The sequence below is a fragment of the Anser brachyrhynchus genome (genome assembly GCF_964034855.1).
Source record: "Anser brachyrhynchus genome assembly, contig: SCAFFOLD_92, whole genome shotgun sequence".
NCBI lineage: Eukaryota > Metazoa > Chordata > Aves > Anseriformes > Anatidae > Anser > Anser brachyrhynchus.
Genome location: NW_027663549.1, coordinates 484,930 through 615,000, shown reverse-complemented (window position 1 = coordinate 615,000; position 130,071 = coordinate 484,930). Strand labels below are relative to the sequence as shown.

Sequence of the window (130,071 nt, the reverse complement as noted above, 5' to 3'; positions counted from 1 at the left end):
GCTTTTGGGCACAGGAGGGTACTTTTTGTGGGCAATCAGCAAGCACTTTGCTTATCTGTGGTGCTTGAACTCATGCAGGCATGTGGCAGACACGGTGTGTGATGCACTGCTACAGCATGTTCTCTGCTTAAGGCCTGGAGCAGAACACAAAATGTAAGAGATGAAACAAAACCCACTTGAAAACCTTTGAGAGGGAGTCTGTTCAGTTACAGCTATGCAGATTTTTTCCAGTGACAGAAGTGATGTTTTGAGGTTTTCTTTCTTTTTCTCTTTTTGTCTCATAGGAAGTGACAGAAAGTTTTGCTGCAGTGGGTGAGCATTTTATTTATTTATTGCATTTCTTACATTTCTGCTCTGAGGTCTCCCACCCTCAAGATGAGGCAGGTAGGATGCTGTAAGGGTGCACACAGTAAGGCTTCAGCCTTGCCCCTGGGCTCATCCAGGTTAAATGATAAAGAGCTGAGAGAAGCTCTTAGGGCACAACATCAACCTCAAAGAAATGGCACTTACAAAAGAGCCAGAGAGCAGATCCCTGACAATTCAAATGCAGTGTGCTGCAGCTGTGAAGGGCATTAAGGTTTTGAGTAATTTGTCTTTTTTAACAAATCTCTTCCTAGGATTCCTTCCAACCCCACTTCCCACAGCTGACAGAAGGCTGGATTGAACCAGCAGTGCTGCTAGGGGGGATTGCGTGGAGCATGGCACCTGGTAAGACGGTGTACAGTGAACAAGAAGGAGGACTTGTCTCATAGTACAAGGTCATCCATGTCTGCAGTGGTTTTGCACCTGGTAAGGTGGTGTACAGTGAACAAGAAGGAGGACTTGGCTCATAGTACAAGGTCATCCATGTCTGCAGTGGTTTTAGGCACTCAGAAAACCTGGTTCCTCACACAAGCGTGAAGAACTGAATTGAGGACTGAATGGAGAAGGGGGATGTGCGGAGCACATGAAGTTGAGAGCTTCAGCCAAGTCCCCGCTTCTCTTCTTATGTTACTTATGCATGTGTAGCCTACAAGGTCACACATTATTTTGTTCAGTGGGAAGTTCTGCACAAAGGGAGGAATTTATTTGAGTGGAACATACAGCATCAGCTGAATGTATTTCCACACTGGGATTTGAGCAGTGAACAAAATTCTGGCAGCCGTTTACACAATAGGTAATGACAAACATTACAAACACCTTAAAGTTTTGTGTTTTATTGGGTCCTTTCAGAATGTCTGTAGGTTTTGAAGTAGGAATCAAGCATCTGCCTAGGTAAATGAACATAAGACTGATGCATGCCTGAATGTTGAAGTCACAGTTAAGCAAGAACAACTGTTTGATCACAAGTATTTAGCTGTTGGGAAAGTATATTTCAAATTCAACCCATTAATTTAACTCCCCTTCTCTCCTTCAGGCAAAGCAGAACAGGTAGAAAGAGTAAAAGCAGCAGGAGGAAAAAAATCTTGCATATAGAATGTTGGTCTCAGTTAATGAAAATGCAGAAGATAACGTCCTACAGATCATCTTGTCTTACCTATGCACTGGAAAACGAGTCTTCTAAAAGGACACAGAAATTACACAGTTTGTAATTAGTCTACTCTTCATTTATGTCAAGTGACGATTGTACCTCTAACATTTTCTGTGAGAAATGTTCTTTCTAGGATAACACGTACCAAACAAGTCCATTTTAATTCTGTCCTTCCCCAGTGTCTTCTACATAGATTCATTTGTTATTTCCTCTGGAGCCCCGTTATTGGTAATTTTTGGCAATGTTTTACTTCAAGTATTTTAAGGACTGCTTATCCATATCTTGATCACAACAGCAGCTGTATGATTTTTCTCATCTAAAAGTTGTGGACTCTCCAGGTAAAAATTTCTGTTGATGTAATTCAGGCATTCTGGTCCCCATTACAATCACTGAACACAAGCACTTATAATCCTTTCCTACTGTCTCAGAAATTGTTGATGTAGCTGTTTTAGTCTAAGTTGGTATGGTAAGGGTAAAGCCCTCTTTTCTTCCTTGCATCAAACTGTAAATCAGATTGCCACGATGTTGAGGCAGTGACCTTGCAAGCTGTAGCTCAATTTTTGTCTAACCGTAGGCTTGCAATTAAAAAGTAGTGGGCCAATATTCATTCTCATTTTTGTACCTCCTTTGTCTCCCCTGGTGTCTGCTGATAACATGAATAAAAACATGCTGGTAAGCTTCCCTGGAGGATTGCCTTGTAAAATCATCATGTGGAAAGGGCAGCACATGAAAAATGTATGCTGAACTGCTTTCCATTAAAAGTATCACAATGCCAGAACACAATGAAGATTATTATGCAGGCTGGATCTCAGTCCTATAACTGGACTCAACTTGGCTGTAGTGGACTTCTGAGCTCTAGGATTTATTAGAACAACTAAGTCTCCATGATGCCACATGTGATATCTTGGATGTGAATTCCATAAATCCTGTTAAACTTTATAAGCACATGGTAACCAGCTATGCAATGAAGTTAAAGGAAGTAACAAAAGTCCCTTAATACATGTCAGCCTAAGTTGTACAAATCGGCAGTCTAGGAAATACCACATGAAAATATCTGGGTGTTCTGTCCTACCGTCCTCTAGAAAGATGGGAAAAAGTCAGTCTAAAGACAGATTCAGAAAAATAAATATCACTACTTTAAAATGCAAGAAGGGAATAGTAAAAAAACCTATGTTCTTAATGTAGCTTTACGTTTTCAATGCTTTCTAGTGCATGTAATGTTTGTTTGTTTGTTTGTTTTTTCCAGTATAATTTCTGTTGGATTGCAACTAGAAATGCTGCAGTACAGATGCTCGACTGAAAGTATTATATTTGTACATTTAATGTCAAAAATGAAGGTCATGTCTTTTAACTGAAGCTAATAAGATCCTAAATTATGATTTTGAGGAAAGCATCATTATTGCAGCCACACTGCTGGCAGCACTGCTGAAATACACATTGTGCTTGTGCAGTCCTCTCTCTTAACATCTACCACCAGCATACAAAGAAGCCAGGTAGAATACTCCACACACCTACTTTAATTTAACAACAGATGTCAAACCTTTATGTAGAGTAACTACAAAATTAGCATCCCGTCTGTCAGATGACAATCCTCTTGTACTTTCAGCAGGGAATCAAACAGGAATCCATATAATTTACAGGCAACCAGGCAACTCATAAATAAATAAATAAATAAATAAACCCACTTTACTCCTTAATGCTAAAACATTGGACCCAAAGGATTGCACACTTTGGCTGCAAGCACCTTTTGTTAAAAACAAAAACAAATGCAGCACAACTGTCATTAGGATTTGAATGTCTAAAGCAGGCTGAAGTAGGAATACCGTAATCAGTCCATCAGGACCACAGAACAATTCTGTAGCTATCAAAACAAGAATTAAGCCTTCCTATAAACCAGCATAAATTGACACAGCAAAAGCAGACTGCTGCCAATGTAAAAAAAAAAATACATAGTTCAGTCTGCTGGCAGCTGAATCTATCTACAAAGCGTATTCAAGTCTACCACTGGGACATGTGAAAGGTTATCAAAACATCAGCCATCCTAATATCTGGTTTTGCTCTGGGGCCCCAAAGTAAACCCCAAGCCTACTTCTTGCCCTTCATGTTTCCCTGTACCACACCATGTGCACCGAATGTGGCAGAAATATAAAAAAAAAACTATTTTCATTGCACTCTGTATTGTCCAAAAATTGGGTTGTTTTGAAGAATGTCATTTAAGAAAAGGTGCACTAAGGAGGACCAACTGATTGCTAGACAGACTTACGGGTGCTCCTATTCCCTTTTCCCAAAGCATGTTACTTATTTAATGTCTTTCAGACATGCTCAGAACTATGTTGAAACAGAACCAATTTTCCACCAGTGTCAAGAGCCTTTGGATGAGATGTGGTTTGTGGTTTGAGGGCTAGGCCTACCAGGACTTTGGTCAAGGTTGCAATCCCAGTCCAAAGTGATTCCCCAGCATGCTAAAAACATAAAAGTAATCAGTCTTTTCAAAAAGTCCAGCTTCTCTTCCTGACCAAAAAGGTCTGGGTATGTTTGAGATGAATATCCAGAGGGTTAGGTTCTCCCTGCATGTAATTCAGTGAGACTGTTGGGTGTAAGGAGTGCAAACAAACAACTCATTTAAAAAGCCAAAACAATTTACTAGTGCCTTTTGCTCATCTTCTTAGTCAGTGGCATCCTGGCAAAGTTCATCTGAAATTGGAATGTTTTCCGAAAGAGTGAATGTATTTATTTACAATTCGCACTGAAAATGTAACTCTGGGAAAAGCTTGATGCAGATCAACGTGACTTTCCCCAGTTCTGGAGCAAAGAATGGTCAGCCAAGGGGGGATGTGAATATTTTATGCCACCTTCTAAGAGAAAAAAAGCAGCATAAACAACAGACTCTATAAATTCAGCAAGCCATTGAATGTATACAGTCACTGTCTTTCTGAGAACATTTTCTGCAAAGTATTGTGGAAAAATTGTCTATTGAAAACAACATTAACCTGCAAAAGCACTTATTTGAAAATGTATTGGTGTACTAATGAGTGGGAGTTTAAGGATATGGAAATATGTCTGAAAACACACAATGCTATCTTGCAAGGGCAGGTAGTCCATTTGTTTGTGATATTTCAGGTTGATCAAGTTAGTCCTGAGCAAGAGCAAAATAATTTGTTTGTGACATTATCTGTGCACAATGAGGTCCAATAAAAGAACTCATAAACATTTCCTTCTTCAGATCCCTTCGGATTTATATTGACATTATAAACCACAGAAGGGAAGCATAGAGTTATTTAAAAGCATACCTGCAAGAGGTATAGTTTTAGAAGCACTGCTTCACTGCTTTTTTTTTTTTTTGATGGATCCTCTTGAATTGATTTTTTTCCCAGTCTATTCGTATTAGCTGTGTAGATTGTTCACAAAAATGCAATTGTGCATTGTAATTTCACTTTGATCACAGTCATTTTCTTTCTTGTGTTATCCAAGCTGTCTTCTAAAAAATAGAGCAGTAATGGTATACAGCAATGGATATTGAACTGCTCACAAATCACTCAGGCAGCTCATAAAAACATTAATAAAAGGCAAATGCCCTTCGTGCTCCTAACTTATAAACTACGCAAGTGCTTTAATATGTCTAACACATCGTAATATGTCGAGATGTGCTCTGCTGGAGTTATCACCATGGCTTTCCAGCTGACAGCTTTTCCTCTCCTGTCAGTCACCGGCTGGATTTGACTCTGACTCTGACTTCAGTTCATGATGTTGGTTAGATGTCTCAGTGTGGTTTGCTGGGAAGCTTAGTGACAGGAAGGTGGCACATATAGTTTTCCTGGAGTAATTTCTCACCTCCTACAGAAAGATCCTGTTCAGAGTGTACTGAAGTGTCTCCCTGGTACCAGTGAGTGTCCTCCTCCCAGGCCATGGGGACTAGAGATGCCCCATGCTGGGAAGATGCCCTGGCTCACTGACTAAGCTTTCCCCCAGAACTGGGCATGGAGCTTTAGTTTGTGGATGCATTAAACAGCCTTCCTCCCCTCTCCTGATGTCATCCCCTGATCAGCGGTGTCCATGAATGTAACATTCAGACATCATTTGAGTTTAATCCTTTACCTAGAGAACTGGGAGCTCATCTGAGGATGTGCTTACTCCTAAAATCAGATCCTGTGCAGCTGCTCTACAGCTTTCCCTGTGTAGAGGAGAGCAACAATGCTAGCCACAGCTTTTGAAAGCTGAATGCGCATTGCCAGACCTCACGGCGTGCTGGGGACTCTTTCCATTGTGGCAGCTTCCCTGGGTTTGGTATATTTGTTTCCTCATTGTTGCTTTTGTTTACTGGAAAGTTGCCTCGTCAGGCCAAGCCAGGAACTGGTACATGGCCATTAGTGCTCTAAAATGGCCACAGATGTGCTTGTAGGGAGTGAAGAAGCTTCTCCTTGTTGTCTGAAGGACTTCTTGTCTCTCTCCTATTCGCTGGGCATATGATACTACATATTACAAAACCTGCATCATTCTTTAGGCTGGTTTTGATACCTAAGGTTAATGTCAGTGCTTGTGTGGCTGAGCTCAGTTCCCAGTCCATGCAGCCTTTGGATGGATCGAGTCCTGCCTTGGTAAAGTTACCTTTGTCTCTTAGAAAACTGGAGCATTCTCTTCATTTTTTTGTTTATCTTGCCTACTTCTGTTGTAAGCTAAGCATAAAGTTTATACTGCCTATAAGGCCCAGGTTTTGTAGCCTAAGAAGTCTTTCCAAAAATCACAGTTATAAAATGTGATAAATATCTTGGAAGACCTAAGACTTTCATACAGACAAAAAGGACCAGCCTAGCCAGTATCAAATTTTCAACAGATGTATAAATATATATTTTTTTTCTCAGTTGGCATCAAGAGCTTTAAACCAAATAACAATTTCTTTATTAACACATGATTTCCCCTTACTGGCAAATTATTTTTTTCCTACTGGTGTATTAGTGGAATACACTTTCCCTTTGGTAATGACTAAATTGTGTGTGCCTTTGGATATGGTACACACTTACAGTAAGCCATCTCCTGAGTGCAATATATGATTTGAATGTCATTACTTACAGAAAATCCATACTTGAGGTAGCATGCTCTTACATTGTCCCCTAGACACAGTGTAAAACACTTTCATGTTGATTTCTGTCAATCGCTCATTCTCCAAGGCCTAAGAAGATGGCCAAAGACACTGTCCCACTCACTCTACAACCAGATCCCTGTTACTTGAGGTACCACATGGCCAAGCAACTCAAAACTTCTGTTCCAATAGGATTTTGCTATGGAAGAGACAAAAAGTGCTTTGGGAGACATCTAAGGAATGTAAAAGGTACCACATTTTGAAAAAAAAAAAAAAAGTTTTAGCTAATTTAATGCATGGTAGGATAATGGTTATTTGGGGTGTACTTGATGAAAGCCATGTATGTGGTGAGGCGATGCTATTTTAGTTAACTTATCAAGCTACAAGGGCTGGCATACCCATGTGGGGAGACCTAGAGACAGTCTTCACTTACAGCCAGGTTGCAAAGGTACAGGACTCACTATTGATTTGTTCATTTTAGAGGCTTAAGTGTTTGAGAGGTATGTTTTTGTAGTATAATATAATGAGAGGACCCTCCAGAGAAAGTAGGTTGATATGCACCTGATGTGTTTGACACTTACTTATTAATATTAGGTTAGATACTTTGCTTTGTGAAGGTTTCACATCGGTAGTTTTCTTTGCTGTGTTGTCTTTTGTGCATTAAAATTTCATGAGAGTTCCTGGCACAGAGCAATGAGATTCGCCACTGATAACTCTTTGAGACTAGAAATGCATGCACTGCACGAGTGGATTAGGGCAGTAGGATAGATTTCATGGGTCCCATGCAGCCAGTACTGTGAGGCTTACTTCATATGGGCCTTACCATTTTGCAAGCCCAGTATTTAAAATGTGTCAGACTTGCTGTCTGTCCACATGTGCTTCTGTCAGGAAAATCCACAAACCCAAACTTCAATTGATTTTGTAAATGAAAGAGGGAAGAGATGACATGACATGTTCCTTTTAGAGATGTGGACAAACCAAGACACTGAAGGAGTCTCCTTTTTCAAGGGTTATGTACAAAGCTAGCCTAAGAAGTGGTGTTACTGACTGGATTCTAGGCTAGGGCTGAAAGAAAGAGTCTCTTTTGCTTTTCAGCCCTTTTAGGGGGGATTTGCTGCTGATTTCCACGAGCGAAGGCCCGTGGCCGTGAAGTTCATTACATACTGAGTAAGGACATTTATACAAGAACATCTCCTTGATTTTTAAATAGTTTGCAACTTTCATTAAAACAAACAAAAAAGACTGAGAGAAGTGACATTTCTTGTATTATTTTGACTTACCAAATATGACTGGACAGAAAATTTCTTAAAGAGCAGTGTGAAATGACAATGTTTAATACGCTGTAACTTACTTTTTGGTCTTAGTAATAACATAGCAGTAACTCCAGCAATCCCGTAACACTTTAGAAAAGCATTGCTTATATTAGTTCTGTCTCTGTAGGAAAGCCATTTTCTAGGAAGAACCTCCATCCCTTGCATATGTGATACCAGTTCCTGTTTTATTTCCTGTCTGTGTGAGTTGTAAAGTGAAAATGGATAGAAATCAGTCCCTTATTCAAGACCGTAAAATATCCATTTATAGAACAACGCCATCATAACATGTAGAGATGTGGTATTCACCTCTATAATTAAGGTTACACTAAAAACTCTATAGATAAATAGCTGCCCTGGCACACCCAGTAGATAGGTTCTGATTTTTGCTATTAATATTATTTCTTCAGTTCATAAATGACTTCAAAAAAATACTTTAACACACCTGTAAATTTTTTATTTTTATTTTTTAAGAAAATATTTGTACTTTTGTTTCTCTCATGTTTCTTCAGGTTCCTGGAGCTACAAAGCAGTTTCCTTGTGCTGAAAAGCTCCTAGTCCCCAGTTCTGGTTTGTCAGCTTTTGTCATGTTTGGATAATATTTTGCCTATTGTTCTCTGCTGCTAGTTTACAAGTAAAGAATAATCACCTTGCAAGGAAAAAATATATATATATATATATATCTGTTCATTATCAGTAAACTCCCAGTCTAAGAAATCAGTGTGATCTACCCACCATTTCTGTTTTTCAGTGCTGTTAGCATAGTTCCTTTAGAAGCAGCAAAAAGTCTGACTTGGAAGTTAAATGCCTGGGGGGTTTTCCAGATGTAATTTCCATTCTATTCTTATTATTCCTGTTCCTATTAAGCAGGTGTTCACCCTTTTCTCTTTCTAGCTACCAGCAGCTTATTTATGCCCTCATATTGAAAATGTCAAATAGGAGTGGTGAAATGTAGTCTACCTGCAAGTTTTTGGATTTCAAAGTTTGTTCTGTGAACCTCAATTTAACACTTTCAAAGTTTTATTTTTTTGTTTTTGGTGTGTATTAAATGTGTGCAGAAACAGAATGAGCTGCTCAAATATGTCCATATTCACCTTGCATCCTTTATTAATTTCATGCTATTCTTTCTGCTAGTGCAGCAGGATATGGCAGCTATCTACATTGCAAAGGTTCTACTCTAAGTTTAGCCATGCAGCCATTGTGTTACCGCACAGGTTTGGAATAACATTTACCACTTAAGCTACATCTTTTTTCCAGACTTTACTTAAGTAAATTGTCTTTTAGGCAGATGCTAGAAAAGTCTGGAGAAATTCCAGGTGGCTGTTTAGAAACACAGATGAGCATAAAGGGATTATTAATGTGTTTTCCATGAGGTAACATATTGATATGCTTTGCTTTAAAAAAAAAAAAAAAAAGTACTGAGAAATACCTTCTCTGCAAAACTATGTACTTGCTGATGTGACTGGAGTCAGAGCCTTTGGAGGTTTTATTCTAGCAGTGGAAGATTAGGTTCTTCATTGTCAAAGAGGAACAGTAATCTTGACACATTTGGTGATGTATGAATGTCAAAGGGATTTATATAGTCAACTTCAGGGGTCTAAATTAGGACTTGAATCCTTCTGTACAGTCAGTGAAGCTTAAACACAGCTCAAAGAGCTTTCCTCTATTGGCTACGGCTGGATCACAGGGAAAGCAGCTTCCTATCTTACATACCTGCAGTGAGGCACCTAAAATAGATGGCATGAATAATCCCTAAAATGAAAACCAGCATGGAAGAATGCAGTAATGAAACTTAATCCACTTATCTCTATGACAGTTATGGCCCATTGTGTTTCCCAGGACTGAAGTTGAGCCTTATGCTTTCCTTTGGTCTTACTCCTCTAAACGCGGCAAGTAGCTAGCAGAGCATTTTTCCTCCCTTATCCCTTCTCATAATGATGCTGTTTAATGCTAAAGATGTGATGACCCCACCAACAGTAACTCCCTCAGGTGAAAAAGGTCACAGGTTAAACTCTGACTCAAAGACCTGAAAATGTATGTTGTCACCAAAATAATCAACTATCTGGCTATAAGAGAAAGAAGGTATATGAAGATATTTGCCAAATTCACATTTCACTAGGCTAAATAGAAAAGTTGCTAAGACCAGAAAATTGTTATTCTTGCTATTTCTTTAAAATATTGCATGGTTGCTCTAGCATACACACTCATCCCACATTGCATTTTTGCCTTACAGCCCTCAAAAGTGCTGCAGTCGGCCAGGCAAACCTTTATAATCTCCAGACAGTCCTACTGGTATCAGCAGATCTGTGATGACACAGTAATTTAGCTGCACAGTGTAGGTCTCAGCACAGGGTTAACAAAATTACATTGATGGTGAAAGGGAAAAAAAGCTACTAGCAGAAGTTGGCTGAAAGGAAATGCTTTCATTTCAGTCACATAGAGGTGTAGTCAGGAACAGCATTTTTATGCAAAATTCTGAAAAAAATGCCAGAGCCTTTCAAAATAATATAAATGGTAAATGTGGCTCTCCTACATGGAAATCTGTAGGTGGGGTAGTGGAATGAGGTTTTGGCTGTGTGTCTGTTGAAATGAGAAGACAGTGTCTTTGTACAAAGAAAGGACATCTAAGGTTCATTCATCATTTTTTAATCCTTTCAGAAATGACTTATTACATAGGAAAAGCAATCAGAGTGGCCAAGTCTACCTTAGTTTAAATGTATGATCTGGGGTGAATTTTGAGAGAGAGGATTGTTGCCCGGTGTTCCAATAATTTTGTTATTTCCATTGTGGGAGTATCCAAGGGCCCAGGCTTTTGGGATGATATTTAAAGGCATTCCTGGGTGACTTAGGAACAGAGGTTTGGTGCCTGCTTGTAATTTTAAACATATACGTCCACTGCAAAGGAATAATCACTTTGTCTGGTATTGAATATGTATAGGCATACTGACATTAGTTTTATTTTGTGCTTTAGAGGCAGAGGGTTTTGTAGACTAAAGACTGTTACATACATACAGTTTATATACAGAAAGGCTTACATTCTTTGAACAGGAATCCCCACCTTTACTGAAAATATGTTATGGCTCTACAAAATAAAAGTTAAAAAAAAAAAAGATATTTCTGTCCTGAGAGTGTTATAGTATCTGATATGCTGATGAGACAAAGACATTTCATCGTCATTGCTAAATTTTCAGGCTCCCAGGCGGTCATGTGCAACATGAAAAAAAAAACCAGCACATTGCTATATCTTTTCCTGAAATTGGTACTGGAACTGGTGGCCAGCTGGGAGAGTGCCTGCTGTCTTGCACTTGCAGAGTGGATACCGTTTATATCAGTGGGCACTTTGAAAATCCCACTCTGAGCAACTATGGATGATGAATATGGGAACAGTCCCCTCCTGGAACATTTTAGTACAGGAAATGCATGATGTACATTAAGCAAATGGCTAAGAAAAGGGTTAAGAGGGTTTGTTCATGAGCTACCCTTGCCTGTGAGGACCTGAGAGCACTGTCTGAAGCTATGCTGCAGTGTGTTTTTTGCTACCTGGAACAGATCTGAGGACCACTGCTCAGACACAACAGCCTGGAAAATGCTGGTTTAAGGATGTCTGCCTAGAGGTCTGTGATTACATTAATTATAAACCATGAATCACGGACATCTTGTTCCTGCATTTGTAAGATTAAAGTAGCCTATATAAATAACAGTCATTACAAGGTTTTTAAGTGGATGACCATTCTTGCTTCCAGTAGCAAATTTGGAGAGATCATTATCTTTATATTTCCACTAATGGGAGGGACATTTCATTCTGCTGTCAGGGATACAACACTTCAGCTTTTTTTACGTCTGTGCCAGCACTACTTTTTCCTACTGCAGTGGTCTGCAATTGACAGAGTCACAGCAAACGGCAAAACAGCAAATATTGTTTCCAGCCCTGGACTCTCCAGTGAGCAATTAAGAAGATATCTAAAAATACAGTCAGAGAGCAGGAGGCAAAATTTAGAGGCCACAGGCTTAGTCCAGGGCTGGTTAAAAACACTGAGTTTGATTCAGAATTGGAAGCAAAAACAGAATTAGTTTTCAGCAAATTTACAGCACATTTCTACACTCTCAGGGAGTGTCCCACCTCTACAAAAGCCACCCTGAAGGGTATTAACTAGACTGTTTTTCAGAGTGCCATATTCTAGAACAAAACTCTGGCTACTGCGTCAAGAGCAGCCCCATCACTGTTTCTTTGTCTTTCCTTGCATGCTTCCTTGACTCTGATTCTCTTACCCATCTACTTAGAAGGCAAATGCAATCCAGCTGCCTTGCACCTCGGTACTACTGCCAGTCATCCAAAGTCACCTTCTTCCACCTGTCTTGAGGGAGCACAAGATCTTTTCAGTGAAAGTTCATTCTGCACCAAAGGCAGTTTCTTTTACTTTAAACTTGTAAGGAAGTTGTATAACTAGGCCGTTTGTTGCTATTATATATTTCACTGTTTTTCCGACACTACTGGTCTGGATTAGAGCAGTATATTTTCAGGATGCCAAGTTCTGTCTGCCAGACCTGTAGCCTCATGATTTCACCTCTGAAACATGGGATCATCTTTGTTTTCCATGACGATTTTCCTTTGTATGACCAAACAATGTGAAATGAAGGTCTATATTCTCCCTAAGAGACTGTCTTCTCCTTCATACAAAGCTGCTTTCTGTCTCTCACTTTCGGTGCTAAAGCTCACTTTTGGTTTCCTTGCCTAACTTCTGGGGGTATTCCACTTTTTACCCCATCTAATTCAGGATTGGGTTTGGAGACATCAGAATAGATACACATACATAAATATTCCTGGCTGTCCACACAAGAAACCTAAGAGTATAGTAAAACTGGAATTGTGTATCATCAGTGCCCAAGATGACTTATTATGATCTAGGGCACTATGACTCGCCTTCAGATCTTATTTAGAAATCAAAGGAGAATATGAGAATATGAGGTTTTGCTAGGTGGCATTGAATTGCCAGGACTAGCAATGGATATCCGGTATGGTTTCCCATGTGCTGCTATGAGGTGTTGCATGTGATGACGTCACCACATTTATCTTATCCTGCATTATGTCTCAGCTTGGGGGGGGTAACTTCTTCCAAATCTTCTTTTCAGCAGGTAGAATACTTTCTTAACATAAAAGACAACAACAACAACAACAGCAAAAAAAAAAAACCAACAAAAAAAACCAGACACCTCTAATTTTTACTCAGTCTTCATGTTTTTCCAAAAATATAAGCAGAAAATAGGAGTGTGAAAAGAGGAGAAAACCACAGAATTCTGGGGATTGCTGGAATAAACTCTCTTTCAGTTCATCATTCTGCATTTTGTTTCTGTATCTTGGTTAGGCAATCACATAAATCAGTGGCAAGTTCTAGCCAAGACCCAGTTGGCAAAGTGTAAGTTTTCCAGTATAACTGGGAACTGAATGGGCTCTTTGGCTGCCAACAGTCTACTTCCAATAATATGACTTGCTGAGTTAGAAACTAATTGGCTCTGTGCAATTAACTTCCAATATTCATTATCATTGTGATACCTAAGGTACTTGTAAAACTAATGATTTTATACTCAGGATTTCTCTGAAGTGAGGAAATATTACAAGTACCATTTTCCAGATGAAAAGCTGAGACAGTGAGAATTATCTGTTAACATTGTTCTATACGTTAATTTTGCTAATGGTGCTATTATATTGTTTTTGTACATATCAGGAAGTAACAAGTCATCTTCATTCTTTCAACTCACAGTGACTAGGAAGAAAAATACTAAAGGAGAAAAGGTACAGTCCATTAAAGTTGCCAGTGCCACAGTAGATTTAGTGTAGTTTTATTACATATATGAGGAGGTCATATTTGGAGATAAGGCAGATGGACAAATTAGAAAAAAAAAAGAAAGGAGGAGAAGGAGAAGGAGAAGGAGAAGGAGAAGGAGAAGGAGAAGGAGAAGGAGAAGGAGAAGGAGAAGGAGAAGGAGAAGGAGAAGGAGAAGGAGAAGGAGAAGGAGAAGGAGAAGGAGAAGGAGAAGGAGAAGGAGAAGGAGAAGGAGAAGGAGAAGGAGAAGGAGAAGGAGAAGGAGAAGGAGAAGGGGAAGGGGAAGGGGAAGGGGAAGGGGAAGGGGAAAGAAGGGGAAGGGGAAGGGGAAGGGGAAGGGGAAGGGGAAGGGGAAGGGGAAGGGGAAGGGGAAGGGGAAGGGGAAGGGGAAGGGGAAGGGGAAGGGGAAGGGGAAGGGGAAGGGGAAGGGGAAGGGGAAGGGGAAGGGGAAGGGGAAGGGGAAGGGGAAGGGGAAGGGGAAGGAGGAGGAGAAGCCAATGGGTTTCTTCATGTTTAGCCATTATAATAGTCACACTAACTTAGTGTAGGTAAGTTGGCAGACTCTGCCTTCAGTCGTCTTAACCAAAGCCATTCCAGAATTCAGTGCTAAGCAATGCAGAAATAAAATAATTCCTACTTCAGGAAGGTCCATATCCACGTAATCCTCCTGTAGCAGATTTTTGGTGTACTGCCTTTTTACTGAACACTAAACAAAATGAGTGCATTTTCTTAAGGACCAAGGCCACCTTTTGTGGTCCAATTTCCTGGAAGCAAACAAAGAATGTAGAAGTGATGTAAGAAGACACTTTTAAAAATACTTTTTTTTTTTTTAAAGTCATTTGCAAGTCATCCTTTAGGATTTGGTATTTATACCACAATTTAGACTAGCTAAATATTTTTTCAGGTCTTTTATTTTTCTGCATATATGTATGTGACAATAAAAGTTAGCTGACAGTCTTTTTACTTTCTTTCTTCATTACAACCATAACAATACCGAAATGAGCATGTATTCCCAATCAAGTTTATTGGCTTAGGGCTTAAAAGTTAAGCACATGGTGAAGTGCCTACTTGTATTTTTATCCCCAATAATGAACAGAATTCAATATCATTCCTAAGGTACTGACTTCTTAATTATGGGGCTGGAGAAATCTTACAGAACTAATGGTCATGACATTGCCAACTCCAATTTTCCTGATTTTAACTTGGGGGGAAAAATGAAAAAATCAGAATAAAAAAAAAACAATTCCTCCCCTCCTCCCCCTCCCCCCCACAACAACCCCCCAAAAAACTATACAAAGACATGTACACTTTTGGTCATTAAAAAGAAATTAAATACATTCCTCTGTCACTAGTAGTTGAAGTTGGAGGAAGGATATTGAACAATTAAATACTTTTTTTACCAGAGTTTTTTGCATGCCTTCATGAGTTTTAGAATTCGTCAAATAATAACCTTTTTTATTGAACAGACTGTTTAGCCAATATATTATTGTCTCATGTTACTCAAATAACTGAGTTGTTAATAGAAAAATATATATGCTCTTGTCAGCTGCTTTTACATTTTGAGAGTAGGGTTAAGGAGGCCTTCTTTTGGTAGAGCTGGGTGAAGTGATCTAATTGGATAGAATACAACCTTATTTCACCTGAAAATTTCCAGTACGATCACAGTGTCTGTGAACTTGTTGGTCTGTCAGACCCTACTCTTTGTTCTTGAACCACTTGGTGAATTCAGTCAGGGGCAAAAATCTTAAAGCCACTAAGGGTCTGCAAGGTATGTGAAATGGCATCAGGTAGAGGGAGATATGAGAGGTTTCCTGCCAGTAGAGATAGCTATGCCATGAGCATAAGTTGTGTTAAACTCATAAGAAATCTATTTGGGAAAAAGTGTTTAGAAATACCCTTCCAACAGGGTAATCTTCAAAGCTTACAGTTTCTGAGAAACTAAATTGCCTTGGAGATAGAAATCTGTAGGAAACCTACTTTTAGTTTTAATCTTCACAGAAGAACTTGTTTCTAAGAAAAACATTGGGGGGGGCGGGGAGGGAGAGAGAGACGTATACCCAAAAGCAAGCTGAAAACAAGACAAACATGGCAATATTCCTCTTTGTTAAATTAGCTGATGCTGAGTGATTAGTACTATTGTTCAACTCAGCTGTTAACTCTTAGCTGATTTCCTAGTGCTTAATTTCCAGATAATTTTAAAGAGATTTATGCATGATCTGAGAGTTAAACACAGATTTAAATGCAGTACTGACACAGGCATTGTGTAGGCATATATTTAATATGAAATATTCTCTGAATCCAGACTTCAGCAATATCTTTAAGTATGCTGAGGTGGAAGACATTACTCATATACCTACAGATCCCTGCATCCACCAGCACCATGTTGAATTGCGGTGTAGTGAGGGATAAATACGAGTCTTATCTGTGAATTTGCCAAGTGGGTGAGACCATTGAATTCTGGTGGTATTGAAAGAAGCCTCAATCAGTTAGTTGCTTCTCTTCTACATCTGGCTTGGCGATGAGTCAAGAACAACAGTGCTCATTTCCTATTCATGTATTATGCATAATTTGCTTTGAATACCTTGTTTATTCTAACACAAAGGGTATATTTTAATTTTATATTAGTACTATATTAGTAGGAAGACATGAGAATTAAGTATGTTATTCAAGTATCGAGCCACAGATTAATAGAAAAGAAATTTTTAAATGGCTTTGAAATGCCTGCATTGATAAAGCTATATCCATTATTATTCTCTCTTACTACTAAGGCAGAAATAATAAATATTTTAACAATCCAAAAATAGATGGAAGTAGTAAGACTGAGTAAGCAGAAACTGTTTGCCAGGAGATTAGGCTTTAGTTGGTAGGATTTAAATATGCCTGGCATATCAAAGCAATGTGACAAGCCAGTATTTTCATAATGTTCTGTGTCTACCTCATAACTTGTTGTGAAAGGCTGATGACTGTTGCCAGCTTGCTTTGTTCTTATTAATATTTTTGAAGATAAGAAAGTGAAATAGCTCCATTTCAGGAATTAAGTCATTTCTTTGTGCCAAAATACTGACAGGAACTCTTGGTGAGGGAAGATAAATTAGAGGTCTGACTGCTGTGCCACAAAAAAAGAAGTCAACATTGCTTGAAAGGAATCTTGCTCTTCAGGTGGTGTTAACTCTTTTCACATTGCAGATGTGGATGTCAAGTGGGTTTTCTGCTGTGAATTCGTATAATAAGAAATGCATCAGACCATTGAACTCAGGCACTGTTGAAGTCTGATTTTGAAAGCCAGGGATAATTTTAGGAAAGGCTAAGTCAGAAGAACCAGCAAGTTTAACATGCAGACCTTAGTCAATATGGTAGCATAAGCTATACAACATCACGTGCTGCCCACATCTAATGGGATATTTGCCTTCTTGTCTTTGTCATTAGTTATTGCAGCTTCCTCAAAACAGCACTTGCAATCCCTTCCCCTCCCATCATGCAGACTGTATTCAAATCCCTAGTAAACAGCTCTCCATCCACCTCCACTTAACTCAAAAAATTAGCCTTTCCTATGGGTCCAAAACTCCTGCTCAGGCCCTTACCCAGCACAGCAACAACAGTAGCCTCCTCCTGGTACACCTCACATAGACCAGCTTTCTCCTGATTAGTCCTGGCCAAGACACTTCTGTCTGCTTCTTGCATTATTCCTTTGACCTATACACCTGTGTCGTTATGCTGGTTCTTCATCTGCTGCAGAAAATACATGTTTTCTTACTCAGACAAAGCCCTTTGCTGTTTAGTTGAGCTCTTCCTATAAAGAACCATCTCCTATTACCACATTGACCTGTGAGTTTGCTCTGGCAGTGAGACTGGCCCTTGTGCCTTATGTGTGATGGACACATGGGGCCATTTTCCACCCATCTCACTTCCAAAACCTTTTTCAGGACAATTGTCTGCAGTACTGTGTTCTCTGATGTCATCAGTTAGAAAGTGGACAGTGTCCATCTTAGGTTTCAGATACTCTTCTGCTCTTGTCCCATGTTACTGCTTGTCTGGCTACTTTTTACCATCTTCTGTACATTCACCTGGCATTGGGAGCAGAAACTGGCTATTTTGAAACTCATATAGACACACATGATTTGTGACTGCAGCTTTCAAAGTGTGCTGTGAGACTGTGTCAACATATATCATCTGACGGCAAATACCACTGGCACATGAAGGAAGTGACATGGAAGTCACAACCAAGATAAGAAGTGAAACTTTTTATTACTGATGAACACAAAAACCAGCCGTCAGCTCTTCTGAAGAGGAGTCACTGCAAACCTTCATCTCCTCATCTTGAAATAATTCTTACTTCACCTGTAGTTATGGGCCAGTCCTTTTGCATCACTTTGCACACCTTGGTGTAACTATTTCAGGTGAGGGCTGTTCTTCAAATAAGACAAGGCCCTGGGTAGGCATGGTTGAGACCATGAGCAGGAGTTCATTTACTTGCGAAGAACACATGCTAAAAACTGGGGAGTGTAGTCCTTTTCTTTTCCAGAGTAAATAGATACAACAGACATCAAAGGAGGACTCAGAATTGCTGGGAAAACATGTATTAAATAGCTGTTTAGTGGATGTTGCTATAATTCCTACCGTATTTTACCAAAAAAAAAAAAAACCCAGAAAATATTTAAATATATCCTATATACACAAGCAAAGCAACACAGCTGTCTTGTAAGCAGGGATTAGTAGCAGGACATTGTTACAGAAACAGTACACATTTTCCCTTGGGAAACTGTTAAAACCCCATAAATTCAGTCAATTCAAGGCCACAGAGAAACAATGTTCTGCTTATGCTCGTTTCCATTTCTAGTTGCTGAGACTGACATTTTACAAACCAGGTTTCTGTACATTCCCCATTTCATTTAAAAACTACAAAGTTCTTGGATCGGAATCCTTATTCCCACTGAAAAAAAAAAAATGACCCAAATGCATTCCTCTCCACATTTACATTTTTGTTTCTCCCTTACTTGGTTAAACCAGACTGCAGGAAGTTTTTTTCACTCTTTAATGCAAGTGCATAATTGATGGAGTAACACTGTAATGAAGTACTTTAGAAAGGATTTTAGCAGAAAAACACCAGAGATTCATCTTAAACTAGTTTAATCTAAACAGTTCCATGACAACAGCTGGGGACATAACTTCTGGGACATGTGGATGCAAATTTATACTGGAAGATAAGATTCAGTGAAATCAACGAGTTGCAGCTGCTGTGTCTGACACAGACACTACTACATCTAGCAACATCTTTTTAGATCGGAGGCAGACTGAGCCCTAAGATAAGCAGCTATCCATCTGTCTCATGGCAAACTGCAGCTGGATGTTAGATGGCAACTGAATTCTTTACCATTCAACTTGCATATTCTTATTAATACAAGACCTTTTTGTCATTTTTATACCGAGTCTGCACAGTTCAGATGCCCCTTTCCCTCCCATACACTACCTGTGATTGCCAACTGTGTAACAAAGAATGTCATTCGAGATTTCCGCTTCCTCCTCCATGTAGAGAAGAGCACAATGGCATTTCCAGCAATTGTGACAATAAAGAGGATCCAAAGAGTCACCAGCTGCTCTGTCTGCATTGGAAAGAAGACAAAAAAATCATACAGGTAGGTGAGTGGGTAGTGACTACAGTTAAGCCAGTCAGCTAACCTAGGACAAATGAGATAAGAAGAATTAATATATATATATATATGTATATATATATATATTATTATTTTATTTGCAGTGCCTGCATATTACTTCTGTATTCACAAAGCCACTATCAGTATTTGTGTTCTGCACTGGACACCAAAATGAGAGGCAGCCTTCATTTTTCTCGTGTTGCTCCAACAAGCTGTGAAATAACCAACTGCCTTTGTAAGGAATATTGATAAATGGGCTCCTTTGGAGAGATGGGGGAAATAAATACTTCTCTTCTTCACAGCTCCAGTGAGTACGGGTCATGCACAAGCCCTATAAAATTCAGACATCCACTCCATGATCTAGATGTGCACCAAGATTGAAAAGCAAGCATGACCCACTGTAAGGAAAAGTAAAATTGCATAGCCAGCAATACGTGAGGACGAAACGTCCCCTAGTGGTAGTGTGCACAAAGAAAAGTAAGAAAAACAGTTAAGCACATTCTCAAAGCATCAGGATCCTCTGGCTGTAAGAACAAGGGTGTACATATGCACGATTGCTTGTTTTGTGTGAGTGCATACAAAATTTTCTCACTCCCTTTTGGCCTACTAAAAATAATTTGGTCTTCTCTAAATGCAGATTGGTTATTTTCCAGTGGCTATTCTCTAGGTTTCTTCTAGCTGTATGAGACTGCAAAGTTCATTTTCTCCATATCAGCCAGCCAGCTCTGAGAAGCACTGAGTCTGGCAAGCATGGGGTCAACTTGGAGAAAATACTCTGCATTTCTGCAAAATTCACACTTACAAAACCTGTCTTGTGTAATGCATGTAGTGCCATGGAGAAAGGCTGTTCTGCTGCTCTTCTGAAAGCACTTTTCACAGCAACAGTTTGAAGGGCACAGAGCAGGGGAATGCAGGAAAAAAAATCCTGAAGTATCCAGCAGCAATAATATATACATTGTTATTATAGTCAGTGAGAGAAAAAATACACATATGGCTCAGCAGAACCAGTAGCCATCATCCATAGCCCCTCATTTACTGGAAAGCAAGCTGTGGCCCATGGTCCTCAGCCAGCTTTGCTCCAGGTAGGTGGAGATGGTATCCTGTGAGGTATGTGGGCATGAGGGAAATGCAAGATGTGGTGCATGAGCAACTCAGGGCTGCGCTCCCTAAAACCAGGGATTAGTCTAAGTGCACAGTGAAGGCTGTGTTTAGATGGTTTCACTTTTCCCAGCATGAAAACTTTTGTCGGTATAATCTGCCATTAGGGCCACCTCACCGAACTTTAAAGCTCTAAAGAGAGACAGCTACTCTAAATTGCTTTTGTAGTCTGGGTAATGGCCGTATCGCAGGCATGAGTCACCATCCATCTCACCTACCCTGGGATGGCCTGTCTCCGCTGGTTATAGACTCACCTACATAAGACAACCAGTTTGGGCTGAATGCTTAACTTTTAGATGAAGAAACAAACAAAAAAACCTTCACGTTTTTTGTGTCTGCATGTCCCTTTCAAAACATTTGGCAGAGCAATGGTGAAATTATGCTTATACACTTTGTTTTGTATAGAAATTGGAAGGGGGTATCTTTTTGGAAGGTAAATACAGAAACAAGCAATCAAACAAACTAAAACTAAGATTTCATATCACATTTGCCCTTGAAATCAATAGGTTCTCCTCAGGGTTTGGTTTGTCTTTTCTGTTTCAGAACAGATCTTTAACATGTGAAGAAAGCTATGGGACAAGACTTGCTCCCATTTTCTGTGATATAAAATCAGGAGAGCATTTTCTTGAAAGAAATTCAGTATTCCTGCATTATACTGATAACGGTAAGAACAGAACAAGGCTCTGACACAAATATTTTCATGATTCTTGTAGAAGGAATACCTAGGTACCAACAGAGACTGTGTTAGAGGGGTGTTTCCTCCCCATATAGGGGCAGCATGTGCGTTCAGCTTAAATCCTGTCCTGCCAAAAAAAATCAGTGCTTTAGGCTCTACAGAAATGTACAATTAATCCAGTCTACAAAGATAACCTAAAAGGTGCAAAAGCTGAATAAGGAGAGGTAAGCCTGAAAGGCCATAGACAAAGGTATAAAGCCAAAGTTTCTATTCATCTATTTGTGTAGCTGCCATTCAGAGAGAAGAGAAAAAGATGTCATTCTTGGGGATTAAAGAGGTACTGTAATTGGCAATTTCAATCACTGCAGCCTCTATCAGTCTGTATTAGCCTGCAGAATGAAAACTCCTGTAGTTATTAATGGGATGCCCACCATGATAAAGGCGTTCATGAAAGCTAAGACTGGAATTCAAAATGATCTTGAAGAACTGGAAATGGGCACTGAAAGAAACAGGATGCCATTCAATAAAGGAGCAGCATAGGACTCTACAGTGCACTAGATGCAGTAATACCAGGTTGGGTGAGCCTTCAAAATATCATCCCCCCAACACATATCAGGTGAATGTCCCCATGAGTTGAGCACTACCATGAAAACAACCACCACCACCAGAACACCAACACAAGTGTCACTTGTCTCTGCTCTGACCCTTCCACTGTACCCAGCTGCTGTACTGTGTCCACTTCAGGGCACTGTGCTTCAAGAGAGGCATAGGGCGATGAGGTGACAGCATTCTAGAGGATATAGCCAGGCAAAAAGACTGACTGAATTAAATTGCTTAATCTAGGAAAGAGCTGACTGCAGGAAAAGATGAGCATAGCCTTGAAGACACAAAAAGACTGCTGTTAAAAAAAAAAAAGGGGGGGGGGGGAGGGACATAATCTCTTCTTCAGATTCACTGCTTATTGGCCAAAATCAGTGAACCAAAATTAATTTAAAATATTTTGACTTACAAATATACTTGTATGGATTGATTGAGTCAGTGAAACCTCCATCTATGAAAGCCTTAAAAATAAGCCTTAGGTTTCAGTTATAGCTGATTGATCCCTAACTTCAGTACAGCTGCATTTTCTATAATTCCGTTTTATAGAAGTTTCATTTCATGCCATGTTTGTTCATCAAGCAAAAATTCTCTTTTTGTAACAACCTTCAGCAAGGTGATTTTAAAAAATGCAAAAACAAACAAACAAACAAAAACCCACCATTATTTAATAATATCTTGCTCAGACACCAAAGTTATTCAGAATAAAAAGAAAGATAATAACATCTCCCAGGTCCTTTGTGTAAAAGCTTTCAGTGAGGGGTGCTTTTCCAATGGGCATTACTAATTACATTACACAAGAATGCTGTGAGGGAGACTGGTGTCATCAAGTAGTACTTTTAGATTAGAAAAAATAAAAATGCTGGTGACCTAGTTAAGGTCACAGAACAAATCAAAGTCAAGAGAATTTCCCTGGTTTGATTAAAAGAATTGCATATGCTGCTATTCCACAAAACTGTTGTTTGAAGCATAGAAGTGCTTGACATCTGGAGCACATATTTGTGTTTTTCTAATTTGCTTTAAGATTAAAACCAACTTAAGTCAATGAAGCAATCCTCTTCATGGGAGAAATGTAAGCCAGAAAACCTGGCTGAAGAGTGTGTGCATTTTCCTTTGCTTGTAGAAGTGGTTTGTTATTTTGTCTCCGAGAAAATTTCTGAATTCATAGGTTGCAATAAGTCTAGCCTGAGGTGTATTGTGCTTTATATTTGCAACAAACTCCATCCCTAAGAACCTTGTGTGTCACTCACTCATGGTTCATATACCATCCCAGGGCAGAAGGGATCTGTATGGGTTGTAAGCATTTGTTTTATTATAATATGATTTATATTTATCTTGTACCAGTGACAAAATTCACCTCTGAAATCTGCCTGCGGGCTCTCAGTGCTGTATCTCTGACTTACTGTAGTGTAGGGGGTAGTAATGGAAAGTGTTTAACACCATTCCTAACAAGACTGGCTGGTCCTTTACTGTGAGGTGAGAATGCTTATAGCAAATTCAAGTCCTCCCTGACCTGCTGCCTTCCTGTTCTGTGTTCTTGGTCAGTTTGGTGAAGAGGCACTGATCCCTCCTATCACAGGTTGGTAGCGACTTACATGTCTGAGCACCTTTTTCTTGCTAGCTGGTTAAGTTCTGGGAATATGCAAACAGCCTGACTGCTTACCTTTAGTTTTTTTTTAAAAATAATGTTACAAATGTAACCTACTGCAGCAATTGAGATGTAATCATGGAGCAAAGCAAGCAATTTCACAAGGAACGTCCTCTTAACATGTAAAAAGAACACGTAAATCTGCTTGCTAAATTGGGGATTGGGGAACTGGTATGCTCAAAATGATGTTCACCACTAGTAGATTGCATTGCACTTTCCTAAAGGAAAAAAAAAATCTTTTCTCCTCCTCTGAAAAAGTCACTTTAATTACAGACCAGGTAAGCAAATGGATGACTCTAGGTTTTGCATTATTTTGATTCTGTTATAGAAGATCTGGAGTACTGAATTTTGAATACTGAAAATACATTGGACAGATTTGTTATTTTGGCTGCCTTCATTTAGGGTGGAACAAAAAATGGAAAGGGGAGGGGAGGGGAGGGGAGGGGAGGGGAGGGGAGGGGAGGGGAGGGGAGGGAAGGGAAGGGAAGGGAAGGGAAGGGAAGGGAAGGGAAGGGAAGGGAAGGGAAGGGAAGGGAAGGGAAGGGAAGGGAAGGGAAGGGAAGGGAAGGGAAGGGAAGGGAAGGGAAGGGAAGGGAAGGGAAGGGAAGGGAAGGGAAGGGAAGGGAAGGGAAGGGAAGGGAAGGGAAGGGAAGGGAAGGGAAGGGAAGGGAAGGGAAGGGAAGGGAAGGGAAGGGAAGGGAAGGGAATTAGTTTTCCTGAGTCAGATGGGTGCAATGCATCTTGACTGATTACACTTGGGGATTTACCATCTGTTTACCTCTAAGCTAAATTGTACTTTTGACTGTAACATTGAAAGAGATCAAAAAAAGACTGGCTCAAAAATTGGCTCAATTTCATTAAGGAGTCTTAAAGATATTGGTACAACCTCTGAGACAATTCATAGTTTGTAAAATAAAAAATAATTTTTTTTTTTAAAAAGAAAACCTCTGTTCCATACTGCCGGAATTTTCCACAGCAGAATCATAGAGGAGCTCTTGGCCTGGATGGGATGGAGGTGAGGCTGTCTCATTGCTGCTGTCTTTTATCTAATAGGAGAAGATGGACCCAAGGGAATGGAATGAAGCTGCAGCAGGGAAGGTTCAGGCTGGATATTAGGAAAAGATTATTCACCAAGGGAGTGGTCAGGTACTGGAACAGGCTACCCAGGGCAATGGTCATGGCATAGAGCTTGTCGGAGTTCAAGAAATGTTTGGCCAACACGCTCAGGCATAGGGATTGATTTTGGGGTAGTGCTGTGTGGAGACAGAAGCTGGACTCAATGATCCTTGTGGGTGCCAGACAACTGGGGATATTTGTTTCTAAGATGGAATTCGTAATGAGAAGCAATAAATGAGAGATGCAACACAAGACATTTTGATTAAATATTAGGGAAAAAAATTCAACATGAGAGTAGTCAAATACTGGAATTGGAGCACAGGGAGGCTATGGGATCTCCATCTCTGAAGATATTCGGAACGTGAATGGACACCAGAGCAATCTGATATCATTTGAATTATCTTTTGAGTGGCCAGCCTTGGTGACCTCCAGAAGTCCCTCTCACCTTGAATTATGCACACACAAATATGCATAAGGCCTATTTTCTTAAGGAATGTACTTAAAACTAAAGTGTTTTAAGGCAGGCAGGTATTCAGATGATAGTTTTGCACAAGTTCTATATTATTTATTGTATCATAGAAACATAAACAACTCAGACCTTTGTGGAAATTTCTATGTAAATTAAAAGTCACCTTGCAAGTCAGTTGTAAAGGCTATTGGCACAGGAAGGACGCAAATATCTTAGTCTTAGGGAAAGCAACTTAAAAAGTATTAGGTGGCATTTAGTTAAAGCTTATGCAGAGGTCTGAGACAAAGAATTTCAGCCAGGGTGTGACCAGCTTAAACAATGAGCTGTCAGAAGTAAAGTGTGATGACTTTAAAGTGCCCATAACTATTGTTGTGTTTACCTACACACAATACAAAGGTTCTTTAAGAGATAAAAAATAAACTCGGTTAAAGTGCCAACTGGAAACATCCATCTGTCTTCCTGTGTTGAAACTTTCAACACAAGTTAGGTTGTGAAAAGGACAACAGAGATCTGTTTGAAAATAAGCTGTAGGTGTGTTACATATACTTCAGTTGTAGATAGCAGTTCTCACTGTCAAGAGAGAACAAAATAAGAGTCAACAATAATTTTACCAAAAGAGAGAGAACAGCAGGAATACTTAGGCTAGAAATAATCTTCATACACCAAACATTAAGCATCTGAACGTGAAAGTTCAGATGATTAATTCAAACCACCTCCTAATTCTCAAGAAATATCAAAAAGAATAAAAATAAATAAAATACCAAAAAGAAGAAAAAGAAGAAGAAAAAAGGAACATCTGTGGAGAAGGAAAAGCCACAAAATAAATGGCTGGATCACTTAATTCATTTGCAGATGGACCATGTCTCAGAAGAAAGAAGCACACTAAACAACTTGGAAGATCACTGAAATCTTATGGCCTAGTTGTCACAAGTAGCAGAAATTGTACTGGTCATTCCTATAATACAAGTCTGTTCTGAAAGAACATTTTCCATCTAGCAAGTCAAAAATGAGAAGATGTCATTATAGAACACTCACACAAGATGGTCCTTAAAAATTTGTGAAAGCAATTTGATTGATACAAAAAAAAAAAAAAAAAAGCTCTGAGAAAACTCGTGAAGATAGCAAAGACTGAGAAAAAAGTCAGTTCAAAGCTAAGTTTTATATTTTTCTCTTTAAAGGTGCTTCCACTGTGATTGAATTTCAGAGGAAGACATTTGGGCAGGCAACAAACCCTCTAGGAGTTGATTTTTTTCTGGTAGCTTGGCTTGGAATTGAGCACGATTCAAACTGCATAAATGCTAGTTCAGCCTCAGGTTTGTCGCTTGGACTGCTGCTTTCCCATTTAAGCCCTGCGGCAAAAAAACACCCCTGACTCTGATGGACCTTGGCTATTAATTAAGTGGTTTCTCTTCAAACCCCAATATCCCCAAGCAAGCTTAGCAAAGAAAACTCAATCTGCATCCCACATTTCTCTGAGTCAGGCATGAGCTTTGAATTCAGCAGACGCAATGGTCATGCCTGATGGTTTTCATATCTTCTTCTGCACAGACGCTGCTTTACTGCAATGATTTCTCACAGGATGGCTCTGTTAGCTTCCCAGCACATGACTGTAGGTTATTCTGGCAATCCTGTGATGTGTTGCCACATGAGGCCTTCACAGTACGTCAGAGATGCTGACAACAGTCACTTCTCCATGTGACTTTATGCCTGGAAGAAGGGCACAGCTAGAAAGGGACCCAATATCATGTTTTCTGTTTTGCCAAATTTGAGAAGCAGTTTTGCATGAGTTGGTATTGGTATGGTATTACGCTCATAGTCTGTGAATGTCAATGTGTTACATAGAGGAAAATCTAAAATATTTTCTACATTTTAGACTTGGAGAAACAGACTAGGCAAGGAAACCTATTCACTAAATCAGAACAAACAATCTCAAACAAAGGGGTAATTATGTGACTAAGATTACTTTCAATCCTTTTTGAAATCTGGTAATATAATATATACATATATATTTATGTATATTTGTGAATCTCCAATTTTAAAAAATATATTTCTTATCTCTCACTTCACCATCGCAGGTGAGGCAGGGTCACTTCAGTGGGCAACATTTAATGTATGTGAATTGCTGTGATCTTTCTAAGCACCACTAACAGCAAAACAAGCCATCCCCAGCCTGCCCTCAAATCCTCCATAGATGTTACTTGGGTAGAGGGGAAGATTCTCAGTCAATAACATATAACAATAATTCAATTTTCCTAGCAGATGGTTCATATTTACTGTAAGAAATGGTCCAGCAATTCGTGCCACTAAGGGGTTTTGAAGGGTTAACATTGAGGCCTGGGTTTAGGCGAGAAAAGAACAAAGGGATTTCTTCGGAGAAAAACTGCTGACTTTGCACGGATGTGCAGTAACTTCTGATAGCCGGCCAAGAGACCACTAGATAAGGAGGAAGAATAAGAGCCTTCCTGTCTCCCTGTCTCCCTGGACCACGAGATAAGGAGGAAAATATGAGCCTCCCTGTCTCCCTGTTCGAGCGGCCCCTGAGAAAGTAACAGAGACTGATAAGCAGGCGACTTCGGATTTGGGAAACCAATTATAATAACCCTGCCTCTTCTAGAAGTAGTAATAAATATGTATTAGCCTAGGAGTATAAAAACCAGCTGCCTTACGTAACAGGTGTGCGTCCCGGTGGAGCAGAGACTCCCGGCGCACCCAGCGCTGTTTGCTTGCCTCTATTCGTTTAATAAATTGTAAACTCTGATTGTAATCCTATTTGGGACTCAGTCATTTTATAACAATTGGGGGCTCGTCCGGGATGGTCTTGGTTCCTGAATTCTGACTTGATCTAGGAGGGGCGCCCCCACCATTTGGTGGCTCCTGTTCGAGTCAGGTCGGGGCTAACACCATCCTGAACCTGAATAAGGGCAAGCAAAGATTTAGATTTTTTTTATGAGCTCCCTTTGCCGGCTGCAGCACTATATTTTGCCCGTAATTCTGCGCGCGAAGATCCGAACGAAGACGACGGAGTCGTAAGTATTTAATGTGTATACCGTTCGGTTGGGTGGGATTCGGTTGCCTGTGTGTGTGAGAGTGTGATTGAGACGGAACGTAGTTCCGAAGCGATTGTGGAGGTCTTCTAACCGCGGTTCCAATCTCCCGCGAGGGACTTGGCCGGTGAAGGACCGAAGCGATTCCTATAGGATTCGTGGGTGGGTGATAGGTCCTAAACCCCCTGCAAGACACTCTCACTAAGGCAACCAAGGGCTGTAGGAATTGCCACAGTAAAATTCCTAGATGGGTCAGATTAAATCGAAGACCCGGGACCAGAGAAAAGGGAGCAAATTACCAGACATACCACCAGAAAGTCCATTAGGGATAATGATTAGAAATTGGAACGATAGGGGCCCCAGAAAAGGAAAAAGCAAAGTAAAAATGATTCAGTATTGTATGATAGAATGGCCAAAGGAGCCTTTAAGACCACATGTCTTTTGGCCTATTTTCGGATCTTTTGAAGACTGGGTTTGCCAGGCTTTAAATCTACATGTTAACTCAAAGGAACCTTTTAGCCAGGAGGAAAGTGATTATGCAGGATTATGGATCAGGATCTCACGTCCTTTTCCAGCCTCAATATTTACACTAAAAGCAGACGAGAAGTTTGACGAAGAAGAGAACAAAAAAATAAAAAATAAAAAAAAAAAGGAAAAAGAAAAAGATGATGAATGGGAGTCATTGGATAACCTACCACCTCTATATCCTAACAATCCACCCCCGGTGGTGCATCTTGTAATCCTGTTTTGTTCTTAAATGTTTTGACTGTGTCAAGGAGGAAGGTGGGAGCATTATCTAAGTAACAGTTTAGAAGTTTGGGTATATTCGCGGTGGTGTTTGGTCAGTTTCCCAAGTATCGGGGGAGAGGGGCTGACATTATCAAAGTGGTAGAACGGAGAGTCACTTCTTTGGTGGTTCAGGCCTGAGCCCTGGGAATTTGGTAAGAAGGGGGAGAGCGAATTTATTTAGGCCTCAATACCTTTTAAACCCCCATCTTGACGGATACACAGGAGTGATTCCTTGTTTTGTGTAGGCTTACTAACAAAGTGCATGAGAAAAAATTAGCATTCGGCTTGAAATTCGGTCTTGTTGAAATGTAAATTTTGTGAAAAAGGTGGTATTGTTTGTCTAGAAGACAGAAGGCTGAGTGCTTCAGGTGTTTTTCCGAAGTCCTGCGGATTTATGATTGGAATGGGGCTCATTAATAATCTGAAATAGTGAAGTTTGTATGTGGAAAGAAGAGTTTAATCCCAGAGAATTGGGACATTTGGGAAGAAGATTAGGAAAAGATAGTAAAAACCTGCAATAAAAAGGTTTGCGTGGAAATTGAAACAAGGGACAGTAACTAATATAAATAAATAAAAGGGAATGGGAAATCAAGGAAAAGGGGAAAATCCAAAAAAAAAAAAAAAAGACGTCCTAAAAAAGAAAAAGCCTCCTTGGGTGCATATTGGCACATTGGAAGGATATTGTTAGAAATGGGGGCACAGAAAGCAAGAGGACTTCCACTAAGTATTGCAATCAATGGTGGCCACTATATAAACTAAATGGCCACTTTATGGATCAATCGACTATAACAGTGTCTTGCAATTAATGTTTTTGAGGAGAGAAGGAAAATAGGATGAAATGTTGTATAGTGATATGTTGTTTCAGCATGTTGGAGGGAAAAGGTTTGGAATTAAGTTGGCCCCTGACTGAGCCTTTGGTGTTGGCATTAGAAAAGTACAGGCTGGAGAAAGATAAAGGAAGTGTTAAAAGGATTGTTGAAGGTGTTAAAGGTTGTGTGGCATGTAGTATTTAACAGAGCTGTTTGATGCTGAATGAGCAGGGAAAGAGGATGTAGGAATGTTAATAGTTCCGTCTCAACCCGAGGCTGAGATCTCTAAATCGCGGTGTGAGCCCTCTGGGGCAGGGGGACCGTGATGGGTCCGAGAGAGTTGTCGTGGAAACAGAAAAGCAGCTAACTCTTGAAACAACCTGAGTTCCTGTGTGAGCTCAGATTGCCAATGGGACCGCTCAGGGAACTGTCAACGATTGCATTCCCCTGACCGACCCCCTCACTGAGACCCTAATCACCCCGGAAATTATGTAAATACTAAAATCTGGTTAAATTGGCTATTGGGAATTGAGAATCTGTTCCAACAAGGTCCAAAAGAAACCCCTATGGAATTTATGGAATTTTTGAATTTTTGGACCAACTTTGAAATGCAATGAGAAAAAAAAAAAAAAAAAATGGACCTGGCTTAAAAACAAACAAACAAACAAACAAACAAACAGAGGCAACTGGCTAGCCTCTTTCCAGGGCAATCGGCCCCTGATATCAGAAAGAAATTGTCTTAGGCTGCAGGACAAACTTACAACAGTCAGGAATGACGGGGACCTGGGGCATCTACCCTAGCAGGTCCACTAGTTGAAATAAAGCTAGGAAACGAAGACAGAGGCTTGAATTTTTTGTTGGTTATGGGAGCTTCTTTCTCTGTGTTAGTCAGTAAATGTAATAGGAGCAACATATTCAGTGTTAAATAGTTTAAAAGGACGATTAGGAACTAAGACAACTACAATAATTGGAGCCACAGGGAAGGAGGAGGAACGGCCATTCTTACGACCCCTTGATTTGCGTTTTGGGGGTAAGGAACTAACCCATGAATTTTAGTATGTACCAGAATGCCCGATGCCACTCTTGGGACGAGATCTATTAGCCAAATTAGATGCAACAATAACCTTTAAGGATGGAGAATTAATAATGAAGGTACCTGAGTCCAAAGTAGGCCAAATCCTAATGATCAAAGATAAACCCTTTGTTAATATTCCAAGAGAAGTAGAAAATGCAGTTATAGCAACAGTACGGGAAACAGATGTACCAGGGAAGTCGAAACTGGCACAACTGGTAAAGGTGGAATTAAAGGAAGGAGCCAAACCTGTTTGAATCAAACAATATCCACTTAAGATAGAAGCTAGGCACGGGAATGGTGAAAATTATTGACAAATTTCTCAAATATCAGATTCTGGAAGAATGTAAATCGGAATACAATACTCCAATTTTTCCAGTAAAGAAGCCGAATGGCGAGTATAGATCTGTACAAGATCTTAGAGCAAAAAATGAAATAACAAAGGATATTCAACGTATTGAAGTTTTTGGACCACATATGGTAACAACCGTTTTGGAACAAAGGGGGCGGGCACTGGTTATCACCCAGCCGGATGATGAAATATCAGGCAATCCTAACTGAACAAGATGACATAACCTTGAAAACGACTAACCTGTTATATCCAGCAGTATTTCTAGGAACCGTTCCAGAAGAAGGACCGTTGGAACACAATTGTGTGGAAATAATCGAACATACGCCAGCCACAAAGATTTGAAGGATGTACCCCTTGAAAGGTATTCAGTGGGAATACCACACTCCGTGGCACCCACAAAGCTTAGGGAAAGTAGAAAGGATGAATCAAACAATAAAACAACAATTGGCTAGGTTAATGATCGAGACACAGCTGCCCTGGACGAAATGCTTACCATTGGCACTTTTAAACATAAGAACTAAACCACACAGTGAGACTGGATTATCATCATATGAAATGTTATATGGTATGCCTTATTCTCAAGGGATGCCCCTAGGGAACAATGTAGTTGAGGATCATAGTATCCAGAAATACATAATTACCATTGGAAGGAGATTACAGGAGATAAGAGAAATTGGGATGATGACTCAGACACCACCTTTAGGATTTGCTATTCATAAAATACAACCAGGAGACAAGGTCTTAATAAAAACCTGGAGAGAAGAATCATTGAACCCCCGATGGGAGGGACTGTACCTTGTTTTACTTACTACTGAAACAGCTGTGAGAACAGCAGAAAGGGGTTGGACCCACGCATCCAGAATAAAAGGACCAATAACTACCGAAGCCTGGAGGGTTGAGTCCACTCCTGGGGAACTGAAACTGAGACTAAAGAGGAACTGATATCCCAGCAATGAGGTTCTGCATGAATTAAGGGCACTGGATAAAGAGGACAAGGCTGAAGGGAGGAAAGGGAGAAGGCAAGACCGGGGTAGGACCCTCCACTGCGGCGTGTATGGTCTACCGAGGGAGGCAACCCCTATGGGTATTGACCGCCGAGTGAGGGTGCCTCGACCGGACTTCTCCCACACCAAGATCAGTTTGTCCTGAGAAAAATAACATGAGAACCTTTTAAACCCATAATAAAATTGTGATTAGTTTTTCCAGGAGCTGGATCACCCTGAAGGGTTGAATGGTAACACAAGCTCTGAAAGCGGGCCCAACCCCATGATTGAAGGCGCTTCCCACACTCTCAAGATTGGACGGCGAAAAAGGCTTATAATATGACAGGTCGCCAAAGAGAACTGAATTGTGACTGTAAGTGGAAACCCAACGTGGGAGCTTGGAAGCGTGCATATACGAGTACAAACGGGGCAGACATTGTAACAGGACCACTCGGTAACAAGGACACTCTGTATTATCACGCCCCAAAGGGTAAAGATGGATGGGATGGTCATTTTCCAAACGGGACGTGGGCCCTAAAGGGACATTATTGGGTGTGTGGCAAACATGCTTACAAGAGGCTACCTGAAAATTGGTCGGGAATATGCTATGTGGGGTACATAAGACCCTTGTTCTTTTTATTGTCACAAACACAAGGAGATCATTTAGGAATAAGATTATATGATGACCTGAACAGAGTGAAACGATCTATAGATACTTCCTTAACCGGGGGTAGTGCCCAAAAATGGGGAAAGGATGAATGGCCTCCTGAAAGAATCATACAGCATTATGGGCCAGCCACCTGGAACCCAAATGAGTTGATATCAGGAGCCCGAGAACCTATTTATAATTTGAACCGAATAATTAGGTTGCAAGCTATCCTCGAGGTTGTAACAAATCAAACAGCGACAGCCTTGGATCTTTTGGCTGACCAATCCACTCAAATGAGAAATGCTATATTCCAACATAGAATGGTCTTAGACTATTTACTAGCAGAAGAAGGGGGAGTATGTGGAAAACTGAACGATTCTAATTGTTGTCTACAGATTGATGATAATGGAAAAGTGGTCAAGCAGATAACAAAGGAAATTAGAAAGTTAGCCCACGTCCCAGTACAAACTTGGAAGGGTATGGATTGGGATTTCTTTTCATGGTTGCCTGGTGAACCATGGGTTAAAAGGATGCTGTTTTTATTTTTATGTGGTATAGTGACATTATTGTTTATACCTTGTATGATACCTTGCTTTACGTTGTTGATACGGCGAGTAATAAATAGCACCCAATTTGTGATGACTTCAGTGGAGAGAAAAGGTGACGTGTCGATAATGATGCTTAAGAAGTGGACACCCCGAGAACTGACTGATGAAATCCAATTGTTACTGACAAAGGTTGAAGGAGAGACACGAATTGATGATTAAAAAAAAAAAAAGGGAGGAATTGTAAGAAATGGTCCAGCAATTCGTGCCACTAAGGGGTTTTGAAGGGTTAACATTGAGGCCTGGGTTTAGGCGAGAAAAGAACAAAGGGATTTCTTCGGAGAAAAACTGTTGACTTTGCACGGATGTGCAGTAACTTCTGATAGCCGGCCAAGAGACCACTAGATAAGGAGGAAGAATAAGAGCCTTCCTGTCTCCCTGTCTCCCTGGACCACGAGATAAGGAGGAAAATATGAGCCTCCCTGTCTCCCTGTTCGAGCGGCCCCTGAGAAAGTAACAGAGACTGATAAGCAGGCGACTTCGGATTTGGGAAACCAATTATAATAACCCTGCCTCTTCTAGAAGTAGTAATAAATATGTATTAGCCTAGGAGTATAAAAACCAGCTGCCTTACGTAACAGGTGTGCGTCCCGGTGGAGCAGAGACTCCCGGCGCACCCAGCGCTGTTTGCTTGCCTCTATTCGTTTAATAAATTGTAAACTCTGATTGTAATCCTATTTGGGACTCAGTCATTTTATAACATTTACCATTCTGCTGTGTTTTGTTACATGGATAATAAACTGGGACAGTACTATTCAGTTATTATAGGGTGTTGTTTTTTTTGTTTTTTACCAGTTGTACTCTAGGGAGCTTCCACAGAAGATAAATGTATTTTGCAAATTTTGATCTCATCAGGAAATATACATTTATCATGATGTATCTATCTATTTTTTTCATAGAATATTTTGAACAAGAAGACATAATATTAGGTCACTCAATAGCCCATCCATAATTGTATGATCTTGATAGCCATATTAAAAACTGTGAAACACTGTTCTTTCTTAATCACAAAAGGGGTAAGATGATTAAGTGTGCCTAACTAAAACACCTCACAAACTAAAGAAATTATTATTTTCTAGGTCTGATTTTATAGGAGAGGCAGACACAAACCCTATGGGCTGTGCGGACCATGAAATCAGAAGTGTGAGGGATGGTAGTATAAAACTGCTTGAATTGTCTGTCTCAGAGCTACACAAAGCTGGGCTGTCATATAGTCAGTTCACTTCTGTGCTGCCTTTAAGCTAGTAGATGAAGCCAGCCCACCCCAGAGCATTGCAGATTTGTTTCAGAAGGTGATCAGCTATTGCATTCTCAGTGTGACAGTCCAGCACTAGCATCACTCATCACAGCATATTTCACTGGCTGTATTAAGGAGTTCCTGACACTGTATTTGTATAGGCTTAATTTTCCTCCTCTCCCTCCGCTGAAAGATAGCAAAGTCACTTACGAATTATTTGGTTTGCCCATTTTCCTAAAACTTATGATTGCATTTGCAGAGATTACCCCAGAAATTTGACAGCACCCATTAATATTTTTCTCTTATGTATTCAAGGATGGGGTGCTTTGTGCAGTCTGCTTTAAAATCAGAATGAGCAATAGTATAGGTGAATGCTTTCCAGGAGATAAAGAGACTCCAGCATTTGGATGAAATGATAATGCCCTGGATTCTGGCTTAGGCTCTGAGGACACCTGGAGCCACATCCTTCTTACCTGATAGTTTTAAAAAACTAGCCTATTGTCCTGGTTCCAGTTAGGACAGAGTTAATTTTTCCTCATAGTAGCTGGTAGGGTGCTATGTTTTGGATTAGAATGAGAAGAGTGCTGATAACGTGCTGATGTTTTAATTGTTGCAGAGCAGTGCTTACACCAGGCCAAGGACTTTTCAGCTTCTCGCTCTGTCCTGCCAGCGAGCAGGCTGGGGGTGCAGCAGGAGCTGGGAGGGGACAGACCCACGACAGCTGACCCAAACTGGCCAAAGGGGTATTCCATACCATCTGATGTCATGCTAAACAATATATAGGGGTGGCTGGCCGGGGTGGGGTGCCGGTGCTTGGGGATAGGCTGGGCATCGGTCAGCGGGTGGTGAGCAATTGCATTGTGCATCACTTGTTTCTTACACATTATTATTATTAATACTATTATCATTATCACTATTATTATTATTGTTATTATTATATTCCTGTCTTAATAAACTGTCTTTATCTCAACTCACAGGCTTCACTTTCCCGTTTCTCTCCCCCATCCCAGAGAGGGAGGGGGGAGGGTGAGCGAACGGCTGTGTGGTGTTTAGTTGCCAGCCGGGTTAAACCACAACACCTATGCAAACTTTCTCTCTGCACACTGGTCTTCTCAGCTCTTTGCTGAAGGTGGTACGCCCTGAACTTTGTAATGAACATTATTCTCTGTGGATGATAAGTACGTGGTCTTATATTTGTGCTTACACTGGCATGGCTCTACAGTCCTGTTTAATATCTGAGCTACCTGGGCTGCAACATGCAGATACTGGCAATGCTACTGGGGTGGAGGGTGGGGGTGGGGGAGGCCAATCACTGTCTGTCCTTCCTGAAAAAAAAAAAAAAGAAAAAAAAAAGGAGGGGAATTTTAATTATTCATGAAAAATCCTTTGTAACCATTTGTAGTGGATTTAATGTGCATGCTGTTTCTCCTGAGAGCTCTGATCCTTTGGTGTCCCTGCTGGGGTGATGCTGCACAACACACGGACCAGGGGTCATGGCACCAACCTCTGGCCCAGTGGTTGGGGTTCCCACCTGGCAGCATGGTATTGGGATTCCCAGACAACCTTGTGTAAAAACAGCAAAACTCTTGTGCCTTGCTGCACAGGTGGAGACTCAGATCTACACATCAGGAAACAAAATAAGGAAAGGTACTAGATGTGGAAGGCAGGAGATAGTGGCGGGAACACAGTCCTGCCAAAGAAGAAATAATGACTGGGACTTTTCTGCATCCTAACCTTTACTCAGTTGCATGAAAGTATGGCATTCCATTTACCAACAGATTTTCTTTTAAATGAAATGAAACTACTCAGGACTGCCTAAGCTTCGGAGCTGCTGGGGGCCTGGGGAGGTCCTTCCTCCAGCCTTGATGAAGACCCCTAGCCCTGTTGATCATAGGTACTCCTTTCTCAGCAGGATGCATTGAACCTATTTGGAGATTTTGGCTTCACCCCAGGCTCTCCAAGCAGGTTTCTAGTTTGCACCTTGTGTCCCAGGTCCCCAAGAGTCAGGTATGTAGAGCCGAGGGACTCCAAAAGTGGAGGGAGGTCACAGGTGTTCAGATAATCTCTGATCTTTTCAGCTTACTGTATTTGGCAGAGGGCAGTTGACACTTGCTTAGAGCCTTTTTACACATAGATTAAATACATATGAGGGAGATTGTAAAGGGTTGTAATGAACTCTCCTTTGGCCTGGGAAGTTTGATTTGTAAATAATACCAATTTGCACATCTGTTCTGAATTTGGTGCTGGCACAGCCAACAGGGCTTCTAGAGTTTGTGGTTCAAGACAGTGAGCTACCTGCATGCCTCATGTAAAGGCACCCAGGCAGAGATAACGTTTGGGCTTTCAGTGACTCTCTGCCATCACACAGCAGCAAGACCTGCCTGCAGGTGGGCAGGAGCTGCTGTCTTTGCTGTGGGAAGCCCCAGTTCACCTCGCATGCCCTGTGGCATGGTCCTACCCCATAGGGTGCGAATGCACCCCAGCTCTAAGGCTATCATGCATGGCAGCAGACTCACATGCAGCTTTGTGGGGCAAAGCCTCATCTAGCAGCTGGCCAAACAGCTACAGTAATGACTACCAGAAGGGAAGCACACATTCCTCCAAGCAGATGAAATGGTCAATTTCGCAGCAAATAAATAAATAAAGGAAGAAAGAAGAAATCTAATTGAACAGGCAAAATGCATTTTAAACTGAAGCAGCACAGGATTTAGCTGTTAAACTCTGAAGAGGCGTGGAGAGAAATTCAAATGTTTCTGAAAGAGGGAGCAGGGAAGCATTCATGGTTCAGCTCTGAGTCACATTATTTTACTTTTGCAATGTTGCCACCATGATGTAACCCAGACAGTACCAGTAGCTGGGTACAGGTAGTCCTTCTGAAGCATGGGAGGAAAAGCAGAAAACAGTGCTCCCTTTTCATACCATAGTTCAAGCTGTGTATGTGATACCCTACAGAACTGACATTGGGTAAAATCCTTAAAAGAATCATTAACGTAGGAATTGCTGCAGGTACTGTGTGAGCATCATTCCCTAGTCTCCATTTATTCATTTAAATCGTGTTTTCCTATTATGCCTTTGGTAAGGTAGATTACACCTCTGCATTTCCCAAAGAGAAATAGGTGCACTTGCTTGCTTTCTGTTGGACAGAGAGCCACATGGCAAGTCCCCACATGCCACAGGCACAGACCATGCCCAACTTATCCTGGAGTTTTCTGCTTCACGGCCACCCAGAGTGTGTGGTTAACCTGCACCTGTGTGGTGGCTGTTTGTCCAGTCTCCTTTACTGTTAGTGATGGGCTATGACATGTTTGAAAATCCTAATAAATGGCCAAAGCCTCATTTGTAGCTATATTTTGAGCACCAAGTTCAAATTCTACGGGTTTTCAATCTATTCAGCCCATTCAAATGTGACCGTTTATTTCCTTAGCTGTTTAACCAGAGCCTTGTGAAGAGGAAGGAGTTGTCTCCCTTGCTGGAAGGGGTAAGGACACGACCACCACCCAGAGCATGGGCAGTGCTGGTGGAGGACAGCCAACCCAGGCAGCAGGTATCAGCAGCACCTTCCACATGTGAGCATTTATTGAGAGCTGAAATTGCTGGCAGGGAGCCCTGCCTTCCTTGCACAGTAGTTGTCAGAGCAGGTGCTTTATTCCTCCTTTCCTGCAGCAGCAACACCAGCTGTCAGTTGTCTCCAGAGTCAAAATATTTCCGTGCTTATCAGCAGCTGGTAATTGATGTGAAATCAGTGAACCTCCTCGCAAAGTTCATGCTATATTTGCCAGAGCTAGACATCAGGCAGCAGAGTGCAAGTCTAATGAGAAGCTCTCAGCTAACTGAATCAAGTTTCTTTTAGCAGTGGACGAGTACACGTGACTATCCATGGTATTCTAATTATTGTAATTTACTTATTCTGCCCTATTAAGAAGCATTTTTTTCTGCCTGGGGACTTTCTAATCATGGAATTAATTTGTCACTTTTACCATTATAAAATACTGCTCCCATGACATTTTTCAGATTTATAGCCCTCAGTGTGGAGAGAAGAAAGGAGATAAAGAAAAAATAGTAAAAAAAGGTTTTGCTCCTTACTTGTGTTGTTTTTTTCAAGAGCCTTTTAGGAGTCTAACATGAAGAGAAAAATAAAATAAAAAGGGAAAACAGAAAGTTTTCACGCTTGAAATCCCACATAAGACAGTACTGTCTTACCAAGAAGAAGAAAAAAAAAAAAGTAAAAAAGTATAATGTTAAATGAGACCCAAATTAATGAATTGTAGGACTAGAGATCAACTTTTTCCTTAGCAGAGGTGAAAACCAGTGGTAACTCGTTTGATTCTACATGCATTGTACCAGAGTACTATCAATCTCCTGGAAGTCAGAAGTCATCTGAATGCATCCCTGATAACCCACAGTATTCTTAAATGAGGTGAGTGCCTACACCTTTCCATCTGAAAGTGAAACTCCAGAGGGAATGGCAGGGTACTTCTTGTCAGCCCTTTTAGTAGCTTGAACATTACTAATACAACTACAGTAAAGTGACACATGACACATGGCATGAAATTAAGCAGTGACAATAGGCACAGAAAGCTGAGGCAAAGATGTAACTCAGCACCTCTTTCGTCTTTTTCCTACATTCACATATTGCAAGGGTGATGTTTATTTTGGGAGATGAATGAATACACTACTCGTGTCATTCAACAGCATCCACTATTGGATCATTCATCCCGTATGTTCTTAAAGAGATGCTGCATCCCCCTCTCAGGTTGGAAACAAATAAACCAGCCAACTAATTAAAACCTGCCCTTGTTTTTAAAACAAAGAAACAAACACACACACAAAAAAATCTGTCTCACTTGTATGCAGATGTTTGTTACAGATGGAAAATTGAAAAGAAATCCCTTATGTCAAGACTATGGCTAGAAGAAATTATGTAAAATATGCGTTAAACTAATATGCACTTTTGATTAAAGATGCATGTATAATTACAATGTCACTTTAGAAAAGCAGTACCACCCCCTCTTCTAAGGGGAGACAATTGGCTAAGACCTGTAAGTCTGAACTCCAAATCCTGTAACTCTTTTGTTTTTCTGTAAATGCTTCACACATGCTGTCACCTGTCTTGGGAGGGCAAAACCCACAAATATATAGGCAAAAAGTTCAATAATCCTAGCTGCCTCCCTGCAGAGGTGCTGAAAATGCACCAAAGCTTGTGAGAAAAGTAATGCACTGGCTGTACCTTAAAGGAATAGTAAAAGGATCCCCACTCCTCTTCTTCCACCACTTCAGTGAAAGTCAGTGTCTCAGTGCAGGTGACAAGGGTGAAATCCAGCCAGCCGCTGCCAGCTGGGGACCTGCTGCTGGCTTCTGTGGAGCTGACCTCCATCACCGGCTTCTGCTTGAATTGTCTAGGTGCTTGTTTTCCTAAGAGTTCATGCAGACAAGTCTCTCCTGTTAAAGCAAAGCAGCAAAACCAGCTTCTCACTGCTCCACCACTGGCTACCAGAGGCATCAGGCTTCAGTGTAGCTGAGTGATAAAAAAATAAAAAAGCAAAGGAAAAAAAAAAAAAGCCAAGCTGGCACCAGCCCTTTGAGCTCTCTTTCAGCATATCTCTATCAACAGCTGTCCACATACTCTTTCCAGCAGCTGGACCAGTAGCTGGTAAGAAAGTCAGCACACGTGGACCCATCCATATGCCTTGCGGGCTCGGGACTCTCTGGCATCCACAGTTGCCAGCTCTGGAGCCAGGCATAGCTGTAAAAGCACGGACCTGGGGCACAAACTCATATTTAGTGCATCCAGAACTTGTTCAGCTTAGTGGAGTTGCTCTGCCTTGAGACCTATGCAATCATAAGCAGTACTCAGTCTCTTTTCACAGCCATGTCCCACCAACTCAATTTCTCCATTTCCTGTTACCTGCAGGACAGAAGCTTGGAGGGACTGGAGAAAATTCTGGGTGCCCAAGCAATATTCAGGCTTTGCCAAGATACACTGAAGTCATCCAGAGGAGGAGGGTTGGTCCTGGCCCATACAGATAATTAGAACCATTCATGAAGAGAAAGGACCAGCACTGATCTATATGCACCAGTGATCAATACTTAAATGTTGCACCTGTTGGAATATGAACAGATAAACAGAAATTTCTCAGAACCACCATGTTTAGCTGAAATCAACAGGGAAAACACTCATTAATATATTATCTGAAAGAGAGGAGGAAATATTCTGGATTTTTTTTTTTTCCCAACTGATCATGCAGGCTGACTGTGAACCCCTGCTATAAAGTATTCAGGTAGCATCCAAGCTTTCTGAAAGCATCCTACCTCTTGTTTATTCTTCCTTTTTTTCTTTTTTTTTTTTTAACCTTACTTTCTCATATTTATGGAATAAGTTAAAACTTCCTGCACTGAATGTTGTCTTTTGGGGATCTTTTTGGCTCCCTCATTCCCACACAGATGGTAGTCTCAAGCATATTAGAGGTGCTAAGAAGCTTTTCAGTACATACATGATCCTGCACAGCTCTCAGGACTAAACCAAGAGTGACTTTTCTTGTGGCTTTGCCAGCTGGTTGCTGTAAGTAATGCTTATGGTGTTAAAAAGGTAATTCAGGTAAAAGAAGAGGTAATTCAGGTTTTCCATTGCTCTTACCTTTTCTGTGTTCGATTATTTCTTGGTCACTGTCACTGCCCTGCTTTGTTGATGGCTGGTTTTGCTGAAATGCTGTTTTGTTTGTTCATTTGTTTGTTTTGTGGTTAGTCACAACATTTTAAGCCATGGGCTGTCTGTGGTACCATATCTATAATTAAAATAATTCTCTAGGGAAAACAAACAAACAAACAAACCACTTATTTTCTTATTTTTTAAGCCTCTAAAAAAACATCTGAAATTTGACGTTTGGGTTTGCTCCCTCCACCCTCCACCATCCCCAAGATTAAGCAAACTGTTTGAATACCCCTGGAATGAATGGTGAAATAAAAGATTTTACTGATTGAATCTCAAAAGCCTATAGTGGGCAAGATCTAATCCCAGCAATTCCTCGGTGGATAATGAATAGCTGATTGATTCCTACAACCGACTTTGTTTTCCTCAGACAGGAGTTTGAAAAGTCTCTGAGAATTTCAGTGCTTGAAGAGATTTAGGTGGTTTTACATAGAGAGAAATTGAGTTTTCACACTATTTTTACAAAAGGTGCTCTCGAATTATTTTTTTAACGTCTTTATGTTTTTTATAAAAACACATTTTTTTCTAATGTATAATAAAATGTGATTTTTGCTTTCTTAACCTAACCTCTTTCTCTTTTTAAGTCTCACTATTGTACTACACCACAGCATAAGCATGCTTCCTATATAGGAAATATTAAGCAATTCTGAAAATAATCTCTAAGCAAAGAGAATGGAATATTCAGAAGAAGAACAGAGAAGACTTGTTTTAGGGACTACTTCATTTGCCATTCTTTTTACCTTGGTCTCAGAAGCTACACAAAATTGTATTTCTCAAATATAGCTTTGAACCAAGGGACTGGAAAACTAGAGCATAAATGGTTCCAGTGCAAGCTAAGTAGAACACTTTGCTGCTGCTGTGTGTAACAAAGCTTTATGCTCATCTTCCATGAGCAGACACAGGGGGGAGACCTGCAACATGCATCTCTTGTCTCCCCTTAATGGCATGGTTTTCCTTACTGGGAAGATGAGGAAACAAAAAGTGAAATCAGGAGATTATTACTGTGCATAATGTTGATCATTTCCCCAAATTCAGCTGATCTGAACCTTCAGATGCACCTAATAGTTTAAAAAATTAGGCACATCTAAAATGCAGAGGCTCAAGGTTATGTATATATGTGTGTGTGTGTGTGTGTTTATTGTATAGAATTTACAGTAGAGTTGGCTTTTCTGTATTTAGGCTGTATTGGAAGGAAACTGCAAAAATATTTACATTCTTGCTGTTTGTAGTTTCCTGTACCCTGGAGTAGTTAGACATAATCATATTAAATGCAAAGAAGAAATAAGGCTATCAGGCTTCAGAAAGAAAGAGAATGAGATATTTCTTGCTCCTAATAGTATGACAAGTTAATTGCTTTTCATTAAAAACAAAGAAGCAAACAAAAAACAACACGTTTAATCTGTCTAATCTGTATAGAGTGGCCTTGGAAGAGGAAGGTCAGCCTGCTCTTCCCCATGTCCTTCTCCCCCAAAGCTGACTGTCTGGGGCAGTGCAGAGTGGCTCAGCTGCTGATGCTGGCAGTGAGGACCACTGGAGAGCTGCCTTCCTGCATCCCCGCTGCACAGGAGCAGCACAGAAATTACACATTAGTGACACAATCCCTGTTGTTTGACATGGAAAACTGCATGAAACATCAGTTTATTTTCCTTTAATTTTGAAGCTGCTTAGCATGCATGTTGTTTTCTGTTTGCACTGTGCCTTTGGCGGGGTGCAGTTCTGTTCAGCATGGGTCGGAGATAACCAGGCTGACAGCAGTGGGACCAACCAAGGCTGCAGGTGGCCCCAGCGCTGGGAAGGGATACCCATATTTCAGGGCTCTTGGAGGTCAGCGCTGCATGTACAGCAGGGAGTGTGTCTTCATGTGTGCCTTCCCTATGGTGGGGCTCACGTCTAGTGCTGGTCTCTGGCTTGCATGATCCGCACCTCGTTCCAGCTCCCCTGCACGACTTGCAGTGAAGGTCTGATGGTTCAACGTAAGGCTCCCTTAGCTGGGGTGTGACTGTTCCCCCAGTATTCCCCCACAATTTTACACATTTTTTAGCCTCACCAGGCAGAGACAATATCAAGTTTCTAAATCCTCTAAGACCTGAAATAGCAATGATCTTCTATGAGTTAATTTCTGAGTTCTGAAGTTAGAGGCTGGCAGATGGAACTGAAGAGCCTCTCCCTTATACAGAGAAATATGTGTTTGATTTTCTTTCGGAATCTGTACAAACTCAAATTTGAAATATTTAAAGCCTTCACAGAATGAGATGACAAATCTCTGCCCAGGTCCAGCCTGATTTCTGACCAGTCAGTATCTATCCAGCTCTGAATCAGATCTCCAGACTGCCAGAGGGTGGATTCTTTCTACTGATTGAAGTTTTGGATTAGATCTTTTGCAAAAAAATCTGTATTTTACCATTAGTAAAGAAGGAGGGTCATAAAAATCACAGAGCATTTTTCTAATAGTAATGATAAAAGATGAGCACTTTATTCCTCTTCTATAGAAAAATCAAATTTTCAAGGAGAATTTTTTCACATCATTTCTGCTTGTGGTATTATTTCAGGGTGGTCGATTTTAAAGAACGGATTAATGGGAATTTATCTGTATTTGCAAATAAACTCTTGGAGAAGAATACGCAATTCTTAAGGAATTGTCTTTGAGAAGAAGCATGTAGGTGAAGAAAGTGTGTAGAAGAATGCCATTAAATATGAATGTCATGTCAGTGGAAGTGTCAGACACTGAAATTTCAAATCCTTTCCTCTCTTTGTAGCAGCACAACCATGAAGAAAATAATGTATTTCACAAGGGCCTGATTCTCCCAGGATAGTTCCTGTTCAGGGACAGAATCACATTATCTTTAGCAAAAAAAGAGCCAAGCCCCGTGACCTGAAACAGAAGCCTGATAAATGTGCATTCCTATACAATATCAAGGCAGTCAACATCATATCATTCATTATATAGCACGGGAGCACTCCTGCTTTCAAGGAGCTGAGCAGGTATCCAGGATATGGGTATGGCACCCATCCCAGCAGGTCCTGGCAAAACGTAATGCATGGCATACCACTCAGTAGACAGCATGAATTCACAGCTCCCAGTCACCAGAAAGATTTTCTTTCAAAATCTGCCCTTCTCAAAGTGCTGGCACGCCCGCAGTAGCTGGGATGGGAAAGCAGCTCCGAAACAAAGCTGAGCTGCCAAACGGGGAGTGCGGTTGCAGGTGAGCCCAGGCTGGCCCCAGCAGGCCAGCAGGCAACACAGCCACCCCACAGAACATGTGTCCGGCCACGGGGCGACCACAGGGAGCAGAACACTAGCTGTCTGAGTGTCCCATCCTTCCCTCCTTCTGCTGCAGGGCCCCGGTAACAAAAACAAGCACAAAGGCTAGCTGAGAGTGGGCAGAGAGGGCGTGCAGTTGCAGCTCCCATTTTGTCTAAAACTGGCATCAGCATCTTTTTGTGCATTACAGTCTCCTGAGCTAAACACCAGAGTCTTAGCAGGGCCACAGCCCTGTTTAGCACCATACAGGAAGGCTGTTGGAGGAAAACTGAGGTCCAGGTTTCCACAAGCAGATGTCTTGCAGTGCTTTAAACAACCACCACCAATGGTGGTGCCTTTCACTGCTTTTAATGCATATGTGATTTCAAACCAGGAATTATTTTCAGTACAGTTTTCATATTGTTGCTTTACAGAGTTTTTCTTCCGTTTGTCCACCTTTAGTTGAACTACAACCAATTCTCAGTTCATCTTTGACTATGTCTTACAGATGTCACACCATGACTGCTTGGGGAGAGAAGTACTTCTTCCTTCCCACCCCTCAAGTTCTGCCTACAACCTCCAGTGGTGCCACACAAGATGTTGAATCCATCGTTAAAGCCTGACATAATTTAAGAGTTGCTCCCCCATTGGAGTTCAGATGATGCCTGGAGCTGATGAACCTCTCCCTTCCTCTGCAGGGGATGAAGAATAATCTAATGGCTAAGACATGGGCTTGCAGTTCTGGGAAGATATTAAGCTCCTTGTTCCTTTACAAATTCCCATCTCAGATCAAATGGTACTATAGATGCTACAAAGAGAGAAGAGGGATATTGAGAGAAATCAGGCTAATCCGTCAACACTAAAAGCTTGGGAAAAGACCAGCACAAACTTCAATGGAGGTCAAAAAAAATGGAGGACTTCTGTGCCCAAGGGGAGGTAGAAAAACAAAAGAAAGTGTGGTAGGAAAGAATTTAAAGTGCCTGTATCCCAGTCCTCATTTCTGTGGAAGAAGTTGTATCTGAAGTAATGAATACACTCTGTCTTCTGGCGATGAGCAGCAGTGTGGAAGTGCAGATTTACAAGGGAGGTGGAAAGCTGTTAGATGAATTGCAGGACTTTTTATTGCCAATTACAATTTCATGGCAGGGTTATTATTTATTAAATATAGAAGCAGCCAGTTGAATTCTAACTGCTCTTAGGCTTAATTCCACTTACAAAAAGGCCAAAGAAATTATGCAGAGCTAGAGGAAAAACCCTTTGCAGTAGCAGGCATACTTCTAACAGCCTTCACATCTGCATGCACACACACATGTGGAAAGAAAGAAAACAAACCACTCTTCTGAAGGGGAATGGGTTACACCCAATTTCCCTTTAATAAAGCCTAAGATGGAGTAAACTAAATGTACTGCACTGCCACCACTAACAGGCATGTGAAGGACAATTTGAACGGTGTAACTTCCTCAATTATTGAAGCTGAGGATTTGAGGCTCTCCAGAGAAAGATGTACTTCATCCACTGCTCTGCCCTCCAAAAGCATCATGTGGACAGAAAAAAATAAAACAACTGTTCACAGGTAGACTATGACCCATGTCAGAACTGGCATGGGGGGGTCAGAAGTCAATATTGACTGTAATATACAATTGAATCCCAGGTCATTTCTGTAGAGGAAGAGGATGTCTATTTTCAGGCAGCACAAGCAATGAGCTATCACCAGCTTTGTGCCAGCATTTATTTTGAATTCTCTTGATTGCAGAGCAGGGGTAAGGGCTAGGGAACAGAGAGAACTAAAGAAATACTCAATGAGGAAACTGTCTCAGCTTCTTCAAAGACCTCACCTGGAAGCAGTCTTTATTCTTTTGTTTATGCATATAGGTGCCCCTGTACATTGCCATGAGCAGTGTGTTTAATAACATACATTGGCCGAAACAGTAATCCAGATCTGGTAGGCAGTACAACAATATAGGTTTCTGGTGTTAGACAAATGACACTGAAAATAGTCTTCTGCAAGCCAGTTCTTTGCAGACTGGAATAGAGGTGTAAATTACTCAGTCCTGTGTGATTCAAAATTTTATTTCCAAAATCCTACAGTCTTTTGCTAATACACTTTTCAGGAATGCCTCTTTGGATACTATTAGGAAGTGTTTAGAATATCAAGGCCATTGTATTCTTGTTCCTGATCACATTCAGAAATATATTTTCATTTAGAAAATGAAGAAATATGCTGTTATCGTTTCCACTTGTGAACAAATATATCCATTTGATTATGGTTTGGATTCTGTGAAGAAAGAGGATTAAAACAGGACTACTCCACACACTGATTTGGAAGCGAAAAGTTGTTCAAAGAAACAGTGTTATCTAAAGAAAAATACACAATTTAGCAACTGTCATGACGTTTTGGAAATACTTGATATAAGTACTCACATCACCTAGTGACTGGACATACAGCAAGTTGTAACTGCTCACATCAACTCAGTGCAGTATTGTTGTGCCCCACATTTAAATAGACTTTTGTGTCTCATAGACCACTGGACTTACTGGCATTTCAATGAGATGCACAGAATGATTTGGATATCTTATGGTATTGATTCTTTGCTCACAATTTTACATGTACTATGACACAAATGCTCAGACAAATGTCAGAATGGGCATAATTACCCAACTGATCACACTGGTTTTCTGACTCTCCTTGTGGATAGACTATTGTTTTCTTCATATGTTAGTGACTATATGCTTATATGTATAAGCAGAGCTTATTTACTGTTTCTATAGACAAAATAACGTCTCCATTTGTTAGGCAAGATATTTCCAGTCTGTGTATGAACATACCACTGATTCAGGTCATATTGTTCTTGTAATAAAGCTAGACAGAGTAAAACAATAAGTACCAGTTAGGAAATGAGTTCAAAAAGTTTCCAGTGCTTAACAGTTGTGTGGGTGGAGTAAAATAGCATACACAAAACATGATTTGTTAGTCATTAGAAACAAACCTGGAATCAGCATGAGCTGTGGTGCTCCTGCTTCCCAGAGCCAAGTTTTCAGAACTTCTAAAAAGACTAAAATTGTTGAAGAGTTCTTTAGTTTTTCTCTTCAGAGCAGAAAGGATCTCTGAAAAAAAAAAATTGTTATACTTTCACATATGTATCAAATTAGGGAGAGATTAAATGAAGGAGAAGCAAACCATCTCTGCCTTTGAAGCATTCATCATTTTTGTAGCACAATTTGCTTTAGGAGAAAATAATGTGTTCTGTGGTTCTGAACACGCAAAATAATTCAAGACTTTATATGAACTGCTGCTTGGGGATTAGATGAGGATTTAATATCTTTCTCAGAGAAAGAATTAATTAAACTCTCTCCTCTTTGGGAAGGTGATGAGCAAAACAATACATAGAGCTTTGATTTATTTCTCTACAGAAATAAAATGTGTATAATAATTTTTCATTTCAATTTCTTTTTTTTTTAAAAAAATGAATCATTTAAAAAATTATCATAGGAGTTGCTTAAGGGATTTTAACACACTTCCAAAATGTCAGCTAAAATTGAACCATTGGGTCTCCTTTAGAAAACTTTGAAAATCTGTTGTTACAAGCTAAGGAAATACTGTTTAAGTATTACCAAGGATCTGTCCTTTTCTTTCATTTTTCATATGCTTAACAGTGGAATTGATTGGGAAACCTATTGGTTAGTTGATAGGCCTCACTGTTTTTCACATTTTCTATGATCATCTCATAAAAAGATTTGATAGTCTTTTCATAATAGACCTTGACGGTCATCTGAAGGCTTCACACACATACACAATCCTTTTTTGTTGGCAAAGATTTTCAATCCTCAAATTTTATGATGTAATGTTTTTCTAACAGAAATGTCAAGGGGATATATACCGTGAAAAATAGCTGTTTCATCAAAGCTCCAATTCTATATCAAAATAATTTTCAGTAGGTTTTTTTTTTGTGTTTTTTTTTTTTTTTGCTTGCTAGTTCTAGGAATCCATAATCCATTCCTCGATTCTCTCAGACTCCAGTGCAATTTGGTCTGCTACAACTTAATGCACAAGTGTTATCACCGGATCAGAGTATTTGCTGAATCTGGTAAGAACAACGGTATCAGAACAATGCAATGTTTTAGGATTGTGATTTCAATTCACCTGCAACTACATGTGGGATTAACAATGTCTTATATTCAATAAACTCTGGAACATGAGTAGTACCTAACTATATTTAACTCATTTATGTGCCTTGCACCTTCAAAGTCCTATCGACAACAGAAACTTGTGATATCAGGACAGGAACATTTGCTGGGGTAAAAATAAATAGAAGAGAAAGAAAAAGAGAAAGAGAAAGAGAAAGAGAAAGAGAAAGAGAAAGAGAAAGAGAAAGAGAAAGAGAAAGAGAAAGAGAAAGAGAAAGAGAAAGAGAGAGAAAGAGAAAGAGAAGAGAAAGAGAAAGAGAAAGAGAAAGAAGAAAGAGAAAGAGAAAGAGAAAGAGAAAGAGAATAGAGAAAGAGAAAGAGAAGAGAGAAAGAGAAAGAGAAAGAGAAAGAAGAGAAAAGGAAAGAGAAAAGGAAGAGAAAAGGAAAGAAGAGAAAAGGAAGAAAAGGAAAGAGAAAAGGAAAGAAAGAGAAAAGGAAAGAGAAAAGGAAAGAGAAAAGGAAAGAAAGAGGAGAAGAGAAAGAGAAGAGAAGAGAAGAGAAGAGAAGAGAAGAGAAGAGAAGAGAAGAGAAGAGAGAAGAGAAGAGAAGAGAAGAGAAGAGAAGAGAAGAGAAGAGAAGAGAAGAGAAGAGAAGAGAAGAGAAGAGAAGAGAAGAGAAGAGAAGAAGAAGAAAGAAAGAAGAAAGAAAGAAAGAAAGAAAGAAAGAAAAGAAAGAAAGAAAGAAAGAAAGAAAGAAAGAAAGAAAGAAAGAAAGAAAGAAAGAAAGAAAGAAAGAAAGAAAGAAAGAGAAAGAAAAAGAAAGAAAGGAAGGAAGGAAGGAAGGAAGGCACTTTCATTCAAATGTGGGTACATTATTTTTATCTGTTTTAAAGCATGTCTCATAGGTGAATTGATGTCTCCCTTCTTTGACAAATTAAGTTTTTTTGCATTTACTTTTTAAGCAAGCTGCCTGAAAGGATCATCCAAAGTCAGATATGGTAAATAGGTAGGGCTCATTTTCTGGTGTTTGGATTTGGTCCGTGCATTGATATTTAAGTATGAGGACAATGTATTTACCACCAGCCAAAGCCCTGAGCAATTACAGGAATCATACCCAACCTCTCATTTTCACTGTAGGATTTGTCTTAGCACAGTACTGTTTACACACCCTCTGTAGCTGAATTATATCACTATTTGCAGGTTAATTGGAAACCCTTTATATGTGTCGCTAATCAGAAAAATTGCTGTGGCTGCACTGAATGCACAATTGAATGTGGTCCAACGTGTGTTTCACTCAGTTAACCAAGGGCAGGTGCAAACAACACTTACTCTGAAATACTTAAAATTCAAGGGAATGAAAAAAGTAGGAAAAAACACTGGTAAGCTGCTGAGAGGAGCAACACTCATGGGAAAAAAAAAATCAAGACTTTAATTTCTGTGCTGACTCATTGTCTCTCTGTGCAGTTTCAGCAGTCCACATTGCTTCTTTTTAAATGACTGGATGACCAAAAGAATGAAAAAAGATCAGTCTTTTTACTACTAATAGAGAAATAATTAGGAAAACCTTATTTCTGTAATCTGAGTTTTCCATTTCAAAGATCTTAATGGAGGGTTTTCTAAGATATATTCCCCATTATCAGTCATCTTGCTACCAGCCATCTGTCACCACAGCCAGCAGCAGACACTACAGATAGCCTGTGATCTTCAGTAAATTCTGTTCAGGTACAATGCCTTTCACCAACTTCTATTTAACTTACATGAAAATGTGAATCTGAGAAGCTATGCTAAGTCACGGGAAAGTATGAAATTATACTTGCAGACCTTATGGCTGGTGGTTTTAGGGAACTCGAATAAAAATCCAACTAATCTGGCCCTGTGTCAGGGTCTGAAAGTCTGAAATGGCTTTCACCACCTCGTGTCAGGAGTGACACAAATTAGAGCATCTCACAGGAAACCTGCTGGTACCTGGTCTTCTCTGTTCTCTCTCTCCACCAAGCAGCAATCCATAGCAGTTGCAGTGAAAAATAAATCAACAACAGCTGAAAATTATCCCTTATTATCATGACAAAAACCCCAGCAGACACGTCTGAATTCCCTATAGCACTGACTTGAAAGTTTAAAAGAAACAGCTATTTTATGGCATTTTAAAGGAAACTAAAAATACCCACCCTAAACCATCAAGACAAAAAATTCTTATTCCTAACTTTTTTTTTTTGTCAAAATGACTTGACCCCAAACTAATTAATTTCACTCAACCCAAACAAGCCTTTTTGTGAAAGATATTTCACAAGAATAGTTTTCTATACCATGTTTCGAGGAGTTCAACACCAGCAAACTTTAAAGTGTACCTGCTCTTCTGATGATATATCTGGCAATCTTTATACATAACTTTATGTTAGGTATATATATATATATATATATATATATATGTATAGATATGGTGGGCAGACATTTAAGTAGCTTAGACCAAATTTCAGAGCCTCCTGAGTATTCATATAAAGCCCAAAAAATGGACATGCGAAAGCAGTCAGTTTAAAACCAGAAAGAAGCCTGTACAGCCAATGCATATCCCATACCAGAATGGGAAGAGGTGACAGATGGCAAACTGGGGGTAGGATCTAAACAAATGTTTGAGAATGAAGTCTCTAGCAAATAACTTTCACATACAACTGCTCCTCCTGTAAAAGCCTGTGGCCTCATTTGGATTTTCATGCTCTGCATCTGGTTCGTTTCTCCAGTCTCCAAATGCAAGATGGTTGAGGCAGAGGCTTGTAGTCCTTGCTGCCTGTTTGAGGAGCACCAGAAAGGCACTGCTATCCCTTGCCTGAGTGTGTGCGATCCCTCCCCTGTAGCATGGCACTAGTAAGAAAAGCAAAGCAGGCATCGTTCATGTTGTTAAACACACCCAAGGAGTCACCATGTCATTAGCATATGAGCAACCAATGTCTCTCTGGATGGAGTGCAGCAGAGTATTGGAAGATTTGGACTACTGATTTAAACACTGCTCAACTCTGACTATTTGCCTGAACTTTATAAGGCAATCTTAGCCCATAATTTTAGTATAGATCTTTCCCACAGTTCAAGAAAGGATTGATGGGTACAGTCTCGGCCATGGTCCTGTAAGATAAATATGGATTAACTGTCCTGGATTCAATATTTGATGTAATAAAATGCTTTTTTACAGGTATGGAAATGTAACTTTGCCATGCATTTTAATTATGTTGAAAAAAAAAAGTCATGTCAGCATCTAATTTGTTCTGTTCAAATCTTCATATGCTCTGAAGATAAATCTCTTCTGTTTGAAGAAGGTTAAGATAGTCAAGGGAGAAGATCAAATAATAAGGCACAGGTGAATTTAAAATCACTGTTCCAGACTGCCAAATAGATAAGAGTACAAAGACTGAACAGTAAATTATACATATATATAATATACATGTACAACTTCTCATTCCATTTCTGTAATTGGAAAAAAAAAAAAAAGAAAAAAAAAAAAGTATGTTTTATTAATTCATCCCAGACTCCCATGATACTCAGTCACAGGTCATCAACTACAACAAATAAGTTCTAACGTACCTGTACAGAATTAATGCAAGATTGGAGTGCTGGTTGACAGTGGGCTGAACATAAACCAACAGTGTGCTCAGATGGCCGAGAAGGCCAACAGCATTCTGGCTGGTATCAGAAATAGTGTGGCCAGTGGGACTAGGGAAGATTGTCCCTCTGTACTTGGCTCTGGTGAGGCTGCACCTTGAGCACTGTGCTCCCCACAGGAAAGATTTGGGTTGCTTGAGCGTGTGCAGAGAAAAGCACCAAAACCAGTGAAGAGAAAACAAGAGGTGTGAGGAGCAGCTGGGGGCCTTGGGGCTGCTCAGTCTGGAGAGGAGGAGGCTGAAGGCAGAGCTCCCCGCTCTCCACAGCTGCCTGACAGGAGGCCGCAGTCAGGAGCAGCGTGTCACTCTCCTTGCTCAGGTGACAAGTGACAGGATGCGAGGTGACAGCCCCAGGCTGCACGAGGGGTTTTGGGCTGGGTGTCAGGAAGGATTTCCTCACAGAGAGGGCAGCCAGGCCTTGAAAGGGGCTGCCCAGGCATGTGGTGGGGTTTCCAGCCCTGGAGGTATTTAAGAGACGTGTGGATGTGGCACTTAGAGGCGTGGTTTAATGGTGGACTGGTAGTGTTAGGTGGCTGGTTGGATTTGATGACCCTGAAGGTCTTTTCCAACCTAAATGTTTATACGATTATACATCATAGCATACCTGTAGCTCAGCCTAGCTGACACTATATATGCATATCACCTTCTATAATGCCAGTTGTTCTACACTACTTTTTGGAGCTATGCTAATAACCGATGAGGAGAGGGAGTGTCAGCTCACCGATACAGCAAAATGAAAATAGAAAATTTCAGCTTCCTTCCTTTAGGCCAGATAATTTTTTTGTTTTTAATTTAATTAAGCATAGATAAAGCTATTAACGTTTCAAGACTTCCTGAATATTAAAACAAACAAACAAAAAATATTCCACAGCAAAAACAAACAAACAAAAAGTTGAAGTTCTAATTTCTCTGGCCTTTTATTTTAGATGAAACTCTCTGCAAAGAAACAGAATGCCTCTTGTGAAACCAAGAGGCCATAAGGCTCTACCAGACTGGCCTCTTACTGATTCTTACTGGTTTACCTACACTCAGACCCAGATCTTCAGAGTGGCATCATTTAGGAGCACAAACCTTCTGCTCAGGATAGAAACAGACTATGTTTCCTCTTCACTGTTGTTCCTGGTATCAGCTGAGCTGGCGGGTAAGAAGAATTGGATAAGGATAGGGCAGCATCCGCCCTCCTCCCTTATCAGGGTTTGGCTCCTTTTCTAATAGTGTAAAGGGGCTCCCCGGTGCCACTGCATCACCTCTAGTCCAGGGTGTCCTCCAAGCGGTTCAACTTGTCTAGCTAAAGGAGCACAGTCGCTTGGGGTTACACATGTAGTTTGAGTCGGTGGTAGGTAAAAGCTTTGACCATCACCTGCAGTGGTTTTATATCCTTTTTTTTTTTTTTTCCAGCATAGATCACTAGACCACACTGGAACCTCCCTCCCTCCTGAAGGCTGTAATGTGGATAAATAATGTGTTCAGCTATCTGTGGTTTCTGCACCCTTACTGCTGCCTTTCAAGTGAAAGAGATAACCTGACAACACCAACAGTTAAAATGAAGGAAGTGAACAACACTTCGTTTCACAACATAGAGCACCCTTAAGGTAATGTGTGCTAGAGCAGTTGGCTTATGCAGTGATTGCAGTACCCAAGTGAGCATGTCATGACGATGTGCTTGCCACCATAACAACGCTTTATTAATGATCAAACTAATGATCAAACTTGTATTTGACTTGCCTTTAATGGGATGCCTCTATTAGGACAGGGAGCTTACAAGTAAGAGCAAAATCACCTTGCAGGGCTGAACTGCCAAGCTCACCCTGACTTATTTTATTGGTGCAGTGGGGAAAAGGCAGCATTACATTACTTTAAAATGACAGATTGCACCACATGTAATGCTTCTAGAAAAGATAATTTTCCAGCTCCTGTATCTGACCAAACTGCAGATACACTGATGGATGAAGCTGGTCTGCAACAGGACCTTGAAATATTTAAGAAACCCACAATATGGCAGCTTGCAAGTGTCTGATCAGATTCTAGCATTTTGCAGTAACATGACATTTTTTTTTTCCCAAATAGCTTTTCAAAGACCACCTTAATTCTGTGCACTCTCTGAAAATAAAGCTGGCAGTACAGGGTCTGGATTTTAGAAGTCAGGAATCAGCTGCTGCCTACTGCTGTGTGTGAGGCATCCCATGTTGTTTTTTAAACTTAAGTTTGAGGACCAACCCAACATTTAAAATATAGTGAAACTTCTATAGGCTGCCTTTCAAAGACAATAGGGGCTTGATAGAGCATCAGTGACAGCAGGAATGGTCTTGAGGAAGCCATATTTCTCCGTGACTTTTATTGCAGGAACCAGTGAAAAAGAAATGAAAACTAGCAACACTAATGTTTAAAAATCAGCAACACCACCCATCTAGCCAAACCTGTGGCCTCTGTGCCACTGTGGGTCACACTTCATATTTCAGGGATTTAGTCCATGGGAAAATCACTGGCTGTTTTTTTCAGAACTGCCACTCAAAGAAAAATCACAAAGCACTCCTCACCCCTCAGCCCTGCTGCTCCAATCTCCACCCACACGCTATCCTGTCCCTAAGATGCTGGCTTGTAGCAGTGCTCTCTGCACTTTTATGAAGGACTTTCACCCTTGTGAACCAGTCCTGGTGTGGCCCAGACCTAAGGTAGGGAGGGATCTGCTGAGCATCCACTTGGGATGTGGCTAACATGAAGCAAAACAGAGATTTTTCTGTCATCATTTCTCTCCTTCCCTGTCTCTATTAACTGTGTTGCTCAGAAGACCTGGAATATTTCCCATGCACCAAGCTGTGCTCCTCTCCCTTCAGAGTTAATGTAGGGGAAAACACAGACCTCAGTGTGCAATGTCTCTCTTCCATCATCATTACCCAGAGGTTTTTAGGGGGATATCTCACACCTACCTGCCTAGGACTAGCACCCTTTTGCACCCTGCTCCTTGTCAGGGGACTGCAGCATCCCCCACTGTCATTAATAGGTCCTCATGTATTCTCCACAGACTCATAGAATCCTTACTTATCAGCCAAATCTCACAATTCCACACAAAATATGTCCAGTAGTCCCAAGTTCAGGCTGGCTGCCAGTCATTTTGGCTCAGCCAAAAAATGGTAACCATCTTTTATAGCGAAATGCAACAGAATATTTTTCTTGGTGTACACACATGAGGTATCTCCTACATGATTTAACGTTATTCATATTTAAAAACCATCTTAAAAAAAAAAAAGAGCTTTAAAAGCATCTGTCACTGTTGCATTTTGATTCTTTTGTAACTATACTCAGCTCGTGCTCTCTTTCTAACCCATATAAATAGCCAGCCTGGCTTCACTGGCATTTCTCATCGAATGATGGAGCTTGCTGGAGACCTCCGGAGACAGGAGCTCCGCATGCTGTCCACGAGAATGAGCAAAAAATTCCCTGCAGTGGTCAGAGGCAGCAGGACGGGTTTCTTGAGGTGATTACGGGTGACTGACACATCAGTCCTGCCCACACTGTTCCAGCAAAAAGTTGGAGGAAGGATACAACTGACAAATTACATAAAGCTCACCATGGTATTAGTCACGCCACTGCACGGTTCATCCATATCATTGAATTTTGTGCCGTCTCATATCCATGAACATACCTACACCTTCAGGTACTCCCAGCTGCTACACAGACATGTTTCAGTATTCTGTCTTGAAGTGGAGGATGTTAAAAAGCAGGGTTTCTAGCTCACGGAAACTTTCTTCCCTTCGCTCCCACAATCCCTATTGTTCCAATTTGCTTTCACAACATTTTGCACAAACTGACAATCTGAAGGCCTGAAAGGAGCAGCTGTCTGTTGAGAGCCAAAAATTCATGATCTTTTGGCTTCTTAAGCTCAAACAGAGTGTCCTAGTTTCAGTTAGGACAGAGTTAATTTTCCCCCTAATAGCTGGTAGGATGCTATGTTTTGGATTAGGATGAGAAGAGCACTGATAACATGCTGATGTTTTAATTGTTGCAGAGTAGTGCTTACACCAGGCCAAGGACTTTTCAGCTTCTTGCTCTGTTCTGCCAGCAGGCAGAGGCTAGGGGTGCAGCAGGAGCTGGGAGGGGACAGACCCACGACAGCTGACCCAAACTGGCCAAAGGGGTATTCCATACCATCTGACGTCATGCCAAACAATATATAGGGGTGGCTAGCCGAGGTGGGGGGGCCGGCTGCTCGGAGATAGGCTGAGCATCGGTCAGCGGGTGGTGAGCAATTGCATTGTGCATCACTTGTTTCATACACATTATTATTAGTAGTACTATTATTATTATTATTATTATTATTGTTATTGTTGTTATTATTGTTATTATTATTTTCCAGTCTTAATAAACTGTCTTTATCTCAACTCACAGGCTTCACTTTCCCGTTTCTCTCCCCCATCCCAGAGAGGGAGGGGGGAGGGTGAGCGAATGGCTGTGTGGTGTTAAACTGCCGGCCGGGTTAAACCACAACACAGAGACTCTGCAAACTCTGATGCAGCTCTGCAGGAACTGCTTGGGATTCAGAACACAATGAGCCTGAGGTGTGTTAGATCCAGTATTTCAAATAAATCACTGTCTTTTGATAAAAAAATGAATCCTGCCTTCCACTTTACCATCAGCTTTTTTTTCCAAGTTCTGCCTTCTAGTCATTAACGATCCTTTTTACTGTCCATAACATGTCTAAACCATAAACAGCATCATCTCCTAAATGAGGGATTTACCAGTAACATCTGGTCATTGATATATTCTACTCAGTGCAGCGATAAACTAACCTTATTGGGACAATCGTGAATTCACAAGAGGACTTAGACTTCACATCTCTGTTCACCACCACCAGACATGATTCCCCACTAGTTAAGCGAATGGCATTGATTTAGGCAGGTAGGCTCCATATACTGTGTGCTGGAAGAGTTAGGTGATTAAAGCACAGACCCTGCAAGTCAACAAGCAGAATGACGGAACACTTGAACTAAGAGGAAATGTGGTGTTGCTTAAAACCCAGCCACATTTACAAATTTGCTATTCTCAGCTGCCAGAAGCTTGAAATTCACAGCCCCTCCTATAGTTACAGGTAGGCATCACAATGTTTCCACATATCAAGTTGAGTTCTCCACCCAGAGAGGCTATGCAATAGACAGGAACAAAGAAAACACATTGCACATTGCCTTCATTCAGTAAAAGTCACAAGCCTTAAAAGTCTGAAGCCTTTGCAGCTCTAAAGAAACTGCCATCTTCAGTGTTTCCAAATAATATTGCAGCTGCTCTTATTCAATAACACTTCTTCCCTTAGCAAAAGCAAGACGAAAAATAATGCAAATGCATAGAAGATATACGATATATAATGTGAACATTATTATGGACCTCATTTAATCATTAATCTTTAACCTTCACAAATGTAGTGACAACATACAATGGTATTTGCTACAGGCAACTGTTCTTTCATACTCACACAACAGTAATATTTATAGCACCAGTACACATCCAAACAACAAAGGAGCATGAAAGGTAGTGATGAAAGATGCATTGTACCATAAGCAATAAATCAGAGAGCACTAATTTGCTGAATACTAAAGAAAAGGAAGCCACCTGAAAATAATGTTGTGATTAGCAACAAAAACCCTTTAAAAAGTGCTTAATGCTAAGCACATATTTGTTTCTTACCAAAGTCAGTTAAATTTAAGTTTTTATTCAGAATTAGGTATGCACTTAACTGCTTTGCCGAATTGGGAGCTAAAGGAGGATGACATGTGATGATTTCCATCCAAGACTACAGGATGAATAATGTTTTCAGGGCAATTCATGAAGCCAAACACATAGCTGCATCTCAGTCAACAACAAATACCACTGTCAGATTAAATTCTATTAGTATTCATTTGAGATTGAATTAGTGGTATTCTTGTAAATATCCTTTTTTCAATTTCTACTAAAAAGCTTTTCATCATGAAAAACTTCTTCAGGACACTTAGATACCTCTTGGAGCTGTTACAGGTAAACCTTTTTCCTTTACCCATCATATTCATGCAGCACTAGGGCAACAACTCAAGAAAGTCATGCATGAAACACTGAATTCATATCTTTGGTTTCTATCTTTGCAGACTTCCCATGATTTTCATACATGTGGGATTCTTTACTATGTATACATATGCATGTGTGTATTATCTTAAATGACAATTTAAAACATTTAGCTAAAGAAATCTCTACATGTATAATTTTCATTAAAGTAGTACTGTTCATCAAGCCATAAAGATTTGGTCTTTCCAGTATTTAGTGTAATTATTTTATTCAAATAATTAACTTTTAACTGATTTAAAAAGCAAAATACTTTTGTAAGTAAAATGATCAAAAGCTCAGGGTATATGGCCAATGCAAAGGCACCGAAGAACTCTTTAATCAGGAGAGGAGATGAATGAAGAAAGACATGGAAACAGTTATTAAATCCATCAGCATTGGATAGGACAAGACACGATGGACCTAAATTGCAGCAAGAATTTTAAGGTGGACATTAGGAACAACAACAACAACATTCTAATTGTAAGGCAAAGGAAAGCTCAGAGATAATTGCCTGGGGAGGCAGTGGAAGCCTATCCCAAGGGGTTTCTTGTTTGGTTAACTAACATCCATCAAGAAAAGTTTAAGAATAAATTTTTCTTGCCACAGGGATAGGAGACATTTCTGAGATGCTGTTCACCTGTATTTCTTCTGAGTCTAGGGTAAAAGCTAAGTAGAAAGTATTAGAGAAAAGGGAAATGGAGGAGAAATCATTTTGTTTTCTCTATTCCAGACTGAAGAGTCAGATGCTATGTTGTTCTAGTACAGTTATGGCATCCCATCACAATGGACACATTTCTATCACCTCAGTAGTAGGAATCAGCTACTTACATGCCCTAAAGTCTATAGAATACCATGGGTGAAGCAGTCTTCCCACTTATAAATTAATGGAAGCCTACAACCACCAGTCAATTTCCAATTAAGACGAATGCAAATACAAATACACCTAGTCTCCTTTAGTGGAATATTGTACTTTGCTCAGAATGGACTATAGGCTTAATTCCTATTTTCATATACATACATGCTCAACTTAGCAAAACTAGGTCCTGCTATTGGTCTTTGGTGATGTAAGTTAATATATCTGACTATGAGAAGAAATCTTTGATACAGAGAGCATCCTCATTCATTAAATTAGTTTCAGCTTCAGTCTATTGTAATATGACAGTGTCTTTGTAATGAAAGCCATTTGACTCATAGTCTCTCTTTAAATAAAGAGAATCCAAGCAGCTGCAGAGGTCGGTATCAAAGTGATGAGTCATAAAATGAATTTCAAACTCGGTTATGTAATGAATGCAAGCATATATACTCCTTTGCACAGAAATAAAGCAGAACCTTATGAAATGAATGAGAAATGGCCAGAAGGTGAAAACTGTTTTCTAGTCTTTGATGTAAGTTGCTGGTCTTTTTCAGTTTGAAGACCCCATAAAAGTTTTCCATTGAAGCTGTATATCCTCTACAGTAAATTTAAGCCTCCGCTGATAACTTTCCTTTGCTTAGTACTCCCACTGATCCCTTAGAAGATGAAAAGCACAGACATATGTGAACTCCCTGAATCCAGTGAAATTTAAAAGGGAAGAAAAATTATGTGCTTTGCAAGCATGCCTGAAAATGTTCATAATTACCTAGCTGTTCTGGTTGCAATTAAGGAAAGTGGATCCTGCTTTGTGTAAATAACCTAACATGAACAATGTTCTCCTCTCCAACCCACGACACCAAGGGATGTATGAACATGTGTATTTCAGAACAGTTTATCCAAGTAAGGTTTCTGTTGACTGCTTTTCCACTGCCTTCATACTAAATTAATTTCAGAAGATTTTCAGACTACTGTTCCAATATCCATTAATACTATTGATATTAATGAGGAATAAAGACCACCTAGTTGCAGTTTCAGCATGTATTCAGTTTTCTGTGAACAAATAACTGAGGACCAGCAAATACTGGACAATTTCGCACATCTGCTCTATACCAGGTACTTCCCTAGTTAAATAATTCCATCTGCAATCAGAACCAGCCCAATTTTAAAATTATTTCACTCAAGTTTGCTTGATTCTGCATGGAAATCTGTAGGATTTTGGCCATCGATGCCTGGAACATTGTCTGCAACTTTGGAATTAATCCAATGCAGTGTTCAGAAGGCCTCTTGCAATGAACAGAAGAGCCCCCAGTTTGAGTATCAGACATTCTTTCCACCAGTTGAAGCTTTGATCAGGCCATTACATCAATGGTACAGAAGTGATGTAAAACACAGCCAGGACCACATGGTGACTATTTTTACATGCTTTGCATGCTTTGAACAGCTGCACAAAACAACACACTGCAAAGAGAAGACAATGAGATTTGCTGTACCCTCATCTGAAGCTTTTAACCACGCATTTATTATTTATGTCAAGCTGTAAAAATGAGCTGTGCTTGGCAGTCCTAACAGCACTGAAATTATCTAGGTGAAGTAACACTGTGCTCAGCAGTTAACCTTCCTGCAAGTGGGGCATACCTGATGCATCTTAATTTTCATTATGAAAAAAAAAAAAGTTTTATTTTCCAGTAAGAAACATAATTCTCTCCCAGCTACATCTCTAGATACATTGTATATGTCATTCAGTTTTATTTAAATGTCTCAACCTATGCACATATTTAAGATTTTTTCACCCAGAAGCAGCACAGAAATACTAGAGATCATTACAGAAGCACTTCATTTTTAGAGGGAATCTTGTTGAAAGCAACATGCTGGGATACCGATCCTTCTTTATCAAATTCCTGTCTTGCAGGAAATAATGTGCTTTCCTAACCCACCCATCCCCTTCACTCTTTAGGGATTCACTTCAAATTTACTCAGCTTAGAGCTTTTCCATTCATGTATTGGATCACAGCTAAATGGAACAAACTTCAAGATTCATATCCAAGACAAATTCTACTCAAACTCTCCTTCTTTCAATCTGTTGTTTATGCTACAGCAAATGCCTTTGCCTTTAACAACCACTTCCTTTACTCTATTTCAAAAAAAAAAAAAAAAGCCCATTTAATCCATGGCAACAGCTAGGTCCTTTATTTTTAAGAGAACAACACAATCATCATCTGGCTCTTTTCATGGGTAAGGTTTGGGGATGGTTTTGGCCTACTCTTCCTTATTGACAGTTAATGGATGATTGGATGATCTAGAATAAAAACAACAATTCACTCCTAATACTAACAAAAATGAAAGAGGCTGTTAAAATTTATGGAAAATTTCTTGTCAGTTTCTGTACGGTGATAATTTCATCTTTGAGGAGTACAGCAGTAGTGTTAGTATTGGTTTGTATCAATGAACAGTCCCAGCCTTTATACATAGATATACTTCTTCATGTCTCCATATAGATATTATAACTTAAAACAGTAACAGGCACTGGGCAGAGAAATACTAATTTCCCATGCTAAGAACCACACAAAATCAACCATTAAAATATTTAGAACCACTATTTAATGCTACTTAATGTATTGCCTATAACAGTGACCATGTTTTTTCTCTTTCTTCATGAGCAAGCCCAAAACTATGTAAGTCACAGCTTCCATAATCCACCTGGTACAACTGGTACAGTTACTGCACACTAAGGTACCACATTCTCTGGCAATAAAGTGAATCTTCTTCCTGCACTCGGACAGCTGTAAAAGGCATCTTTATTGACTGCCATGCTGCCTCACTTCTTCTGGCATGGGTTTGTCTGAGACCTCTAAAGATATTTATATACTCTACTGCTGCACTGGCACTCGCTATCCTTTGTGTGTTTGCATCTCACACTGAAACATCTTGGCATAGACATCAGAAAGTCCTAGCTTCTAACCTTTGCCCTGCCGTAATATAATTATTATAGAGTTGCTAGGGAGCAGAGAGAGTTTTCCACAAGAGTTGTACAAGTAGGCTTGTGCAGTTTTTTGACCGGGGAAAGACAACTTCAGCAGCATTTTGATGTGCCCAGAACTCACACTGACTGAAGGAGCTGCAGTGCTCTTCATCAAAGAACTTTCATGTGTCATGAACCACAACAGTGCTGTTTCTTCACCAGTATATTGTGCAGTCTTCTATCCATGTGCAATTGCCATCATAATAAGCAAACATCCATATGTAAAGTATCACATACAGGCAAAACATTTTATTTTATTTTATTAAGTTTAAGTGTTTTTATAGCGTTTTTTGAATTGTTTGATTTTGCATATTCCTGACAATTGTTCTCTGCCTATCTCTATAGCCAGTGTACAACTTTCCACACTTACCTTTCTCAAAGAACAAGACATACTGCTATTTATCTTCCATATTTCTATTTTATTCTCCTTTCATTTTTGGAAAGTCAGAAAGAGAGTGAGGGAGCAGAATGAAAACAGCATTGGCAGAAAGACATTATATTTTTAAAATAGAACTGCATTTCTGCCATTAATGTAAAAGCTATCTAGTCATAACTTTAATCTAAATCTAACCTCATGAAAAAAGGTTTTTTCAGTTGTCTTCCTGACCAGTCCCTTTCAATAAGTTTCTTCAGTAGCTTAGAACTGGAAAGCAATTTTAAGATAAACACATACAGCAACACCTTCCTGCAACAAAGAAACAAACAAAAAAATACCCACGTCTTCTATCCAAACACACATTTTCAGTATTTTTTTCAAACAAAAGCTTGCTTTACTAGCCATATTGTGTTAAGAACGTATTCAGAAGCTGTCCGCTAGGTTTTTATTGTTACACGGGTTTGGAGGTGTTTTGCTTTCCAGTTCTCCTCTCTTTCTCACAGTGCTCCTGATTCAAATAGTGGTAAAAGAGGAAACAAACAAAGAAAAAGACGACTCTTTTTTTAATTAGTGTTTCACAACTCGTTATTTGATTTATTAATTATCTTCATAAAGTCAAGTACCTAGAAGTTAATTGCAAATATTTATTATTTGCAAAGTAATAAATAAATAAATAATGAATTTCTAAGTTAAACTGATATACAAAACTTATCTTGGGGGTAAATAAAGACAAACTCAGGAGACTCTGAGAAGTAAATTCCTCAGATTGAGTCACCAGACTTCTTGTTTCTTAAGTGGTTTGCCCAGTCCTGTTTCTAATGAGAGGCAAGGTGTTTTTTTTTAATGACAGAGTAATGGTAATATTCAGAAAGCTTCAACTGAGCAGCCTCGGTGTGGTAACTATGCATTGTGATAACTATGTGCATTGGTATGGGATGCCTCATTGAAAGGACTGGACCAGCTGGGTGATGGGCTGCTCACTTAGTTAAAGCGTGTTACTTTTGCCAAGTAACAAATTCAGTCTGATAGTCAAATATTGCCCTTAGTCACCAGCTCCCCTCCAAACAGTCAATCTTGAAGAAAGCTCTTGAGATGTAAACACAACTTTAGGAATACTGCTCCCATCCCCCCCAGTTTTCTCCCCTCTGTTTCTTTCTTCTCTCTCCCCACTATGGATAAAAAAAAAAAAAAAAGGTGTGACAAAAATGTCTGCTGGTCTGTGAACATTTCAACATCCAGTATTAAGTCAACAGCTACTGCTCTTGGTCCAACATTTTGCTCCCTAGTCAGCTAGATTAACCCAGAGTCAAGACTTCGAAGAGTTTCATTCTGACTCCCACCACAGTCTAACAAACCAGTTGTGCTTACATGACCCACAGGTTGTGCAAGTCATTTGTCTCAGGTGTTCAGAGGGAAAAGTCGCAATGGTCCACAATATACAATGAAGCAGACAAGGAAGCAGACAAGATGTCCTCCTGGACTGCAGAGCTCTTTCCAAACTAACCGTTGCTGCAAGTGCATTGCACGTACCATTTCATGAATTAGGCAAAAGGCAGGAAAATTTAATTAAGAATAGCAGTGAGGTTTTTTGAAAAGTAACAGTAAGGCATCTGAGATGCTGCACAGTGGTCTTTGGGCACTAGTGAGATTCTTCCATAAACAAACAAACAAACCAAACAAACAAAGCACCATCACCACCACCACCACCACCAAAACCACACAGATGACCAGTTTCATTCTGGTTTAGATTTTTTTATATCTGCTATGGTTCAAACGAAAGCTGATGACTTCTAATGCTGTGACTCACCAAGCCTTGGGTAAAGGGCTGTTTTTTAATTTCGGCAGCCTTACCAAGCTTATCTCAGGTGAGCAACGCCCTCCTGCCCAGGCTCATGGGAGCCCTGGAGGCAGCTTCCTCAGTGCCCGAACAAACTGTGGCACTCCAAACTCACTGTTCATGAAGCCATGCAACACCCTGCCTGCTCTGCTGGCCCTGTATTTCCAGGTTTGCTACCTACACACACTTGATTTTCATCACCCTAGAAAGGAGAGCCTAGACTCAGTTTCACAGCCTGCTTGCAGAGCTGTCTTTTGCTCTGTGGCACAGCATTTCCCCAAAGGGACCCAGGACCCTCTGAACAAACAGAGGGACAACTCCATTTTTTGCCCTGCTGAGGGCCCACCAATACACATCCCCATGTCTCCCCCTGTCCTTGGCAAGCCTGAAGAGCAGGCAAAGCATCCCACAGGCCCCGTGTGGCTTGGGCAGCTTGCAGAAGCCTAACCCAACTGATGTACTTGGCAGCTCTGCTGCAATGTTCCTTCTGGACCGGAGGCTCTTGGCACAGCCCAGCCTTTTCATCAGCTGGATTATTTTCCAGCTGCTCTCTCTACTCTCTGGCTGGCTCCTCCAGCAGCCTTCTGGCAACACACTTCCTCAGGGGACTTCTGGCCCCCCATCCCAGGCAACATCCCCCAGACGGAAGACCACTGCAATATAATACTAATATTGTCAAAGCCCAACAGCTGCACTGGGCCTACTGGGGCAGCATCATCAAATTCAAGCTTACATCTGTTGAGGTCCTGCACAATACTCATCTGAAAACAGTATTGGACAAAAGCTTTGTGACTGTTTGTTCGTTTTTTACAAGTCATGTTGCCTGTTAAAATTTCCACATGATCACTTTACTGAGCGATTTTAATCAGGAGTGTTTTCATTAACATGCTTATTGGATTAGTTTGTCTTGCGCTTAAATTGCTCATCTTATCTGTGAGGAATATAACATGCTAGACTGTATTTCCCTTAGTGTCAGAGGTAAAAGTTATTATCCTGCTTTTAATAGTTATTTTTGAACTCTTTCCATGGTACTTTATGAAAGACCTCTTCAACATAGAATAATATTGTACAACCTACCCTGCACGGTACATCTGTTTTGAGTTACTCTTCCCTTGAGACACTAAGAGTTAATATAGGATTTTGAGGACATGTAACTGAAACAGAGTGCAAGAAGTATTTCACAGTGATGATGAACACCCAAGATGAATACAGAAAGTTATGCAGGATCCTAAGCCCCACTGTTTCCCACAGGCGCAAGGACCCCACATACCTTTCTGATGCCAGGCTGTGCTGTTCTGTTTATTTGCATGGTCAGCAGCAACATGGGGGTACAGATTTCAGTCCAAAGTGTAGCAGGTGGGTGAGCGGGCAGTTATTGGGCTACCTTCTGATTCCAGCTGTTTGGAAACACCAGTTTAGAGTTTAAGTGCTGTTCAACTAGCTGTGCTGTTCTCAACCTGTATCAGGTCAGTGGTCTATTTCTCTCTCTTCTCTGGAAGCATTTGCCAGTAAAGACACAGCCATAGGTTACCACAAATTAAGATGCAAGCAAGGATCCTCTCAGTTGACTGTATGACACAAAACTTATTAACATGACTTGCCATAGTGTGCTAACTCGATTGTATTAACCTGTCCTGTGACCTCTCTAGCAAAATATTTCCAAAAGTTGGGTGAATAGTGCACAAATTGATTTAGCTTAATTCCCTTCCACTGCAGGTTAATGCAAAACACCACAAGCATTTCAAGGGGCAGGGAAAGCTCTTTTATAGTAATCTACTCTTATTAAAATAACACATTATCAAATTATTATCCTTTTTTTTTTAATTCAAATCCTTATTGTTAAATTATCTTTTTAAAATGTGTCTTTCCCACAATGTCTCTTGTGGTGTTCTGGAGTCCTTGGAGCCACAGAAGTTGTGTAAAGTTTATTTACAAGTATTTACACACTAGCCACAATTATTAGACTAATTATCTGCCTCTGTCACTGAAAAGGGTTCCTATACACTCAGTCTGCTTTAACCACAGTCTTCCCTCAAAACCACCTTCACTGCTCTGGTTCCTATATCCAGTCACTGTGGCAAATAGCTCTAAAGCCTTATCTGGACAACATCTAGCATGGTCAGTTGATCAAACAGCATCTAGTTGGGTCCAGCTGTAGGTACCTAAGAGAAAAGAAGCCAGATCAGAGCTCCTGTTTGCAAATATTTAATCAATCTTCAATCACCACATCCTGTACTTTCCCATTAGTTAGAAAGTTTAGTTTCTTTAAACATGCACTTAAGCCTCACTCATTACTAGCTGCATGTGTTCAACTTAAACCATGTGTCTTTGATTGCTGATATTGATATTTGGCCATTTCTAGTCTCCACATCCCCAGCTCACAATACATCAGATATCTTGTGTAGATCTCTTGGTTTTCTCATAGACTACAAAATCGTGGTATTATCGTATTATCCAATGACCCAAGCTACATCCCTGTTATTGTCAAAATGCTGCTCCTGAAACTAGGTTAATTATCTCAGTTGTAGTTTTCCCAGCTAAGTTCGCTTTTTTCAAGTCATCAGAGGGTGACAAAACAATCCAAACCTTCTGCATGCTTTATGGATGAATTTACCAAAACCCTGCTGAACTTGCAATAGGGAAACAATTTAAAATTCTGAATCCTGGACTGTGTTTTCAGCTTATTTCCTTGGCCCAGGCCATGACACATAACTTCTGTAATCATGCACAAAACTCCAGCAAGCTCCATACATAAACATTCATTCTCTCTTGCATCCCATTCATCTCCCCTAGCTTTTACATGTTTGAAAGGCTGCACTTCACACTTACTCACCTTCAGCTTAGAAAAAAAATAGAAAAGAAAAGGAAAGAAGAAAAGTATAAAACAGATGAGCACTTCAGTCAAGTAATGCTGGCAGGTGCTTGAGCTTGTGCTTCTGTTTCACAGGAAAACACAATTAAATCTTATTCCTTGGCTTCTGGATCACAGTACTATAGACCCTCTTCACAATTTCACTGCAGAAAGAGCACCATGGAAAACATCAGCCATAATGTTTGTCTCTGGAAAACTATATTAAATGCAGATTCTCTTCTCTGTGTGTCTTAAGATATCCCCTCCATTATCACATGCCTGTAACGATACTCCAGTAAAAAAAGTATTTGCTTTCAAGCAGCCTGTCTGTGTGGGCTGCTAGACTACACTAAATCAGCTTTTTCAAAACGCCCAACACACACAGTGGCTTTTATCACCATTTAAATAAACTGTTTGAACCGTAGAAGCACATTTAGATTGGGAAAAAAAGTCACCTTTGCCAGTGCTGTGATAAGAAATAAACATGAGACCTCTGTAGAGCTTTCAGTTTTGTGGAGCAGCTCCCTAATCTACTTACTAGAAGTCCAGGATGAACTGGGAAAGGTTATGGGCATGTCTATGTTACCATTTTAGTTCAGATCAAGAGTTCCAAACCTCCTGATCGTCCCCACTTACTATGCTTTGCTTCACATGTTTGAGCAGTCCAGGAGAACACAAGGTAGATGTCTTTCAAATGAAATTTACCTGGAAGAAGCTTTCCACAAGTCCCTTTACAGGACACCAGTTGCTGACGGCAAGAAGCAGACTAAACTAATCCAAAGTAAATCCACCTGAAATGTGCAATCTTGGTCTTCAGCACCAACTGCTGTGCTCTACAGATCTACTCTCGCTGACTGATACAGACAAACAACCCAGGTCAACCCAAATACCATCCTTCTCAGGCACCTCCTTCTATGACTTTGTTTCATCGCTGTGAAATTTCAGAAGTTTCAGAGCTGGAATTCAACTACACCTCAAAGCTATTGGATATTTCTTCAAACACAACTGTGCTTCTTGAGGCAGACAAAACTGGGCTAAAAATATTGTATGTATTTACTTACTTGCCAGAAACGTGGTGTTTCTGCGGAGGTACCATCATGCAGATTCTTCTGCAGTTTGAGCAATTCTTCTTCCATGGCTGGCTGGAAACTGGCAAGAAAAAGGAATAAACACAAAGCCAAAAAACAGAAATAATCAAGTAAATAAAACATGAATCTTTGGTTGGTATGAATCATAATATGCAATGAAGTTAGACAGGCATATGCCTGCTCTTGTTCTGGCCCCAACTGAAAAGTATATGGCCTTGAAGTGCTAAAGATCAACATGAAGTCTCCAAATGCTGAGACAGCTGTGTCCACTTTATCAGTCAATTCACATATGATGGACTACTTTGAGCACCCTTTTGGGTTGTTCTGTGTCACATTTGGATGACAAGGCTTAGGGAGATGAATGTACAGACTGGTGGATGTAACACCACAACAGGAGCACCTCTATCAGAGATGGATGTGCAGCAGTTTCTGGGGTGAAGCAGTACAACACCTGAGTAGTGTACAGCAAAAAAACAGCTGGAAGCAAGCAGTATACAGCCTGATAATGCTTTGAAGAAGGATTCAGAGAGGTGGCATTAAAAGGCACTTTTAATATCACCGATGTACCAAATTCAAAGTAAGGGCTTTTTCATTTAGGCAAGAGAATAAAAATATAGCCACACATAAGCAGCTCACCACAATTATTTCATCCTGTCCCATCACACACACGCACAGTCTATGGCTACGTGTGTCTATCCCTGCCAAGAATGGTCTCCAAGGAGAGATAACTGTGTGCTATCATCCTGAAATGCATTAATTAGATCTGGGGAAGTTATTAATAGTGGCCAACTTCTTTAGAAAATTTCAGCCTTGCTTACTGCCTGTGTATTACCCACAAACATCAATAAATCTCAAACTATTGATTGCTCTGCAAGGGTTGCTTACATTAGAGGTGCTGCCAGGGCCCTGAAGGCATGAACAGCCCTTTCAGTCTCTGGTGGCCTCTACCGAGGACAAGCTCTACCCCTGCCCATGGTTCAAATGGTTTTTATGGATGGCTTCTGGTTCCTCGCACAGCTCTCTCAGGGTTCTCCACGAGTACTGCTGCTATAAATGCACTTGTTAGGAAGCTTTTGCAAAATGACTTGCACAGCAGGGTCATGTGTTCCTCTGTGCAGCATGTGACAAGCTTTCTTAAAATACCTGGGTTAAAAATAAAGGCATGGATTTATTTACAAAACACTGAAAATGCAAATACAAATATAAGTCATATTCAAGGCACCAGGTCTAACCAAATATCATCCAGATGAAAGTAAGTATCCAAAGGACTGAAAAAATAAAAATGACTCATCTCAGAAGTTCTTGTATAAGGAGAGAAGAAAGCTTCCCACAAACTAAATTTGGATGTCAGTCCAAGAAATCTGTAGGAAAGTGAATACTTCTGTTTTCTCTGTTCAGCCTGAGCTACCTGGAAGCAGTCTAATTCTCCAAGAAGTGCTGCCAAATGTTCTCAGAGAATTGGGTCCTTTTAAAATGTCACCCTAAATACAATCCACAGCATTCAAAAATGACAGGTCATTTCTGAAAATACCATTTTTTTTTAACCTGGGAGCTTAATGATAATAACACACAGGGTATGCAAGCAAATTTACTTCCTGAATGGCAGAACCATTAATTTAGTGAAATTCTTATGAATGCCTAATCTTCCGTCAGCTAATAATGTAAGAGTGGCCACATCAGATTGTGCCGAAGGTCTACCTAGCCTCATATTCTGCTGAGAATGGCCCAAACCGGAAAAAGAAACAGGCAGAATAAGCACAGAACAATATTTAATCAACCTGCTCTTCCAACGATTTGTAGTTCCAGTACTTGGTGAGACACAGGTAGGATCACTGAATAACACTACCAGAACAGTGACCCAGTAGAGGTTGTCCATTTGTATATATTGTGAATAAAAAGAAGGTTGCCTGCCAGAATGTTGCACGCAAGATTTGCCACAAAGCAAAGCTTTCTACAAAATCTGAAGTAGGATATACTCCAAAAAAGCATATAGCCTTGGGATCAAATAATCAGGCTTGGTAAGTGGTGAAACAGATGAACATATTTTTGGGAAGCAAAGCCCAGCTAGCCTATATTTAATTTCTTCACAAAATCTATATTTATCCAATACTTTTCACAGTTCTACTGTCATAATTAGCGTTTCTAATCAGAACATATATATATATAATATATATATATTATAGGTAGGTCCTTATCAGAAGACATTACTGAACTACTGTGTATCAAAACAACTGTGGCTGGCTGAAGAAAAAAAAAGGGGGGGGGGGACTTTTCCCCACTCCAAGTCTGTAACCTCAACCTGGAACCAGCTGAATCCCCATGGACAGCTGGGATCTGCCGCAAATGCTGTCTTTGACATGTCACTTGGCTTTCTTCTCCCAACCACCCTCCAGCTTCCTGCTCGCAGCTTTCTCCTCGCAGAATCCCAAAAGGAAATATCTATCAGTCCATTTTGAAGGCAAGAAAATAAGCTGTCCTTTGAACTGCCAGTGCTTGACAGGATTATAGTAGCTGAAAAAGAGTCTTTAAACAGAAAAAAAGAGAAACATTTCATGAAAGAGTTGTCTCCAAATTAATAATGTCTGCACTAAAAAGCACACAAGAAAGAAAGTTAGCTTAAACCAGAACTGCATCTTGAGGAAAGCGTGCCCGTCTCTGCTGTGCTCTCAGCCCTGTGCAGCTACTGTGAAGCCATTCCCAACCAGATAAGGACCAGGCAGAAGGCACATAGCTTTGCAGCAACTGGATAAAAATCTGTTGAGACTCTAAACAAATCCTAGGGAGTGAAGAGAGGACTCTACAACATGCACTCCTGGCGCTGAGGAGGAAGCATGACGGCATCGGTGTCCTCTTCCCCTTGCTGTCCCCTCAGCAATGAGCACTGATGCTCTGCATGTTCAGGAGCTGTAGGAGGTGAGATCCTCCCAAACGGCAATGCCAGCCAACGCTGCCCTTGCCATGGGACCCATCCCAGGGAATTCTTGAGCATCACCAGGGTGCCTTTCCCATCACCCCTCCTCCCCCTCTGGTAGGAGTAAGAGGACTGTGATCCAGCTTCTTCTTCCCACCCCTCCTCCCCAGGACAGCACCAGAACTTGCGCCTGTATGGCTGAAAAGCTCTGTGGCACACAAGAGCAGGCCAACCAGGAAGAAATGCAACAACCTGAGCATAGTCAATGAGAAGGAACATAACTCCTCTAGCAAACCTGCACCCAACAAGACTGAAAAGTCAGGTCAGAATTTAAACCTCTCATCTTTTCCTCCAGTATGCACAGTACCACTGATGTGTATAAAATTGAGTAGCAAAACATCAGCCAAGGTAGAATACTGTCCATATGGCATTCAGTGCATTCACATTCATATTCAAGTTCACAAACACTTCAGGATTTATGGAAGTTGAAACCACTCACTCAAGGCAGTTTCCATACCTAATCGTCATATCAATCAGTGGAATGAAGCAGTTTCTCAGGGATTACCAATTAGACTCTCCCAGTGTTTGATTCGTTATTTTTTTAACCCACCTTGAGGAGAGCACTTAAAACATATAACTTCCTTTGATACAAGCTCCACTATGAACATGACAAGAAAGTGAGAGTATTTCATCTTCCTGTACAGCGTACTTAACAGCGCAGTAAAATCTGCCAAGATTTAGTGTGCCAAATATGACATATTCTGTCTGAGAACAGAGTTGTATAAGTCTAAAAATTAGCTATGATGTTACCTTGGGCAATAATAATAACTAAGATACTTTTCAGGCAGCTATATGATTATCCAGTTTACATTCTCTTTATGCAAGGATGAATTACATTTGCAGGAGTTACATGAACAGGGGTATACAGGGAGGTGTTCAGCTTGTTTATATTCTCCATAATCACTCACTCTCCTCTCATAATCAAGTCTATAAATGTAACAAAAGGAAAGAAAGAGAATTGGTTTAGCAGTCAACTGACGATGTACTGCATTTTGGATTCATTTTCATTGGAAGCCGTGGCCATTCAGTAATGAAGCTAGATTGTACAAAATACAAATTGTTGTTGCTTCAGGCTTGTCTTCACTGTTGTATTAACACTAGAAACAATCCTGCCATTACTGCTACAGTAACTCCAACTCCTACCCATGCACAGAGATTTCAAACCTGCCTTTAAAATCTGTCTCAGAAATCACAAGATGACAGAATGATTGAGGTTGGAAGGGATTTCTGGAGGTCCACAAGGAAGACCTCCTAGAACTGCTTGTCCAGGACCATATCTAGTTTCTGAAGATCTTCAAGGAGGGAGACTGCACCATCTTCTGGGCAACCTGTGCCAGTGCTCAATCATCTACATAGTAAAGAAGTGTTTCCTCAACTAGAAGCACAGGACACTGCTTCCATTAAACTAATTCAGGAGCTGCAAATACAGTTATTCTGTCTTTCAAATATTCCTTCAAAATGTAGTCCTTCCTTCAAGTCAGAGGACCTCAAGTACAGTGATTTTAAAGCAATAGCTTAAACCATCACCTTGGTGACGTCCAACTAAATCTCATGATCATGTCCTGAGTACCACCATCAGACTAGCCCTGTTTTGCACATCTCCAAATATAGGAACTGCAACCACAGTTTACCTTGAATGAGATTTGCAACCATCAAAAAGGTTACTAATTCCTACTCCAAGATCTGGTAAATGTACCTTAGTAAAAGCAGATAACGATTTTGCATGGTATTCTTTCTGTTTTAAAAGGACATTTTGGGGGCTAATAAGCAAGATTGAAATGCAGAAATCTTTAGGCTTATAGCACTAAGGAAAGAAAACTCAATGTATGGAAATTCAGGGTCTAAACCTGCCATATTATCTCAAGCCTTTAAATATCAATCTGCCTATCTCTGCATAGGCTTTACTAATACAATAGTCATTTTTATACCCAAATGGGTATTTATAAGTCAGTGGGTAGCTAAGGGATGGCACCCATAGGAATCCGTTTGAAAGAGGTGAATGTATTGTTGTCTCCTAATCTTGACTACTAGCGATGTGCTTCTGTGTGATCACATTCATACACAGGAGCAGCAGTCACTCTGCTCTTCCCTGAGTAGCTATGTCTGTTTTCCTAAACGTAGGATAAACACTCCATGTAAGATTAAAAGTGATACATGTGGATGCAAAGATAACCGTAAAGACAAAGGAAAGATTCGCATCTGCAATAGCAAGCCATGTGAACCACTGGAGGCAGGCCTGTAGGGTGGAACACTTAGTGCTGAGGACCTAATTTCCAGACTGTAATGTGTTTGTTATTATTTTCAGACTAACTCTAGTCTGGCCTCCTAGTGTGGATGGTCATTTGCAGCTGAAGTGCTGCACTCCAGCACGTCTTCCAGGTTAATTTCCTCTTAAAACAACACAGTTCATGAGCTCTGAGACCACACCACTGCACAAAACAAATCACAGCAAGTGTGGGTAACCAGGAGGTTCAGTTCAAAACTGCACTCTGGTCCAAACAAAACATTAATGTAAGCGCACCCTCAGTGATTAACTGATGCTACCAAAATGCAGTCTTACTCCATGACACACACTGCACCTGGGGAGAGAGGGTAAAGGAAAGAGAGGATGGAAAGGATGAATCCACTTAGAAGTCTGGCCAACTTTGAAATCTTTTTGCCAAGAACTGAAGAACTAATCAACTAGGTCATAATGGCACCATATATCTTTTCTTCCACTGAACTGTCCAACATTTTTTTTCTTGTCATTTATTACATTGACTATTGGTTGTGCTTTATATAGAAAATCACACCTGATTTTAAGCATTTGAAGACTGTCAGGGGCACAGCTGTGAGGGAATAAGATTACTTTCAGTAATCACACTGGAGGAAAGCGGTACATAATTCTGCACCAGAAGAGCTTTTAAGCTAAAAGATGGTATTGGAATGAGAGCAAAAGGACACAAAATGGCAATGAGTAAACAGAATCTGGAAAAACAAGAGATTTATAACCATCGGCGTGTTTGAACTGTGTAACTAGTTTCCAGCAGAACCCAGGAGACAGATTTTTCAGATGAAATTTAATCATTTTCTAGAGGAAATTGCTAGATATAGTTGCCTACAATGCTGGAATATAGCCAGAAACTTCCATAAGGACTTCATTCCATAAGGGCTACATCAAATCCCAGCATTGACAAAGGTTATGAGGATCATTCACCCCAGTGCAAAAGAAGTTAACTTTCTGCTCTCACAGGAGAAGGATGGTGGTTTTGCTTCCTGTCTGAATGAGTGGTAGGGATAGTCAGAGCAGCAATATTATAAAAAATTAAGTCTCTAGATTTCAAGAGTCATTGCCTTCCCCCTTCTTTGGCATATAGATAGATGATCACGGGGTCAACTCTAATTTTAGATATCATAGATCTCTTACCTACACAGTTTATTACTCCAACATGCCAAGCAGAAGAGATTACTGTCTTTAGGAATTATGCTACTGTCCTGTGAACCTGGAAATGCCTATCTTTATATACTTGAAACTATCACACATGTAGGGCTAGGTTTTGGACTGGCCTCTCAATAATGAGAGCATACCAGATCAGTGACCTATGACACTACCTGCACTCACAGAACATTGAAGCAATATTGTCTGAAGATTACTTCATTTCTAATGCTTTACTTGCTTTCAAATGTTGAGATTCTCATTTTTTAACTATACGTAAAACTACTAATTATAGCATATACGTGTTTGTGTATGTATAAACAATCTTTCTTTAATGATTTGTTGCAAAGTTGTTTTGGAAATGGAAAGAGATCTACCCCGTTGCTTGGAATTAAAAAGATGCACTGGACTGTTGTTATGGAAATGTTTTGCCCTTCTTGTAAATGCCAATTACATGAAAACAAAAAGCAAGCTGAAAAACTAGAAAATGATTTTCTGCATTATAATATTTCAAAAGGATATATTGGCAGTCCCTGTGAGATAACAGACAGAGCAAACCAGGAATAGCTAATTGCTAGGTTTGGTCTACAGTAAATGTCAAAAAGGAATCAAAACACAAAAGGCATCAGCTCAACCATCACAAGCTTCTACTCTTGCTATCTTCCTTTTCAAAACTGCTTCCTTTATTATTTTAGTTTAATTCAGCTATTGCATATACATGTACAGGGCACATACAGCCCTGAATTCTGTGCTTTTGTCAAAATAAACAACAAAAAAGCCAAAATATATATTAATATTATTCGTATTTTGTTTTATACAAAAAAAAGAAGTGTTTCAATAATGGGGGAAGTCTATCACCACTTTTAAAGTGCAAAATTAGCTTTAAAGAAGAATGTCATTTTGAAACACAGCATTGAAATTCTTTGATTTAAAAAGATCCACACTTCTTTTGTTTTTTTCCACCCCTTATTAGATAATACTATTCATTGGCTTCTGCAAAAATTCTTTCAGGTAGCCTGAAAGTACACTTTTAAAAAAATGAATAACTTATTTGTCCCCCAAAAATCATATTCAATATAGACACATACAGTGCTTTTCATTAACTTTCTGTGCTTTTCACTAACTGTCACAGATTGTACCATCCTTTCGGGGGCACATCTTACATCCTTGGCAACCTATTGCAACTAAATAATTAGGTACAGTGATAAAATATTTCAGTCCCTTCTCTCTGTTTTGAGGAAAAACAATTTTTAAAGTCAAAAACCTTGGAGGTGATTTCAGAGTCACATCAGAACAACATAATTCATTGAATAAATCATTACCATCATGATTATCATCTCATTCATTCTCTCTATCAACATGCTGTCTGTAACTATTTGTGTTATTATTCAGATGAATGTCGATGAGTTTGCCTTGGTTTAAGATTTCAGTACTTTCCCTTTCACCATCTCTTTCTTCTGAAAGAATTAAACCCAAACAAATGCAAAGCATTTCCTATGCATGCTCACACTTTAATCTTCTTTCAGTACAGTTTCCTTTTAACTACCTTACCTCCCCACTTCCATAACTGCTTATCACTTATGATTTGAAAAAAACACTTATGCTTTTAAGAAGCCATAGAGTTTACTGGCATCGTTATCAGCACAGCTTTCTGTCTAGCATTTGAATTTGTATTTACAGTCCAATATTTGTTCTATTCCCTGTGGCAGCAGAAATACCATATGCAAGACAGCTCCCCAAAGAGAGAAGAGGATGTGAGTACCTGTGTGTGTGTGAGTGTCAGTGTGAATGTTGAATGAACCACAAATATGAGTAAGCACAAGCAAACTTCTCACAGTCCCTTTTCATGGGGATATCCAGACCTTTCTGCCCACTTTGGCTGCTGACAAGTCTATTCCCACTGACTAGACATTCATGCTTACTACCCATACGCAGCTAAGAACATACATTTTTTGCGCACAGCTGGCCATGCTAAGTTGACTCTTTGCTAGCTTGTTGTACTAGGAGTTCTCAAAATACCTACCAGGAGAGGAGATGTTGGACTGGAGAAGAGGATTTGGGTACCTGTGGTCTTGTGCCAGGTCAGGTGCTAAGGCAGAACCCTGATTCTCCTGGTGCCAAGGCCTATGACCCATGTGTTGGGCCACATCACTCAGTGTTAACTTCAGGCCATTGGGAGATTCTTCAAATCTGAGGTCCACCTCTCCTCTGACAGTAGCATTAGAGCAGGGGGACTCTGCAATGTTCTCAAAGCGAACTCTGGTGTTTTCTTTTAAATGTTACAATATGCATTTGCTTTCCTCATCCCTCACACTTGCATAGTTGCATAACTCTAGCCCATAACTGTGACACACAATTAACCTTCAGATTAACTAGAAAATACTCTTTTTTTTTTTTTTCCTAGATTGGTTAGTCAACGTGAATGCTGTAAGTCCACTAAATGTTCAAAGGCATTCACACAATCTACAGATCATTTTAATGTCAAATCAGTTTTGTAATGCTTAAATAATGAGGCCTCGTGTTCAGTAGTGACATCGTACCAAATTTGTAAAGACTCTCCTGTGCTTAAAGCCTCATATATGTTCCTATTAGGGTTCTTTGAAATAAGGAGGCACGTAAGTCTCATTAAAGATAATTGGAGTTGAGCATATAGCTACTTTGGAAGAATCTGTTAAGGACCTACCTGTGTCTTTAAGTACCTAAATACCTTTAAAATTTGGGCTGTGGTGAACACAAGTCATTCACATCTCCTGCCAAGCATCATTTTTATTTTTAATTAAAGTGGCTCTGAAATGCCATTACTGTTGATCCCACTGGTCCTTTCAGTGACCAAGTGTCAAGAACAATAAGTTCCGAATTAGTGCTGTGAAGGTGGGATAGAGCAGCACCAAAAACCTGCCTAATGACTGCCTGCCCTGGCCCAGTGCCCTCTGGGCATGCCACAACTCGGGGAAGAAGCAGAGAGATCAGGCCATTCCCCTGCCTCATTGCTCTACCTGCTGCAGCCCTGCAATATGCTGGGGAGTCATCGGAACTGTAACCCACAGCCCAAAGTCCTCTGGCTTGCACTGGTGGTCTCTTGCTGATGTCAGAAGTGGGTGGGACAGATTGTCTGGACTCCACTGACAGTCTTGTTAATCCACCCATGTATCTAGTTATTGTCACTGACACGTAAGTTCAGTTTTTTGGATCAAATTAATGAAGGATGATTTGAGAAAGGTAGTTTACTTCTAATTTGCTTGTGCTTAATTATGCCAGGATACAGCCTTGACAAAGGAGGAGGAATTTTTTTTTCAGTGGGCAGAGTTGCATTTATTTCTAATGAACAACAGACGTCTTGCTGCAAGAAGGTTTCAATGGGGTTGTTTGTAGTGATTAAGTGTTCATAACACACTTTGTCCCCAAGGGCTACACTAATTTCTAGAGGCCGACCTTTCTAGGTTGACCCAGAAGAATGCAAATAGGACACAAGGCTTGCGTTAGCTTATTTTAAAAGACACTGAATACAAATTCATTAAGAAAAAGAATAATTGCTTGCATGATGATAATAGGCTAAACCCGTTGTTTAGGAAGGAAAGAGAAGAAAGGTTTAATCTCTCTTTAAAAAGGAGGCAAGCGTTCAATTTGCTGATGTCTGTAGATGGGAGCTACTGCTCTCAGGACATGTTGTACTGCCTTTGTACACCTCCAGCTATGCCATAATGACCTATAGACACTGTAATTTTTTAGCGAGCTGGTCTTAGAAAAAACATCTTCTTACTTTCCTGACCTGCTCTCAAAAATTTCTCCCTCTCCTCCCTGCCACTGACATCAAGAAAGCACTACCTTTTTCATAAGCAAAAAAAATCGGCACCAAAAAATTCCACGTGGTTCAAAACCTTGACAAATGTAAGAACAGTTCACACAGATGACCAAAATATTGTTATTTCAGAATAGCTACAAACTATATATTGATGTGGTGGTGTACATATCCAGGTAAAACCTTAGCTTTCTCACTGAAGAACTGATGAGGATAGTCTAGCTGGTAAAGGACCTGCTCAGTCAGCTTTGCCTAGAAGCATCTCCAGTGTTTAAGCAGCTCTACTACCCAACAACGATGATTTTCAAGAGTCCAGACTAAAAGCCCTATCTCAGCCTTTGGAAGTGGATTTACTAGTAAGTAGGTTATGATTTTTTCTCTGAATTTCCCGATTCATTTAACACACATGTAGTGAGACAGATAAATTTTAAACTAACCTGGTATCAATCCCTTCTTCCCAGTTTTCTTGCCTTTGTTTCAAATATCCTTTATTGGTTAGGTAATGAATTTTGCAGGATCTGTTTTCCATAATCAGTAAAGCATATGCCACAGTATAAACAGAAATGCAAAACAAAGCATTAATTCACCATATTCTGAAAAAAAGACATACATAAAATGAGCATACGCTTCCTTTCAAAGACTTAGCAGCTCATCTGACTACCTCTGCATGTACTTTGGATTAAAAAAAGAAAAAGAAGAAAAAAATCTACCCAAGGCATTCCAGTGCACATAGCTCACAGCCTTTAGTGGTCCAAATTCTCACATTGTAGAGAGCTGAATAAACTATCCCCGTTTTACAAAAGGGAGACCAGCATATAGAGAGATTAAGTATTTTTCTGCCACACAGAAGAAATAAGCAACATATCAGGGAACCAAATGCAGACCTTCAAAGCATCACACAACTACTCGTAATACCACGGCACACCTGATCTCCTGCTGATCTACACTTAAAAATCCCTAGTCTCTTCTAGTATGCCATAACTCTCAAGATTTCCCCTCTTTCACTGTTAACACTCCTCCTACTTCAATAGTGCCACGCATGTCCGTAGCTCTCCTACTGCTTAAGTAAATTATTCACAAAGTAATTTCTCTGATAATGGTTTGTCTTAAAATTTGTGTCTCTGAGAGTGAAACAAGTCCTTTTTTTTTTTTTCTTCCTTCACCTGATCAACTACCAACCAGGAAAGAAAACCCAAATCTTTCTCAGGACCTTCACAACTGCCATACAACTACTAGTCTCTATAGTGTCCTCTACTAGGAGAAAAAGTTTGAGCTGAAACCAAATGTTGAGATCCAAAAAGTGAGCTGCAGAAAGAAACTAGGTCCCTTCACCTCTGAGGTGGCCTGGACCCAAACCTCCATCATGAAAGCATGTGGTGAGAGTAACATTTAGCTGCCAGAGAGATGAGGGCTGAATAAGTGCTATACATGCCTTTTTTTATTATTATTATTTTAATTCCATCCCTGTTTTCCTCTCTCATAGTTCTGTGTCATCATGTGTAAGTCTGTTCATTTGACTGAACTACTTATTTTTGTGTCTTCACTGCTAAGGCCTATGCACTTCAGGATGAAGTGCATAGAACTCCAGGGTTTTGTGAAGCAGCCTATCAGCTATTGTCACCGCTTATTTTCAGTATTTTTCTTAGCCTTAAATTGCCTACTTTCTTGCAGGTATCCAACTCAGGAAATCCAGTCCTTACACTGTATTAAAGTAGCATTTTAATGCACCAATAATGCCTGAAATTGTTGTCATAGTACAGTGAAAAAAAATTCTGGAGAAGAATAAAATCTTGCCCTATGCATTTCTCATTTCTAATAGTCTGTTTTTGAAAGTACAAGCATTGTTGAACAGTATCAGATGGAAAATATAGCTGTAATAATTGAACACTAAAACCTTTTTTTACATAAGGAGAGAGCAAGGCTAACAGCACTGAGCTACCAGGATTTTTGTGATGACAGTGCTGATGAGTTTATATAAATTTCTGTTTTTATTGCACTCATGAAGATAGTGGTGTTAAGTCCAAGAGAAAACTGAACTGAAAATCATAAAAATTCCCTTGTTCTATTATTCTTGATGTAATGTTTACTTTTTCACTAATGATATCAGCTCCTTCAGTTTCAGCTAGGACAGATCTCACACAATAACCACAACCTCTGGGCTACGCTGGAGGACCGAAGGAATCAAATAGGATCACATCTCTAGTTCCCTAAGATGCTGTCCCCTGAGCAGACCAAACATTCGTCCTGCCTAGTGCTAGCCTGATACAAAGTGAAACCTCTAGACTAAGATAGTCAGACAGCTGGTTTTCACTAGAGAGAGAGAAATTTTTATAGCAAATCTTTCCATCTCTTCTAGGATGCCTTGGATCAATTTTGAAACCGCCTTTCTTGTTAGTCAAAGGAGAGAATCTTGATGAAAACTCCAAATGGACATCTAGCTAAGCTAAGGAAAATTAGTTTGTTGTAGTTGGTGGTGGTGGTGTTTTTTTTTGTTTTTTTTTTTTCATTGGGTTACAGCAACTCATTCCTGCCAGGACAGCTAAGGAAAGGAATAAGTTACTGGGCACATCTTCTCAGCTGCAAGCCTAGAAAAAAATGGTACTGAAGCTACCTGCTGGAAGGAAGGCCATTCTACAGCTGGGTTACTTCCAGGTTTCCTGTTTATTCCATGGTAATATTGACAGAAAAAAAAAATAAAAAATACTGGGGTCTGCTAAAACAGAGGAGGAGAAGGTATTTCACTGTTGTCAAAGAAGAGTGTTGAAATACAGAGAAGAATCTGATGTCAGGCTATACGCAAGCAGAATTAATTAAATTTATATACCTTTTTAAACTTTAAGTCTATCTAAATATTAAATAAATGCACATTTCTGTTAACCTTTCCTTTGGCCTGCAATGATGCAGCTGCAGCTGTTTTACCAAACCAGATTATCTGCCAAAGGAAATGGACTGTGGAAACTCTCTCCTAAAAGGTAGGTTTAAAATCATGGAGAAAAAAAAAAAAAAAAAAAGACTGATGCTTAGATGAAGTCTCTGTTTAGGGTCCGCTTCCTTAGACTGAAGGGGCTACAGAGATCCAAGTGCAAAACCCAGACACTATGGGTGCCCACAAAGGCTGTCAGTGCTCCTTGCCTGCTCTGATAGCGCGATCCCTTTCTACCCATGACTACTGCAAGAGCATCAGAGAAGAGCTCTGCCAAAAACAATATGAGGTTGACTGGCTCTCTTATCTCCTCCTGTACCATTGAATTTAATCTCACATTTTGGCAAGTTAAGCATAATCCCCCTGTTTTAAGTAGGATGGATGAACTCCATTCAAGAGAACAGTATGTGAGTCTCAAACATCTCCTTTTCCCAAGTTAACTTGGTAAAACATAAAAGAGTGTAAGGTCCATTTATTCAAGTAAGAAGTGTTTCCTTGGTTATAAATGTTGCAGCTGTCTTAAGACTACCTATAAATTAACTGTTCAAAATTTGGATGACATTAATTAACCCTTCAGAAAGGAAATGTGTAATCTAATGCCACAACCATGAATGGCAAATTTCACGAAACAGCAACTTTCATAGGGCTGCAGCTGCAAACATAAAAGCACGAGTGTATGTACAACACATGCATTTTCCTACAACAAACAAACATTTGGGTTTCATATTTTAAGCCTTTGAACCTCATCAAGACAAACAAGAAGCAGAGACATCAAAACACCTTTGATAGCTCAAAGTGTTGCAGCCACTTAAACTGATTTCAAGAGCCTGTTAAATGTCTTCTGAAATTACCTAATGATATATTGCATACTTAAAAATCACAGCTGAAGATGGGTCACCTTCTTGTCCTGGTATACACGGAGCCACTGAGGGACATTGTGTTATTTCTAAAGGTCTCCATGGGCTTTTAGAAGAGCCTTGTAGCAAGCAAAGACAGGGAAGAGTAGGCCATGGGCAATGGACAGGCTTGTTCTACTGTTTTGTTTCCTTTTGGATGTTTGATGTTTCTGGACTTTTTGTCATTGGGACATTTCAGTGAAAATATCTTTGTGCCATGGTAATTTGTGAAGGGGTAAGGGCAGGGGCAAGAACTCTGCCCACGGTGATTTGGGCAAGATAAAATCAGAAGTGCTGCTAAACCCTCTTAATTATCTTTCCAGAGTCATCAAGACTTTGTCTGGCATAAAACTGCATAGAGTTCTGGAAAGTGGGAATATTTGGAAATGATAAAATCAGTGAAAATAGTGCAGCCTTCTGGTTCAAGTAATGATTTTTTTTTTTAAGAAAATTAAATAAAATTAAAAAATTAAAAATAAAATTAGGATTTTACTTCATCTGATTGTGATTTTCTTGTAACAACATGAATCCAGCTGCCAGAACTTTAAAACTAACATCAAGAAATACTACATCCAATACAAGAAGACTAAAGATTTAAAAAAGGGATCCAAGTCAGTTCACAACATGCTACATTGGCTGGGTTGCTGTCATAGCACTGTACATTGCCAGGGGACCCCTCTGCCTCTCAGTCCCCAACCCTGGAGAATTTTCTTGGTAAGAACGTGCCAGACAAAAATTTTCCTCAGAAGACATGTCTCTGCGGGATATTTGCAACTTTTCCAAGACCGATCCACCAGGAAAATCTGTTTAATTAAGTTTCTGTGCCAACATCTGAATTATTATCCAGTCCAGGAAGGACATTATGATTGTATTATAATGAGCTGTCAAAAAGTAGTTTTTCCTGAACTCAGAAATTTCTGGCAATTCTAGATTTTAAGCCTAATTTTACAAATCTTCAGAATGTCCGTATTTGAGTTAGACTATTCAACACAAAATCTCCACCATTGGCATTTCAAATCAATTTAATGTAAAAATTAATTAAATGTGGCACCTTTATCTTGTCATATAGAAACCAAGTCAAGGAAGGTACTTAAATCAGTATGAATACAAATCAGATTAGGACCAATCCTTGCCATTATATTATTTTTGCACTTATGCAAACTGTTGAAATTCAGCAGAGTTAAATTAGTCTACGACATAACACAATGAAGAATGAAATTGCCCTCCAGAAGCTCTGAATATAAACAGTCTGGTGTCTGCTTTCCTATTCTCTACAGGTCTGGGTCATGCCTTATCAGGGATTGTTGCCATGAATTGCTTTACTGCTAGGATTCAAGGTCCAAAGCGATAACATTGAACAGAAGCACATATTCAAATCGGGTAAAATCCACCAGGGAGTTGAGCTGTCAAGGCATGACAAGACCTACCTGTGACAAGCTAGAGGAGTCACAAACTGTGCTGACCTGCACAAGGGCCACCTCAGGCAGAAGGAGCTTGCTGAAGTTGCTGAGAGCCCACCACAGCTGCACTGCTGCCCATGTGCATGATGACATGTCTCCATCATACTCACTGGGCGGTCCTCGGGTGATTATGGCTCATGCAGATGCTAAACTGGCTAGTGCCATGTTTTCAAATGTGACTCAAAGGAAGAGGGCCTTCTTCCTGCAGTATATTTTCTTGTGAGGTAGCAAAGGTTGTTTGCTCTGTCATGACATCTGCAAAAGGCTTCTGGAGACTGAGCATGACCTTGTACATTAATGATGGTTTGTCAGAGCACTGAACTATGAACTGTAAAAACAAACACACATATGCATGCAAAACCATGCCTTGCACTTCCAGGTTTCAAAAAGACGGAGAGCATTTAATGATTAAAAGAGGAAACTTCTGAGATTAAACTTCATTTCTTGAAAGAATTACCCAAAGAAGGAAATCACAGATAATAAGTAGTGAAATGTTTCCAACTGTCCCCCTAGTCCCCATCATCCTCTCTTTGCCTAACATATAAAACTCGATATTTGCAAGCACTTCCAAGAACATGGAGCTGCACTCTTTAGGGCAGCAAACCTGGAAATATCCGCAAACACTGTTTACCTACCCACTTTCCCTTTAGTTCATTTTACTCAATTTCCTGATCGCCAAGCCCTGCTTTATTTGAGGTTTGATGCATTTCACATGCACAGAAAGTCTCACTGGAGCTGGAAGGATGTTCACTTAATTGAATCTGCCTGACAGATGTGACACAGTGAGATAATGAATACACAGTTGACAGATGTCTATGCTATGTATATACACATATTAGAAACAAGGGACACATATTCCCTGCTATGGAAAACAGAGTGAGCTGCTCATTGGAGCTGAGCTCAGAGTGGTTGCAGATCAGCTTTGTTTAGGATAATGGCATATTTTGAGCCTGTAGAGAATTTGGAGGAAGTTCCAGGCCACTGGCTGAATGAATGAATGCTGTTAGATACCCACTGTTGTTGGAAAGTGTCTTCACTTCCCACTTTGGCCTTCATATTTCCCTGGCAGTGGCTCAGGCACTCGCTGCACCCCTTCAAGACACAGCTGCTGCCCAAAGGGGAAGATGGTGCATCCCCATCACTCCTTTGTGCCTGCCCAAAGAGTCCTGTATGCTCCCCAGCCACAGCTCTACCTCTCTGCATGCCCTTCCATGGGCAAATTCAGGACTTCCCAGGGGTATGCTCAGCAACCTGATTCATCTCAATAGTCCAGAAGAAAACAACCAGGAGGAAAACAAATCAAAACAAAAAAACACATTGCCACCACTCATATCCCATCCCACACAGTCACAAGCACTAGGAACTGGAAGATATATTGGAAAATGGGAAGGTTTTTGAACATGCCATGGTCTGGCGGCAGCCAGAGATCATTTTGCCACTCTTATTCTGTGCCAGTGAGCCCCTGATGGGGTGTTCTGCAATTAACTCTGGGGGCACAGATCAGTACAAAGAGGGACTGACAGGGGTTATGATTTCGACTGACAAGCGATGTAAACCCAGTATTTAAACACCGTATTATCTTTGTGCAAATCCTAATGCTACAGGAACCAGGCTCAGGCAAGGACTGCAGATGAAGGTAGCATTTTAAAACATCACCAACAACATGGTAGGGTCCCCACTAATTTCATCCAAATTTAAATGCTTAGATGCAAACCACCAGAGTGAGTATGATTATCACAGTTCCTGGTAATGACTTCACTGCTTTATTTCTAAACAGTTGTATTTTGACTCCTGCTGTGCAAAAATTATGTCCACAGACTGGCAGTCCTTACCTCCTTTGGCTGTGCACCAGACTGGAATTTCCTATGGGACCCTTTGCAGGACTCGGAGCCTAAGCCAGCTTATTGTGCCAATGTCAAAGGCATGAGAAACTTGGAGCTTCTCCTGAAGTGCTGATTGTTCAATTTAAATTGAAAACTGGAAAGAAATTCAAAGTGAAAAAAGCCTCATTCAGGTCTGCATCTGCAGCAATCAAAGCTGGGGATTATGTGAACAGAGCCTGTGATGGGTTGGCCTCCTTTCCGTAGGCTTCATGAAGTGGATCTGACTTGATGCCATCCATGTCTCAGTGCTCCCAAGTGCTCTCAGCATCTACCAGCCTCAAGAGAATCAAAAGGTGCTTAGCACCTTGCAGGACTACAGCAGGGAACTGCCAAGGACTGCACAGCCCCCCTCCAAAAAGATATTGGAGGTAACAGGTTGCATGTTTCCTTTCATCCCAAGGTTTGCCATGGACCTTGCCCTGTAGAAAGTGTGGAAGATTCTGGGGCCATTAGCCATGTGTTTGAAAGGTCCCTGGAGGTGAAGGCAGTGAGATGTAATGCAGTCATGGAACAGCAAAGTCCTGAACTGGGACTTCAGGGACTTCTTCTGAGTCATACAACTCTACTTATGCAGGGAGGCAGCTGCATGTTCCTCAAATAAAAAATAAAAATAAAATTAAAAAAAAAAAAGGGCACATAATTTTGTAAGAATTTATAAATCTCCTTAAAATAAGCACCAAAAAAGAGCGAAAGCTAGAGAGGGATACAGCCTTACTTTCTAGATGGAAAAATAAAAAGTACTAGGCCCAAACTAGTCCTTTTTGAATTCAACACTAAGTCTGTATCTCAGCCTCCTTCACAATCCAGTCCTTCCAAACACCTGCCTGTTTTGGAAGCTGTGAATCCCAAGGAAAACCAACACTAACCAAAGGAGAGAGCTGTCACTGGGTGAGCAAGAAGTTCAGCAGGAATCCATGGACTTTACTGTCTTCCCATCTGGGCTGCAAGTGGAAGTTGGGGTCCCCATGAGAGGTACGTGAGAAAAGCAGCCTGCCCTTGATAACCCTGCCTCTACCTGGTGTACATTTCTTTTTGTTTCCTCCTTTTGCATCTGTGAGTTAGTGGGAGACATTGCTTTGTAGGTTTACTGTCTTAGAAGAGACCTCTCTATGGAACATTTCTGTGGGGCATCATGTTAGCGGGAGCTAAATTGATGGTGGACCCACACTAACTAGGCATAGAGAAGTGTACAAGTATTTCACATTGTCATAGTAGGAACAAAAGACTTAACATCAAGACAAAGTATTGAGACACCTGTATCTGTATCCACACTTACAGTCATATGCACATAGACATACATACATATTCACAGATAGACATATTTCTCTTCCAAAATGGATTAAACCCTTCATGTTTGAAAATTAAACCCCAACCTAAACATAATCTGAATAATGGATTATCAGTTATTAATGTCTTCATCTGCCAACTTTACATAATGTACTAGACCACTATGACAATTAAAAAGATACAGCTATATAAAATGAAATAGAAGCGCAAGCAAACTGACACACTTGGTTCAAATCACAAAAATGCTGAATAATACCAGCCTGGATCTGCTTATTGAATCCCTGCATAGCATCACTTTGTGTTGAAATAGCATCGCAAAGTTATTTCATGAAAGTCAAGGAGTTTCCTCATCCAACCCCAAAAGTCCAAGAGTCATGTCAGGCACTTTAACACAGCAAATACAAGCAAGGTAATAATGATAGTAAAATGCACAGACACTGACTGTGGGGTCTAAAACGTTTTTGGATGTGTTTTGAGGTGAGTAGAATGGAAAAATCTAAACTTGCACTTCATATAACTGCTTTCAAAGCTTGGCAGCATCCAGAATTAACACTCTACAAAACCGAATTTTATTAACCGTTTCTCAAGTTAAAATTTGATGGTTAAACAATATTATATGCTAAAATTCATATACCATAATAAAACCTACATGGATGTTGTGGTTTAACCCGGCTGGCAGCTAAACACCACACAGCCGTTCGCTCACCCTCCCCCCTCCCTCTCTGGGATGGGGGAGAGAAACGGGAAAGTGAAGCCTGTGAGTTGAGATAAAGACAGTTTATTAAGACAGGAAAATAATAATAACAATAATAATAATAATAGTGATAATGGTAATAGTATTAACAATAATAATGTGTAAGAAAACAAGTGATGCACAATGCAATTGCTCACCACCCGCTGACCGATGCCCAGCCTATTCCCGAGCAGCCGGCCCCCCCACCCCGGCCAGCCACCCCTATATATTGTTTAGCATGACGTCAGATGGTATGGAATACCCCTTTGGCCAGTTTGGGTCAGCTGTCGTGGGTCTGTCCCCTCCCAGCTCCTGCTGCACCCCCAGCCTGCTCGCTGGCAGGACAGAGCAAGAAGCCGAAAAGTCCTTGGCCTGGTGTAAACACTGCTCTGCAACAATTAAAACATCAGCATGTTATCAGCGCTCTTCTCATCCTAATCCAAAACATAGCACCCTACCAGCTACTATGAGCTACTTAACTCTGTCCTAACTGGAACCAGGACAATGGACCTTTTCTGTTGCATTTCTACAAGGGACTTCAGTTACGTTGCCATACACAATAGTTTTTGTTTGTTTTTCTTTTCAATTGGCTAAGGATCATTAGGATTCTTTTATGAACAAAGGATTTGCACGTAACAATTCTAATTAAACGTTTGGTGAACGTGTACACTGTTAGGATAGTCAGCGAGTATTAAAAGCCCTGTAATTAGGATTTTGCAGGTGATAAACAGAGATGCCTTGGGGCTTTCTGGAAAAGTCAAATGATAGCAAAATATGGATGGATGACATTTTTTCTCTCAGAAGTGTCCCATTTTGTCAAGAACCTGAGTCTTAAAAAGGGCGAGTCTCACTCATCTCCTGATTGAATTTGACAGGCAACAGGCAATCAAGACACCAACGCCAAGAAGAAAAGAGTGAAATTGGCAGTAGGCTGACTTCCAAAAAGTGAGATACCACCCAGAAACTGCCTGTAGTGGCTAGCTGTATATGATGAGTGGGCTTGGAGACACTCACTTCCAAAAAGCACATGTCCCCATCTGGTTCTGCACTTGCAGCACTGTAACTGCAGGTACCTTCCAGCTGTAGTTCTTGGCAACCATTCAACTTGTCAACTGGAGGCTGTGCACCTGGTGCTTGGAGATCAATTAAAAATGCCTGCATGCTGTCAACTGCCAAATTTCTGTTGTCAGTTGTGAAAAATCCATCCAAACCCATCAGATTTTTTTCCTATATAATTTTATTTTTTTTTCTTAATGTGCTACAGTAGCAGTGGGTAGGATGGAAGGAAGGAATATAGTTCAACAGCTACAACATCCTTCCTCCTCTCCCAGTGCCTGCCTCCCAAGTAGGCACAGACTTTCTACAGTTTAGGGCTTCTTATATTTCAGATGAAATAACCAATTACAGAAATCACAGATCTATGAAAGCAATAATTATTGTTACAGTTTTGCTACTCAGAGTACACGTTTATATGCACTGATCACCCACTTCATGTATAATAACATAAAACACTGAAGTAGTTCATTGAAGGATACTAGTTCTAGATGATCCAGATGCTGCAAGGCTTGCTGCTCCCACTGCCTGGGAGATGCCTGGAGCCAGCTGCCTACTTGGTCTATGCTGAATGGACTAAGGTATTTGTGGAAACACAGTGAAATTACTTGGCTTATCATCTTTGGCATGGAAACCTTTCAGCAGTCTGAGCTAGACCTTTGGCATGGTTTGACAGAGATTTTCTTTCTATGTTCCAGAACCAACAGCAGGAGGCATGAGATTTAGCAGAGATTATGGATGAGAAGGAAAGATGAAAAAGGAATTTTATACAGTGTTCTGAAAATAAAGCGAGCAGTAGGTAGAAATGGTCTTGCTATAAAAAATGTTAACAGCTCTGCTAAGCAGTATTTTCTTACCTAAAAAGATCATAGTATCTATTAATTCAGTGCATATATCCTTCTTGCCTGGATATTGTTATTGTTCCTTTCTGCTTCTCAGCTAACTTCCAAATTGTACAAACAAGAAGACATGGAAAATATGTAGAATAGCTTTCACATCATACATTATGTCAAAGAACATCAGTCAGGCATACAAGTCTAGCCAGGCATACTAGAAGTTATCACCACCTTAACTGGCAATTAATAACCATCTGCACGACACTTTCATTGTGAAGGCACTCTACAATCTATTTAATCCTCACAAATCATAGAATCAATAGGATTAGAAAAGACCTTCCAGATCACCAAGTCCAACCACTAACCTGACCTACTGAGTCTCATCACCAAACCATGACCCTTAGTGCTGTGTCCACTTATCTCTTAAATACCTCCAGGAGTGGGGACCCCACCACTTCTCTGGGCAGCCCCTTCCAAGGCCTGACTACCCTCCTGGTGAAGAAATTCTTCCTAAATACAAGGTGTCTTGTATTACATAATAAGGTGCCTTCAGAGCAGAAATAAGGTGCCAGAGAAGAAAAACAAAACAAAAAAAACAACAACAATAAAAAACATGCAACGAAAATAAAGCATATGGAAATTTCAGGAAGAACAAAGAATTCACTCAAAAGTCAGAAGGAAATCCATGCAGCATTGAAGTTAAAACCCAGTGTTTCCTACAGATAGCCTCCGTTACATTGATTTCCAAATACAAAATGCTGATATATTACAGGCAGTTGGGCTATTGAAAGTTCAGCAAAACATACATAAACTTTTACCACTACAGAATTTAAAAATACTTAAGCTGATCAGAACTTCTGAACATTTAAAATTCTTCTTTCAACAAGTCTTTCCTCCTGTTTTTCATTCATCAGCTAAAAGAAAGCAAGTATATGGTACGGTTACAAGGATACTAGAAGAGCACATGATTTACATCTCTTTTCTGCAGAAACACCAAATGGCAAAAGCAGTTAAAGACTTCACTTTCCTTCAGAATTTTTGTGTGTCGAATCACAGGCATAATCTCTATAAAGGGAAATTAAAGCATAAAAATAAAAAATCAACATTGTTCATGCAGAGAAATGCTAATGCTTCACGCTGTCAAACCAGCTGTCAGTGAATGGGACAACAAATCCCTGCAAATCTCTGGTAGCAAAACTATTCTCTGATAAACGGCAATTAACCCAATTACTGCAATATTTTTGAAGACACAATACAGCATTTTAATTATAAATTTCTCAATGGGAGGAATCAATTCCCTACAGACTCCAGTAAAGTGCAAAGAAATAAGAAATGGAGAGTTTTGTGGTTAGAAATAGCATTTATTGAAGTATTTCATAAGTTTAACAGGAGAACCTTAATGAATAATAATTTAATGAGAAAATATATTATGGCTTATTTGTGTTGCTTAATGATAGCAATAATTAAAATATTCTCTGAGATAAATGTGAATACACTTTTCATTGCTCCAACATCTTCTCATAAGAGACACTTGCCTCTTCCAAGTCAGCAAAATCCAATGAAGACTGTGGCGTTGTGCAAGGAAAACTGGCAGAATGTCAGCTCTTTCTGAATATTATGACATCAAATGTGCACTGGAGCACCCCCTGGCAACAAAGTCAACTAACACACAGCAGTCTGCATTTGTACTCCTGCCCTCTCCTACCCTCCAAAGCAACATAGCCCATACCAGACTGCCTACTGAGAGTGGCCCCTGGCCCACGCTGATTTCTGGGCCCTGCTCAGGAATTTTGGGAGAGCATTACTTGCGATAAATAACTGTCATAGACCTCCCTAAGTGTTTAACAGTACCACAATCCATTTACAGTACCCAGGAATAATCCCTGGCACCATGTACTGGTAACTGTTCTCTTGCCTGCATAATCAGTATCTGAACTACTCATTCAGCTCCTGGGAGAGATGTGATATTTATTTTAGAAGACATGACCATCAGTTTCAGATGTATTAGTATAGACTCTGCCGCAGCTTTAACTAAAGGGCTCTTTCAGTTAATTAATGTCTCCAAAAAGCATGTTCATCGTGCTGTTGAATACAGGGTAAAAAGTCATCTGCATGAATTTTATCAATATTTTATAAAATAGACTTTACCTTATTTCTTTCAGTAAGACTTGATAATATAGAGGAAGTTTTAGCCCCTCCTTAGAGCAAGTTTTCCTGATCTGCTCTATTAACGAGGAATTGGCTAAGCTGACAGCAGGTTTATGCCATGCTCTGGAGAGGGCTTCTCCCACAGCTTGATGTCCAAGTTGAGCTAAGTGTTCAGGTGGGGTTGGGTGCTATCCAACCCGTCAAAACCTTTGAAAGCCCCTGTCACAATACCGTTTACTCCTTCCTAATACAAATCTCAGATGTCAGCAGCTACAAAGCCTTGAGATAGTTGATGGCTCTCACACTAGGAAGTCTATTTCCATGTCCAGCAGGTCTTAATCCTTCTCTGATCCACATCCAATCTTCTACTAAGGGACCAAACAGCTGTGATTCCATGCAGCAGGAGACAGCAGCTCTTCACTATGGCATTTAAAAGACATGTAATGGGAACCCCAACTTCAGCTCAGAGGGGAGAGGGCAGTAAATCTGTGGCATGTCTTCACCTTCTCTGAAAGGAGATATCTCACTCCTTTAATTGCCAAAGGTCCATATTAGAATATACCATCCACTGATCTACTTAACTGTTAACATCTTTCCCTCCTCCTCAAATGGGTGCAACAGAAAACACGAGAGGTAGTGTTGTAATCTTTTCCTTTCCTTTCCTTTCCTTTCCCTCTTTTAATAGCTAATTCTCTTATTCATGACACTATTCAGGTAAGATGACAACAATGGATGAATTCAGTGAATAAAGACAAGATTTTTATGTTTCCAACGAGTATATGGCAATACCCCAGTTTTACTGTAGGTAGGTTATTTAGTCTCTGGTAAGCCATTTTGTCTTCTGGACGGACTTCAGAATTCCTCTTTACTTAGCATCTAAAACTACGGAAACCCAGAAATCTTCACTTCCACCCTTTCTCAGTCCAAGCTCATTAACAACCTTGCAGGATTGAGCTATCTCCACTCCAGCGATGAACCAGTGCAGTCCTAACAGAATGATAAACTATGAACCCTCCACATTTGGAATATGCTGATCCAGCCACAAGTACAGCCAGCAAACTCCTCCTAGATAACTGAATTTGTTTTTGCAGCCAAGTTATCAATCATAAACTAAACGTATGAGCCGGGGGCAGTGCTGTGCAGAAAAATTCAATTGTGCTTATGCTATCAGTCCTAATTGTATCCCAAGTATTCACAAGCAGTAAGCCAGAGCCAGACATGCTGGTGCTATGGACAAACCCCTTTCCAAGTGCAATGCTAAAAGCCAGACAGTCTGTTTCTGCTTGCTCCTCTCTATTTGCATACAAATATTTATACTATTAGCACACAGAAACCCCTGCGCAAAAACAATTATATTAACCATCCCCTGATTCACACCCATGTGTGTCAAGAGTAACCACCAAAACCATTTAAGTTGCACATGCATAAACTTTGTGTTAGGAAAAAGATAAGTGTTTGTGTTCGGCTTTTGAAATTACATGGAGACATCAAGTCTTGGAGCACGAAACAGTACAGGTGGGCTGCAAAATCACATATTAAAATTCTCTTTGTACACATAAAAACCCAGCAACTTTTCCCCTTTAAACATGGCTATTTATACAGTTTTTCTATTACTCTCCATAGAAGGAAAAATAAAAAAAAGACAAACACCCATCACCAACAAAAAAGTAATAAACATCTAGACCTGGTCATATATACATCCAATTTGTAAAGCACTTCCTTTACTCTGGTAAATGTTTTTCTACTAAGCAGCTGGGACTGAACTATTGACAGTAAATTAAGAAGAAGAAAACTGCATTCCTTCCCTGTGTTATATATTGTTATTCAGTGCAAGAGAATCAGCTGGTAAAGAGTAACTGTAGTACCCCTAATACTCATCTCATTGGTTTTAAATCTAATTGAGTTTTTTTCTTTACTCATAGAAATAACACTGTAATTACTTAACCTCTTGAGATTAGGAAATTGAGAATATAAATGCATGATCACTGAAGTCTTTCTGGTAGAAAATCCATTCTTCTTTGTGAACTTTGTATCATGGCTGAGAGATTAAAGATTACTTTCTTCTCTCCTTGTGCAACAATACCTTTCCCAGTGTTGCTCAGGGAATGATAGTCACCAGCCTCTTCTGAAAGCTGCAGTTCTGTATAAGACTTATAGCACAGACCATCGCCCTTGTCCTCCACCAGAAACAAAAGAAGTCACCCTGAAACTGCTTGAAAAGCAGCATGAATAAGTGCTTGAGAAATGTGCTCCTTCAGCACACCTTTTCTTATCATTATCTTCTTAGAGCCGAAACGTCAGACAAGAAATGTTATTCAAAAGCAACACAAATCTGGAGTCTTAAGCCTGAGATTTGGGCTTGGCAGTTGATCAGAAAGTTACTGAATATTGTCTGAGCTGATCTATACAACTGTATATCCACTGGCTCATCCAACCATTCACCAAATCAGTTCAGCCTGTTTAGGCAGAGGAAGGTCATCCAAAAACAGTTTGAAAAGTCCTCCTGAAGTTAAATCAGCTTCGGGAATGGTCCGGAGTGCTCCAGAGCCTGTGATATTATTTCTTTTTTCTTCCCACATGGGAACTGATTGAGAATGTGATTCTCTGACTGAAGAGGCTGTACAGAACTAAGCATATTCTCACTGAATGACTGTCAAAGCTCAACTTCTACTGATTAACTTTGGGGTTTCTTCTTCCAGTATGAAGCAACAGTAATCTAAGAATTCTAGATGTTGTCAATTTGACAATTTAGATTTTTTAGTGCCTCTCTGGGAAATTTCACTTTTGCGCTTTGTTAGCATTATTTAAAGTAGTGTTGTAGGCAAAAGGAAATAAAGGCCTAGCATGTGTGGAAGATAGGTGGCTGTACACAGTACATACTGCAGTCCATATCCACTACTGTCTATAAGTGAACACACCCTCTCAGAGACTTTCTTTTTGCATAATCAAGCCTTAGCTGTATAGATACTTTGCTCATGAAGGACTGTGCTACATGCAACCCCTGCATCACTACCACACAGAGTGCAGCTTATGCATTTCACTACTGTCTGTGAGACATTTTGCTGTTTTTAAAAATGGTTTATTCTTGAATTAAGACAGATTATAAATGCCAGTCAGTATTTAGCAGAATACTGTTGTATTCTATGAACTCAAAACTGGAGTCCCATGGCATAACAGATTGGTACCAGTGTCCTTAAAAGATTTATTTCAAATGTATTATCTTGCATGAGATGAGAAGCAGGCCTCTGAGGTCCTTCTAGAAAGAAATTGCAGTGTTAAAGATGCTGCATTTTTATGGGAAAGACAAACGTGTACACATCCCCAAGCAGAGATGCCACAGTGACTCTGCGGCACAGGTCTGTCTCCTGCTCAGGCAAGATGGTTTTAAAAAGTCTTCACAAAGATCCAGTCAATGCAAAGAAGAATTAGGAAGGGCTGGAGAAAAATCTGGGGGAGGATAAAAGAGTGGTCACTTTTGTGCCTGTGAGGATGAATGAAGAAAATTTTGCAAGCTGCTACACTATTTGAGCATTCACTAATACATTCAGTAATTCAGACCGCACTTTTTCCTCACCAAAATGCTTACGTTTAGCAAGAGTTTTTCATCTTATACCAGCTTCAACTCTATTCTTATTCAAAAGCATTTTGAACTTCAAGGAGACCATGACTAATAAGCTATATTGTTAAAACAGCAAGCCTCTTAGAGAAACCAAAATCCTTTTAACCCTTCTTCCAGAAGGAGAAGTGGAAAGCAGCAAATAAATCTGCTGGGAAAGAAGAAAGCAACAACAGGAATTTTTAGCTTAAGCACAAAGCATCAGTGTTAAGCATTTGATAAGTCTCATGGTTTTGTTCTGAAAATAGATGACAGGGAGTGTTTTTGTGCATGACTAGTTCCACAGCAAATAAATTCATTTAAAAAAATATATAGTTTATGCACAGATGGCTGCAGAACAATTACTATATATTAGTGATTTTCATTCAGTATGAAAATTCTGACCTACTAGGAACTCCCTCTTCTCCCACACCAAAGACTCAACAGACAGATCTCAGAGAGATTTTACTGCACCATTAGTTCAATAATTATGGCATGGTTGTACTGTATTTAATCTTGGTTTAGTGCTCCAAATACAGAATAACTCTTTCAGTTTCTTTCATCTAACAAAGTTACAGTCTTCTTCTACTGATAACAAACTAGGGAGTCAGATGCCATCTGGCCATACCACAGCCTGCTTGCTGCCTACACGCATCAGCCAGACTAAAAGAAATTTGAGAATAGCTAGGCTATCTAGCTGCAATTTAAATGGTAGATATTTCAAGATGCCATACTTTAACAGCAGCCTATATTTTTGGTACATGTACCATTCATTCAGCTTGACAAGGCCTGTAACGAGGACACACCAGATTTACTCCCCCCACAAAAAACAGATACAGTAATTCTGACAAAATACAGAGCTGACACACATTACAGGCCCTTCAACCCAGACTGAATTTACAGTAAGGGAACAGTTACTGACAAAAGCAGGCTTGGTGATATAAATTCAATTTCTTTTGTTCCCCTTTAAGAGCTGTGCCAAAAGTAACACTTCCGTTTTAACACAATTATGCCATTTAATTCTAGAACACCTCACTTTTTGTGTCAAAATTTAGATTTGGTTGCAAAAGCATATGTTCAGTTATGAGATCCTTTTTTTAAATTCAGTTTTCACTTACCAGGACTGTTCCAGGTGCATAATCAATTCCTGTCGGTGATTTTTTTTTTCCCCCATGTCTTCAAATTATAACTATGCCTAAGTGCTGGCAAGTGCTCACAAGAGCAAAGCCAGCAGAGCAGGGGCTGTGATTATGCCAGTCATTTAGCACTCATTAGGCCACACCTGTAATACTGGGTCTACCTCTGGTCTCCCCAGTTTGAGGGAGACACTGAAAAAACTGGAGAGGACCCACTCGGAGGGCAAGCAGAGAGGTTTGGAGAACTTTACAGATGAAGAAAGATGAAAAGAACTGGATTTTTATTATTTTTTTTTTTTAGCCTAAAAAAGTCAAGGCTAAAGGGGATCTCACCAGAGTTTTGCAGTATCTAAAACATAATTACAGTGGAGATGCGGGAACTCCCTTCACAAGGAGGCAAGGAGACAGAAAAGGAGCAATGGGTGCAAATGGCTTCAGAAGAAAGTCAACACAGACAAGGAAAAATACTGTACCATTAGAAAAAAAATTTTTTTTTGAATAGGTTGTCCTATGGGATATCCATTGATGGAAGTATCAAGAATTTATAGGGCCTTGGATAATGTGATTTAAGGCCCTGCTTTCAACAAAAGCTTGGGCCACACAATCTGCAGAGGTCCCTCCCAATATGGGCTTTTATATGACGCTGCAATGCTGTGCAGGCCATCTGACTAGTCCATATTTATCCATTACAAAAGTGTAGGAAAAAAAAAAAGGGAGTATTTTGGCTTTTGAACAGGTTACAAAACAGGATTCTCTGCAAAGCACTAAATTAGAAGATGGCAATGAAGAATGGGACAGATGAAATAGGAGAAAGGACAAGAAGAACTGAGGTAACTATTCAAACTTTTAGCAGCTCGTTTAAGTTTGAACTGAAGGCTTTTGAAGATTTGATCATTTCCTGTGTAAGAAAATCAACCAGCTACTAAAACAAATAACCATTTCTATCTTTTTCAAAAAAAAAAAAAAGTCAGCTACATGATTATACATAATATTCTCGTGCATGCTTTGAAATGACCAGCCTCTTTGAAGTGCCTATCTCCTTTTGAAGGCTATCAGAAGACAAGATGCTAAAGTAATGATTTAAACAGGTTAAAGAGATTGTTCCACATTAGTAAATCACTACTTACAGTTCCCCCTGTCTGCTAGCTGTAGAAGAAAAGCCAAAAGAGGTATAAACATCTGTCCTGCAAAATCATTTATCGCTATTACTCAAGCTCAGCAATATACAAATAAAATCATATTTCAGAGGGGAGGAATTATAAAAAAGAGAAAAACAGAGCAGAAAATACTCCAATTGATGTGGGTACATAATGTTCGTACTTCACACAACTACCAAAAGATGGAGGGAGTGGAAGGAAGTGGAGGAGTGAAATAAAATTTGGTATGTAAAAACAACTTTTCTCAAAGACGTTCACTAATGAGGCTTTTGACAAAAAAAAAATAAAAAATAGAGAGAAGCATTGTGACAGCTACTTACATGCTGTCCCACCAGCACTGCCTCTGCTAAGTGTTTCCTATTCAGTGCCCTAGATGTTACAGCTCCTGTTTGGTCATTTCTAATCGAGTGTAGGTACCCCACAATGGACCATCAGTTTTAACACAGGGCTGGATGCACAGGTAACCATCATAAATACTCGAGCATTGTAACACCTATGTCCCTTCATCAGTCTACAAAATCTTTTTAAGCTTCCCAGCTTTTCTTTTATCTACAGCATAGTAACATCTAGCTGTATGATAGAAAATTCAGTTCAAAAGAAAATAAATATTTTTCCTTAAATATATTTTATTCCTCCCAACTACAAATTCTTTTACTCCTGGAGAAAATAAATAAATAAAACAGCCAACATAATTTTAAATGCAAAGTTCAGCTTAAAATATTGCTTCTGATGATCAGAAGGACAATATGATTGCATATTAATTTTATCCACGAAGAAAAAAAAGCTGCTGAGGTTCATTTTATCATTTAAAATGCTCTTCAGTAGTCTTTCAACAATGCTGTTATGCAAGTTAGAAAGGAAGCACCAGCCTTTCTTCAAAACTATTTATCCAGAGTGTTTCCAGAGCACTGCGAGGCGCGTCTTGTGGAATACTTGGCTCATCGCTTAGCGGGGAATAGGGCATTCAAGAGAGGCAGGAACCCAGGGCCAGTGCCCCAGACCCACCCAAATACTACTAGCACTATTTGTTCAGCTTCTTCAGCCTTAAAACATTATCACTACTCCCTCTAGTGGGTGTCCTAATTGAAGCAAATGAAGCAAAATGAAACAAAACCGACACAAAACTAAAACTCCTAACAGTACTGATTTGTATGGTCATTTTAAACACCTTCTAACTGCATCAGCATTTAAACTATTCTCCCCTCTCCAAATGGAAAAAGAATTAGAAAAGCATGCCATGAACAGAGACTTTTGCATATAAATCACTACCAGATGAAGCAATGGAAAACAGTTATTAATGAATATTTTGCATTCTTCCTGTGTTTTGTAAAACTATGGCTTACACCAAAGTTCTGCTGAAAACACTTCAAGCTGATTGAATAGTTTGTAATGACATCTCGAAAAGATGCTCAGTTTAACAGGGTTCAGGACATGCTTTTAGAACAGGAAAAATTACAGGCTGTTTTTTAAAAAAAATAACCATGTTAAGAACATACCCATGACTGTCTATGTTTCAGTGTTAGCACAGCATAGGGAGATAGTAAGATTTATTGCTAATTACTAACAAGCTAGAAAAGTGAGAAACAAAAGAAAGAAACCAAAAGCACCTTCCCCCCCATCCACCCTCTTCCACCTCCTCCCCCTGAGCGGCGCAGGGGAACGGGGGAATGGGGGTTATGGTCAGTCTATAGCGCAGCTTCTCTGCCACTCCTTCTCGGTCACTCTCATCCCCTGTGCTGTGGGGTCCCTCCCACGGGATGCAGTCCTTGGTGAACTGATCCGGTGTGGGCTTCCCACAAGCAGCAGCTCTTCAAGAACTGCTCCAGATACGGGTCCATACCACGAGGTCCATCCCTCAGGAGCAAACTGCTCCAACCTGGATCCCCCACGGGCAGCAGCTCCTGCCAGGTCACCTCCTCCTGCGTGGTCTCCTCTCCACGGGCTACAGGTCCGGCCCGGAATCTGCTCCAGCAGGGGTCTTCCACAGGCCGCAGCCTCCGTCAGTGCAGGTCCACCTGCTCCACCGTGGTCTCCTCCACGGGCTGCAGGGTGGAACCCTGCTCCACTGTGGTACTCCATGGGCTGCAGGGGGACAGCCTGCTTCACCATGGTCCTCACCACAGACTGCAGGGGACTTCTGCTCCGGCGCCTGGAGCACCTCTCCCCCTCCTTCACTGACCTTGGCACCTGCAAGGCTGTTCCTCACTCCTCTCACTCTCCCAGCTGCTGTGTGGCACAGCGTTTTTGTTTTTTTTTCCCCTGTCTTAAATATGCTCTCACAGAGGCGCAAAACAACGTCGCTTATTGGCTCGGCTCTGGTCAGCAGTGGGGCCCTTACCAAACATGGGGCAGCTTCTAGGTTCTTCTCACAGAAGCCACCCCTATGGCCCCTGCTACCAAAACCTTGCCATGTAAACCCACTACACTCACTTAAAACTGAAGCAATATGCTGAAGAAGTTTATGTTTATGTGACCCTAATATCTTTAGACAGATCTCTTAAAATTTTGAGAACAAAAAAATGTCTCTGAAATAGCTGATCAGGAAACAATCTCATTTTCTCCGGGCGGCTGCTGCTGCAGTCTTTGCTTACAAAGCTCCATCACACTTCCTTTTTTAAAACAATGAGATGACAAAACTCCAAATACAGGTATTATCTTCATTCCAAGTCAGCTGATAACGTGGCTGTCTCAGCTACAATTTCAAACACAATCTCTTTTTTTTCCAGCCACCCCGAGAGAAAAGACTGTCCAGTTTATCTGATCACGAAAAATTGGAAGATACCAAAATTAATATGTAAAAACATAAAATTTCAGTTTTTGAAAGCTGATAAGCCTACACAGCAAACAGTCAAGCATACAAGAGGAAGAGACAACTTACCATAAACTGTTGAAGAAAATTGCTGTGCATGTTTATGTTATATAAAAACTATAGGTAAAATGGCAAAACAGAGGTTAAAATAAACCATTAAAAGATAAATTGAGTAAGCAAACAGAAGGAAAAAAAGCACAGGAATGAATGATGTTTCTAAAATCTAACCCAGAGCCTTTCAGTCTTTAATTATCCTAATTATCGAGGCATTTGTCCTTCATTAGTCATCAGACAATTACCGTAACACCCAGCTCTGAGTTTTGATTACTTTTCAAGAGCTACAATTCATTGCTGAAAGACATGAAAACCGTTGCCCTTTTGTACTAGTGCTTTTCAAATCCTGTAACTTTGAGCCAGGAATGAGAGAAATCACTGGTTTGGGATCTTTCAGCTCTGGAATCATGGCATGGTTCTGTCTTTGCAGGGTCACTCTCACCTCTATGAGGGAGGCACCGCTGTGCTCACCTGGGAAACTGGGGTGAAGAATCAGCCTTGTTGCTGCCACGGAGTGCCAGCAACAGCGATGCCAAAAGAGCAATATATTTAAACTTCCAGTCAAACTGACTGAAAAAAGCCCCAGTAACCTAATAACAAAGAAAACCTGAAAGACAATTAAGATTTTTTTCCCCTAAACAGCATTCATCCAAGCTAGGGAAATGCACATGCTATTTAGCCTGCATGGTTAAGATGCTAAGTTAGTAAAATGGTGTAAAATACACGTCAGCGTGTTAACAAGTCTGAATGTCAAGAGCCAAGTAAAAATAGAGCAGTTTCATGAGCAAAGTTGTTACAATTATAGCATCTCTCATTAATTACAGGCCATGGGGTTCTTTTATGAAGCAAAGTGTGGGAAATGCTATGATGATAAACCTGAGGCCTTGAGTCACAGAAAACAAAGTATCTGAACAATCAGAAGGATGTAAAGAAAAGTGATACAGCCTCAAATATAGTTTTTTGTCTTTCCAAATGGCCATTCTACTGACCATTTAAAGATACCTATACAATTAAGACACATTCAAGATATGAAAAAAAATCCAAAGAGACAAAATGGAAGTGAGGCACAGTTTCCACCAGATCTTTGATTTATTACTTTTTAATTCCCCATGATTTGGGAATTTTCAGCAAGGTACAATCCGACTGTATGCTGACATCTAAAAAAAGGTGACCTGGAAGGGTTTCCAAACAAACAGGACACAGGACGAAAAGATTTCTGGATATCAACAATAGTGAGACAGAACATGGACTTCCAGGACCCTGATGCCTGTAAGAAACAAATCACAGTCACCCAGAATTAACTCAGAAACAAAAGGTGAAGATTTCATCAATTTTCTATTCAGACTGTAACGAAGCAAAGCTCTCACTGAATCAGTAGCAAATTGTGCTAAATAAAAGGCCTGAGGAGTAAACTCAGGATTGAAAATCTGATTCATTAAAGGAAATAATATCTCAATCTGCCTCTTACACAGAGTAGGTAGAAAACATGTATGTACTTATGTGTGTGTGTGTATATATATGGTATGCACATATACACACACTCATGAGAGTGCTTTTAGTACTGAATGGAGACACTCCAGTGTAACCAGCATATATGCGTATATTGTGAAGGAATTTAGCAGTTTAATAACAGGCAAAATTAAACCCTTTAAATCGTTATGCCTAAACACTTTGTGCATTTTGCTGTGAAAACTAGAGCACTGTGCTCTCAGTATGCGAGTTTAAAAAAAAAAAAAGTTTGATGTTTAGGGATTTTTTTAAACAAAAGATAATTCCCTTTAGAAAAACTGAGCATTTAATTTTGAAGATATTTGCTTTTGGAAGGAGTATGGCTGTTACAATGCTTTGCATATATTAATGCAAATCACAGATGCTAGAGTGAATTAAAAAAAAAAAAAAAAAAAAAAAAAACTATTCCCAGAGAAATTAATCCAAAATGAAAACTTATGCTGCACTAAGTTAAATGGGCCATGCTGGATCCTTCTTTGCTGATCACAAATAAAACAAACTGCAATTCCAGATTGTGAATTTCTTGTGTTCTTGTAACTGTGATGACTGTTTTGATATGTATTTTCTTTGGTATTTCTAAGGAACACTTGTTATATTTTCCACTGTACTTAATATGTATGCCTTCCAACAGTTTTGTATCAAATTGGAACCATTTATAAGGAATATTTTGTTTACAATGATAGGCAAGTCAGCCACGACTCGAAACACTAAGCTAACTACAGCGAAGTTCAGCAATTTACCACTGAGAAGTTTATTTTGTTATTCTGTGTGAGTTTAGTTGCCACTCAAGGCAAGCTTTTTCTATTTCAGCCACCTTGCTGTTCATAGCATTCTTCAGCCCTCCTTGCTGGAGGCTTTTGACTGAAAATAAAATTGGTCTTATTGAAATGCTGTAACATTTCTCCGTCAGTACAGAAGCACTTAGGCAAAATTTGTCCATCTGTAAAACTCAACCTTTTCCCCCTCAAGGAGAAGCACATCCTGCAACTTGCATCGCGATATAGATTTGCAGTGACTCCAAGCTGAAGTAAAATGAAAACGTGCTGTAACAGGCAGATTTACAACTGTTGGTGAAAGCACTCCAGAACTAAAATTGCAAGTAAATTGTTTGTCTAGAAAGAAGCTCAGTCCTTTCCCCTGTGCAGCTCCTGCTTAAACTGAGAATTTCAAACCCCGATGACAGCAGAGACAGCTGGAAAATCGGACTGTTAGGACAGTAAATACATGGGAAATGGTATCCTATTGATTGAGGGAGGAGGCTGAATGTTATTTGGTGTACTCTGAATTTTTAAGACATTCACTGTGACTGAAAATTTGGGTAAAGAAGGCTTTGCTATTTTCTTAAAAGGGCCTTCAAATAAAGGTGTTTAAACTTAACATGATGGAGGGATTTTAAGCAAGCAGTGAGGAATTATTATCAGATCACGAGGTGAAGGTGAGTCTGGTAGTCTTTTTTGACGGAGACCACAGCGCAACAGCGAGAGAAAATGAAGAGCTGTGGGGACAGGTGTGTGTGAGGGGGAACACACCAACCACCGTCCAGGGGAAGCAGCAGCGGTTCTGCGCAAAGGGACAGCGGCATGGGGGCAGGCCGCCGCCGGGCGCCCCCAGCCGGCCCCAGCCAACGGCCGCGGCTCTGCGGGCAGCCCCCGGCCCGAGCCCGGGCCCCGCGGCCCAGCGGGCGGCGGATGGCGGGCGGTTACCAGCTGTGGGCGCCCCGCTCGCCCCTGGACGAGGCGCTGCGCTGGCTGCGGGGCGCCCCGCCGCCCGCTCCGCAGGCCGCCGCCATTTCGGCGCACCCCTTCCGCGGGGCCTGCCTGCCGCCGCTGGCGGCGGCGGCGGGCGGGCTGCGGGGCCGCGCGGCGGCGCTGCGGCGGCCGCAGGCCGTGAGGCTGCGGGGCCTCGACGCCGTTTTCGGGCGGCCGGTGACAGCGCAGCCGCCGCGCTGGAGCGGCTCGCTGCGGGTGTCGGAGCGCTCGGCCTTCTGCCGGGTGGTGGCCCCGCGGCAGCCGGGGCCTGGCGGGCTGCGGGAGACCGAGGCCCGGCTGGCCGCCGCCATGTGCCGCAGGATGCTGCGCGCCATCCTGTTGCTGTACGCCGCCTACAAGAAGTGTGCCTTCGCCCTGCAGCACTCGCGATGAGAGCCCTTGGCATCAGCCGGGGGGTGACCCGGGTCCGGCTTGGCTGGACGCTTCAGGGTGTTGGCTGCCTTGGAACCATACTGAAGCCTCACTGCACAGAGCATTCGATGAAACCTTACCTGTTGCGGCCAGTGCCTCGCTTGCCTGCCAGGATGGCACCCCAAGGAAAGCTGGCTGAAGAAGCACGGGGCTCAGAGTGCAACAGCATGAAGCTCGTGGACTCGGGCACCAGCTACATCAAAGAGATGAAAACCTGTGCGCCCCATCAGAGGTTATAGGGATGTGACTGCACCGTCTGCCTGTGTTTGTAGTCACGGCCTGATGAGTGCCAAGGAGGAGCGTGGTTCTGGCTTGCTGTGTTGCATGTAGTGTTCGCCATTCTGCTGGGAGAAAAGCCTGAAGTGAAATGTCTGCCAAACTGAGAAGCGCTGCTGCTTGAGATGTGGCTGTCTTTGCCAGACAGTCCTCAAAGAAAAGAGGTTTACACTCCTTTTATAGCTACGGGTACAAACTCCAAAACAGATCCCAACCTTAATACCTTCCAAGCCAAATCCGTTGTTTACTCATTTCTTGTCAACAAAGACCTCCACAAAAAAAACAAAAGTTACGGTTTAATCTGTTAATAAGTTTTACAGTTTCTCCCCCCTTGACCATTACTACTTTGTGAGAACTAACTGGTTTACAAAGAATTCAAATCGCCTTTTTATCATTCAGAGCAAAGTCTGTAGTTATTTACGGCTAGTGAAGGCAGTTCACATAAATACAGTCTTCAAAGTTACCCATGTGAATCTTTTTTCTTTTTTTTTTTTTTTAGCTAATGGTATAAGTATCCTTAAAGCAAAATTCATGCCATAACAGTTTTCTAAAAATGCACTTTTGATCTACTCTGTTCAAACTTTCTTTACAATTAAATGTACAGGTGTGAAAATCTATGTAGATTGCTTACAGCTAATGAAAACAATTTGCAAAGAATGACTGCAGAGTTGCTACTTACCTTCAAAATAACCAAAACAATATTTTTACTTGTTTTAAATGCCATAAACAGTGTATATAGCTTTTTAGAAATGTACTATTGGCTTCTTAACAGTCCAAATAAAATTTGTTCTGATTTATTTCCTGCCAGTATAGGTAATTTATTACAAGTTCCATAAAGTATAGTTACAAACTATCACAAAAATTATAGCAGCCTATAGAGTTTCAGTTAACCTTGCCCATGCAATTACAGAGGGGAAAGCATTTATAATGCATTTGTAGTCAATATTTCACATCACCCTGATAATATAATCATTATTCATTCCAATATGGAGATGAACATTCGGGGTTGTCATAGCATTCAGTCATTGCTTGTAACAAACTTTAGAAATGTCTTGTCATGGATTCACCCCTAATTGTGAAAAGCTGGTTGTCCCATCTTTCAGTAGAGGCTGATTTGCTTTCTAGACTATCTGGAACAAGCTAACAAGTTAGAATAGATGAGTGTGGCTGCTGGGAAGTATCACAACACAAGAAGAACTCGTAGAATCTACTTGTTTACAACTGATAAGTTAATAAAGAGATCAGCCAAATCTGGGGTCTGTGCTTTGCTTGTCCGTGGTAATAGCAGCCAGGCATTAGAAAGAAGTGCAAGCTTTGGAGCTGGATCTACAGTTCCTGTTTCTGATCCAGAGCTGCCTATTAAGACTGTGCAGAGTCAATCCTGCTGCAGTCTAAGCTGGATTTTCCCATTGAGTTCTCATCAGACCAGCATTCAGATCTGGCTCTGCTTTTTGGGCTAGTTTAAAGAGAAATTCATATCTGCTTACCTCTGAATGAATGCTTCTCCTAACCTAGGATATGTCAAGGGGAGTTGATACAGATCTACGGAAGTAATACTGATTTAAGCAAACAGGTTATTTGGCTAATAACTGTTTTTTCTAAAAAAAAAAAAAAAAAAAAAATGCACGAAGGGAAGGCCTTTTCTATTTAAAAATAAAGGTTTTAATGAGCACCCTGTTCACTGCCATACTGATAGATAATCATGAAGGAGAGGGTCTGGAAAAGTTTCTTCATAGTCTTTTCATAAAGCACTGGTGTAAAGCTGTCATCTCTACCTTACAGCAGACACAGTTCTGTAGCATTGACCTGAGGCTGAACTGTGAGCTACCTGGCAAGTCTTCCATGTTCATCCTCTCAAGCTGAGCCACAGCCATTAAACCCCAAATAGAAGGCCACAGCAGTGGTAGGTGATGAGAGACCATACAAAAGAAGGTGAGCATTAGGGCCTGTGAAAGGAAACCCTGTGCTTGCAAGGACTGCCGAGCTAGGTGTGGACCATCGGAGCTCCGTAAATGTTGTTCTTCTAATCACTTCTGATCATAGTGTGCTCCTGCAGGGAGAAGGTGATTGTTTCAACAGGTCAGGTGTATTTACGAGGTGTAGACAGTGCCCTAAAAGGTTTGCTGGTTTATAATGAAAGGAACTGAACAACTATGTCATGTTACACCAGCTGGTATGGCTTCTAGTATTGCTCTGAAACTACACCACAAATAAATTCCATAAACTTAGGCTACTGAGCATCCAGTCCAAACACCTGCTTTTTTTTCCTTAAGTGTTAATCCTTAAGCAATTAGGCACAACATGAAACTTTGTTTCTTAGAAATTTATTATGTAGGTCATGTTTGTTTGGCTGCAGTAAGGACTTACTGTTTTCGATACAGTAGTCTTGTTTATGTACAAAGACAGGGGAAAGTATGGCTTTTATAAACACAGTTGTGCATGGATAAAGTCTTCCTTCCAAGAAGCCCTGTGTACCACAAGCTTTTCTTATCCCCTTCCAGTCTCACTTTCACAATACCTTGTCCTGCTGTTTGCCTGCTTTTTGATTCCTTTCACACACAGCTTCAATGAAATCAATGCCCCCGCTCCATCTTTGCTGCCATTTCACTGTAGAGTTCCTGCTCAGACTTTAGTCATCCTGCTCCGTGCCTTGAGAAGGTGATTTCTGTTGATCCAATTGACAACAATAATAAAAAACAAGATGTGTAATTGCCTTTCTGTTCTCTCTGAATAACTGTGTGACACACCTGTCAGTTTCAGTGAGAGCTGAGCTTGGATGCAGACTGAATAGCAGCCACCCACAGCCTTGAAGGACACCTCAAGAGCCAGTTCAATGGTCAAAGTGGTTGATGTAAGAGTTTCTTTTTATACTATGTCTCCAAGCCAGCAGGCACTTATAGTTGTTTAACTTCACCAACGTAAGTCACTTTCATTCAGCTTGGTTGTTGCAGTTCACAGTGCACAGATAAACCCAAAGGTAAAGAAAATAACAACTCATACATCTTTAAATGATGTATCCCAATACCATCTGCTCCCAGGAACACCCTATTATCTCCAGCTCCAAGTTAGCCTGAGGCCAGGCAGGTTCCCATCTCACAGTGTGTGTCCTGCTTTCTCAGACATGCAAAGGAGACATAATTTAGACAACAAGCATTGCTGCAAGGTAGCTTAGTTTAACTTTCAACTTTTCATTATTTTTTCCCCTCCATCGGAAACTGTGACACTGAATAAGCATCCCTTGATGGTGGCTTTCAGATTTCCCAAATCTGAAAATTTCAAAGCACAGGTTCTAACCAGCTACTGGTGCACACAGCAGTAAGGCTTGCTCCTTTCAGATTAATCAGGGCTTCACTCGGCGATCCTTCTAATGCTACTTCAGTCTCCCCATCCCTTAAAGCAGGTCTGTGGAGAACCAGGTCTGTGCTTCCGTTCAGCTTGCTGTAGGCTGTGGTAGGGACAGAAGTAGGCAGGAGGAATTTGGCTTGAGGTGAGAGTTATTACCTTGGGAAGACTCAAGGTAGAGAAACGCTATTGTTCTCCACACCAGAAAGGGATATGCTGATTTTAGGGGGAAAGGAGAAATAACCTTCACCCTTAAAATGGACAATGAATCTTTTTATTACTGCTTTATGATCATAATGGATCTGCAACTTAAACCAGTCTGTTGCCCTGGATTGTTTCAACAAGTTCAAGATCAAACTTGGCTTTCTCAGTGTCAAGTGAGTTGAAATTAGAGGAGTATTGATTATTGCCTCAGCAGCGCTGTGGTCTGCTCACAGCAGCCTGTGGAGAATAGAAAGTTAAACAAAGGGATTAAACAAAGGGAGAAAGTGGGCCAGCAGCTGCAGATGGTGGCTAAACTGACGCTTGCACACAGGCTCCAAACAACCTTGGCTGTAATTGCTTACTTCTAGAACCATCCTTAGGATCATTGAACAGAGGCTCCTTTAATTGTCTGCTTTTACAGTGGTTTCAGAGAGAATTTTGCCATTTCTGTTTGGCTACATCTCAGAAAAATTCACATCATTTCCCACTGCCTGTGAACAATCATGCCGTCATATGCCACAGAGATGCTAGCAGCAGCAGTCCTTCTTCAGCTCCAGAGCAAGAAACAAGGGACCCTTTGCACATATGGTCCTACTGGATCCTCAGCGTCTTTGCTGAATTGGTGGCAGGCTTTCCACTCGCATCTCAGGGGCTCTGAATCATTAATGGTCCAGTCACCTTTGCTCTCAAACCTGAACTCTGGCTTTGCTTAATCAGCAAAGCTGATGTTTTTTTCCCCCCCTATCTGGGCTAGTAGATATGATTCATAACATCTCATGGCACTGTGTGTTTTCAAAGTTAATCTGATCAGGCCCGTATTTCAAGTCACTCAGTTCTTGAATCCTAGTAAGTCTACTACAGATGTGAGACTCCTGCATCCAAGTCCAACTGGCAGGTCATCATGTGCATCCCCATGCAGATGTGGTGGAAAAGCATCCAATTCATATGTTCAGTTCCTTAAAGGAGTCTTAGCGCCAGCACTAGGCCTGCAGCTGCATCAGGCTGGCTTGCCTTTAAAAGTGCCACATGCAAGGATGAGGACAGATGATCTTAAGACGTATGGGTACCCCATCTTCTCTGCTCCTGGGGCTTCCAGAAATAGCTAATTGATTCCCTATTAGCGCTGAGACAAGTTTTGACCCTGAATTTGTGGCAGCTCTATAGTATGACCAGCTATTTTGCAGCCAAGTAGAGCATCTAAAAAACATTCAACTCTTTTCACATCAGTGCAAATCCAGAGATTTTAGGCCAATAATGTGGGTTTAAAAGGTCTTCTTAATGAGTTTTATATGGCCATTCTGCAGTTCACAGTCTGCTGTAAGCTGACTAAGTGCCCTTCAGGTTAAGAAGAGATCAGACAATGTTGGGATTGATACACAACTAACTAGTAATGACTGGTGTACATGTTTGTATTTCTACTCTTAATGTAGATTATCAGCATTTGTGCACAGCTAATTTCCCTCTCCGTTGTGAGCCCTTTCATCAGAAAACAGAAAGATGCATTTTTTTGTAATAAGAAATTGAACTTTTGGAAAAAGAAAAAGAGGCCTCAAAAAGAGTAAACCTTAGTTAAAACTTACTAAGCATGTCAGTAAGTTCTCTTTAGCACCCTGACTCATTGCAAGCTGTTATATTATTCTCTTGGCTCAAGGTAGCTTATACTCATATGTAATGACAGCTGCCTTATTAGAGATACATCTTGAAGTTTTAACACTGCAGAACATAAATAGCACCTTGGAGTTGCAGAACCTTGCTTATCTTGCTAATGAGATACCAAGAGGAGAAACAATGACGCAAGTTCTGGGTTAGTCATGAGACAGGTGCCACCCACACTTGGAAAGGATTGCCCGCAGCCACAGCACAGGCTAATCTGTTGGTGCCAGCAGAGAAAACAAAACTAAATTATTTCACTGACGTGTATGAAGAAATACTCCCTCAGTGAGAAATCAGGAGCATCAGGCTGGGTCCCATCACAATTTTCTTCACTTTCTTTTGTCCATGTGACAAGTAGTACTTGGGAGCTTGGATCTTTCCCATTAGTTAAGTAAGCCTTGATGAGCCTGGAGGGAAAGAGCAACAATCAAGAGAAACAATCCTGCCATTTTGGAAGAATTGTTTTATCCCCATCCTTCATACGTTGTGTACATCGTGTGTATTGAAGTAAGTCAATCCTGTTGGGGGCTTTCCATTCAAATTGCTGCTTTTTCAATTAAAAAGACCACAAAGCATGATTAAAATTCAGATTGCTGGTCTTGGCTGTTTTCATACATTGGCTTTAAAACATTTGTTAAGCACCATCTGCTGTACATTCAGAAAATAGCAACTAGAACTGCTCATCTCTTTCCAGCTTCTTAATAAAATTAAAGTTATTTAAATGCTGTCTACTATGAAATATAGTATGTCAGCTCCAGAATGTTTAAACTGCATTTATATAGTTCTCCAATTGCATTATCTATCTACAGTTAGAGATAGAACACAAGTTTCTCTTGGGAGAGGAACTGTATTACAGTTAACAACTGTATTTTGTAATAAACATCATGTCCTAGAATAGGACAGTGGAAGGAGTCAAGAAAATATCTATGTTAAGCCTGAATTCCAGGTGTACTAAATAAAAGAGGATGAATGCAGCCAGAGACAAAGCACTGTCTTTCAAGGACAAATTCAATGTGCAGTGACTGCAGGACTCAATGACAAAAACAAAAGCTACACATCAGTTGAAAATCCTAAATGGGCAATATTAGCTTTTCAATATTGTTTAATTATCAGATCAGTTATCACTAATACTCCCAGCCATCACAACTCTTTTGACAGTGAACTGCAGGCAATGGAGAAAAGAACTCCAATTATTAGACTGAACTGAGTGAAAAGCCTGAAAGGAGTAAATAAACCTGGAGAACATTTAAATGAAAAACAGCCACTAGACATTTTTTCCGTCAGCTTCTGTGTTTGGCCTTTCTTCCCTGCTTTTTAGCAGAAGACGTTCTCTCTGAGCAGGAAGGAAGGAGTGTCAGAAGCTGTTGCATTCAGAATGATTTGCACAAGAGCACGAAGGGAAAGATTGCAACCATGATGTGCAAGGCAAAGGCTGACCAAACAAAGCAGAGTTGGAGAAGCCTAACTCTCAGAAGTGCCCTGCTGGAGCAAATTCTGCTCCTTTCTTGTCCTTCACATCAATACTTAGTACAAACTAAGCAGGGAGTCCCGCAGCTATGCAGGGGACTACACAGCACCAGTAGTCCTATAATTTAAAATCAAGCAAGCTCCTAGATCTCTTACCTTCTGTGCTCTCCCCATCTCAATCCAGGAGAGAGAAGAGAGAAATCCACCAAAGAAGGTCATCTTTTCACTCAGCCCACAGCCAGGCCTGCTCTCAGCCCTGACCTTTTGGTTCATAAGTTACTTACTCATTCTAAAGTAGGGCAGGCTCCTCTCTGCAAGAAATAAAAATACTTCATAACTGTGAGGACTGATCTGGAGACCAATGAACATCAACAGAAGCCTTGCCCAAGTATGGATCAGTAGATTTCTAAGAAATTCATTGCTCCTAAAGTCAAAGTGATTTTGTAAGCCATTATCGTTTCTGTTCAACCAGAGGGAAAACTGAGGCAAGTAGCAGTAAAGGAACTTGGCTGAGTGATATTACATAAGCCAGTCATCACCAGAGCAAATGGTCCCAAATTACCAGTTCCCAAATCACAGGTGGAACCGCAGACAAACTCTCTGCATGGCTCTCCCCTCTTCCCTCCCCTCCCAGGAAGTTACAGTACTTAAGATTAGGTCTTAGAGAACACAGTCATTATGTGGAAGCTGTTGTTTTTCTGAGTCAGACCTTGCAAATCAGGACAGCTGTTTTCACTGATGGCTATGAAATTATCAGGCATCCATTTTTATCTGCATAAAGATAATAAATATTAAGTTTATAAGGGAATAAAGTCTTTGCAAGCATACTCATCACAATCCTACTCTTACAAAGTTATATTAGTACAACATTCTTGCAAAGAGGGTATAGACACTCAAAGAAAACATCTCAAAGTTGCCATTTTGCAGTTCTGGAAGATGCATTAAACTACATAATAATTTTAATTTCAAAAGGTATAAACCGAGATGTACCAAACTCAGAAATTTAGTAAAATCTTAAATAGATTTCTTAGTTCCATGAATGCACCTCAGGTGAAACCTTTTAAAAACTCAGCATGAGTAAGCAAAGCAATTCTAAATATTAGAATGTAAACATTCTGCAGTGATGCTCTTGACATGACAGAACATTCTCCACAAATTCCATATGAAACATTTCAAGTAACCAGTCCAAACATTAATGGCTTCAAGCATTTAATATAACGTGATACACACTGAAATTTTCCCTGCAGCTTCTCCTCCCTTGATCGTTTGCAGGGTAACAGTTATAATGAACAAGAGGTCAAAAACAAAACAAAACATAATAATTAAAAATAAATAAATAAGTAAACCCTACCCCAACCAACAACAACAAAAAACCTATCCCCAATAAAAATAAACAAGCAAAAGAAAACCTTCTCTTTTGACAGAAGTATTATTCTATGGGTTCTAGGGTTATTCTTGATGCACATCTGTATGAAGAAACTCAGGACTGTACAACAAAGAGTGGGGTTCAAATACCCGTGTATTTACATCCCAAACATTCAGGTATCTAAGATAGAAGAAATAATTTCTTCCAAAACACTGCTTGTTTATTTCTCTCAGTTCAAGGCATTATGAAATCTTAGCTGTAAAACTGCAGTAGTACATACCTGCTTCTGGGTTTTGATCCACATCCTTTAGAAAACAATCAATTTTTTTCTATAGGTTTTGAAAGCCACTTGATACGCATTAAGGAAGATGAATACTTGAATGAAATTAAAAAAAATGTTTTGAAATCCTCTTTTTTTCAACAGTTTCTATATTCACTCTTCCTTTTTCCTTATTAGTACTATTTAACATAATCTACAAAATAAGAACTCTTGCAGCAAAATATTTATACTGATTTGGGCCATAGATGATTATGCTCTAACACAGTGCTATCAGAGATTGATATTGAACTACAGCTAGAAGCAATTAGAAGCAATTAGAAATGTAATAATTGAAAGCAGCCACACCAGGATTGTGGATTACTTCCACAATAATAAAACTAGGGTGGTGATAGTATGATCTCAACCAGTTTAAAACTAGTATAGCTAGCAACAGTTAACTCACTGAAATTGTTCCCTCCTTTCAGCTGTGCAAAATGAAAAAGAAATCAAGTCGGGTATCTCTCTTTCTTTTAACAAAAGAAAGAAAGAAATGGGGTAGGAAATTAGAACATAAGAAATTAGGCATTGACATCAGAAATCAGTGGAAAAATAAAATAAAATAAAAAAACTTCAATCTTCTAAAGTCTCAATAAAAAAGTCTCCAAAAAGCACCGACTTCTATGATGTTCTAAGAGTAGATATCAGCATGAACATAAAACAGATCTATATATAGAAACGATGAAGAAAGATAAAATGTCATGCTACAAGGTTTAAGATTTTATCCTGCCAGATGCTGAACTCTCTGGCCCTGACCCAGCAAACCATTTAAGCATGTGGTTAGAAGTCAGCGTGCATGTTGCCCTGTTGAAACAAATGTGGTTATTTAAAGTTAGCACATAGTTACGTGCTTTGAAAGATTGGGTCATTAGAGTACCAACCACTTACTGCCAGAGTATAAGGCTAAATTACTGCTATGTACAGGTGGTTACTTAGCTGTCCATTATGAGGCTCACATACCACTCTCTGAAGCACACTTTGAAGCATTTCCTCACCAGTGGATAAGAAAAAAATGTGGGTCTTTGTGGGAAGGAAATTACTCCTTTCCCATCATTTCACTTTCATGTGCAAAACCAAATTACACTGATGCCCAGGTACAAGCATCACGTGGGGAAACGCATTCCACTATCAAAGACAATGGTAGTTATACAATGCTACCCACTGCATCCCATGTGCACTAACTCCATTAAATCCAACTTCCTCCTGTATGCAGGCCTAGTATAACTCATAATTTGCAATGAAAAGGGTAAAATCATGCAGATAACAAATGCCACATTTTGTTTTTAGCATTGTTTAGATTTTCTAAAATACTGCTTGATGCTGGGCAACATTGCTGCCTAGCAAAAACATTGTTGTTAAAAAGAAGAGTTGTGCCCTCTTAATATTGAATAGAACTTGTAATCCTATCTTAAAGCCAGGAGCAAGACTAGTTATAAAAGTGCATTTGTAGCCTTTGTTCTGACTGTTGTAGACTGGGAAATAGCTGTGTGCTCATTAAAGTATATGTCAAACCTCTCATATATGTCAAACCTGACATATATGTCAAACCTTCTCATGAAACCAAATCACATTTGTTATGCTCATGGAAGCAAGAGAACCATATTCTGCAGATGTTTGCCTGCCCAGGAAATAAGGTCCCTTTCCTTAACTGAGGTGACTTTTTCTACTGTGATTTAGGGGTTGTGAGTAAAAGTTAGAATAGAAACTCATAATTTTATTTTAATTATGGTTTTATATACCTGCCAAAATGTATCTGTTCTGTTCAGATCTCAACATGTGATTCCGCCATGGTTGGTTTGGCTTTTTAGTTTTGTTTTTGCTTGAGGAGTGCGGGCATACTTTGCCTTTGTCAGGGAACACGTTCACAGTTTGGTTCTTACCATGTAGAGAGAAAATACCCACATAGGAAAAAAAAACAAAAAACAAACACTAAAAATCATATTACTTCTTTTTCCCTTATTACTTGCCTCTAACCTTATTCTGCCATCCTTCCTGTTTATGTCCTCACGTTATTGCACCATCTTCATTCAAGCAAAGCACAGCACCTGGCCATTTCAGGAGTCAAGAGTTACCTTGCCTTCATAGGAGAACCCTATTCTGTTGTTACAGTCTCTGCTTGGTGCTCAGGTATCACAGTGATGATTGAACTAGAAATAGTAATATGTGTGACAACCTTTACATAGGGAGAGAAAGAATTCTGTAATGGCAGTGCAGTTAGGCTTTTGTTCTTAAACTCTGCAGTGGTTCTGCAAAGGTTTTTGTAACGAGGCAGAAATGTCTCTCTCACCACAGAGGTTACTAAAATGGTAAACATCAGGGATAGCAGCACAAGCATTTGATGAGCACATATAGCATAAAGTTCTTGTTTGTCAAATACTGAAATCTCGGCATAATGCCCCCTTAGTTGGGACTGTTCCTGAAATTCCTGAAACATCTCATCACTTCAGTCCCTAATTGTCTGCATCTCCTTCTCCACCCTGTCCATCCGCAAATGCATGGGCTATTATTCTTATATCTCTTATCTCTGGTGTTACCTTGTCCGCTGTTGATGAAGGGGAAAAAAAGATGTAACTCTAGGCTGTCGATCAGGATCAGCCCATCCTTTGCAAATGTCAGCTTCTGTCAGTAAGAAGCTAAGCAGTGTCACACTGTATTTGAATCCTATGTTCAAACAAAGCAGAGAAGCTCCTGATGAGAAGAAATTACTTCTTTAGGTCATCTACCAGAATCTATTTGTGTGATTTAAGGATAGGTTCACATTTGGGTAGGGTATAGGAATCTTTTTTTTTTTTTTTTTTTTCTCCAAGTGCATAACTAACTCCATGGAAGAAAGGTGTTCTTGGAAGATGTAGGAGTACCTACAGGGTCTTGGGCTACAACTTAAATTGCTCTGCTTGGCTGTGGTTTGACTCCATGGTTTATAAACTTCAACATATATGATAAAAATAGACTCAGTTGAAAGTAAATGAGGGGGAAGTAAATGTATTCTACCTCCACATATGCCAACTGAAAGCTGACTTTGAAGTGACAGTGATATGGGAGATATGGAAAACCTGATCCAAAGCAGACCTAGGTAGATTGGTAAAATACCAGCTGACATTCCCCTCAGTGAGGTGTAGCATTTCAGAACAGTTTCAATCTACAACCGTAAAAAAAAAAGATGCATAAACACAAATGCTTCATTTCCCCACTGACGAACAGAGTGTTAAATGACTTGCCAGGGTTATGCAACCCTGCTTATGCGTAGCAGGTTAACAGCGAACCTATTGATCCAAGTCTTTCCTTGAGTCTATCCGATGGATTGCAACACTGCGACTCAGAGTTTCCTTTTGGATCCCTCCAGCTCTAGCATTTGGATTTCCAGCTCTAGCATCCTAGGGGTAATATTTCATGAGCCAAGACAGCAGAATTAGAAAGAATGCTGCACTAAGAAGGAAGATGGGCTGCAAACCAAACTCTCTGAGGCTGATGGTAATGTTGTTATTGATGTTATTGGGCTAGACTTTTGACTTTTGAATAGTCTGGAAAAAGAAGGGCAAACAGCAGAGAGGAGTGAGACAACCCTAACTGGAACTGATCTGGTCTGAATAGCTCAGTTGTAACCATACAATGAATAGCACAGGGTAGCCACAGATAAGGATATAAAACCCATGCAAAGTTGAAATGTGGGGGTAGTCTCTAGAAAAGCAGAACTCCTTTACTTTAGACTATACACAAGAACTGGGCAGATGATAGCTCCACCATGGCCTTGATAACTGCAGCATTTAGAGGAAAAATCTCTACAACACAGCTCTAGGGCACAATCAGACAGCTTAGAGGTAAAACCACTTTATTCCTCAGTCCACATCACCTAGCAGGGGGCTGCCCTTAATTAGGCAGATGTAGAAAAGCTAAACTGAGGAATGAGTCATTTTGCAGTAACCTGTAGGTCAGGTTTCAAACTGAACCATTTTAGGACTTAAAAAATAAAGAACCCATCCTACAGACAATCTGTGTCACCTCTTCACCTGGCAGCAATTAAGCATTGCTTGAATGCAATCAGTGGCCTGAGGGAGCTGGAGGGCTCTCCCTTCACCTTTCACTCACCTTCATCTAACAGGAGAAGAAAAGAGAAGGACACCTCTATACACTGTTCATCTATGCAATTCACTGATTTATTTATTTATTTTATTTTGGAAACACAGTAAGTAATTAAAATCAATCAGTAATGAAAATCTATCCTAACCTAGAGCTGGGCAAATAACCTTTCTAATAGTTTAGATGCCATATCACAACACTGAAAACTCACAGGCTGAAATGTTCTGTGGTATAACTGATGCTTTAGATTATTTTAATGACTGCTATTTCATGTTTTAACTCCATGGACCAATTGCAATTGTTCTAAATTTCAGCTTTGCTATTCAATTATCACATGAGCCGCATAAAACCCTCTCAGTTTCCTGCTCTGACAGGATCTGCACATTTGCAATTCTGCTTCCCAGCGCACTTGTGTATGTGGCTTTGAAACCTGCTCTGCCAGTAAAACTGAATTATTTGATTGTTCCGAGAAAATGAACACAAAAGGGACATAAAAAGAGCAAGCTGAGTTTATTCAAGATTTGGACAAACATCTGTGGAATGCTCCTGGCATTATTTGCCCAGCTCTTTTTAACACTGTGGTGGTACAGCATTTTAAACAGTGTGGTGCCTACGGTACCCATGCTCACTCAGCATCTTCCTCCAAGACAGGATCGCAGACAGGCTGTATCACCCAAAACATGTTGTACCCACACACTCACTGCAAACTCAGACCCTGTAAAGCTTCCTGGAGGGTGAAGAATTAAAGGGGAAAATTGTTCAAAGCATTACAATGTGCAATTTCAATGTAAGGCATAATGAAAGTAGCTGTGTGGGAGGATATTACTTCATTATAAACCTCAATCGGATGCCCGAAGATTTCTATCATCTCAAGAGAACATTCCATCAGGCTCTACAAGAGGTTTTCCAGTGGAAGAAAAATTGCTCTCTGCTCCCCGCCCCCCCCCCCCCCCTTCAGGCTTGAGAAAATTGTATGGCTTTTTTAACAGTTTCTAATGAAATCCCATATTACTGCTTCTCCCCTGGGAGACTTCAAAAGTCATGCAAACTTCACAGAGCCCATATGTTCGTAAACCTCAAGCAAAAGACCAGTAAGGAAATAAATTGCAGTTCTCCAATTAGCATCTGACATTCTATAATGTTTTTTTGAAAGGGAGAATTTGTCTTTTTTCTTAACCATGCTGATAGAATAAATGAGTTACTAAACCTAGCATTATTTCATGTTTTAAGGCACACTGAAATCAAAAACTCCAATTCACGGTGGAATACGAAACAAACCCAGCAATTTAGAACACGCTAAAGGGGATAAAACATGCATGAATATTTTCTTCAAGCTCCTTATTGTGTATTCACAGCTACTGCCAAGCACGACAACATAGACGGGGTATTAGGATATGAAATGGGAAGTGGTCAAATTTTCAAAGCAGGCTGCTGGGTGTCGAACACTTTTGAAAATCTGGCCCTTGACTCTTGGTGACATTCCAGAAAGAAATCTCTCTCTGCTGGCACTTGGCCAATCAGCTTTGGAAATCCTTTTGCACAGTTATTTCAGTAAAGCATAAAAGCCGATCCCTAGCTTTCTCTGTGTGATTAAGCACTGTCACCAATCACTATGCAGCTCTAAGATACGCATTAAATATTCCTAGATAAATCCTCCATCCCCAGAGAAATGTGTTCCCTGTACAACTGTAAATCCAGGTTCTGTGTTGAAACTAATCCAGTCTGGCAATGCTGTGGCCCTAGAAAAGTTTCCTTGGAAACGACAAACTCATGCAATGGCAAAGTCAACCAATCTTTTCATGCCACTATATTATATTAAAAACACCTGGTTTATTTATACAATGACTTACAGATTAGGGTTTTAGAAATAATAATACATAAACTTTATAGCAAAAAATATACATATAATATTTCATCCTTCTGTGATATATAGAAATGATGTATATTTGTGTGTGTGTACATATATATAAATATATGGTTTGTAATTATGCTTAGGGCACTTGTGTATAGATATGTGTATCTACATACACACAGTATACATTTATTTATCTTTGTCGGTGCCATGTGTGTATACATAAACACACATAAATACACACACAGGACCATATTTACACTCTGTGAGTAGATGTGTACATTGCAGAATCTGCACACAAACAGCTGTAGTCCTTCACTGGCTGTGAGCATCAGGGGGGTCAGTGACACCCACGTTAGTGTCCGCTGAGAGAGAACAAATGTCATCGCTGTGGGCATAGGACTGGCTTGATGCATCTTCCTTTGTGAAGAACTAGATTTGCTGGACAGTGGCACCCTGCAATGCAGGGCTTGTTGCATGGTCCAATCTCATTCCAGTTGTCACATGTTTTGACACATCCTGGACCACAGGTATCATAAACTGCACAGTGTTTACACTGGGTTGCTGAAAGACAATCAAAAGGAACAGAAGATGGGTGTTACACAAAACCAGGTAAGGACATGCAAGGAAATTTACATATCTTGTTGACTGCTTTCTATTGCAAATATCAAAAGGTACATTCTGGTACTATGATCATCTAGAAGAAAAAGCTAATTGTAAAGAAGTTCCACTGCATGAAATGCAACATGACTTTACATGACAAATGTAAAGGTAGCAACATTCCTAACCAAAAAGGTATCAAGTTCCTAATAGTCTTGAACATTTTGAGAATTTTAACAAAACTGACAGTCTATAAACCTTTGTCAAAGTCCCTGTCTACAAGCAGATCTGTGCCTTGTATTTAATGACTAGCATTTTTTACTTACTTGTCTTTTATCAAAAATTCCTGAAACATTTACATGGACAGACAGTTATTACCAATTCCACTATTACAGAAAGAAAAGACAGTCATTCACCACAACAGGTTTTCTACTTCTAAGATTATACTTTCAATATTGCATATTGCAGCAAACCAAAACAATGTTGTTAATTCAGCAGCACCAGTTCTTTTATAAAAAAAAAAATAATCAATGATTTCTATCCTTTGTGCTATTTTATCAAGTGATCACTGAGAATGAGGATTCTCGTACTTGATGATTCCAGTATCTATTCAATGATTTATGTAGTTGGCAGTTCAATGGGTTTCCAACATAAAGACTACTGAGGGCTCAGCTAAAAGCACTATAAGCCCACCAGATCAATATTTAAACTCTTAACATTTTATATCCTGCCTTCTTAGTATGGACAATAATCCATGGTTCAATAGAAAATAAAAGCCTGTTACTCTTTCTAACAGCTGTGCTGATGGCAAAAACAAGTACTGATAAAATAGTTTATAGATGGTAACAGACTCTCAAGCATCCAGAAACATATCTTGCTATTTACAGAGAGGTGGCTGAATTATAAAAGGTTTCTTCCATTTTGAGAGAGATTGAAGGTGCAGATTTTGTTAAAAAAGAGTACTGTTAGGGACAGAAAGTACTGTTTTGTTGTGTGGACTAGCCTCAGAGTGTCACTACAGTGTTGCTGTTATTCATAAAGATAATATATGCAGAAATAAACTGATTAAAGCACTAAAGTCTTTAAGAGAGTTACAGGAAGGATGGAAGTCTTAGTGCTAAGGCATCATAAATTTAAGGGGTTCTTCTACAGTAACAAAGTGATCTTCAAACCAGCATCAGCTTCTTGCAAGTTTTACTTCTTACACATTTTAAAGCATCTATGCAAATGCAAAAGCAGCACTGAAGAAGGAAGGAATTCTGGAAAGTTCTCAAGACACAGGTATTAAATGTGCAAACAAAAAACTGGCTAGTACAGCAGAAAACAACCCTGGAGTTACAGAGAATCAACATATAAATATTAGATAGATATTAGATATAAGGTAGATATTAGAAAATAAAGTTTTCTAGCTCTAAGCATGAAAAAGCACTAGAACAAGCTACTTGAGCTCTGTGAGACATCTTTTATTGAACATCATTTTAGAATAAGTTGGGAAAATTATCTTTCAGAAATGTTTGAGATGATAGGCTTATCCTACATTTGAGGACTTTTTTTCAAGCTTTACATTTCTATCTTCCTCTGCATAACTTCTGTGCACACTGAAGAAGGGAATAAACAAAAGGAATAATTTAAATGAAATTTAAAAGGGAAATGGGAAATTTAGAGGGTGGAAAAAACATGCAAGCAATATTAAGCATACAGTAATACACTAGATTCACTACAAATTGCACTTACACAATGTGTTAAGAATAGAGATAGAATCCTTAGAGTGGAAAGAAAAACGTGCAGAGTTTCCAGGAGCTTTCAAACATATTAATATATTTTGCAAATGTATTAATTGTCTATAAAAGTAGATTGAGATGCTCAAAGCACAACATGAGTTATCTTAAAGAGGCTGTGACCTTAAGTTTTTAGCCTGTGTAGGTTTCATTCCACAAAGCTTTATGGCAGTAATAGCCAGCCCATTTATTCCACCTGAGCTCTGTTTGGTGCCTTAGCTGGTGGTTTTGAGGAAAGTTGGCTCAAGGTCTCCTTTCCACTTCCTCATGTCTGCCCCAGAGTAAATGAGAATATATTACAGGCTGCCTTCAGCAGCTGTGGTACCCATAAGTTCTCCCCAGCTCTACTCTACCACATAAGGATAGATGCCCTCTTGCATGTCCAGATACCTCCTTCTCCTTGAGATGATCCCATGGAGAAGACATGACGGCTTTAATTTCTGCTGTAGTCAGTCCGTAATGGGGCTATTAACTTACTGCCAAGGGAAAAATCAGAAAAGTACAATAGTTGCTGTTTAAGTTCCCCGGATGGTTTTTATTGTTGAGTGCTTCAGTTGTTAACATGTGGTGTGATTGATCCAGAACATTCCACTTCATCAACAGTTTAAAAAGTAAAAATAAAGACATTCTGCAGTAGGCTTCCCAGGGACTGCTGAAATGAATCAGTACCTTGTAAACATGGAAAACAGAAGTGATGCCTTTGCACCCATCTTTTGAGGCAAATTCCTCTCTTATAGAACTAAGTTCTGTTAGTAATAACTTAGTCCACTAGCAAAAAAAAAAAAATAAAGCACAAAAGTTACTAATAATACCGCATTTTGCAACATTACCAGTCCCAACAGGATTTTTCTACTCTTCTTCTAGAACATGTGTTTGGCATGACAGATGTGAGCTTCCTCAGACCGCTTTCTGAGCTGGCGGGACGATAGCCAGCTCCAGTCCAGAAGCCATATAGTCACATAAACACAGCACTGTGCCTGAGCTAATAAACCCTGCCTAATAAGGCTATACAGTTTTCAGACCAGAGCTGGCTTATTCCAGCCAGTTTGGCACTTTCACAGAGAAGGCTTGTATCTGTCAGCACCCATCTTTGTAGATGTAGCTGTAATTTTTTAGGAGGAATTTTTGTTCCCCAATATAAAAGTCAAAGTACCTAACATGGAACTGCTGAAGACTCCCCTTGTAGTATGATATCTGGTAAATCTGGTTCCACAGAAATTTCTGAGCTAGTATTTGTGCATCAGTGCATCATGCAGCTTCTTGTGCTGGTGTTGCACAGATTGGGCTTTCAAGGTGTTTTGAAGGACTTTCAAATTAGGTGTCACTTGTGGAGCTTGCAATTCACAAAATGTCCTTTTAACACAGAGCAGTAGAAGGCAATAAATCTGAGCACTGCTCTTATCATGATACAGTTCTGTTTATCCTTCAAACTTTCAGTTTTTAATAAGTTTCCACTGAGAAGTAGCCTTCCCCCCTTCTCATGCATATTCACAGAGAATTAGAAAGATTAAAGAAAACCAAGATATAGCAGGTAAAAAGAGTGACTTTGGCCAGAAAATTCCACAGCAGAGATGAGGGGACCCAGCAGAGAAGAGTGAAAATCAGATACAGGCTCATCTTCCTCTAGTTTGACTGGTCATCGTCTAGCCTGACTGATCATAAAGGGATGAAAGGAGAAAATTGTTCAGCTTTTATGAAGTTGTTGGAGCATGCCAGCACATCAATGCTACCATGTGCACTTTGCACTCTATTATATTCCCTATCTGCTTTTTCTGTGTAGGTATGTCCATGGCAGGGAGTTATTGACATCTGCCATCCTAGAGTCTTCTTTCCCTCAGTGACCTTAAAAATTCAGTGTTAAATTGCTATGGCCCAAGGCCTTTCACCATCCTCGGTTTACTTAATCACACTTTTAAAATCGCTTCTTTATCATTTCTTGGGCTTAAAATATATATATATGTTTTCTATCTCCTTTTCAAAGCCTCTTCCTTCCATTTCTATCCCTTCATTTCCCTCTCCATCATATTCTCTTATTTCTTCATTCTTTCTCCCTGACACTCCTGTTTTTGTTTGTTTGCCTTGTTAATACATCATATTTTTCGTATGTCCATCCTAACAAGTCTCACTCCTCATGCAAACCTGAATTCCTTTCCAAACCCTATCAGTTCCCATGCAGATCTCACCAACCATCCCTAGCCCTTTTCCCTACTCATTAGCTTCTTCTCTTCACCCCTCCTGTTAAATGATACTCCCTTTACTGAGACAGCCTCAAAGGACAACAAGCCTTGCGCTGTAGTATTTCGCAGAGGACTTAGAGGAGGATACATTGCTGCACTGAGGGGGAAGGAAGAGCATGTAGGGAACAGGACATATAATTCAGCCTTCTGAGCATCCTGTTTGGCTGGCTGTCCAGACAACACAAGCTTTCTAAAGATTATAAAAATGAGTTAAGTGTACAGCAGTCAGGGTAGAGGAGCTGGCAACCACACAAGATCTGGTTTTATAACACACAAAAGAATAATTAAAACCTGACTACACTATTAAGTATACTCCTTTTCCATCAGAACACAGCTCTTCCAAGTATCCCACCAGCTATGAAATGTCAAACAGGAAATGAAAGTCACAGAACACTAAGGTTTTATTACAGATATATTGTTTCATACCCAGAAACTTTTATCCACAATTAAGACACAATAATTGTAACTATGAGTTTTGGAAGAAAAAAGTAAGTTAAAGAATAAAATCTTGGTGCTGGCCACTGGTAGCATATGGACACGTTACAGATGCAGTGGATGCACTTTAATGCTTACCGTATAACTCACGATAGAAGATCATGCTACTTATTTAACACTGTATGCTAAAGTGTTTTGAGGGTACTTGACCACGTACAGTTTATCTATATTTTCTGCTTAACAAGATTTCCCCTTCCCCTCTAGAAGTCTGAACTGAGGTTAAAAAACTCAGGTGGATTTAAGAACTTCTTTCATTAGCTTTAATGGAATATGTGTGTTTAAATTCCTTCATAATGTTCACTCAAGGACTTTTTTTTCCTTAGAAAATGTTCTTGCCCTTGGTAAAATGACAAAAAATGTGAAAAGAAGCCTCAATTAGTGAACTCGTGATATGCCAACAGTTGTATAAACTCCTTAAGGCAAGTACTGGAGTTTTTATTCATTTTATGGCATCTCGTATAGTGGGGTCTTGGTCTGAAGAGCTTTGGTCAAAAAAATAAAAATAAAAAAATTCAGGCTGCTTATTTCAGTTTCCTCATGGATCTGCTATTGGATCGATAAATTAAAATTGTATATGTTATTAGTGCTGATACCACATCCTTGAACAGTGCTTTCACTTACTGACACCGTGTTTGGATTGTTCTGTTCCTTCATAAGAAAAAAATAAGCCTTTTGGGAACAGTCAATCAAATGTAATTTGCTCTGTCACTCACCCATTCCTGCTATTGTGCCTACAACAGAAAAGGAAATTGAAGTTGAGAGAGTAGACCCTGAGCCACACACAATCACCAAAATAGACCACAGAGCAATAGCTCTTTGACCAGCACTGAGTATCTTCGTCTCGTTTTTTTCCAACTACTGTCAATGGCTTTACATAAATCTGAATACATTTCCAGGCAAACCGAGGCCCTTATAGAGTGTCCTAAATTAATGAGACCATCATCAGGGGAAATATTAATCTGAAATATTGCATTTTACTTCAAGTGACTATGACCACAGGCCACCGCTTCTCATGGAAACAATTACTCACAATTACTTGCAATTAATGCAGTCCTAATCACATGCAGAATTTGGTCCAAGAGCCAGAATTAATGCATGTCTGCATTTTGATATTCCCATTAAAGACATTCTTTTTCCCTTGTTGAACCTTCTGCAATCATATATATATTTTGTCTCAGGAAATACAACTGTGCTTTAACAGGAGGTCAAAGGAGTTTAAATATTATCTGCAATCAAATGTGGACATAACCTGAAAGAAAAAGGCATGCGCTTCTTCCAGAAAGTACATAAAATTATGCTAGCTAACATTAGAAGTGACAAGTTTTGTAACTAAATAAACATCTCTAGTATTTGATGATTCAGAATCGTTCCTGGTAAGGTCCCTCTCCATACCTCAGCACATAACTTCACTGCTGATGTAACTCCAGTTCTAGCCAGTTCATTTCTGATCCTCCTCCACCAGTAAAAGGATAAGAGCCTATTAACCTAAGCACCGGGTTACAAAGATGCCATCCCAAAATGCTTACCTGCACAGTGCTGCTCAGGTACCCACTGGACTTTCAACCCTTCTCGCTGACAGGCTCGGGCATAGGCCAGGAATGACTCACAATAGCAGTTTTTATGAACTGGACACTCGCACATGTCTGTCACACAGGACCTGCAGAACAAAGCCCCAGAACAAATAAGCAAGGAAAGATTTAGCAATTATCTCACCAAGGTTTGGAATCATTTACTCTCCAGTCACACAGAGTTTGATGCCACAGCAAATTATGCTAAGCAGCAAGAAACTTAAACACTCGCCGCTTTTCTGCTGCCAAACGTAACCTCACGTCTCTTTTTTGATGCGCTGTTCTAATGCAGAGAAGGCTTAAGAGCACCAAGGAGAGAACCACATGGGAACAGGGACGTGAGAATAAGAACCAAGAGGGGTCAGGCAGAGACGACCAAGACCACAGTGCTAGGAAGCAAACTCCAAAATGATTTGCACCAACACAAGATAAAGGCTTCTTTCCCATTCCTGGAAAGTTATAGTGTAATAATACTATTAATAACAAAGCAGCAGTGTTAAATGGGTGACTTCTGCAGGAAATGAGCACATGTCCTTCAATGCAAGGAATGAGAACTTCTCTCCAGGTCACCTCCAGCTTCCCCCCACTTTGAAGGCCCCAAAGCAGCTATTTGTTTATTTTCTCAGCAGCAACACTACTAAATGCCAGATTAAATGGAGACAGGCTGATGCAGCATAGCTGAGCAGTTCTTATGCTAGGATACCCCCCAGGCACTTGTTAATAGCACCATCTTCTTCCATCGCATAAGATGGAATCACCACAAAACATGGCAGGGAGCAAAGCTGCTAACATGGCCCTAAAAAATACTGCTATTGTGTTTGTCACCACTATATTTCAAGTTAGCTAATCCAAAATGTGTGCCCATTTGGCACAAATCTAAAGTACAACTGACAAGAGACAGCATATTTGCAGTTGACAGTTTCTGCATATGCAAAATGCTTAAACACTTCTGCAAACACAGAAATGCAAATTAAGAATTGCCAAGTATCTGCTGCTCCAAGTGAAGGGAGGGACAAGGTGTGAGGAAGACATACAGCCCATGTGAGGAAGACACAATCAGGGCCTCAGTTCCTCTGCTTTCCAGAGACGGCTCCATGCATGGACCTTGGGGGTCAATGGGCAAGAGTACCTTGCACCCTAGTGTCCTCTCCATTCCTGAATGATCAAGGCAACACTTGTGAGAGGCACAAGTCCTCCAGAAGGACCGAGGGCTAAAGTCACAAATGAACTCTCCATATTAACTGCTCTTGCTGTGGATCAAAAATTCAACTGTCTTTAGGAAAAAGATGGATATGGGCCTCCTTTTCCAGAAACTTTCCCCATAGCTAGTGTCTGGAAAAGGAGCAAGCATCTCAGCAAATTAATCTGGAGTCCTAATGCCTGTAGGATGCTTTGGAGTCACTGGGAGATCTATTCAAAACTAGGTGAGAGGATTAGTGGCCCATCAAACATGGACAAACTTGTTTCTGCCTATCCAACAACACTCCTTTAAGAGGAGTATTTCCCCTTGTCAGAATTACTGGCTGTTTCAGTGACCTTTTGTATGGTTATGCCTGACAGTTCTGCTTGACATTTCCATCAGCGTTTATTTATTTTTACTCTCAGTGAATCCCCATCGTGAAATTACCTAAAAAGTCAATGTGACAAATAAGCAATATAAGTGTTAATGTAAAAAGGTTACCTGTCCTGCATTTATCAATATATACATAATATGCATAAACAGAATTGCTTTGGATCAAATATATGTAAAATGTTCACATTTACAGACCAGTGGTTTTCATTTGAAACAACTTTACTTTCCATGGGCAATGTAACTTTACTTCACTTGAGTTCTGTGGTGGGTCCCTTTACATCCTTTCCAGTAACAGATGTTGCTGCTTGGGTGTAACAGCTGATAGGCTGTAAGGAACAAATCAGCACTATGTCTTTGGCCTTGTTTGACATTGTTAGCTGATAAAAGACCTTGTGTAAGCACAAAGGGTAACCTTTTTACATGACACAGTAAATAACTTCACACTGTTTCCTTTGGCCACAATGTGCCTGTGATCTCCTGCTAGCATTCTTTCCCACCCATAGCAGGAACCACTTCATATCCCCAGTGCCATTTGGGATATGTATTTCTCATTTTACAGGGAAATAGATGCTTGTTTGCTATTGCAGCAGATTATCATCACAAAGAAGGTCTGTAACTATCTCCACAGATAGAGTCAGTTATCAAAATACCATTCGATCATCTTATCATTTCTGTGCTAGCTAGTAGTGTTTTACTGCTGCCCACTAAGATTTAGTTTTAATGCCCAAGGTGCTTAGGAATGCTTTCCAGTGCCAGGTCGGTTGTGTGTTCACTGACTTTCTGCCTTAGAAATTATAAACCCCTAAGCCTGAGGTACTTCTTCTGCTTTTGAAGCATAACTGCAGTTCTTAGCATCACTCAGAGGGGGATGCCACCTTCTACAGTGAGTCAGTGCAGTGACAGCTAACTCAGGTGCTTGCATCAGGTCAGGAAATCTCAAGGCTCTCCATCAGTCACTCAGTCTTTCTAATTAATACCATGTTCATGGCACTCTTCATGACCAAGCCCGGGCATGGTTTCGGGGATTAGGGAGGCAAGGGCAGTGTTCCCGGCCTGCAGGATGGCACCAGGGCAAGCACGCTGTTTGAGTTTAGCTGCTATATGCATGTGCTACATGATGCTACACCATTAGCCCTTAGCATTGGAATGGCCGTAGGCATCCAGGCAGGCTCCAGAATGAAACGTGCAGTTTGGCTGGGATCACCATTATCTGCTACGGTGTTCAGCATGTGTGTTCACTGCAAAAGGTAGCACGCCACATTCAAAACAAACAATACTCTGATTCATTACACACCTAATTTCTTGTATAATTTTTATTTTCCTGAAGTGTTTTATCCTGGTGACAGCTGCTGGCTCACTCCCTAGGCTTGGCTGAGGACCAGTCATCAGACTGCAGATGCTCTATTAATGAATTACAATTTCTAATTATTTTTATGTTTAAATAATTATGAAAGATGATAGTAAAGGAAACTATATCCACAACTGCCCAGCCTAGTCAATCAAAATAAAACCTTTTTTTTTCCTTATGAAATTTCTTAGTGGCAAGTTTAAGGCATTAATGTTAATATTAATTGTAGTTAGATGGATTGGCAGTTGGGTAGGGAGGAAGGAGTCTTTTTATATCAATTCTCAAATTAGCAGGGAGCAAGTATGTGGTCTGCTTGATAGCCAACAGAGTCATTGCTTCCCTTCAGTGCACCCTGCGGGAAACTCCGTGCCAAGTCACCATGACAGTCAAAGGGCAGTTCTGGGAAAGGACCCCCCTTTTGTTAGGGGGTGGCTACTGAGAGAGTGTTGGCACTGTCCCATGGGCAAACTTTGGCACTGGTTCTGTAATTTTTTTTTTCCAACTATGAATCCTTGTATTTAATTATATTTCTCAGAGTTATTGTTACAGTTATATTAGAGAGTCATTAGGGAATGCTTCATGATATAAATTTACAATCCTATTCTTGTGTGCAGTCCTCACCCATTCCCCTTTCAAAAATCTTCAGTATACCTATGGCTTTTTTTCACCTTCCCCAGTGACTGACACAATTCAAACTTCTTTGTTAGATTCTGTGACTCTAAATGCATGTACGCAGAGGCTTTGGGCTTATCTGTACTCTAAACTGACTGTTCAAACAACATAAAAATACTCTTTTACTAAAATTTTGGAGTTATATCAACAATGAAGCCGTACTGTCAAGTTACCATACTGCCCACTGAAGGAGACTTTAGGTCTTCCGGGGTATTGTGATTTTTCCAAGACTAAAACATTTGCTTAAGTGAACTAAAAGTGAAAATACATTCCAGAAACTTAAACATCAAACCATTAGAGTCATACAGAAAGAATCCCATAGGAAGACTGCAGTGGAAGTCACTGATAAAATTAATCTGTTTTACCAGCTATGGAAATACACCCAGAATACTTTAATCAGCCTTAACTCTGCCCTCAGTGAAATCATATCAAAATGCAATGATGTTGCAGTCCAAAATAAATTTCTTTTAAGGGCCTATTTAGATTTCTAAAAAATATTTGGCTGTGATGGTGTCCTATTTTTTCATCATCTTAAATTGTAGAGAAAATCTTATCACCACCAAATGTAAGGTAATGGCTCCCAGAATCATATTTTCGGAACAGGACAGCATGATGATTAAAAAAGACAGGAATTTTGATCTTAGGTAAACTGACATAATTATTTATGCATACACATAAGTGTTAAGTCCTCTCTCTCAAATCACAGACACTTGTGTAACAGTGAAATAGCCCCAGAGTCTATCCAAGGAAGGTCCAAGTGGACAGTGAGAAATGTTGTTTCCCTCTATTACTCATCCTTTAAACTCAGTCACAGCTTCCCATGAACAGCTTCCCTTAAGAACACAATGAATAAAAGGCTTTGAAACCTGTTCCTGTCCAGCTAGGGAAGAAGTACTGTTCTTCCTGTGAGCCCTCCTTCTCAAAAACACTTTATTTGGAGCCCCAGCTCCAGTGTTGGCCTAATTTAGCACCAGTTATGAGCCCCAGCTCCATATAAGTACCCAAGCACAGCTGAACCTCT

General features: G+C 40.2%; 1 protein-coding gene and 2 long non-coding RNA genes across 7 annotated transcripts; 2 read left to right on the top strand and 1 right to left on the bottom strand.

Annotated features, from left to right (window-relative positions):
- Positions 1-19,213: 19,213 nt before the first annotated feature.
- On the bottom strand, positions 19,214-113,017 carry LOC308187286. Of its 4 annotated transcripts, none has more exons than XR_013944579.1 (11): positions 112,815-113,016; positions 111,878-111,939; positions 111,325-111,479; positions 104,307-110,108; positions 100,553-101,804; positions 68,356-68,443; positions 67,277-67,458; positions 65,714-66,605; positions 47,506-47,623; positions 41,206-41,372; positions 40,499-40,671 (listed from the first exon to the last, which is right to left on the bottom strand). It is a non-coding gene; the product is annotated as an uncharacterized lncRNA (long non-coding RNA). The 4 variants fall into 4 exon arrangements; XR_013944577.1 differs by lacking the exon at positions 40,499-40,671 and adding an exon at positions 69,268-69,525 and having other exon boundaries at positions 41,149-41,372; positions 112,815-113,017; XR_013944578.1 differs by lacking the exons at positions 40,499-40,671; positions 41,206-41,372 and adding an exon at positions 19,214-19,319.
- On the top strand, positions 27,309-33,569 carry LOC308187288. 2 transcript variants are annotated; one of them, XR_013944582.1, is made up of 3 exons: positions 27,309-28,057; positions 31,351-31,458; positions 32,295-33,569. It is a non-coding gene; the product is annotated as an uncharacterized lncRNA (long non-coding RNA). The 2 variants fall into 2 exon arrangements; XR_013944583.1 differs by having other exon boundaries at positions 31,351-33,569.
- Positions 101,887-104,307, top strand: LOC308187285 (FANCD2 opposite strand protein-like). Its single transcript, XM_080609467.1, has one exon. It carries the CDS (start codon positions 103,627-103,629, stop codon positions 104,185-104,187), a length of 561 nt encoding a protein of 186 aa, XP_080465593.1. The 5' UTR covers positions 101,887-103,626; the 3' UTR covers positions 104,188-104,307.
- Positions 113,018-130,071: the final 17,054 nt, after the last annotated feature.

What these genes read in the sequence shown, in the direction of transcription:
- LOC308187285 (XM_080609467.1), top strand. Translation starts at nt 103,627, where the DNA reads ATGGGGGCAGGCCGCCGCCGGGCGCCCCCAGCCGGCCCCAGCCAACGG.